The 143,858-nt window shown below is 33.3% G+C and overlaps 16 protein-coding genes, 2 non-coding genes and 1 pseudogene across 22 annotated transcripts in view; 10 read left to right on the plus strand and 9 right to left on the minus strand.

The window, feature by feature from the left end:
* The first annotated feature begins 1,157 nt into the window (after window positions 1-1,157).
* LOC125809464 (LRR receptor-like serine/threonine-protein kinase GSO2) lies at window positions 1,158-4,673 on the plus strand. Its single transcript, XM_049489095.1, has 2 exons — window positions 1,158-3,627; window positions 4,289-4,673. Exons 1-2 carry the CDS (start codon window positions 1,158-1,160, stop codon window positions 4,597-4,599), a joined length of 2,781 nt encoding a protein of 926 aa, XP_049345052.1. The 3' UTR covers window positions 4,600-4,673.
* A 6,846-nt stretch (window positions 4,674-11,519) lies between these two features.
* Window positions 11,520-15,032, plus strand: LOC125809465 (LRR receptor-like serine/threonine-protein kinase GSO2). The gene is made up of 2 exons (XM_049489096.1): window positions 11,520-13,986; window positions 14,648-15,032. The coding sequence occupies exons 1-2, from the start codon at window positions 11,520-11,522 to the stop codon at window positions 14,956-14,958; spliced, it is 2,778 nt and encodes a 925-aa protein (XP_049345053.1). The 3' UTR covers window positions 14,959-15,032.
* An 8,659-nt stretch (window positions 15,033-23,691) lies between these two features.
* LOC125809307 (pentatricopeptide repeat-containing protein At1g31430) lies at window positions 23,692-25,567 on the minus strand. Its single transcript, XM_049488968.1, has one exon. It carries the CDS (start codon window positions 25,565-25,567, stop codon window positions 23,753-23,755), a length of 1,815 nt encoding a protein of 604 aa, XP_049344925.1. The 3' UTR covers window positions 23,692-23,752.
* Window positions 25,568-26,484: 917 nt separating this feature from the next.
* Window positions 26,485-31,059, minus strand: LOC125809316 (COP9 signalosome complex subunit 5a-like). The gene is made up of 6 exons (XM_049488976.1): window positions 30,482-31,059; window positions 29,612-29,893; window positions 29,359-29,506; window positions 29,154-29,236; window positions 27,009-27,086; window positions 26,485-26,914 (listed from the first exon to the last, which is right to left on the minus strand). The coding sequence occupies exons 1-6, from the start codon at window positions 30,902-30,904 to the stop codon at window positions 26,825-26,827; spliced, it is 1,104 nt and encodes a 367-aa protein (XP_049344933.1). The 5' UTR covers window positions 30,905-31,059; the 3' UTR covers window positions 26,485-26,824.
* Window positions 31,060-32,133: 1,074 nt separating this feature from the next.
* On the plus strand, window positions 32,134-33,306 carry LOC125809324 (early nodulin-like protein 3). The gene is made up of 2 exons (XM_049488984.1): window positions 32,134-32,302; window positions 33,074-33,306. Exons 1-2 carry the CDS (start codon window positions 32,134-32,136, stop codon window positions 33,304-33,306), a joined length of 402 nt encoding a protein of 133 aa, XP_049344941.1.
* A 2,312-nt stretch (window positions 33,307-35,618) lies between these two features.
* Window positions 35,619-35,813, plus strand: LOC125809494 (U2 spliceosomal RNA). The gene has a single exon (XR_007441806.1). It is a non-coding gene; the product is annotated as a U2 spliceosomal RNA (small nuclear RNA).
* Window positions 35,814-39,875: 4,062 nt separating this feature from the next.
* LOC125809305 (pentatricopeptide repeat-containing protein At3g22150, chloroplastic-like) lies at window positions 39,876-69,843 on the minus strand. 2 transcript variants are annotated; one of them, XM_049488966.1, is made up of 3 exons: window positions 67,158-69,843; window positions 66,899-67,026; window positions 39,876-39,899 (listed from the first exon to the last, which is right to left on the minus strand). In XM_049488966.1, the coding sequence occupies exon 1, from the start codon at window positions 69,772-69,774 to the stop codon at window positions 67,273-67,275; it is 2,502 nt and encodes an 833-aa protein (XP_049344923.1). In that variant the 5' UTR covers window positions 69,775-69,843; the 3' UTR covers window positions 39,876-39,899; window positions 66,899-67,026; window positions 67,158-67,272. The 2 variants fall into 2 exon arrangements, with proteins under 2 accessions (XP_049344923.1, XP_049344921.1); XM_049488964.1 differs by lacking the exon at window positions 39,876-39,899 and adding an exon at window positions 66,309-66,426.
* LOC125809466 (pentatricopeptide repeat-containing protein At3g22150, chloroplastic-like) lies at window positions 40,167-41,508 on the minus strand (annotated as a pseudogene).
* Window positions 55,113-56,512, minus strand: LOC125809321 (transcription factor MYBS1-like). The gene is made up of 2 exons (XM_049488980.1): window positions 56,232-56,512; window positions 55,113-55,839 (listed from the first exon to the last, which is right to left on the minus strand). Exons 1-2 carry the CDS (start codon window positions 56,510-56,512, stop codon window positions 55,254-55,256), a joined length of 867 nt encoding a protein of 288 aa, XP_049344937.1. The 3' UTR covers window positions 55,113-55,253.
* LOC125809468 (pentatricopeptide repeat-containing protein At3g22150, chloroplastic-like) lies at window positions 64,021-64,868 on the minus strand. The gene is made up of 2 exons (XM_049489097.1): window positions 64,124-64,868; window positions 64,021-64,058 (listed from the first exon to the last, which is right to left on the minus strand). Exons 1-2 carry the CDS (start codon window positions 64,866-64,868, stop codon window positions 64,021-64,023), a joined length of 783 nt encoding a protein of 260 aa, XP_049345054.1.
* A 2,981-nt stretch (window positions 69,844-72,824) lies between the features above and the next one.
* Window positions 72,825-72,898, plus strand: TRNAT-AGU (transfer RNA threonine (anticodon AGU)). Its single transcript has one exon. It is a non-coding gene; the product is annotated as a tRNA-Thr (tRNA).
* A 3,078-nt stretch (window positions 72,899-75,976) lies between these two features.
* On the plus strand, window positions 75,977-88,651 carry LOC125809489 (probable magnesium transporter NIPA4). Its single transcript, XM_049489121.1, has 9 exons — window positions 75,977-76,440; window positions 80,760-80,816; window positions 82,506-82,596; window positions 82,679-82,839; window positions 82,963-83,090; window positions 83,254-83,391; window positions 85,265-85,357; window positions 88,001-88,106; window positions 88,191-88,651. Exons 1-9 carry the CDS (start codon window positions 76,275-76,277, stop codon window positions 88,289-88,291), a joined length of 1,041 nt encoding a protein of 346 aa, XP_049345078.1. The 5' UTR covers window positions 75,977-76,274; the 3' UTR covers window positions 88,292-88,651.
* Window positions 88,652-93,256: 4,605 nt separating this feature from the next.
* Window positions 93,257-93,884, plus strand: LOC125809367 (uncharacterized). Its single transcript, XM_049489022.1, has one exon. It carries the CDS (start codon window positions 93,369-93,371, stop codon window positions 93,825-93,827), a length of 459 nt encoding a protein of 152 aa, XP_049344979.1. The 5' UTR covers window positions 93,257-93,368; the 3' UTR covers window positions 93,828-93,884.
* A 2,559-nt stretch (window positions 93,885-96,443) lies between these two features.
* LOC125809488 (uncharacterized) lies at window positions 96,444-104,901 on the plus strand. 3 transcript variants are annotated; one of them, XM_049489119.1, is made up of 11 exons: window positions 96,444-96,502; window positions 99,278-99,407; window positions 99,632-99,692; window positions 100,621-100,691; window positions 101,095-101,159; window positions 101,360-101,404; window positions 101,484-101,564; window positions 102,935-103,002; window positions 103,742-103,790; window positions 104,104-104,264; window positions 104,599-104,713. In XM_049489119.1, the coding sequence occupies exons 2-11, from the start codon at window positions 99,299-99,301 to the stop codon at window positions 104,663-104,665; spliced, it is 777 nt and encodes a 258-aa protein (XP_049345076.1). In that variant the 5' UTR covers window positions 96,444-96,502; window positions 99,278-99,298; the 3' UTR covers window positions 104,666-104,713. The 3 variants fall into 3 exon arrangements, with proteins under 3 accessions (XP_049345076.1, XP_049345075.1, XP_049345077.1); XM_049489118.1 differs by lacking the exon at window positions 96,444-96,502 and having other exon boundaries at window positions 99,269-99,407; window positions 104,599-104,901; XM_049489120.1 differs by lacking the exon at window positions 96,444-96,502 and having other exon boundaries at window positions 99,269-99,407; window positions 99,632-99,697.
* A 1,370-nt stretch (window positions 104,902-106,271) lies between these two features.
* LOC125809329 (uncharacterized) lies at window positions 106,272-107,352 on the plus strand. Its single transcript, XM_049488987.1, has one exon. It carries the CDS (start codon window positions 106,375-106,377, stop codon window positions 107,308-107,310), a length of 936 nt encoding a protein of 311 aa, XP_049344944.1. The 5' UTR covers window positions 106,272-106,374; the 3' UTR covers window positions 107,311-107,352.
* Window positions 107,353-108,068: 716 nt separating this feature from the next.
* On the minus strand, window positions 108,069-119,430 carry LOC125809331 (probable hexosyltransferase MUCI70). The gene is made up of 7 exons (XM_049488988.1): window positions 118,959-119,430; window positions 115,014-115,802; window positions 112,989-113,338; window positions 110,582-110,793; window positions 108,997-109,253; window positions 108,728-108,906; window positions 108,069-108,642 (listed from the first exon to the last, which is right to left on the minus strand). The coding sequence occupies exons 1-7, from the start codon at window positions 119,224-119,226 to the stop codon at window positions 108,556-108,558; spliced, it is 2,142 nt and encodes a 713-aa protein (XP_049344945.1). The 5' UTR covers window positions 119,227-119,430; the 3' UTR covers window positions 108,069-108,555.
* A 5,667-nt stretch (window positions 119,431-125,097) lies between these two features.
* LOC125809484 (uncharacterized) lies at window positions 125,098-129,704 on the plus strand. Of its 2 annotated transcripts, none has more exons than XM_049489112.1 (3): window positions 125,098-125,184; window positions 126,834-126,904; window positions 128,927-129,704. In XM_049489112.1, exons 2-3 carry the CDS (start codon window positions 126,836-126,838, stop codon window positions 129,503-129,505), a joined length of 648 nt encoding a protein of 215 aa, XP_049345069.1. In that variant the 5' UTR covers window positions 125,098-125,184; window positions 126,834-126,835; the 3' UTR covers window positions 129,506-129,704. The 2 variants fall into 2 exon arrangements, with proteins under 2 accessions (XP_049345069.1, XP_049345070.1); XM_049489113.1 differs by lacking the exon at window positions 125,098-125,184 and adding an exon at window positions 125,288-125,310.
* Window positions 129,705-131,861: 2,157 nt separating this feature from the next.
* LOC125809333 (gibberellin-regulated protein 9-like) lies at window positions 131,862-133,627 on the minus strand. Its single transcript, XM_049488990.1, has 4 exons — window positions 133,475-133,627; window positions 133,353-133,379; window positions 132,896-132,953; window positions 131,862-132,299 (listed from the first exon to the last, which is right to left on the minus strand). The coding sequence occupies exons 1-4, from the start codon at window positions 133,517-133,519 to the stop codon at window positions 132,118-132,120; spliced, it is 312 nt and encodes a 103-aa protein (XP_049344947.1). The 5' UTR covers window positions 133,520-133,627; the 3' UTR covers window positions 131,862-132,117.
* A 10,026-nt stretch (window positions 133,628-143,653) lies between these two features.
* The window catches only part of LOC125809479 (xyloglucan endotransglucosylase/hydrolase protein 2-like), a 1,444-nt gene continuing 1,239 nt past the window's right edge, over window positions 143,654-143,858 (minus strand). The window contains exon 4 of the mRNA XM_049489108.1: window positions 143,654-143,858. This exon is cut by the window's right edge and continues 156 nt beyond it. Coding sequence (XP_049345065.1) covers window positions 143,654-143,858 — 205 coding nt within the window.

The following is a 143,858-nucleotide window of genomic DNA, read 5'->3' on the forward strand; positions in this document are numbered from 1 at the left end:
GTATGTAGCAACTCTTCTTGATGAAGGGCCATATGTTACTATTAAACAAGGGGGATTAATAGCCCGTTTGATTAAATTTTTAAGGTTAAAAATATTATTTTTTTCTTCAGAAAATACTTATTTTAGAAAAGTAAGGTGCTTATTAAGTTTTTGAGAAAAAAATAGTACTTTGAAGGAGTAACTGAAACTATTTTTTGCAAGCTAAACAAAGTAGTTTTTCTCCAAAAGCACCTTTTTGAAAACACTTTTTGAGAAAAATACGCTTCAAATTGTTTGGTAGAGTGTATAAAATTGTGTTCGGTAGGGTGTCGTAGTAATGCGGTGTAGGGTTGTTCAAAATCGAATTAAAACCCATAACCCAAATAAAAAAAAGTTATTGATTTATTGGTAATGCTGCAATGGGTTATTGAATTAGTGGGTTTCGGTACTGGTTTTGATTATTATTTCTTGCATCGGGTTATCCGTTCTTAACGGTTTGAGATTTTTTCTAACGGGTTCACTGATAATCTGATAGTAAATTAATAAATTAATATATATCATTTGATATATAGAGTCCTTGACTTAAGGTTTAGTTTCATACCTTCAACTGTCTCATACTCTCGGTTATTCTACAACATGAAAGTGCTTGCTTTTGAGCAAAATGAAGTCAATTCATGTGCATAATTCATTTGGTTTGTCACCTTGTATCTATGTGATTTTTAAATGATTTTTAGTGTGAAATCTTAACGGTTTAACCGATAACGATCAATGACTGATAAATTGATACCTTAATGGTTATATAACAATTTAGCATGTCTACACACTAATAATCGATAAGTTAAGTCGATATACATCAAAATCAAACCGAACCGACCGATACATAAGCCTAATACTGCGAATATTTCTTATTGATTATTTGGTTTAATGTATCAAAGACAGTTTTGTCTTTAACCATGCTTATCCATATAGTAATAACCTTGTATTACTCATACCATGATTTGCAATGTATTAATTATACACCCTATAATACTGAATAAGGTGTATAACTAATACATGTATTAGTTATTCATAAGATGAAAATCTTACCAACAAAGGGTTAGTTATTAGGATCTTGTGCATGCATAATACTGCCTACTGAAGTTTATCAATTCAATTCTTGAAACCAAATGCAAGCCACAATGTTTGTCTATCTTCCTTCTATTCTGTACTTGTCTTTCTTTTCACATTTGGTGCTTTCCCAATTGCCCCCAAATCAAATTAATGTCATGAGAAGTGTCTATGATCTGTTTCAGAATGATACTGGTGCTTCTTTTGTATGGAATGGAACTGATAAAGCTTCAACCCCATGTTCTTGGAAAGGGGTTTCTTGCAATTTTCTGATAAATTCCTCCCTTACCAAAGTCACCTTTTCATTGTTCTCTATTTCTAGCTCTGAATTCTTGCCTTTTATTTGTCAAATTGATACTTTGGAGTCTATTGATGTTTCCCAGAACTTTTTGAGCTCTATCCCAAATGAGTTCATCACTGTTTGTGGGGGAATTAGTGGGTTGAAATTGTTGAACTTTAGTGGGAATAAATTGGAGGGTGTTTTGCCTACTTTCACTGGTTATGGAAAGTTGGAGTCTTTAGACTTTTCTTTTAATGACTTGAAGGGGAAAGTTGACTTGCAGTTGGATGGATTGAATTCACTCAAGAGTTTGAACCTTAGCTCTAACATGTTTAGTGGTTCAGTTCCTACCAGTCTTGGAAAATTTAATCTTCTGGAGGAGCTTCATCTCTCTGCAAATTCTTTTGAAGGTGAATTCCCCACTCAAATTGTTAACTTTGGCAACTTAACTTTGATTGACCTATCTCTAAACTTCCTATCTGGTGTAATTCCTGATAGATTAGGTGAACTTTCAAAATTGCAAGTCTTGATTTTGTCAAACAATAGATTGAGTGGCACAATCCCACAATCCCTTAGGAATATCACAACACTTACGCATTTTGCTGTGAATCAGAATGATTTTGTTGGAAATATACCCTTTGGTATAACCACATACCTGAGGAATTTGGACCTCAGTTTTAACACATTAAATGGTACAATTCCTCAGGACCTCTTATTCCCAATGAACTTGCAATTTGTTGATCTCACTTCCAATAAGTTAGAGGGACCTGTTCCTTCAAACATGTCGATAAATTTGATCAGGTTGAGATTGGGGCAAAATGCTTTGAATGGATCATTTCCATCTGCTTCCTTTGAAAGCCTTCAAAGTTTGACCTACTTGGAACTGGACAACAACCAGTTAACTGGACCAATTCCTTCTGAATTGGGGAAGTGCCAAAAGTTGGCCCTTTTGAACTTAGCCCAGAATAAGCTGAGTGGTGTTATTCCTGTTGAGCTGGGTGATATTTCTAATCTTCAGGTACTGAGTCTTCAGTCCAATAACCTAGTTGGAGAAATTCCAAGTAACATTTCACAGTTGAACAGATTGCAGAGGCTCAATTTCAGCTGGAATTTATTGACTGGTTCCATTCCAAGTTCGTTATCAAGTTTGAGAAATCTCACAAACTTGAATTTGCAGGCGAATAATCTAAGTGGTCGAATTCCGGTTGACATTAGTAACTTAAATGTGCTGTTAGAACTCCAACTTGGAGGGAACCAACTCGGTGGCCCTATTCCTGATATGCCTTTGAGTTTACAGATTGCTTTGAATCTGAGTCACAATCTTTTTCAAGGACCTATACCAAGTAGTTTTTCGAGATTGACTTCATTGGAAGTTTTGGATCTCTCTTACAACAGGTTCTCGGGTCAGATTCCAGACTACCTGACGGGAATGAGAGGCTTGACTAGGTTGGTGCTTTCAAACAATCAACTGTCTGGAGTTGTTCCAAAGTTTGAAAGCTTTGTCAGTGTTGAGACAGGTGGAAATGGGGATCTGATCTATCCTTCCGCAGTTGCTCCACCACAAGCGGCTGCAAAAAAGAGAAAATCAATAGTTGTTGCAGTTGTTGTCCCAATTGCATGTGTAGCAACAATTGCTGTTTTCGTGGTGATTGCTATTTCAACTAACCTGCACCAAACCGAGGTTTGTTGGATCACTGGTGATAGCCTCCACCAGTTTCAAATTAAACTGTCCAAGGCCATGACCGCAATTTGTAGGCCAATTAATGTTATGCAAAGCAACCAGTTCTACACTTACTACAAGGTTATGATGCCTTGTGGTGTGTACTATTGCATCAAGAGAATTAAGAAGAAGAACAGGTCAGTCAGCCTGCATAGCTTGGAAAGGTTCAAACAAGGGCTTGTTAATATTGGCCACCTGAGCAACTACACCATGGCTCCCCTTGCTTGTGTTGTGGAATCTGATACTACATATATAGTTTATGAATACCCTCAACATGGAACACTCTTTGACCTCCTTCACGGAAGATGTGATGACAGTACTTTAGACTGGAAAAGTCGCTTTGACATAGTAGTTGGCATTTGTAGAGGTTTGGCTCTCTTACATGGAGGTTCTCTCTTCAGCGATCAGATCATTCTCTTCCATATTTCATCAAGCAGCATCTTTATGAAACATTTGAACCAACCCTTAATTGGAGATATTGAGCTAGGGAGCACATTTAATTCTTCACAATTTTCTGTAGCAGTGGGATATGTTCCTCCAGGTAAACTGATCCTTCGTTGCTTTTGCGACGATGATGTGATTCAAATCTTAAACAAGTAATTATTGAATGTTCTTTAATTCATGTCTTTACAATCACTCACTTCACTTTGCACACTATTTTACCTACAAGGCAATTCAGAGTCCTTTAGGATTATCAAGAATCCCTTTGTCAGATTCTTCATCAAGAAACTTTATGGTTTGTTGTATCTTGAGAGTTTGAAACCAGAAATTATATCTAATTGGGTAGGATGATAACTACAACACAGAGATATAGCGTCGTCCATAAACCAACACGAACCAACTTTCATTTTCTTAGTTTTTGTTACTTTAAGGACCATTTATAGTTCCTGTTCTTATACTACTACAACAACTACTACAACTACTACACTTGAGTCTCAAATAAGTTGAAATCAGCAGTAGGAAACTTAACTGACTACGTTACTCCATATAGTTAATGTCTTTTAAAGTGGTAAGATCGGGATAGAAGGAAGGGGAAGGAAAGTATTCAATGTGATTGAACTTTACATCTATCGAATTTACGACACCAACTTATTGAATTTCTTTCTCCTTTATGCAGGATACCAGCTTCACTAAATAACAAGTGCTTATTTTCTCTCTGCTTTATAAGTCAATGATTTTTCATGTAATGTTTGTATTTGCAGAATATGCATATGTGATGAAAGTGACTGAGGCCGGTAATATGTACAGCTTTGGCGTAATAATGCTTGAGCTTCTAACAGGGAAACCAGCAATTAGTGAAGGAACAGAGTTGGCTAAGTGGATAATTCAGCATGAAGATTTGGGTGAAGTTGTTGACAGCAGAGTGAGTGGAAATTCAGTTCAAGTTCATCAACAAATGCTTCTAGTGCTTGAAATTGCTCTGCAATGCTTAAGTGTCTCTCCAAATGAAAGGCCTGATGCCAAAGAACTACTAGAGACTTTGCTAACTTTGGGCCAACAGTTTGGTATTTAATCACACATCGTATAGTACCATTGTATTTCTACCTCATGTTATGTTGCTCAGACTCTTAAAAAAGATGATGTCGGTTGCGTGTTGTATCCCCCAAAGGTAGTGCATTTTGGGATGATCTGACACGGGTGCAGCAACATTTTTGGCTAGTCTGGAAAGCATAGACCTCAATGTCCTTATTATGTAGTTTAAGAGTTTTGCACCTCTTAAGAAAGATAATTAATAGCGTCAATCATATGTTTGTCTATACTATCCCATTGGGTGAGAGTAAATTCATTCCACCTTCTTATTGGTTGGGAAGCAGGGGAATAAGAGACTAAGCCTCAATCTGAACAAATTTATCACTCATTTAGCCTTGCTGGGATCTCACTGATCTATGGTGAGGTGATATCTCCTGCTCCTCCTAAAGAAGTTAGGGCTCGTTTGGTGTGAGGGATTAGAAATAATAGTGATGGGATAAGGAAATAGTGATGGGATAAAAAAAAAATTATGTTGTTTGGTTGGCAAGTCCGGGATAACTTATCCCGGGATTAATAATTAGTACCGGGATAAGTTATCCCTCCCCATGGGTGGTATAGTAATCCCGGGATAACTTATCCCGAGATAGAATAGGTAAATGACAACTATGTCCCTTTAAATCCTTTTTATGTATCATTTTTTACATTTATGTATATTTACATTTTTTTAATACCATGTATAATAATATTTACTACTCCTTATTTTTATGATAATTATACATATTTTTCTATTAAAAAATTATACTATATAAATATAATTTTTATTTATGAATTTGACTAATTCTTATGTTTATTTTATTTTGATATCTCATAAATTTTCTTCTCTTTAATAAACTTAAGAGGAAAGTTCTATTTTTAAGCTAAATAAGAAAAAAGTTATATTTTTAAATACACATGGTACTTATCATGGGAATACATAAACAAAAATATTTAAGTTAAAAAAAAATAAAAGTTTTATTTTAAAAAATGAATAACTAAAGCTCACAAAGAAAAAATTAAAAAGTTTAAATAAAGTGAAGGGTAATTTTGTAAACAAACAACTTGTTCTTAAAATTTATCAATATATATTATTTTGAATATAACAAACCAAACACTCAATAAGAAATAATCCCAGGACAACTTATCCATCATAACTAATCCCAACATAACTTATCCCAACATAACTTATCCCATCACAACTCATATTCAAACCAAACGACCCCTATAGTTAACACTTATTTGGCTCTAGACATGACTTTACCAACATTGAAGAAATCTAAAAATAACACATAAGAAAACCTAATATCCTCCACAGAATCACAAAATATGGAAACAACGCACAACATATTAGAAGTATAGATTCCATTAAGACATTGGTCCATGACTCACAAGAAAATCAATGCTTTGATATCAAGTTTACACACCCTAAACTAGGTGCTAGCGATATGTTTAATATTTTCTTTTTATAATGCTAAATAATGCTTAAGTAAATCTTTTGTCTACTCTAAGGTGTCTTAGACATATAGCTGATACTAGCTGGGTTGAAATTATGCCTTGGACTTGGTAAGCTCTCTTTAGGACAAACATTTGCTCTAAAAAAAGACTAGCGTTTGGCCATGATTTTTTCTCTCTTTTTCAGCTCCGTAATATACGTTTGTCCATAATATTTTGTTTTATCATTTTTCTTTCATATCTCATCGTCAAGTGTTTATTAATTAGTTAAGTTAATCATATAAGATATGCTATTTTCTTTTGATTATATTATTCATCTTAATAAACCGTAGAACTTTCGATAAGTTCTACTTGAGGTTAATATGTATATTTAAAGGATATAACATATTTTAAAGTGGTTAACTGAACCATTTAATAAGAAAATGAAAAAAAAAATTCAAACTTTAAATTAAAAATATCTTATTAAAACATGTAATAAAAACAAGCCTTAATTCGAATGTCTAGACAAAACATCCAATAAATTTTAAGAAAATTTGGGTATGTATTTAATCCTATAATTAATTATTTATTTCCAAAAGTGGAGTCGTATCATGCGTTTTGCAAGGACTCTTTTTTTTTCTTCCTTTTTTTAAGATGGGAAACACATGATACATATTATAACATTTTTTGTTGGACCAAAACATGTATCTCATTTCTTGGTTGTTAAAGAAGAAACAAAAAAAAATCTTTGTTTTGAATCATTAAATCAACAATTAATCACCAATAACCTTTGATAATTTATCTTAGTTAGCAACAATTTATTAACTCTAAAAACACATGATAATATTGTTTTTCTCTTGAAAAATTATAGACTTAGTGATATGTTTGATTCAAGTACAAACATCGAATATCGAAAGTCAACAACAAATTCAGTGAAATCTCAAAAAAAGTGGAGTCTGATTCTAGTACAAACATCGAATATCGAAAAAAAAAAATCTCTTTAACTTTTGAATTTCGTAAATAAGTATGTTAGAATATATATAATTCAAGTATTTTTTCTCTATCTTTATTTGCCACAATATGTCTTCTTATTTTTTAGTTTTACTACAAAATCTTTTATATATAAAGAAAGTCAGTAATTAATAATCAAGTTACTTTATATTATTGTTTATTTGAAGCATTAATATTATTTTAAGTTGAAATTACAATTTGAAAATATCCCTTTAGTAATTTTCATAAATAAGTTGTCTCAGGATAATGACTTTATTTACATTCTCTTTTTTCTATTACACTGTTTATCAAAATAGTAATATTAATGATTTAAAAATATATTTAATCATTTTTATAATTACATAAATCGCAAAGTTCACTAATTATATATACTCGTTGGAAAGGTAATTTGTTAAATCAACAATTAATCACCTTTAACCTTTTCATCATATTTTTTTTTAAGAAAATAATTTCCAAAATCAAAAGCACGACTTGGAAATAGTCAAAGTCTTTTAAGTAGTATTTATTAATTAAAAATGACTCCAAACCAGTCAAATACGATAATATGGAAGACTTGCAGCAAATGTTACGTTCTCATTTCCTTTTTTTCTATGTTATGGCTATTTTTCTCTGACCCCACAAAGACTAATTTTGGCCTTTAATATTTAGTCAAGTTCCCTCAATTATCAGTCGTTTGGACATGCGATGTAAAATCATGTTGCGAAATTAAAGTAATATGAAGTTAAAGTTTTATATTGGACATGTAATTTTGATTTTTTAAGTTGTATGAGTATTTTTTCTTCATAAATATAAAAACTTCATAAGCTGTCACTATTCAAATTGATACTATCATATATCACATATATATATATATATATAAATAAGAGAACCCTAGGCCCGCCTACGTGGCGTCACCATAAGCAAGGATTCCTTTTTAATTTATTTATTTCCAAAATTAGCCTTCCCTTTCATGAAAAATTGTGGCTGTTATTAAAAGTTGTGACTTTTATGAAAAGTTGCGACTTTTACGAAGAGTTGCGACTTTTATGAAAGGTTGACTTTTATTAAAAGTTGTGACTTTTTATGAAGAGTTGCGACTTTATTAAAAGTTGTGACTTTTATGAAGAGTTGCGACTTTTACGAAAGATTGTAACATTTATGAAAGGTTGTGACCTTTCCGAAGAGTTGTGACCTTTTCGGTAAGGCACAATAAACATTTGTTCACACTACCCTTTGTTGTCTATAAATAGATGGGTTCCCTCTCATTTTAAAACAACGAAAATTCTGAACTTCTTCTTATTCTTCTGCACAATTAAATTTTTTATTCTGAACTTCTTCTTCTTCTTCTGCACAATTAAATATTTGATTCTGAACTTCTTCTTCTTCTTTTGCACAATTAAATATTATGTACTTTGCTCATGTTGAGTGACTCACTGACACTATTGTTTTTGTATCATTACACTGGTGAATAAAATCGTTTCATCCTGAGAGGATCTATTTCTTTTAACCTCTGGTACTAGAGGGGAATGATTTCCTTAAGGAAACATTGTGCATTCAATGAGCTTGATTTTTCCTTTCTGTTTCATTCTATTGTTATAGATCTTGATATGTTTTTTTACAGTCATTAATTTCTGCTTATGATATTAATTGTTGTTTTTGAATACATGTTTTAAACTTTATTGTTTATGTTTCTGTAAAGTTATTGTTATAAATATTTGTTAGTACAGACTCTATGTAAATCCAACTACTGCAGATTCACAAATAACTTTTTACAAAATACATTTTTTACAACATTCTATCTATGCTTCTCCAAGAGATCAAGCCTATAAATTTATATGATTTTTTGTTGTTGTCATAATAATGTTAATATTAACAGGAGTAAAAAAAAAATAGAAACTCAAATGATAGAACTAAAACTAGTAATTAATTACAATTGTATGATACACAATAATGACTATTCTCTCGCACCAAAGTACTATTTTGATAACTTTTTTCCCATTATCTCTTACTTCTCTTTCACTCTTTTCAAGGATCCTTATTATTTTGTTCGTGAACAACTTCAATTCCCAAACACCATCATAACTATATTACATATGAAATTTGGATTTTGGAAGATTGCATTTTAATTTTAAAACACATAATGACTACATATTACTTATTAATATATCATATGATTATGGAACCTTTGCTCTTGATAAACACATTAGTTATATAAATATTTAATTTTTGAAAGTAATTGATAGTGTTATACTAACGAAATTTGCAAAGAAGAAATTGAGAAAAATATTTATTTGACTTTGTAATTAAAGACACTATGTATCCATGCATATAAATGATAAAACTAATCTAACCATTGTAAAATTTCAAAAGCAAATTAATGAATTTGTAAAATGAAATTATGAAAACTAGGAGAAAATAGTGTTATGATTTGTAATTTTGCCTTTTCTTTTAATAAAACAAATGGTAAACTACAATTGAATAACCTCTATACTCTTGAAAATATATTTATATAAAAATGCTATAACATCAAAATACAAGAATAATTCTATTCTAATAAATTTTTAAAGAAAAATAATCTAACCGCGCGAAGCATGGGCCCATTTACTAGTCTAATCAATTAAGTAAATCATAGTTCATAATAAGATATCAAAATATTGTAAAGTGATATAACTCATTTTCTTTTTTTATAAATAAATGTTTGTGATTACGAACTTTTCAATACACATAATTTTATAAAAATCTCAGTCATTAGTAGTAATACTGATTATTCTTTAATATAATCATTTCACATGGTACACATGAATTTCCGATGATAATTGAACTTCTTTGAGGTATTGTCATGATATGGTGATGTTACATGAATAGTTATGTTACTTGAAATAATAGGATGATCGAAAGAATCATTTAAAGCTAAATTAGTACTATATGTTATGGAAATACTTGTGATTAACGATACACGATCTAGCTTGACATAGATAGTACATTTTTTCATACCAAAGTCCTTTTGCTGGAGATACTGTGTTTCATGTCATAGGTCTAGGTTTACAAGTTGACAAACCTGTATACAGATTCGAACTATAATTAACTATGGAATGATGAACTCCATTTATTTCTTCTTGGAGTAGCTATGTCTAATATTTTGATGTCGTTTGGATATGTAGGTTTATGATGGGTAGGCCAGGATCCTGTCCCAACGATAGCACGATTATCATAAGATATATGACAAAATAAACATGAAATTCGAACATTCAACTTCACTTGGTTCATCCAATAATATTAGTAAAGATGATAGCTAGGTGTATGTATAATAATGAAAGTAGATTGTGCAAAGAATTGTACGATTCATTCGTATGTAGCAACTCTTCTTGATGAAGGGCCATATGTTACTATTAAACAAGGGGGATTAATAGCCCGTTTGATTAAATTTTTAAGGTTAAAAATATTATTTTTTTCTTCAGAAAATACTTATTTTAGAAAAGTAAGGTGCTTATTAAGTTTTTGAGAAAAAAAATAGTACTTTGAAGGAGTAACTGAAACTATTTTTTGCAAGCTAAACAAAGTAGTTTTTCTCCAAAAGCACCTTTTTGAAAACACTTTTTGAGAAAAATACGCTTCAAATTGTTTGGTAGAGTGTATAAAATTGTGTTCGGTAGGGTGTCGTAGTAATGCGGTGTAGGGTTGTTCAAAATCGAATTAAAACCCATAACCCAAATAAAAAAAAGTTATTGATTTATTGGTAATGCTGCAATGGGTTATTGAATTAGTGGGTTTCGGTACTGGTTTTGATTATTATTTCTTGCATCGGGTTATCCGTTCTTAACGGTTTGAGATTTTTTCTAACGGGTTCACTGATAATCTGATAGTAAATTAATAAATTAATATATATCATTTGATATATAGAGTCCTTGACTTAAGGTTTAGTTTCATACCTTCAACTGTCTCATACTCTCGGTTATTCTACAACATGAAAGTGCTTGCTTTTGAGCAAAATGAAGTCAATTCATGTGCATAATTCATTTGGTTTGTCACCTTGTATCTATGTGATTTTTAAATGATTTTTAGTGTGAAATCTTAACGGTTTAACCGATAACGATCAATGACTGATAAATTGATACCTTAATGGTTATATAACAATTTAGCATGTCTACACACTAATAATCGATAAGTTAAGTCGATATACATCAAAATCAAACCGAACCGACCGATACATAAGCCTAATACTGCGAATATTTCTTATTGATTATTTGGTTTAATGTATCAAAGACAGTTTTGTCTTTAACCATGCTTATCCATATAGTAATAACCTTGTATTACTCATACCATGATTTGCAATGTATTAATTATACACCCTATAATACTGAATAAGGTGTATAACTAATACATGTATTAGTTATTCATAAGATGAAAATCTTACCAACAAAGGGTTAGTTATTAGGATCTTGTGCATGCATAATACTGCCTACTGAAGTTTATCAATTCAATTCTTGAAACCAAATGCAAGCCACAATGTTTGTCTATCTTCCTTCTATTCTGTACTTGTCTTTCTTTTCACATTTGGTGCTTTCCCAATTGCCCCCAAATCAAATTAATGTCATGAGAAGTGTCTATGATCTGTTTCAGAATGATACTGGTGCTTCTTTTGTATGGAATGGAACTGATAAAGCTTCAACCCCATGTTCTTGGAAAGGGGTTTCTTGCAATTCTGATAATTCTTCCCTTACCAAAGTCACCTTTTCATTGTTCTCTATTTCTAGCTCTGAATTCTTGCCTTTTATTTGTCAAATTGATACTTTGGAGTCTATTGATGTTTCCCAGAACTTTTTGAGCTCTATCCCAAATGAGTTCATCACTGTTTGTGGGGGAATTAGTGGGTTGAAATTGTTGAACTTTAGTGGGAATAAATTGGAGGGTGTTTTGCCTACTTTCACTGGTTATGGAAAGTTGGAGTCTTTAGACTTTTCTTTTAATGACTTGAAGGGGAAAGTTGACTTGCAGTTGGATGGATTGAATTCACTCAAGAGTTTGAACCTTAGCTCTAACATGTTTAGTGGTTCAGTTCCTACCAGTCTTGGAAAATTTAATCTTCTGGAGGAGCTTCATCTCTCTGCAAATTCTTTTGAAGGTGAATTCCCCACTCAAATTGTTAACTTTGGCAACTTAACTTTGATTGACCTATCTCTAAACTTCCTATCTGGTGTAATTCCTGATAGATTAGGTGAACTTTCAAAATTGCAAGTCTTGATTTTGTCAAACAATAGATTGAGTGGCACAATCCCACAATCCCTTAGGAATATCACAACACTTACGCATTTTGCTGTGAATCAGAATGATTTTGTTGGAAATATACCCTTTGGTATAACCACATACCTGAGGAATTTGGACCTCAGTTTTAACACATTAAATGGTACAATTCCTCAGGACCTCTTATTCCCAATGAACTTGCAATTTGTTGATCTCACTTCCAATAAGTTAGAGGGACCTGTTCCTTCAAACATGTCGATAAATTTGATCAGGTTGAGATTGGGGCAAAATGCTTTGAATGGATCATTTCCATCTGCTTCCTTTGAAAGCCTTCAAAGTTTGACCTACTTGGAACTGGACAACAACCAGTTAACTGGACCAATTCCTTCTGAATTGGGGAAGTGCCAAAAGTTGGCCCTTTTGAACTTAGCCCAGAATAAGCTGAGTGGTGTTATTCCTGTTGAGCTGGGTGATATTTCTAATCTTCAGGTACTGAGTCTTCAGTCCAATAACCTAGTTGGAGAAATTCCAAGTAACATTTCACAGTTGAACAGATTGCAGAGGCTCAATTTCAGCTGGAATTTATTGACTGGTTCCATTCCAAGTTCGTTATCAAGTTTGAGAAATCTCACAAACTTGAATTTGCAGGCGAATAATCTAAGTGGTCGAATTCCGGTTGACATTAGTAACTTAAATGTGCTGTTAGAACTCCAACTTGGAGGGAACCAACTCGGTGGCCCTATTCCTGATATGCCTTTGAGTTTACAGATTGCTTTGAATCTGAGTCACAATCTTTTTCAAGGACCTATACCAAGTAGTTTTTCGAGATTGACTTCATTGGAAGTTTTGGATCTCTCTTACAACAGGTTCTCGGGTCAGATTCCAGACTACCTGACGGGAATGAGAGGCTTGACTAGGTTGGTGCTTTCAAACAATCAACTGTCTGGAGTTGTTCCAAAGTTTGAAAGCTTTGTCAGTGTTGAGACAGGTGGAAATGGGGATCTGATCTATCCTTCCGCAGTTGCTCCACCACAAGCGGCTGCAAAAAAGAGAAAATCAATAGTTGTTGCAGTTGTTGTCCCAATTGCATGTGTAGCAACAATTGCTGTTTTCGTGGTGATTGCTATTTCAACTAACCTGCACCAAACCGAGGTTTGTTGGATCACTGGTGATAGCCTCCACCAGTTTCAAATTAAACTGTCCAAGGCCATGACCGCAATTTGTAGGCCAATTAATGTTATGCAAAGCAACCAGTTCTACACTTACTACAAGGTTATGATGCCTTGTGGTGTGTACTATTGCATCAAGAGAATTAAGAAGAAGAACAGGTCAGTCAGCCTGCATAGCTTGGAAAGGTTCAAACAAGGGCTTGTTAATATTGGCCACCTGAGCAACTACACCATGGCTCCCCTTGCTTGTGTTGTGGAATCTGATACTACATATATAGTTTATGAATACCCTCAACATGGAACACTCTTTGACCTCCTTCACGGAAGATGTGATGACAGTACTTTAGACTGGAAAAGTCGCTTTGACATAGTAGTTGGCATTTGTAGAGGTTTGGCTCTCTTACATGGAGGTTCTCTCTTCAGCGATCAGATCATTCTCTTCCATATTTCATCAAGCAGCATCTTTATGAAACATTTGAACCAACCCTTAATTGGAGATATTGAGCTAGGGAGCACATTTAATTCTTCACAATTTTCTGTAGCAGTGGGATATGTTCCTCCAGGTAAACTGATCCTTCGTTGCTTTTGCGACGATGATGTGATTCAAATCTTAAACAAGTAATTATTGAATGTTCTTTAATTCATGTCTTTACAATCACTCACTTCACTTTGCACACTATTTTACCTACAAGGCAATTCAGAGTCCTTTAGGATTATCAAGAATCCCTTTGTCAGATTCTTCATCAAGAAACTTTATGGTTTGTTGTATCTTGAGAGTTTGAAACCAGAAATTATATCTAATTGGGTAGGATGATAACTACAACACAGAGATATAGCGTCGTCCATAAACCAACACGAACCAACTTTCATTTTCTTAGTTTTTGTTACTTTAAGGACCATTTATAGTTCCTGTTCTTATACTACTACAACAACTACTACAACTACTACACTTGAGTCTCAAATAAGTTGAAATCAGCAGTAGGAAACTTAACTGACTACGTTACTCCATATAGTTAATGTCTTTTAAAGTGGTAAGATCGGGATAGAAGGAAGGGGAAGGAAAGTATTCAATGTGATTGAACTTTACATCTATCGAATTTACGACACCAACTTATTGAATTTCTTTCTCCTTTATGCAGGATACCAGCTTCACTAAATAACAAGTGCTTATTTTCTCTCTGCTTTATAAGTCAATGATTTTTCATGTAATGTTTGTATTTGCAGAATATGCATATGTGATGAAAGTGACTGAGGCCGGTAATATGTACAGCTTTGGCGTAATAATGCTTGAGCTTCTAACAGGGAAACCAGCAATTAGTGAAGGAACAGAGTTGGCTAAGTGGATAATTCAGCATGAAGATTTGGGTGAAGTTGTTGACAGCAGAGTGAGTGGAAATTCAGTTCAAGTTCATCAACAAATGCTTCTAGTGCTTGAAATTGCTCTGCAATGCTTAAGTGTCTCTCCAAATGAAAGGCCTGATGCCAAAGAACTACTAGAGACTTTGCTAACTTTGGGCCAACAGTTTGGTATTTAATCACACATCGTATAGTACCATTGTATTTCTACCTCATGTTATGTTGCTCAGACTCTTAAAAAAGATGATGTCGGTTGCGTGTTGTATCCCCCAAAGGTAGTGCATTTTGGGATGATCTGACACGGGTGCAGCAACATTTTTGGCTAGTCTGGAAAGCATAGACCTCAATGTCCTTATTATGTAGTTTAAGAGTTTTGCACCTCTTAAGAAAGATAATTAATAGCGTCAATCATATGTTTGTCTATACTATCCCATTGGGTGAGAGTAAATTCATTCCACCTTCTTATTGGTTGGGAAGCAGGGGAATAAGAGACTAAGCCTCAATCTGAACAAATTTATCACTCATTTAGCCTTGCTGGGATCTCACTGATCTATGGTGAGGTGATATCTCCTGCTCCTCCTAAAGAAGTTAGGGCTCGTTTGGTGTGAGGGATTAGAAATAATAGTGATGGGATAAGGAAATAGTGATGGGATAAAAAAAAAATTATGTTGTTTGGTTGGCAAGTCCGGGATAACTTATCCCGGGATTAATAATTAGTACCGGGATAAGTTATCCCTCCCCATGGGTGGTATAGTAATCCCGGGATAACTTATCCCGAGATAGAATAGGTAAATGACAACTATGTCCCTTTAAATCCTTTTTATGTATCATTTTTTACATTTATGTATATTTACATTTTTTTAATACCATGTATAATAATATTTACTACTCCTTATTTTTATGATAATTATACATATTTTTCTATTAAAAAATTATACTATATAAATATAATTTTTATTTATGAATTTATTTGACTAATTCTTATGTTTATTTTATTTTGATATCTCATAAATTTTCTTCTCTTTAATAAACTTAAGAGGAAAGTTCTATTTTTAAGCTAAATAAGAAAAAAGTTATATTTTTAAATACACATGGTACTTATCATGGGAATACATAAACAAAAATATTTAAGTTAAAAAAAAATAAAAGTTTTATTTTAAAAAATGAATAACTAAAGCTCACAAAGAAAAAATTAAAAAGTTTAAATAAAGTGAAGGGTAATTTTGTAAACAAACAACTTGTTCTTAAAATTTATCAATATATATTATTTTGAATATAACAAACCAAACACTCAATAAGAAATAATCCCAGGACAACTTATCCATCATAACTAATCCCAACATAACTTATCCCAACATAACTTATCCCATCACAACTCATATTCAAACCAAACGACCCCTATAGTTAACACTTATTTGGCTCTAGACATGACTTTACCAACATTGAAAGAAATCTAAAATAACACATAAGAAAACCTAATATCCCTCCACAGAATCACAAAATATGGAAACAACGCACAACATATTAGAAGTATAGATTCCATTAAGACATTGGTCCATGACTCACAAGAAAATCAATGCTTTGATATCAAGTTTACACACCCTAACTAGGTGCTAGCGATATGTTTAATATTTTCTTTTTATAATGCTAAATAATGCTTAAGTAAATCTTTTGTCTACTCTAAGGTGTCTTAGACATATAGCTGATACTAGCTGGTTGAAATTATGCCTTGGACTTGGTAAGCTCTCTTTAGGACAAACATTTGCTCTAAAAAAAGACTAGCGTTTGGCCATGATTTTTTCTCTCTTTTTCAGCTCCGTAATATACGTTTGTCCATAAAATTTTGAAAAAATCCGGAATTCAACTCGGAATCATAGGAATTTGAAAATACTGCTGTTTTCACTCCAAGCTACTCACAAAAATTCAAAAACAATTCCAATTTGTATCCATGGCCAAACCCAACTCCAATTTTCAAGAATCATTTTTCACTTTGAAAACAAAAACTACTTTTTTCAAATACTCACAATTCTCATGGTAAAACGGCCCCCTAATGGCTTGCCTAGACAAGGATATTTCCTTGTTAGCACCTTAATGTTACAGTTCTCAGTCATTTTATTTTTTTGGTACATTGGAAAGTACTTATTAAAAATCCTAGAATCTTTCATAAGCAACATTACCTAAATCAGCCAAGAGCAAAAACTCCATTTCCTTGATTGCATTTCCCAAACTAGCAAATCTTCGTGTCAGTGACCTTCATTAGCCAGGAAATCTACATGTGACAGTTCTTGGTCATATGCACAAGGTAGAAAAGAGTATACAGTGTGTGCATCATATACCTGCATTAATAAAGATTAAATGACACAATGCAACTTCAGAAACCAGCCCAAAACTGAGAATCAACGAGATATCCCTCTATCCATGAGTATCTATTCTATCAATAAATGTAGGGGATCTCTCTATACATATAAATTTCATTTATGTAAAATGGTATGATCGACTTATCAATCAGCTACATGGGATTTCTGTTGGATGAAATCTTTTGTGAAGCTTGTCAAGAAAGTTTTATTCACCGAAACCACATCTTATGCATCCTTTTGCAGCCGAATTTGTTATTCCTCGATTGATGAAGAACAGATCAACATTGACTTGGAAGAATATTTCAAAAGAAGAAAACGTGTTATAAGTGAGGTTGAACACTGAGCATGAAAACCAGATTACATGATTATATTTGAAAAATGAGAAACCAGTAAAATAACACAGCAAGTGACTCAAAACTTGTCGCCAAGAAGCAGTAAGAGGTATATACAATAATTTTATATGTACAAAATCATTTAGAAGCTGAAAAGTTTTGCATTTCTCTTTACACTAAAGGTTCAACTGAAACAAAAAAAGATTTTTAAATACTCCTTATATCTGATATTTTCCTTTCAACAATGAAAACAACCTTCTATTCTGTCTCATTCCAAATTGCCAAGAAAATGCAAAATGATGTTGCCTCTGAAACTCATTCCCTTCAGCTCCTATGTAATCTCCAGCTTGGAATTTTGTCCATCACAGGTTCTCAATTACACCCCACTATGGTTGGCAACGGGACCGGAACCGGGACTACTGGATCGGGACGGACCGGAACCGGTAATTCCAGAAAAAAATGAGTTTACCGTCCTGTCCCGGACCGGACCGGAAACCGGGTCCCAACGGTTATAATTAAAAAAAAAAATTATTAAAATTAAAAAATTAAGAACAATACTCAAATAATATTAAAACTTTTATAATTTTAAAGTAAAAATTTGAACTTTTAAAGTTTTAAATACAAACTTTCAAACTTTAAAAGTATAAAAGTTTAAATTTCACACTTTAAAAGTTTAAAAATTTAAATTCAAACTTTAAAACTATAAAACTATAAAACTATAAAAGTTTAAATTTCACACTTTAAAAGTATAAAAGTTTAAATTTCACACTTTAAAAGTTTGAAAATTTAAATTCAAACTTTAAAAGTATAAAAGTTTAAATTTCACACTTTAAAAGTTTGAAAATTTAAATTCAAACTTTAAAAGTATAAAAGTTTAAATTTCACACTTTAAAAGTTTGAAAATTTAAATTCAAACTTTAAAAGTATAAAAGTTTAAATTTCACACTTTAAAAGTTTGAAAATTTAAATTCAAACTTTAAAAGTATAAAAGTTTAAATTTCACACTTTAAAAGTTTAAAAATTTAAATTCAAACTTTAAAACTATAAAACTATAAATTTGACACTTTAAATTTTAAAAGTTTAAAAATTTAAATTCAAACTTTAAAACTATAAAACTATAAATTTGACACTTTAAATTTTAAAAGTTTAAAAATTTAAATTCAAACTTTAAAACTATAAAAGTTTAAACTTCACACTTTAAATTTTAAAAGTTTGAAAATTTAAATTCAAACTTTAAAAGTTTAAATTTCACACTTTAAAAGTTAAATTTAAAGACAATAATAATAAAAAAATTAAGGCGAGTAGCCTATACTTTTATTAATATTAATTAAATAGTACAAGTTGAGTTACAAATTATTAGTAGAGTATTAAAAAATCTAATCTACACAACCACCTTCTAGGAAAGGTTCTGTTTGAATTAGACCTCGAATTATGATACTCATACTAATAGACATTTAAATTTAATAGTTAATGCTACCAAAGAAATCTTTTTTTAAATCATTTAACATTTCTCTAGTAACATGCTTTGAAATTGGTTGATTAGCTAGTTCCTCCATTGCATCAATGCCGTCGTCACTAAAATCTTGCATTATTTCATCAACGTCATTTTCAAATTTGGTCGGTAAAGGTGGACGACCATAACTCCTTCTCTCGCCATTAATCCAATCTCTAAATAGTACCGATATCTCCAAGCTATCTGCTGCTAATGAATATCTATGCTCTCCAATTTGAAATCTTGTTGCACTAAAAGCGTCTTCCGAAGCTACTGAAGATGCTTGAATAACTAACACATCTCGAGCAACCGGTTGAAGTTTTGGAAATCTCTGGCCGCGATTGCTCCACCATTCTAGAAGATCAATAGTAGTAGGTTCTGTATTTTGATTAATATATGCATCAAAATCATTTCTATCATTATGAGAAAGTTCAAGAATACAATCTACCATATCATCAATATCATCTTCATTATTATATCTATTCCTAGAACTTTGAGGCTCTTCATTATGTACTACATTCATTATATTAGAATTATACAAGTTATACAATTTTCTAGCTTCAATTTTTATCCTTAACATCTTGACAATGTGTTTCATCATCTTCACTATCAATATCCAAATTAAAATATATTTTATCAACCATTCGTAATGCACCTTCATCTTTGTAATGTGGATTTAACAAACAAGCAGTTAAATAAATTTGAGGAATAAGAATAAAATATTTTTAAAATTTTTCAATCATGTTCTTAACAGATTCTTCAAATCTTGGTTTATTTTTGAATTTATAAAATTTACTAGAAATAGCACAAATATTAGGTAAAACAGAGCAAATAGTTGGATAATAAAGTGCAGATATTTTTTTGTAGTTGAATAAAAAACTTTTAAGAATTCTATAAGTTCTTTTATGTCATTCCAATCATTATAATCAAGTCTATATGTCATATTTGAATTATGAGCATTCCAAACCATTTGTAAAGGTTTCCTATATTCATAAGCGACTTCAAGCATTTCATATAAAGAATTTCATCTAGTACACACTGATTCTGGAATTTTTCTAGGTGGAAGATTAAATTCACGACAACGATTTTCAAAATCTCTACGTCTAGACTTAGCTTGACATTTAAAAATAAAATGACATGCAGTTTCAACTTTTGTGCAACCATCATCATACATTTCTATACCATCTCTAACAATCAAATTATATATGTGTGCAGCACACCTAATATGAAAACCATCAATATAAATAGGGCAAAGAGACGGTTTTAGTATTTTGACAACAGTTCTATTATTAGAAGCATTATCTAATGTGACACTACTTATTTTATCACAAATTCCATAGTTTTGTAAAACATCTATAATCGTTTGAGCTATATAACTATTGGTTTTATGCATTTCACAACATTTATAACCTAAAATTCTTTTTTGCAAAGTTCAATTTTCATCAATCCAATGTGCAGTAATAGTGAAATAATCATTACGATTTACACTACAGCCCATATCAGAAGTAATAGCTATTTTACAATTATTATAATAAAATAAACAACGAAGATATTGAAAATGTTGAGCTTGATAATCAAAGATAGCCTTTTTAATTGTACTTCTAGTAAAACCTTTAAAATGTAAATTATACACAATTTGAATATAATGAATAAAATCAGGATTTTCAGCAAAACTAAATGGCAAACCCATAACAACAATCATTTTAGCTAATTCTTCAAGATTTTTTTCTCTACTATATGACCGTTGTATACTAGAACCAGAAACATTAGAAGGATTTAATTGTGTTTGGACCATATTAGAGCCCTTTACTCCTACATTTTCAGGAAAGGTGGTACCATTCTTTTAGTTTCGGCTACAATTTAGCATGCAAAAATTCATTTTAACAACATGACATTAAATGATTACTCAAATGTCCCGTCCCACCTTGTTTTCCTACAGTTTTATGATTCATTTTATGTTTACATTTATTACAAATAGTTTGTGTTTTATCTTCATTCTGAGTCATAAATTGCCACACAACTGATTTTTTAGTGCGTTCTACCTTAGTCCTAGGATGCACGGGGAGAACGGGAGCAGGACAACGAAAGGGAGCGGGAGCCGGGAAAGAGGGATTGGGAGTGGGACTAGTAGCTGACGGTGGCTCAGTTTCATCATCATCATATTCATCAACATTATTATCAAAACTATCAATATAATCATTAACATCATGTTCATCATCTTCAGGTAATTCCTCATCAAAATTACCAAACCTTCTTTGTAAATGTTCATGATAAGGATCTAATCCACTATTACTATCAATATTAAAAACAGTTTCATCAACATGCGTATAATCATTCCTATTTATTCTTAATTGAGAAGTTTTTTTAGTTTTAGATTGAGAAGTACTATCGATTTTATTTTTTTTCTTCTTGGATTTTGAGCTCCATAAATTAGTGATCGAATCAACTATGGTTGTTTTACCCTTGTCAACATTGTTTTTACCGAAATTCATATTCAAATATAAAAAAAGTGAGTAAATTATATATAATACGAAAATATAATGCAAAGTTTTAAACAAATAAATAACTAAATAAGTAGAGACTAATTACTCACAAAATAAATAATTAAATGCAAACAAACAAATAACTAAATGAAAAGTGAGTTGAAACGAATGTACCAAATGTCTACTAAAAAAGTAGACGTTTATGACCGGAAGCCGAAAATTGAAAGTTGAATTTTGAAGCTCTAATTTTCAAAGATCAAATTCGTAATTTTAACGAGAATAAGAGATTAGAGAGTAGAGACTAGAGACAGTAGATGATATTTTTGTGAGTGAAAAGAATGAAAGATTGGGGGTATTTATAGTTTAAAAAAAGGATGAAAATGTAGTTTTTAGAAGGTTGGAGTATTAAAAAAAGTTTGGGGGATAGGGAGGTGTAAAGGGGAGTTATGGGGGTGAAAGACCCGTTGGTGGGCCCAAAACCCGTTGCCCAACGGCTATATAAATTTAAGATTTAAAAAAAAAAAAAAAACGAACCGGACCGGACCGGACCGGAACGAACCGGGACTAACCGGTAAATCCCGGTTTCCGTCCCGTTACCCCTCCGGGACCCGCGTAATACCGGATCTAACCGGTACAAGCCGGAACCGAGACGGAACCGGTAACGGACCGGAACCAGCACCTCCCAGTACGTTGCCAGACTTACACCCCACAGACAGCGCATCATGGAACCAGCTTAGGTCGTTGTGACTTCTATCCATCTCCTTTGGCATTCCTACAGTTGTTTATGCAGTTGTGCCAGAGGTCAGATCACAGGAAGACCTTATCCTTGTGTCTGCACAATTTCTCAATTTGATGTAGAGTGGAAAGTGCCATGAATACTTTCCACAGAAAATCTTTCTCTAGATCTGCATCATCAGAATATAGCCAAAACTTCCAGTATAAGCATGACTTTAATTCCATCTCTTCTGCTGTCATTTATTGTCTTGAATCTTTCTCATGAGATTTTATTGATTTTCATAAATCTGCTGAGAACTGAAGGATTTCTAAATGATGATTATCACGGTGTCATTATACTTGAAAGGCAGATGTACTCACACCCCCATACAAACCACTAATACAAAAGTTATGTCATCTTCTATCTGGGACTAGCAAGAATGTTTTGGAGCTTCTTTTAGCAGGATGAGCCTCCGTTTGGTATCTTAAAACCTCTTCCAAATGATCGCATACCTCAAGCCTAAGTTCTATAGACCCTGTGAGGATTCATCTCTAAGGTCTTCACAGCAGCATGCAAGGCTCATATATAGGACTTCTTGATATATTTGCAAGTTGAATTCAGCGAACCCAAACGGGCTCTAAGCAGGTCAGGAATTAACTAGAAGCATGTCAACATTTTGCAAAACCCTTTCAACAGACTCACGAGTACAAAGGTAACTAGTCCAGGAATAAAAGCTTACATTTGGCTACCACATAAGTCCCTCTATTGATTAGAGTTTAGAATTATAAGCAGCATCCTTCATGTTAATCACTAGTTTTCCAGCATATTAGCAGCACACGGATGCTTCTTTTCATTAGGTATAAAACAGTTAGAACAGTCAGATATGTCAATCCAAATACAGCTAACCTCCTTTTACAAACCCACTCACATTCCCCTTCTAACACCTGCGGTGGACAGCCAATTTCCTTCCTCTGCATACTCTGATATTTCACACAGCTTACTGGCAACTACTTTCTCTGGTTCAAGATGTTTATGAACTCAGTAGGAAGCAAGTATCAATCCAGATAATCCCAAGACATCACCCTTCTCACCCAACCGCTGAGGAAAAACATCTGCTTCAACCACCCATCCGACTCTTCCTGACATATCAGCAATGCTGACCACTGACCCATATTCTCTGTCCATCAACTCAAACCTTTTGAAGACCATCATTAACCAATGCAGTCGCAAGCAAACCAGATTGCTAGAAAGGAAAGACTTCATGTTTGTAACCACTCTGCAGTGGAAATGTAATAGCGCTGGAGCTTTTTCACCCATCTTTGCGGACCATCTCGCTTGTGGTACTCCTGTATGGAGTAAATAGAGCACCAAATTGGATGTTCAATAAATTGACCACATCCAAGAGATCAAAAGTTTTCTCATAAACGCAAGATGAAAAAGAAGTACCATGAAAAGACTGAATCAAGTCTAATGAGAAAGAAGATCAAGTCATAAATCACCTGAACCTTTCTACTGTCAGAAACTTGTAGGAACTTGCACCCAGAAGTAGCTAAGAGATGCTACCAAACAAATATCATATTTCATTCCAAGTGGATTAATGTCCAACAATGAACTCGTGCACATTTCCATTGATATCAATTGAACTGCATCCAGGTGACTTCTTAACACCTAAATCCCTCATAGTTCCTCTGACCTTTGATACATCTTCCCATCTGCCAGCAGATGCATAGGTGTTTGCCAGAAGTGTATGAGTGCTAGAATCATAAGATTCAATCTCCATGAGCAGTTCAGCCACACGTTCACCAACATCAACATTGCCGTAAATTCTGCAGGCACTGAGCAAAGCTCCGTATATTGGAACTATAATCTCATTGTCTCTATTGGGTATCTGAGATATCATTACTTCAGCTTCACTTAGGAGCCCAGCACGACCAAGTAGGTCTATCAAACAACCATAATGTTCTAATTTTGGCTGAATTGCATGAATCCTACTCATTGCATGGAAATACTTGCGGCCTTCTTCTACCAAGCCCCCATGGCTACATGCACTTAACACTCCAATATAAGTGATATCATCAGGGCGAAATCCAGCTTGTTCCATTTCTGAGAACAGTTCTAGTGCCTTCCTAGTGTTCCCGCTCATGGCTAGAGCACAAATAATTGAAGTCCAAGATGCAGTATCTTTCTCTTCTAATTCATCAAATATTTCCATCGATTTTTCTATACAACCACACTTTGCATACATCTCTATAAGGGCAGTACCAACAACGGCAGTAACAGTTATTCTGTTTTCCTTCATGTAATCATGAATCCATTCCCCTTGCTGCAGGGCTCCTAACTGAGCACAACCAGTGAGAAGAGCAACCAGTGTGTATTTGTCAGGTTTAATCCCCTCCATTTGCATCGAACGAAATAGGTCCATTGCATCATCAACACGATTGAATTGCACATACCCGTTAATCATAGTTGTCCACAGAACTAGATCCCTAGCTGGACTCATCTCAAAAAGTTTTCTAGCTTCATCCAATTGACCACTATTAACATACCCCGACACCATACTAGTCCAACATATCACATTTTTCATTGGCATATCATCAAATATCTCCCTAGCCATCATCAAACATCCACACTTACAATACATATCCACCAATGCATTCCCAATAATAAGGCTGAACTCAAGCTCTTCAACAACATATCCATGAATTTCTTTACCAAGTTCCAAGCTTTTCAACGCAGTGCAAGCTGACAAAGTACTCACAACCGTAGCTTCATCAGGCTTAACACCATTTTCCTCCCTCATCTTCTTGTAAACCACAACAGCATCCTGAAACCTACCACATCTAACAAATCCAGAAATCAATACATTCCACGCAACCGAATCTCTCTGAGGCATTTCATCAAACACCTTGTTCAAACTCTCCACATAACCAAACAAACCATACATATCCATAACAGAATTACCCACATAGTTATCAAACAAAACACCAGATTTCAAGACATACCCATGAATCTTTTCACCTCCTTTCACCATTTTCAACTCACCAATAGCTTTAAACACAAATGGGTAAGTAAAATTATCAGGAAACAAGCCATGTATTCTTAATTCATCAAACAAGAAAAGGGGCTTCTTGAATTGACCCGTTTTCACATACCCTTTAATCATTACATTGTACATAAACAATGTTCGGTTCTCACAGCAACTAAAGATTTTCTTGGCGTAATTAAAGTCTGTATCATCATGAGTGGTAAAAGCTAATAGCTTGTGTAAAATGCCAATGTGTTTGTGGAAATTGAGAATGATAACTTGGGCATGGATTTGTTTGAGTTTTGTAATGGATTTGCAAGTCTTAAGAAGCTCAAAGCAAGTTTTAGTTTCAAGTGTATTAGAAATTGACCTAATTGAAGACATTATATTATAGGATTTAGGGAATAGAACACAGGTTGCAAAAGAACCAACTTTTTTCAATAAATAGAAAGGTATAAAAATATTGATTAATTATGTATATTATATATTACTCCCTCCGTCCACTTTTAATTGTCATAGTTTTCTTTTTTAGAGTCAAACGATAATAACTTTGATTAACATTTTACGATGTATTTTTTCATCATATTGATAAGCAAAAAAATTGAAATTTATAGTACTTTTTGTATAATTTTTGAATATCTAAATTTTTTGTTTAAAATATTGAATTAATATAATCTAATTTAACTTTGAAAATTAATCAAATTGACTTTCAAAAAGTGTAACATGACAATTAAAAGTGACAGAAGGAGTAATATAAAGGCAAATGATGGTTTAGTAAATTATACTCAAATTGATATGCCTACGACTATGGTCAATATTTATTCAATTACCGTAGTTCGAATTTTGAGTTTGTTATCCGATTTAACTCAGATTTGTTTATAAATGCCTTTCATGCAATATTATACAAGGTCAATACATTATATATTCTTCTACTTTGAATATGAACATGTCCACAATCATACAATGGAGAAAAGTAGCCAATAACTCCAAAAGTTACATATTCAAAGCTTGAACTCAAAACGGTCATCCATTGCTATTAGCCAACTACTCCAAAGGTTCAGGGGCTGGAGGTCAAGAGAGGAATATCCATCTTTATACTCCTTCCGTTCCATAATAAATGGACATCTTACTAAAAATATTTGTCTCATATATTACTTGATCACTTATTAAATCAAGATAAAATTAATTAAAATTTTCCTATTTTACCCCTACGGTTAATATAGCATTTAGAAAGTTTAAACAAATTTTGAAGATCTAAGAATTTCTTTTTTCAAGAGATTAATCAATACAAACAAAGTGCAAAATAGTAAAGTTGATCAATCTATTAATGATTTCTTAATCACCCTGTAAAATAGAAAATGTCGATCTAATACAAGATGGAGGTAGTACCATTCCTAAAAAGGATGGTTCATGATTTACAGAACTTCTCCAAGTAACAAAAGAAAGGTAGACAAGGAAAAGAACTAGTGAAAGATTTGGCAAAATCTTCAAAACATTAAACAGCAATGATAATTTATATGTGGGGTGGCCATCTTAAACTTTCACCTCTTTGGACCTACATATAATAGAGTCAAAGCTGCATGTTAACTGCAAAAGAAACCTAGAAACAGATCTACATCTGGACTAATAGGATGAAATTTTTCAGGTTTCGATCATGGGCTCTGGATCAGAGGGTTCCGTCTGTGACTTGCCCGACTTACAAACGCTATTGAAAAGAATGTCTTTAATAACCTGAAAACCAAGGATAAACACATCCGACTGTCAAAACATTGCTGGATATTCAAAGAATGATATGCAACTAATGTAAGAATACAACAGTGTATACCTGAGACATTAAGCCATGAACTTGCTCGACAGTAATCTTAGCACTATCACGTGTAATCTTAGCAAGCTGAGATTCTTCCTGCAAGTCAAAGGACCAACACGTTTAGTACCATGAATGTTGTATTCTGCAATTTACTGAAGCAAGTATAAGTAAGGAAGATAAAAAATAAAGGACAAAAGACTACAGAAAATTGAAGTAAAAATATGATAGCATTCAATGCATAGTCTGGAGTTGCAGGTCAAGACTAGGTAACTATGGCATAATCAAGCCCAATAGCGCAAATACAAATAGTGAAGTGAAACACTATGGCACATCATTACCTACCGCAGTAAATTACTGATGTTATGCTTCACAAAACATACATGAAAAGGGTATTGAAGTACCAAGAAAGTGAAAGGCTTCACCTTGGTACTTCTATCAAGCTCATCCCTTTCTACAAGTACCCACAATTACTCTACTTCTTCTCGTACCCACTATCTATAACAAACCTCTCACATTTCTTTATTGGGGCATTTGCGCATCCCCTCTTCACATATCCAAACCATCTCAATCTCACTTCCCTTCCCTGATCTTGTCCACCAATAAAGGTAACATGTAACAAATGGACGAAGTAGAAGATACTACCCAAGTACTAAACAAGAATACTGCTAGTAGGAGAAATGGGGACTAGCCCCCCGCCTCACCCACCTAAAGGTGCTATAACACTACTAACCTTCTACCTTAATTCTCAACATCCTAACTTTCCTTTCTGGTCCACATTAAGCCGGAAGTGTGCTATGTCCAGCGAAATCACCTATGCCCCTGTACTTCTTTGTCCTGCCTCTAGCACTCCGACATCCACTATAACCAACCTCTCACGCCTCTCGGATTCTGTAACTTCCACCACCACTAATTTTGAACAAAATGGTTACATGCCTACTAAAATATGCTTTGGAAATGGGGGGAATAGAAATGGTCGGTTCAATTGTTTTTGGGATCTACTTTCCTCTGTATAAATATTGCATGTGCAAAGGGAAGTGGAAAGAACACATGAAGACGGAAAATCAGTGCCCAAGGCACAAGACTGGTTTACCAAATAAGTAATCACAAAGTTTATCCTCAAAATTTCACTAGGTTAGTTGCTACCATAATCATAGGGTTTTTGTTTTCCACTCATTTGCCTTTGACTGCTTTCTCATCACTTATATGTGTCTGCTCCCCCCTCCTACCCCCCAAAGAAAAATCTCAAACCCCTAATGTAACGACGAAAACACAGGCACCTGTTGGTTTTAAACAAAGAAGTTCAATAATGATGGCAGGTCCCCTCTTTTACACCTAGTTCTGGTTCACAGATCCAAAATTTGGCAAGTGATTATTTTTCACCACTCTTACTTGACAAAAGTCTTTATTACGCAGGTTTACTATAATAGAGGGCCAAACCATTCATAGCTAAGATGAGATCATATTGACTCATTATCATAATGAACTAGTTTTTTATTAGGGATGTTATTTCACACACATTCACATGGGAATGAGACTTTTCTCTGTCCATTATACCTTTCTTCAATATCTTCTGTTAAAGTAGAAAGAGAACTCTTCATTCATACAATCTTGGCCATTTCTCCATCTCATAAGAGATTCAAGCACAAGCTATTGCTGAGAGTTGTATGAACCTAATCCATAATCAAATCGATTTTCTTCTTGTATTGCATTACTTTCTCCTAGTTGAACTTCATAAGCACGAATTAGGTGTTCCAGTATATACGGTTTTGCAAACTCTCACCATTTAAAAGAGAAGAGAAAAATCAACATGTACAATTGGAGGCAAATTTATATCTAGTTCCCTTTGTATATCCTTGCACATTTTAATTGTAAGCAGTTTCATAGCCCAGTAAAATATAATCAAGAGGCCTAGTATGCTATAAGCTACAAAGTTTCAAAAACAGCCACTCTGTGAGCACAAAATATTACCTAGGTTCATAATGTCTAAATAGGAATCACATGTCAAAAAGATTCAAAGATAATGGTTCAACAAACACAAGACTTAAGAACTGTCAAACTAATGTTCTCTTTTTTCAATTGGTCAAACTAATATTATCAAACAAAGAGATAGACTTGTAAGTTAGAGTATGCATTGTCAAGACTTAAGAGAAAACAAAAAAATACCTCCTTCTTCCTTTGAGGGGCTGCCACTAAGGGCCCAAAACGTGAATGGGGCAGTTGATTTTCAGCTTGCTCCAACTTTTCAGCTGCATGAGTTAATGGGATCAACTAATTTTGAGGTGTTTCAATATTGTGTAAACTCATGTCCAGGCATCAAATCATTATGATGATAAAAAAAAGTGGAAAAGGTAGGCAACAATGATATTACCAAGATCAGATATCTGTCCAGCAACATAGTCTCCATTTCCAAGCAAAGGAGAAGAAGAAAGTGTGTTCACCCAATACTTGTTCCATAGTAGGTCCAAGAGATGGCAATCGAGAGAGGACTTAAAATACGTAACATCCAATGAATAATACTGCAAATTAAGAGAAAAGTTGGTGAGTTAACAGCCAAGAGTAAAGCTGAAGTCCTAGATTTAACATAAATATGTGAGTGCATGCGCTCATGCCAATAAGCTGACCTGCTTGCAATGTACTCCAAAGTCTTCGATTTTGTTCAAAGGAATGGTCTGGTACTCTGAGATAGGGTCATCTGGAGGCTTATATCCTTCAGGATATGTTCGAAAGGCACCAATCTCAACTTTACCAGCAGAAACAGTTCTTGTTGGATCAATAACAACTGCAAGAAAGGGCTCCTGATACTGCTGGTTAAGCATTTGTGTAGTTACATCAATGCCAGAGAGCCAGCATCCATAGCCAGGATGAGAATGGTACCACCCGACCACATTCTCCAGCCGACCAGCCTATACCATAAAGTCTTAGTAAGAGAATGGTCTGAACAAACTACTGGGACAAGCACACTCCAATTCAGAAAACCAATCCACACACAATGTATACATCCTATATAACATTGTCTACAGATAAAGTATAATCAGCTCAAAAGAATTTCTAGGTGCAGCAAGATTGAATTTTGTGACTTGAGGAGGATTTTTGACCTGAAGTTACTAACAACTGAAATTATACATATGTACAATATATATAGAGACTCCAAGACTATGATTATAGAAACACACATGAAGCAATAGATCAACCGAAAGAATTAACTTTTTGCTAATGATTCTAAAAATCTACATACGAAACTTGATTTTCTTTCCACGAGGCTCAAAATAGGTAACTAGTCAATGCAAACTGGCCCGGACACCAACAAGAACAAAGCTTCAATTTCAATCAATTCTATCAACTCACCGTCTTGCCCCTTTTGAACCCGTTTACAATATTTATTAAATCCGAAAAGTCTCTGTAAACTGACTAGTTTAGCGCTAGTGTACCCTTCTCCATTATCGACACCACAACATCAAAAAGAAGAAAAAAAAGTGATAAAAGGCATTAACCTGCTTGTTGGTCTGTGAATATTCAACCATGTATTCATACGCATCAGCTTGAGCATTAACCCTAGTTTCAGTTCCTTCAACAGGAAGGGCAAAAGCGTCCATAACAATAATAGCATCTCCATCCGTCTTACCTTGCATTAGTCCCATGACCTCAATTGTACCTCCAGAACGCGCGTGAACAACCATCTTTAGAAGAGCAAGAGCAGAGATCTTCACGCGCTTGAAGTAGTGAGGGTCACTCGTCCATGGTTTTTCCCGCTGGAACTTAGTCTGTGCCGCATCGTCGTAGTGGAATATGGCATCTGACGCTGAGTTTTCCGGTGCCGACCCCGACGACGCGTCCATTGTCACGATGTTGTTCTCTAACTCCCAGGTTTGTTGTGCCATCGCCGCCGACGATGCGTAAGAATTCAGAGCGTCCATTGGGAACTGAACTCCGGAGAAGAAAGCAATTACAGAGCTCTCTTCTCTGATTTTATATGAAGTGAAAAAATCACAAAATTAATTTAAAGAATTAAGAAAAAACCTTGTTATATAATTTAATTTTACATAGTATTTTAAAAATTAAAACTACACATTTAATTTCTTTGTACAATGGAAATTATGTACAGATATTAGTTTATATAACAAGGTTGTTAAATATATTTTTTTAAAATGAATATATTTATAGGTAGGGATATTTTATGGATTGGAATATTTTATAAGATTAGTTAATTTCACCATTTTTAGTCCAAATAATAGAATAAAATAAGTTCGGAATTTAGTTTAATTTAGGGCTGTTTGGAAAATCACCTAGTAATTGAATTTGGTGTAATTGAGTGTAATTACATTGTTTGTCCTGTTTAGTTGAACATATAATTACTTGATATGGACAATTGAATTATGATATTGAACTTTATAAGACCACATTTTTTCAATTTCCTCATAATTTAATTAAGTTTATCATCTTTCATCTCTCAGTCCTTATAAATGAGGTATGGAGAAAATATATACAGATGTATCTCTATTTCGTAGAGATAGAAGAGTTGTTATTGATAGATTCTTGATTTAAAATTAAATAAAGCATATTCAAGTTATTTGGAAAAAAAAAGGATATACAGACATAAGGATATTAACAACAACGAAATAATGTGGAATAAAGAGTTGTACAAATATACATAAGAATGAATAGTATGTCAACAATATAATGTGATATTCAAAGCACAAAAACACATATGATACCCGATGAACAAGAAATTGTGAGAATATTATTGCTAATACCATTGATAAGAAAGAAGTCTAAGTAGGACCACCACGCATATCCCGCAGGAAATTAAAGCCAAAGATTAATTATAATAGAATTATTTATAATGTTCATTTATTTTCTTAATAAATAAACTAGTAGTACGTTTTTACAAAATTTTCTTCAAACAACTTTACGATTCTGTTTCAATTGTTGAAATGAGATGTGGAATAATTAATGCAAAGTTAATTTTGTTGTAACATTCAATATTTAATACAAATTTTAATAACGTAATGTGTTGAATTAGTACTAGTAGATAGAATATTTATAAAAGGCAATTTTAGTTCAATTGCTCTAATTGTTGTAATTAACTTACTATATAGCTTTGAATAGGATTAGTAAATAAAAATAAAATAAGAGATACCACAATATGCATTTTATTATAATTTTGCTACTTTTTGTTATTGGAGTTTTGATGAACTTAGTAAATTCAGAGAGATATATTGTTGGAGAAGGCTATGGTTGGCGTCCTGCTCCTTACCCTACTTACTATGAAGATTGGGCTACAACTGTCAAGTTAAAACCCGGAGATCAATTAGGTAAACTTTAATTTTTCGTATTTGCAATTTATTTACATACTTTGAACAAATAAAAATTTGTGGGGTGCAAATGTAGCGTCTATAGGGTTTCTTATAATTTTGATATGCTATTTTGGGAGCCAAAGGCGAGTGGTGGCGGAGCCACAATATGGGGTGTCGACTGACACTCCTTCGTCTGAAATTACAGTGTGTAGTTAGGTAAATATATGTTTTTTATGTATATATATACATATAGACACTCCTTGGCTTCTATGCGCTTTAACTTCTTTATGTTTTGACACTCGTTAGTCGAAATTCTAGCTCCACCACTGGCTGTGAGGTAAGTTTTTTTTTCCGGAGTCGATCGTGCTTCCTTATTTGCGAGAATTTCCTTCCTCCGGTGTTGTCTTCTCACCAAGCACTCTTCTTGTCATTTCAACCTTTCCTCATATCTAATTTGGCCCGGAAGTTTTTCTTTAGCCGTGTTTGGAAGGATTAAAGGTATTGACTAATTTTAGGGGTGTACATAGATGGTTCTTTGGTTCGTTTTTTTCATTTACCTAATCAAACCAACTAAATCGGTTTTATAACTTCATAAACCAAATCAAATCAATAAAAGTGTTGATTTTGTGGCGAAGGGGTGTCAATTCACTCTCTTTGGACAAGGATAGCTCTACCCCTAACATCTTAAATGTGTACTTTGGACATGATTCGTAACTTTGTCTTTTAGAAAGTTCATTTTTCGTGTACATATATACGTATTCATATATGAGTATACCATTTTATTTGTAGAGTTTAGATTCCAAAAGCCAGAGGATTTGCTAGAGATTGGAAAATACAACTATTATGCATGCAATTCCAACATTCCTTCAAGGCAGTACAAAGATAGTCCAGCAATAGCATTCATGTTGGTACCTGGAGATTATTATTTCAAATCCAGCAACAATACTAATTGCATCAATGGCCAGAAGCTTTATGTTAATGTAGCAGCTCCAATTGAAGATGATTCTGATGATAAGATTTGAGATAACTAGCTAAGCGCATCTTTCAAAGTTAGACAATAATAACCGGTTAATGAGTTCAGTTTGACTGTGGTCTTATTATATGTATGCATACATTTTCTTGCTTTTGTTTTTGCACACATATAGTTTGAGTCGAAGACAATAAGTTCAGTTGAACTCACAAGACCTGTCGTAGCTATACACCTTTTACTTGTTTCAGATGGCGGAAGAATGCTCATGGAGACACTCTCTCACTGTTTTTTTTTTCAATGTGAACTCTGATATGTATTACATGTGGACTTTGCTGTGTATTACCAGAAATATTTGCTGCAACAACTAAAAACCACACTAGCTATTACTTTCACAAGACAGGGAGTTCACATAATATGTTATATGGGGGTGTTTAAACAGAAATAGTCCTTAAAGTACAGAAAAGTGATCCTTTTAGTCCATATCTACCATGTAATCGAAATAGTTCTTAATGTATGAAAAAGTGATACATTAAGGGTGGTGGCGGTAGGAAAAGGGTCACTTTTTCTACGATTACGAGGTGTATATGAATGACTAAATTAGTCCAACCCCATACATTAAGGACAATTTTGATCATTTAATTGATAAACAGATGTTAAAGAAGAGTAATATTGTCTAACATAATGTATTAAGTCTACAAAAAAACAAGTGTAGTATCAATGTTTACAACCTATCTGGTTGTGAGCAACTAATATCAACATTAACAGCTTCTCCTCCACCAAATCAGAACATCTGATCTGTGAACAAGTCATGCAGATAAAAAATGTCTTCATCGTCAACGGGAGATTAGCTGAGGGAGTATCAATTTTAACAACCTATCTGGTTGTGAGCAACTAATATCAACCTTAACAGCTTCTCCTCCACCAAATCAGAACATCTGATCTGTGAACAAGTCATGCAGATAAAAAATGTCTTCATTGTCAACGGGAGATTAGCTGAGGGGGCAAAGGGAGGTGACTAAGCAGGAGCCGCCCCTGCAGCTGCATATATAACCAGACATTCCTCTATGAGCAGTTGGTGCTTTCCCAACATAAAAAATGGAACTGATATCATTATCTTCGTCCATGGGCTCAGTGACTAATGCTCCTTTTTCACCTCTTCCTTACCTATAGGAAAATCTTCTCTTATGTCCTTCACCCCCTGCCTGGAAACAAAGAATGTAGAAAAAGATAGAAGGAAAAAGAAGTAGACAGAACTACCTTTGCCAAATGATTATTTAGCTATTCAGATGACGAAATTCGCTTATAACCAACTTCAACGCGATCTTTTCTTGCGATGCTGTTACTTTTTTGTCAGGTGATGGAGGTCAAAAATACTTTTAGTGCTCCTCACTCAAATGTAAAGCCTTCTAGGAAAGTAGTTGGAGATAGAAGTCAATCACTAACTCACACTTGAGCATTGTTACAGAAGGTTGAAAAAGATTGAGCTGCTAAATCTTCAAAAGATGAAGTCAGTTTCCATTTGTACAAACAAGAAACCAGGGTGTTAAAGCATATATCTTGAACACTTATATTATTCTAGTTCTTCACCGGACAATTTGGATGTTATTGAATGTTAGAATCTGAAATCTTTAGATATATCATATCACCCCATGTGGACATGTGATGGAATCTTGAGCACCTTATTTCTAGATCTCAATTCCAAAACGTCTTGAAGATTAAGGACGATTCGGGTGGCACAAGGAAGATTGATGCTCCAAATTTGGTGTCGCTAGAATATACAGGATGTCTGATTCTTGAACTGAAAGTTGCAAGAGAGTCAAGACAACTGAAGCACTCAAAAATAGATTTGCTTTGCCACAATTTATATTTGGCATGGCTTTGTAAGTTGAACAAATTTCTATCAAACTCGGCCTCTTGGTCTCAAGTTTCCATTCATTTTGACAAAGAAATTAAGTTCGGCGGGCACACACAGTTGTTATACCCCAGGCTGAGTTGACATTTTAGATATAGAGCCTCATCCGAGGAGACCTAACCTGCAATCATCAAGTGGAGTGGTTACAGTTTCATGAATCGTTTGATGTATATGAAGAATTTGAGTCAGTCTACTTCCCATGAAAGCAAACCTAGCCATTGACAATTAAAAGAAGTAAAAGCCTACAAATTTGATCGGAAAATACTGTGGAACTCAGAATTAATATTATATTGGTGATGCAGTTAAGACCAAATACACCTATGAAGATGTACTCTATCACCTAGAAATATAATAATATATGAGATACGAAGCATATTATGAAAGCATTTGCATTCTTTACCTTTTCTATCGGACGGAAGGTTTTATAATAAGAAAGAAGAGTACAAAGAAGAATACCTTTCTCGGCCTTTTGGCTAAGATCAAGTGTAGTATCTGTTCTTATCAGTTTAATATCTGATATGTGGGCCATTGGTCCACACGATATTAACTCAATTTTTAAGGGGAAGAGTCCATTAAGGTAGTTTGCTGCCTGGGCTCTTGCGTGTCGCCCATGCGTTGCACTACTGCATGGGCTTGGCGTACCCCACCATTTTGTGTATGATTTTATCTCAAAAAAAGAGTACAAAGAAGAAAACTATTCATCTCAAGATAAGAAAAAATTATATCATTGAGTATATATTTTTGTTCTTCTAAGTGATGCAAAAAAAAAAAGATCTATGGCCTTGTACCACATAATGGAAAAGAAATCATGTCAATCCAACATATGTTATCAAAAGAAAAAACCTATATTCCCTTGTAACACAATCTAACCACTTAAAACTAGGGAATGTGCTAAGACAAAATACATCCAGGACAAGAAATCAAAAGGAAAGCTATACAAATTCTTGTTTTTCCTTTTTGAGAAACACTCAAATTACTACACATTAATTTTCAACAATGGAAACCATGTTAAAGAAGAGTCCCTAGAAAATGTTGACACAATTTTTCTCTCCAGAGATAAAAACAAGATGAATCTCATGATATTCAAGTAGGTCAGTATCACTTTGCATATCTTCAGAATCTACACCAAAAACAATATATAAATCAACCATTTGTGGTTGACTGCACATTCTCTTGTGTCGTCATTATCTTTATACATCATGAAATAACAAATTATTAATCATTTGAATGGAAGTTTTACAAAACCAACAAACAACAACATACCAAGTGTAATCCCACAAGTGAGTCTGGGGACGGTAGAGTGTACGTAGACCTTACCCCTACCTTGAGAGGTAGAAATGCTATTTTCAATACACACTTGGATCAAGGAAAACATATAAAGTGGATCGAGAAAGGGAAGATTTACAAAACCAACAACATCATGTCCAGTGAAATCCCACAAGTGAGGTATGGGGAGGGTAGAGTGTTTATAGACCTTTACCGCACCTTGGGAGGCAAAGAGTTCATTTCTAACTGACCCTCAACTCAAGGAAAAGCATATCGAAAAAGGAAAGCTTTACAAAACCATGACAAAAAATCTTAAAGGAAAGACATGAAAGATCCTGTTTTTTCCCTTCAAAGAATTAATCATAACTCTAAAAATTAACTTTCCTAAACACAAAGCATGTTAAAGAAAAGTACCAAAAAACGTTAGCACAACTAGCAGAACCTGATGATCACAAAGCACATTCAATACAAACTTCTGAGTGAATCAATCTACCGTTATAAGTTGTATCACCTATGAAAACAAGCATTCAACCAAAGACGAATCTATCTACAATTATAAGTACATATATGTGTCTGATTCCTTTTTGGTTGAATGCTTGTTTTCATAGGTGATAAAACTTATAACGGTAGATTGATTCACTCAGAAGTTTGTTTTGATTGTGCTTTGTGATCATCAGGTTCTGCTAGTTGTGCTGACGTTTTTTGGTACTCTTCTTTAACATGCTTTGTATTTAGGAAAGTTAATTTTTAGAGATATGATTAGTTCTTTGAAGGGAAAAAGTAAGATCGTTCATGTCTTTCCCTTTAAGATTTTATGTCATGGTTCTATAAAGCTTTCCTTTTTTGATTTGCTTTGATATGCTTTTCCTTGAGTTAAGGATCAGCCAGAAATGACCTCTCTACTTCCCAAGGTAGGGTAAGGTTCATAGGCACTCTACCCTCCCATACCTCACTTGTGAGATTTCACTGAATATGATGTTGTTGTTGGCTTTGTAAATCTTCCCTTTCTCGAATCCACTCTATATGTTTTTTGTTGAGTCAAATGTGTATCGAAAATAGCCTCTCTACCTCTCAAGGTAGGGGTAAGGTCTAGGTACACACTACCCTCCCAGACTCACTTATGGGATTACACTTCGTATGTTATTGCTTGTTGGTTCTGTAAATCTTCCATTCAAATGATCAATAATTTGCTATTTCATGATGTATAAAGATAATGACGACAAAAGAAAATGTGCACTCAATCACAAATGGTTGATTTATATATTGTTTTTGGTGTAGATTCTGAAGAGATGCAAAGTGATACTGACCTACTTGAATTATTGTGAGATTCATCTTGTTTCTATCTCAGGAGAGAGAAATTGTGTCACCACTTTCTAGGGACTCTTCTTTAGCATGGTTTCCATTGCTGAAAATTAATGTGTAGAGATTTGAGTTTCTCAAAAAGGAAAAACAAGAATTTGTATAGCTCTTCTTTTGATTTCTTGTCCAGGATATATTTTGTCTTAGCACATTCCCTAGTTATTAGTGGTTAGATTGTGTTACAAGGGAATCTGGGTTTTCCCTTTTTTTGATAGCATATGTTGGATTGACATGATTTCTTTCCCGTTATGTGGTACAAGGCCATAAATCTTTTTTTTTTGCATCACTAACAAGAACAAAAATATATACTCAATGATATAATTTTTTTCTTATCTTGAGACAAATAGTTTTCTTCTTTGGACTCTTCTTTCTTATTATAAAACCTTTCGTCCGATAGAAAAGGTAAAGAATGCAATTGCTTTCATAATATATTTCGTATCTCTAGGGACTTCTGTGGTAGTATACCACGTGTATCTTTATGTTTGTTCCTTTTACTAGTCACTCATTACTTTTCTTAGTATCCATAACTGATTTAAAAGAATGTGCCTCTATCGAGTTTGAATATGTCGCATTGCCTAATTATCCTAAGATGCAAAACCAAAATTAATAATCTAAATTGATATTTATATCATTTCTTGTAGATGTAGAATGGCGAAAAGGGGCTTCTTGGACAGAACAGGAACGCATGTTAGTATCCAATACAGTTCATGAGGACGACATTAATAATCTGAATTGATGTTTATATCATTTCTTGTATTTAATTGCACGACTTACATTTTTACTAAAATAAAATTTCAAAATTTCTTATTTCTCAATGACCACGTTGGTGTGCTTCTAAAATGCAAAGTCCTTGTATGGCTTCAACCAGAGTCCCTGAGATTGGTTTGGCAAGTCAAGTGAGGTAGTTTAGGTGTGTGGGATGAAAATGAGCATAGTGATCACTTTGTTTTCTATCGATTATCTGCAACTAGCACTATCCTTCTTATTGTGAGGGGAATCTCTTCCTTTTAAGTCTTTCTTGCCTACTAGGTTTCATACGAAGGACATAGGCGAGTTGAAATATTTTTTGGAAGTAGAAGTGAATAGAAGAAAGAAGGAAATTTTTCTATCTCACAGAAAGTACATTCTTGACCTACTCGTAGAAATTGGAAAATTGGATGCCAAACCCTGTAGTACACTACTAGTTCACAATGTGCATCTTATGAAAGAAGATGGAACCCCTTTTGATAATCCAGAGATATTTAGAAATTACGAATGTTAGGAACTAGCGGAATTAATGTACCATATGACTTTATCAGTTTCTCACTCACTTAAGCATATTATCTTCAGATAATAAACAACCATTGTATACCCTGCATGTTCACAAATGAACCACCCAACACCAAGGTGAGTTATAATACAACAAGGGTGATAGTTTAGGTAGGTAAAGCGAACAATGATGGTTGAGGTATGAAACTCGCAAAAAGTGATAGTTTGGATGTGTTTTTGGCCATTAACTCTTAGTAAAATTATTTACCTTATCCAAAAAGACAAAAACTCCAAAATAAGATGCCGTTACGCCCTTTGTCCCTTGTGAAAACTGAAGGGCAATAATTCACATTAAATTGACACAAGCAGCTTGTAAGCAAGCATGTGGAACCTAATAAACCAAGCAAAGATAATATGAACTCGAAACTTAATTGGTTGGCAAAAGTCTATATACATATTTACTCAATAAAACCTCCTACTAATCACTAGAACTAGACCTAATTTATAGAAAGTTTTTGTTTGTCAATGTCCAATAATATAAGCCGACAGCCTAATAAGGAAAATTTCAGAGATTATCTTATCTATATGATTTGTTGTAGCTTCAGAACCATTTTCAGAAAAGAAAAACTCCACTTATGCCAGTTCCATTGATATTCACATACTATGATTAGCTGAACCAACCTTAGCAGACACATTAATAATTATCCGGACCAACCTTAACAAGTGTTATTAATGCCATTTGGCTCCAATATAAGAACACTCATGAACTTGCAAACACTATATCAAATATCCTTAATACAATAGTTTAAAAGTCGACCTGCAGAACAAGTATAAGTTATTCAAAGGAAAGAACTGGTCACCTAATTTAAATGTGCTTCAGTCAATCTGACAGATTCATAGAAGTTGTCGTCTTGGATAAGACCCTTCTTTTGCTGCCTGGGACTCCTCCTTTCCCACCAAAAAGGTAAAATGGATATTCTTGATTGCTCCTGTATTAATAAAGAAATATTCATACATTTCACTAACTGAATATCCTACTTCTGAGTATCTTTACAAAGTAAAAAAGCATAATTCAGAAGAAAAAACTAAACCAAAAAATAGCTAAAACACAACTTAATTACCTCGAATTTCAAAGGCAGCTGCTCATTGATAAACTACGATCATATTAACTCTAGCAAAATGCTGTCCAAATATGTCATGAATACAAAGGTACATAGTCGGAGAACAACAACATTGTGGGAGAACTAATAGCTTTTTATTCTTCTAGCCCATAGATCCACTCTTCTATTAGTTCAAGTTTAGGATAGCCAACATCCTTCATATTGACGGTTAAATATCCCAACATATCATATATCATGCAGTACTGAGGAAGCTTCTTATCTTTAGATACAAAACAGTGTGGATATCCAGAAGTATCAATCCAAATACACCCAACCTCCTTTGACAATCCCATTTTGCGCATTCCTCTTCTGACGTTATCTACAGACTGCCAGTTTCCTTCCTCTGCACATATATATTTGAAAGCAGAACATGATAACCAGAAATTCCATCACTCCCCTCGAATTCAAGCAGCTTACTGGAAACAATTTTCCCCAATTCAAAATTTCTATGTACTCTGCAGGCTGCAAGGAGTGATCCCCATATTCCCAAGTTATTACCCTCAACACCCAACTGTTTAGCAAAATTATGAGCTTCATCCAACCGTCCAACTCTTCCTAACATGTCAACCACACAAGCATAGTGCTCTGCTGACGGCTGAATCCCTTATTCTTCACCCATCAGCTCCAATATTTGAAGGCCTGAATCAACCAATCCGGTGTAGCTGCAAGTAGACAGGACTGCTACAAAGGTAACAGCATCTGGTTCTAAACCATTCTGCCGCAAAGAGTAGAACAGTGTTAGAGCTTTCCTACGCATCCCATGAAGGCCATATCCCAAACTCATATTTGTATATGTCACAGAGTTCTTCTCAGGAGATTTTAGAAAACACTTTCAGCATAATCAATGTAGCTGCTTGCCTATTGCTATACTTCCTGACTGGCTGCATGATGGGAGGATTGATGCTAAGGTCACAGCATTTGGCTTCACATTCTGCTCAAGCATCTCCTTGAAGACAACAAAGGATTGTTCAATTAATCCATTTTGAGTGTTTCCAGCAATCATAGCATTCCACGTGGCTTGATCTTTATCATATGTGAAGTTCGACTGGAATATTGCTCGTTCTTCTCTAATCATATTAGATTTGGCATACATGTCTATCAGGTAACTCTCCATCCCTTCAAATTGAATATTGTGCTTCAGAAGATAAGCATGGGTCTGTTTACCAATTTCCCTGTCCCTAAGATTTGATGCCGCAGAAAGCAGGATGGTAATTGTTATATCATCAATTGCAACCCATAGCTTTTGCATCTCATATACAAGCATCAAAGCCTCATTATCCAGTTCGTTCTGTACCAAAGCAGACACCATGGTGTTCCATGACACTATATATCTTTCCTTCATTCCATTAAAAACTTTAAATGAATTGCCAACATGGTTACACCTAGAATATGTGGCTATCATAGCATTAAGCGAAATAACCTGTGAATCCCTGCATTTCTTTATCAGACATGCATGTAGCTATTGGGCAAACTCCAAATGCTGCAACTGTGAAGTTGCCATAAGAGCGGATACAAATGTCACATCATCAGTAGTAACAGCATCCTCTGCTTCTACAGCTTCAAGAAAGAGATCAACAGCTTTTAAAGGAAAATTGTTCTGAATGTACCCGTTAATCATAGAGTTCCAGAGCTCTGTATTTCTTTCACAAGTATTCTCAAATATTCTGGTCGCCAGATCAACGCAACCAAGCTCAGCATACATAACAATGGCAGCACTAACAACAAACAAGTCATTTACATATGCATTACCCAATTTCACAAGCAACACGTAAAGAACATCAGCAATTCTAACATCCCCTATTTCTGATACAGCAGGAAAAACATTAATAAAACTAACAACTGTTGGCTTAATACCTCATCTCATCATCATAACAAAACACCTCACTGCTTCCGAAAACCTCTTCCTTTTCACATACCATGAAAAAATAGTATTCCACGCAACAACATTTCTTTTACGCATAGTTCTAAACACCCTTTAAACTAAATCACAATCAGTACCATTATCCAATGTAAGACAAGTAGCAGAGTACATATTCAACAAAGAATTACTAACATTCCAACTAGTATGAATATCATAATGTAGAATGTGGCAATGCACGGCTTTACCTACAAGAATCCGTTTGGTCTCCGCGCAAGCCTTGAGAACAGAGGAATAAGTATACTGATCACATATGGATGAACCCACATGATTCAATCGAGAATAGAATGAAATGGCTTCATGGGGCATGTTATTACAGATAAACCCAATTATTATTGTGTTCCAAAGCACAGTTGTTGGTTGAGGAATTGTATCGAACAGTTGGCGGGCGAGATGAGGTGGCCTTGTCTGCACAATTCGCTTAAACGAAAGCGAATTGTTCTGGGTTTTGAGTCTGTAAGAGTGCATTGTTGGTCGGTGAGGGGTAAAGAAGAGTAATTTGGGAGATGGGTTAAGCTCAAAGATGGAGACTCTGAGAAAGTTGAAGGAAGAGGAAGAAGACAATGGTTTGGTCTTACAATTACTCATTCACTATTTGTTTGTCTAATTTTAACCTAACAAGTATTCTGTTTCAAAGAAAATGATCCGATTTCCTTTTTAGTCTGTTTAAAAAGGAATAATCTTTTTTCCTTTTTGGGCAATATTTTAACTTCAATCTTATTAAATGGATGTTTGTGTCTATGAACATTTTGGTATGTTTGACATAACTTTAATTTAGAACCACAAAATTAAAAAGTTTCTTTCTTTTTTTAAATTGTATTTCAAGTCAAACTAGGTCATTGTTTTTTAAACGGAGAGAGTAATTTTAGAAAAAAAATTTAAAATTTTTAATTTTAAAATAAAGATATGTTTCTATTCTAAAATATATTAAATGAAAAATTGAAATCAAAAGAATTGTCAAAAGATGGAAGACATATTTTTAAAACTTTATATTCTTCAAGGAAATTATATTTTATCTCACAAAATTATTTAGCTACCAATTTCAAAGACATTTATTAATGAGTAAATTTTAGGTTTAGAAAACATAAAAAATCATATTAGCGTTTTATAGCTACATTTTTTCTATTTGCATGTTTGCTATGGAGCATCAAATTTGAATAAAATCACAAGCAACATCTGATTGCATAAAATCGCAAGCATTTGATTTTTATAAATCGCAACGACTTGTGTAAATCACAGAAATTCGTATTAAATGGATGTTTGTGTCTATGAAAATTGCGTTTGTATATGTATATGTAATTTTGTTGTAAAACTTAAGAACAAAAGAACAATATAAAGATAAAGACAAGAGGAACAATATGAGATAACTTTCTTTCTTTCAAGTGTACACCAAATCTTCAAGTATCTACAATATGAACCCTTATGCCTCTATTTATAGTGTAACATAGAGGCATACAAAAGGTTAGTCATAAACATGACATTAACATGAATATAATGGGGAGGTTATGGAAGTGAAAGGTTACAAGAATAATGGTTATAAAGGTGGAGGTTATGGAGGTTATGGTTATCTTCATAATGGAGGAAAGTATGGAGTAACTTATTGATGTAGTCGACATCAACAATATATTATTTTATAATACTCCCCCTTGGATGTCCATAGATAATATGCCTCGTTAAAACTTTACTAGGAAAAAACCCCGCGGGAAAAAATCCTAGTGAAGGAAAAAGAGTACACATATATTTTAATACGCTTTGAATGTTGCCTCGTTAAAAACCTTATCAGGAAAACCCAATTGGGATAAAACCATGGTTAAGGAAAATAGTACAATGCGTATTTTTCTCCCCCTGATAAAAACTTTACTTGATATCTCGGAGACTATGCATTCCAATCTTATATCACAACTTCTCAAATATTGATGTTGGCAATCCTTAGTGAATAAGTTTACAAGATATCACTTGAATAGGTATTTGAACGTCTATCTCACCATTTTGTTGAAGATCATGTGTGAAAAATACTTTTGGTGAAATATGTTTTGTCTGACCTCCTTTGATTGTATCCTCCCTTCAATTGAGCTATATATTATTTTCGTATATGGTGGTTAGAATATCCTTCGCCAAAGGAAAATCACATATTTTCTGAATATGATAGATCATGATTCCAACCATACACACTCCCGACTTACTTCATAGATCAATATTATTTCTGTATGATTTGAAGAAGTGGTTACCAATATTGTTTCTTTGAATGCCAAGATATTGTTGTGCCTCCATATGTAAACAAATAGCTCATTTGCGATCAAGCTTTATGCAGATCAAATAAATATTTTGCATCTATATAATCAAATCATTTTTAACTCAGAGATTGATCATTTCAATTTTATACGTTGCTCGCCTTTTCTTCTCAAAGAAAATCACACATCTTCTATGTGTTGAGTCACTTTCTTTGTTAGTTTCTTGGCATAACTTGAATGATAATATGGCAATCCCCTCACATAACTTTTTATATGTATATCAAATAATCTTCTAGCATTTGCGTAACCATCAATCTGTAAGTGCACCATTTGCACTAATACATGATATTTTAAATTATTTTCATGAGATCAAAAAGATTCTTTCTTTGTGTTAAGCAATCTCAAAACCATTGGGTACTCAATGGAATTGCTTTAAGGCATTTTAAATCCTTCAAGGATTTTCATATAACTTCATCGTCTAGTTAGACATAATAATCATTCATTATGCATATTCAAGTATTTCATCTATTGCCAAACTGAAACAAGTCTCATTGCATCCACCATTGAAGAATATATCTCCATTTAATAATGTCAGGATTTTTGCGAAACCCTTTATGCCCTGAGGCACAAACCGCACTTTATTTCTTACGGTTATACTTTCACACAATGATTCATTTGTACTACACTGATATTATATTTTGATCCATGAACTATAAGATCAAAAATATCACTTTTCTAAGTGAAACAAAATATACTTGAATAGTGCCAATCATTTATCTGTCAACACTATATGACAGATTCAAATTTAAGATCCTCGTAACCATTTATAGCATTGAATGCTACTTCATATCAAAGATACCATCGACGGTCATTTTGATATCGATTCCAATACGACATAACTTATCGAGATCTCTTCATTTATTATCGTTTTCAGGTACCTCAACCTTTGCCAAGGTTTTATGAAGTGTTATGTCACAGTGCTCTTTCAAAGCACTTACCTCATTATCATGACCATTTTGATAATTTGCTCATCTCCTTCCTCAAGGAGTTTTACGTTTGGAATCGATTGGTCTATCACGTTTCTGGCATACCATAGACTATATCCTTTAAGGACTATTTATTAGAGCATTTGCAGCTTAATTAAAATATTGGGTCAGCAAATATATCTGGCAAATTATTTGCAACATTTTGCAAATGAATTATCTCGTGAACTTCAAGTTCATATATTTTTTTTTAACGAGGATCTAGATAATTTGTCACACCCCGAGCCTACACCCTGGGCGGGACCGGCACTCGGAGACCATTGTTGGCCCCAAGCGAACCCTTGACCTAACTTTCTTAACTCAGCGGAAAATTAACTCAACAACATAACTCAATGCAGTGAAAGGTTATAAAACAACCAACTGATAAAAATATGGCCAAAAGGCAACTCGAGTCCTAAAATAGAATAATTTACATATATACATAGATGAGAGACTCAATACTAACTGACTAACTGTCTATGAAGCCTCTAAAATACTGAGATGGATGTTGGGACAGACCCCACAACATCCTAACAAAACAACACTAAGAGAACAAAACAACTGAGTCCTCCGAAAAGCAAGGAGGCTCACCACTGACTCTGAAGTGCTCAGCTGGATCAACGGCGTGCTGGATGCTGATCCTGGGTACTTGTGTCTGCATCATAATAAGATGCAGGCCAACTGGCATCAGTACATGAAATGTACGAGTATGCGATTTGGAAAGCTAAACCACAACTTAAGCTTGAAAGGAGTACAAAGGAACTCTTACCTTGGCTCTGTTCAACTCATGAATAACTGAACTCAAAATATAAAGCAATACGACACATGCAATATATAAAGCTTTTAAAACATTGTAAACAACTTAGTTCGTTAATGATTAAAACAATAACAACTCAACTTTACTTATATAAAAGTAATATAGCTTTAGTGGGAGATTCTTTAACCGACAACCACCACTATGAGCCCTAGTGGTGATACAACGTTTTACCTCACGTAGCCCAAGGACCATCTTATACCTTGCCGTGATATAGGACCTTACTTTTGCTTAGTGGATCCACTAGCTTAATCTTACGTGATCATCTAAAAAGAATGATACGTCAAGTCCCATGTTGGCGCATGGTTCTTATGGAGAGTTGAGTTAATATGAACTCGTGTCCCCAATTCGATGCTTAATACTACTCCCAAAAATACTTTGGCTCATAAGTGTTTTAAACACGTCTTTCTTTAGTTTGAGATAATTGCTCAAAATCTAGCCCATAGGCTCTCTTGGAATCGATGTTCCTTTCTTACTTAAATGTAAAACCATTTAGGAACTTCTTTGGGAAATACATAGTTCCCTAATAACTTTTGAGAAATGGACTCGACTTTATGCTCTTGACTTAACTTGAAACTTGATACTCTTCACTTGACTTGAAACTTAAGACTCCTTACTTAACTTGAAACTCTATATTCTTTGCTTGACTTGAAACTTGAAACGAAGTTAAAACGTTCAATAACGACTCTTGAAAAGCTTTAAAGACTTGTTAGGACTTACTTCTTAACTTTACTTGACTTGATTCTAACTTCACTTTGACTTGATACTAACTTGCCTTGAATTGGATTATGGATTCAAGGTATATGACCACACGTTTATAGATGGGTTCTTGACATTTAAACGTACCTTGGACTATCGGAAACAACTATGAAACATAGGTACAATACCAAGGTACATGCATGAGAAAGTATGAAAAAAAAGGGGGAACTTGGCGTCCTTGGCGCTCTGCAAGGCGCGGAGCGCCAGCCCTCGAAGCTCAGAAGGCCAGCTGAGGCGCTCTGCAAGGCGCGGCGCCCCAAGGGGTGAGGTTCAGAACACTTCTTGGGGCGCTCTGCAAGGCACGACGCCATCCCTTTTTCCCGACAACTTCGACTTTTCTCCTTCTTTTCTCCAACTCTAAACCTTCTAAACTTCAAGGTTTCCAGCCCCAAATACTTAGAATCATAAATCCCTCAACATACAATAGATTTCAACTCAAAACACAACCGGAAACATGCCCAAATCAACAAGGGACTTCAACAACACAATTAACAACATCAACAACAACCAACAACTCCAACAACACAATCAATTTTTTCTCAATAATAAAAATGAGTTTGGCACTTGGAGGAAAGGATCAACCCAACACTATAAACTCATATACCTAGTAGGGATCACCCCCGACGATATCCACGACGATCCTTAACGAAAATCCTTGCTTGATCTTCTCTTTCTCCTCTTCTTCTCCTCTTCTTCTCCTCTTCACTCTCAAACCCTTAGTCTCACTCTTTAAAATGGAACAAACTGATCAAAAAAATCAGTCTAACACAACAATATAACCAAAAGAATTGGTTAGGGAAAAGACCAAAATGCCCTTAAAATTTCCGGACAGATTTCCCTGCCAACTGCCCAACTTCCAAAGGGCATAACTCACTCACACGAACTCGGAATCGAGCAAACTCGGTGGCGTTGGAAAGATCATTCCACAAGCGTCGCAAACTTGACTGGAAATACTCCTAAATCATCCTGAGATAGGAGTTATGACTGCTCAAATTTGGCCAAAAACTCACTTTTTTTTCCACACTAAACCATTTTTCCAGATTTTTGAATTCCTTCCAGAAATGACTATTTTCGATTCTAAGCCTCTTCATAGTTATTTCAACTTACCGGATGTTACATAATTCACCCCACACATAATTTTCAACTGCTAAACATACCTCCCCCTAATGTTAGGAATCTAACATTTACCCCCAACCTCATTTGGGGATCCATCTTTGTGTGTGGTGGAGCAATAAAATCATATGTGCACACATCAATTTTTTTAGATGGAAATTATTTGATTCCTGACCCTGAACCAATTGTGATGGAAGAACCTTGTTGGCTTGATGCATACACGTTAAATAAACTCATTTCATACCAAATTTTATTTGAGAGATTTGTTCTCATAATCAATGGTCTAGCTATAATTGGAGGCAAACAATTTCTGCTAAACCAACCGGTATTATCAACATAATTTTACAGTTTGGAACTGTGCTCTTAATTTAACAATTTGAGCAAACAACCTTACAAAAACCAATTTGTAAGTTGATACAAATGCACATGTGACCATACCATAGATGCATCTATTAAATTATAATAGTAAGCGATCCACATGGCAGGTGAACGGGCCCATATTCACCTTTTTATATGTTCCAAATAATTTCAGGGGATACAATCCCAACCTTAGCTAATACAATGATTATTTTATCATGAGAACAAACAACACAAGAGAATTCTTGAAGAATCTTTTATTTCTTCAAACATATAGTCACATGAATTCTCAATTTCTTTTGCATCACATTTGAATCGGAATGGCCAACCGATTATGCCAACTGATATTTATTCTAGTAAACTTCTAGTTTACTTTTGCATGTGATTCCATCATCATGCCCATATTTGCATACAACAAACAATGGGGAAAAAATGGGTAATATTATACATAAATATTTATAAACCACTTTGGTTGTAGTAATTTGAAGATATTAAATCTTTCCATAATTTATAGTCTCAATATAATATTTTTTGTCTTTTCAATTCTTCCGAAACTTAAAGTTTCTTTTGAGACTTACTACAACCCCAATATTATGAACAATTTCATTCCTCCAGCTAGTAACAAATTAGCCCTTTCGGAACTGTCAATTAATTTTGTGTACTACCACAAATTTCACAACGCCATTCTTATGGTGACCATCTCCTTCAAGGAGAAAATTATTATTATTGTCATGGTTAAAATTATCACATGCAAGACTTATTTCTTGACAACCAATGACAAATTTGTGTTGTCACACAACAATATTTATTTTGATCATGGCCACAACTTTTATAGAAAAGATTTATTTCTTTCTTTTGTCCTCCAATAGTTCATAATAAAACATACCACAATATTTGTGTAGTACTCAAAGTATATGACCAAAATGATCATTTATGTCAAAATATTTCCTTTCAATCTCTCAAACCTCTCGTAGAGGTGAGATGTGAAATTCATCCAACAATACATGAACATGTTCTTTTCCATATGAACACAAGTCACATTTTCTTTAAGAAATAGACCATAACCATTTGAACATGCACCATAATATTTTATTAGAAACTCATTGTCATGCTTTCGCATTTATCAAATTTATGTGACTCACCTCAACATCACTTTAAGAGGTCAAATGTATCAAATGTACTACCACTTTGTATTCCTTTATTTTGATGGATGATTTACAAAACTTTTCAAATTGGGTTGCACCAACAACAATGTTGCCAATAACTTTTCATACCACTTTAACGGATAAAAATTACCTTCACATTTTGAAGGATCATCTTAAGAACTCATATTGTTCTTTCTTTTAATTACCATAACATAATGATGACCATTAACATTTTACCACGCTCATATTCATACATTACATCACTTGTCATCTTTCAGACATATTATGCATTGCTACCATATTCACAAAAGAGAATGGAGTGAATCAAAAGTATACAACTTTATGTTAGTCATCATCATATCATCACTATAGTGCATTAGGACTTAAACCCAATATCTTACCCATATAAAGACGCTTTGGTCATAAATCAGTGGGACTTGAACCCAACTTCTTATTATCATGGTGCACCGAGACTTTACTCAATGTCTTACCCCCTTGGTGTGGTGAAACTTGAATTCACAATCTTACCCTCAATCAATGTCTTAATAAACCAAATGCATTACCAAAAAAATAAATATTGAATACCATAAATATAATCTGATTTGACTTAAAATTGAGTAAAAATGAACAAAACTAATTAATTAGAACAACATGTTGGAACCATATAAAATCCCAAGTTAAAACAAATTAAAACATTTTAATAGTCTCTCTCAACATTGTTATGAAGATAATCATGATTTACTTACCATTTTAAAATAACCACAAAACAAACTTTGTTAGTACAAATAATATATAGGATATGAAGTATACCGTGCAACCGAAAAGTTTACTAGAATAATTCATAAAAATCAAGAAATACCTACCATTGATTCTTGACAGAGAATGAGCAACTCGTGCTGATAACGTGTTGTAAAACTTAAGAACAAAAGAACAATATAAAGATAAAGACAAGAGGAACAATATGAGATAACTTTCTTTCTTTCAAGTGTACACCAAATCTTCAAGTGTCTACAATATGAACCCTTATGCCTCTATTTATAGTGTAACATAGAGGCATACAAAAGGTTAGTCATAAACATGACATTAACATGAATATAATGGGGAGGTTATGGAAGTGAAAGGTTACAAGAATAATGGTTATAAAGGTGGAGGTTATGGAGGTTATGGTTATCTTCATAATGGAGGAAAGTATGGAGTAACTTATTGATGTAGTCGACATCCACAATATATTATTTTATAACAAATTTGTGTTTGTATATCTAAATAAAATTTAAATTCGTATACAATTGAATCGAGTTAAAATAATTGTATATATCAAATATCTCTCGTTTTATACAAACACAAATTATACATTGTATTTTGTATAATTTGTGTTTGTATAAAGTGAAAAGAGAGAGAAAAACAAAAAGAGAATTGAGCAGGAGAAAATTTGTATTTGTATAATTATAAGTGTGTAGGACGAAGAAATATGTATTTGTATTTGCATATACAGTTCTCTTTCGCTTTATACAAACACAAACACAATTTATACATTTGTGTTTGTATAAAGTGAGAGAGGTGAGGGAGTGTGGCGAGCGAGATTTAGGGAGAGTGGCGAGCGAGATTCAGGAGAGAGAGGGGAATGACAAAGTGTTTACTACGGATCAGAATTAATTGAAACTGTGGTTATAACATTTATTTTGAATTAATAGTTTGTTATTTTATACTATTTTCCCTTTATTAATTGGATCATGTTTGCAATTTATTTACACACTCGAACAAATAGACATTTGCAAGGAGACAATCTCTTTGGTGTTTTGTTTTCAATGTGAACTCTGACATGTATTACATGAAATCTATTTGCTGCAACAACTAAAAACCACATTGGCTATTACTTTTGCAAGACAGGGAGTTCACATAACATGTCAGAAGGGGGAGTTTAAACAGAAAGTCCTTAATGTACAGAAAAGTGATCCTTTTAGTTCATATATACCATGTAATCAAAATAGTCCTTAATGTATGAAAAAATGATATATTAAAGGTGGTGGCGGGAGGAAAAAGGTCACTTTTTCTACACATATTTCGATTACTAGGTATATATAAATGACTAAAATAGTCCAACCCCATACATTAAGGACCATTTTGATCATTTAATTGATAAACAGATCTTCAAAAAACCAAGTGCAGTATCAATATTAACAGCCTATCTGGTTGTGAGCAACTAATATCAAACTTAACAGCTTCTCCTCCATCAAATCAGAACATCTGATCTGTGAACAAGTCATTCAGATTAAAAGTGCCTTCATCGTCAACGGGAGTTTAGCTGAGGGGGCAAAGGGAGGTGACTTAGCAGGAGCTGCCCCTGCAGCTGCATATATATCTGGACATTCCACTATGAGCAGTTGGTGCTTTCCCAACATCAAAAATGGAACTGATATCATTGTCTTCGTCCATGGGCTCAGTGACTAATGCTCCTTTTTCGCCTCTTCCTTACCTACAGGAAAAATCTTCTCTTATGTCCTTCACCTCCTGCCCGGAAACAAAGAATGTAGACCAAGATAAAAGGGAAAAGAAGTGAACATTTAAGAACTACCTTTGCCAAATGATTATTTAGCTAGCTATTCAGAGGACGAAATTCGCTTATAACCAACTTCAATGCGATCTTTTCTTGTGATGTTATTACTTTTTTGTCAGGTGAAGGAGGTCAATCACTAACTCACACTTGAGCATTGTTATAGAAGGTTGAAAAAGATTGAGCTGCTAAATCTTCAAAAGATCAGGTCAGTTTCCATTTGTACAACAAGAAACCAGGGTGTTGAAGCATCAATCTTGAACACTTGTATTATTCTAGTTCTTCACCAGAAAATTTGGATGTTATTGAATGTTAGAATCTGAAATATTTAGATATATCATATCACCCCATGTGGACATGTGATGGAATCTCAAGCACCTTATTTCTAGATCTCAATTCCTAATTCTCTTGAAGATTAAGGACGATTCAGGTGGCACAAGGAAGATTGATGCTCCAAATTTGGTATTCGCTAGAATATATACGTGATTTATGATTCTTGAGCTGAAAGTTGCAAGAGAGTCAAGACAGCTAAAGCACTCAAAAATAGATTTGCTTTGCCACAATTTAGATTTGGCATGGCTTTGTAAGTTGAACAAATTTCTATCAAACTCGGCCTCATGGTCTCAAGTTTCCATTCATTTTGACAAAAAAATTAAGTTCAGAGGGCACACACAGTTGTTATACCCCAGGCCAAGTTGTCATTTTAGATATAGATATATAGAGCCTCACTTTAGGAGTTTTCAATGCTTGTGACTGTTTTGCTATTGAGTTGTCATCCGAGGAGACTTAACCTGCAATCAACAAGTGAAATGGTTACAGTTTCATGGATCGTTTGATGTATATGAAGAATTTGAGTCGGTCTACTTGTCATGAAAGAAAGCCTAGCCATTGACATTTAAAAGAAGTAAAAGCCTACAAATTTGATCGGAAAATCCTGTGGAACTCAGAAGTTGGAAGCTAGCACGAAGGAGCCTTACAAAGAGGGTGAAATAATAATTTTTATTAGATTGGTGATGCAGTTAATTTCTCTCTAAAGTTTATTAATCTATTGGTGAGGTAAGATTATTTCTAACTATCATTTCATTGGTGTTGTTTATTTAAGTCAAAAAATTACCAAGCAGTATCAAGATTCCAATATATTTTTGTAGACATGTGGATTTGAAGGTTTGTTATCAGATATATCAATCGATGTCAATCCTTGAAGCAGTTGACTCTATCTTTGAGGTTGGCGTTATGATATACACACAACGTTTTATATACTCTTCTTTTCCCTTTCTTTCCTCTTCCTCGTGCAACAGATTCAACATCTCGGAGCTCACTTACTCCTTCATGTGATGAATAGTGTGACTTTACATTTAGTACAAGTACAGCTTCAAAAAGGAAAAATTGACTCCTACTGGATCATAAAAGGGAATAATAACAAATATTATTAATGTCATCCTTGAATCAGTCCACTCTTTATGGTTATCATGAAGTGACAATATTTTAAAAGGGAATAACGTTCTTTGAGAAAGTTTTCTCTAAATGAGGTCAATTTAGACTATACTTCACGAAAGTTGTGGGTTTATATCTTGAAAACTAAACATCCGGTGTTTCAAGTATTCCAAAAGTTTCATGCTATGGTGAAAAGGGAGACAGGTTGAAAGCTAAAGCGTCTCTACACTGACAATGGAATTTGAGCAGTAATATTCAAGCAATGAGATCAGACATGAAAAGACAATGGTGTAGCTGAGAGAATGAATCTCACCATTGTTGAGAAACATTGCTCAAAATGGCTAAACTGCTCAAGCAGTTGACTCTATATAGTGGATTCGATTCCACAACATTAAGAGACAAGAAGAAGTTGTAATATTTGAACCACAGCTCTTTAGTATAAGCACACTTTTGTGAAATGAGTGTTCATTTGTGTTGGTCCTCAATCTGTTGTTGCATTTGGTATAATACTTGAACTTAGTATAAGAGCTAAGGCATAAGGGTACACCAGTTTTCGTAACACTATGTGGTACCTGTGCACCTGATGTGCCAACATCTGTTTCCTTTCGATGATTGAGGACTAAATTTACTCAGCATCATAAGGAAAGAGTGCTGGATTCAAATTGCAGATGCGTGACAAAGAGCTGATTATCAAGTTTTGCAGCAAATCGAACTACAAAATCAGTTTTTTAAGGTATGTTTGCACATTAATAATAAGAATTATGTGACCATAAGGAGACATACTGCCTGATTGCCTCATTGAGATTAGTTTTAAAGAGACAAGATTAGTATTCTCTCTAAACATGGTTGCAACTTTCAAGCTTGGTTAACTCATCAACTGCGGTTCTTTGAGAAAGCTTTCTCTAAATGAGGTCAATTTAGACGAAAACCAAATCTGATATGATGAGAAGAAAGAGCAATTTTTTTCTACCTTTGATGGAAACTCTTGCACCAATAATTAATATATGGCTGCCTTCGAAACTTTAAACCAACTGGGAGTCTTGCTGCAAGAACAAAACTACGTGATAAGGAAAGCAATAAAAATGTACACTCCATTGTTGCAGGCACACACTGGTGACAGAAGGAAAAGGATCACTGTTTTCTATACATTAAGGTCTATACTGGTTAAGTGGTATTTATGAAAGACTAAAATAGTCCCACCCCATACATTAAGAAGCATTTTGATCATTTGATCGATAAAAAAATCTCAAAAACGGTCCAGACACCCCACCCTCATCCCACTCCGCTGGTGGTGGGCTGGTGGTTAGTAAATTACTCATTGTTCTCATTCTTTCAGTCGTACCAATTTGGTATACAACTCCTCATAACACTAGATATGTTTTATGATAAGGTAGCCATAAGAATACAGAAATACACTTAGCTTAGTAGCATTTGATTCTAGTTTGAACCATTAGCTTGTAAGAGGTTTTTGGCAAAAAGATAAACCAACAAACTACATAAACAAAGAGCTTGCAAGAAATCAAATTGCTACCATTTTCTTTTGAAAATTTTCAACCAAAATCCACCTAGCTAGTCTCTCAAAAGAGTTTGAAGATACACAAAATCTTGCTCCCTAAAGCAGATTAAGAATAGATAAAGAAGAGCAATACTGTCTAACATAATGGCATAAGTCTTCACAAAAAAAAAAGCAAGTGCCTCTCCTCCACCAAATCAGAACATCGGATCTGTGAACAGGTCATCCGGATCAAAAATGCCTTCATCATCAAAGGGAGGTAACTGAGCAAGAGCCGCCTCTGCAGCTGAATAGCGGGGGATTCCGCTTAAAGCAGCATCAAACAGCACGGGATAAGAAGTTGGTAATTTCCCAACATAAAAAATGGTAGTGATATCATTATCTTCATCCACGGGTTCAGTGAGCAATGCTTCAAGTTCACTCCCAATTCTAGCGATAGGATGACCGTAAGTTCCACTGCTAGGAGCAGTACATGATTGTTTGCTGGGTAATAGGGAACTTCCAGCATCAACATTCACATCAGACCCAACATTGACAACAGCATTATGGTCTGTGGACTCTCCTCCAACAACTTCTATCATCTGCTCCGCATTGGTGCTTTCTCGAGGCAACATGCTCTCATTGCTAGTGTTTGGCACTGCTTGTGATCCTCCGTAAGGAGACCCAATCATATCCTCGGTGTGTGGAGCTTGGGAAGTTCCAGTGGCTTCAGCATCCTCCTTCTGCCTAGATATACTTCTCCAGTCACCTTTTTCATTTATTTCTAAGCCCCGGAGAAATGACCTATAGCAGGAAAGATAGAGAAATAAGTTATTATCAGCTTTGAAGTTAATCCAGGAAACAAGATTGCAGAACAGCATAAAAGGGACTCTTCACGTGATATTCAATTAGATGAAATACGTGTAAGCATCGTTTGTCTTAGCTACAAGTTACACAAAATATCTCCAGAACTGAAGCTTTTATGAAGACCAAATACACCAATGACATCTATGAAGGTGTACTCTATCAATAATATATGAGATGTTTAGAAGCACACCAACTTGGTCAGTGAGAAATAAGAATATTGGAAATTCCGTTTTAGTAAAAATGTAAATCGTGCAATCAATTACAAGAAATGATATAAACATCAATTCAGATTATTCATGTCGTCCTCAAGAACTGTACTAGAAACTGGCCTGTGTTCCTGTTCTGTCCAAGAAGCCCCTTTTCGCCATTCTGCATCTGCTTTTGAATTCTGGTATTGCATTTTAAGATGATTAGGTAATGGGACATATCCAGACTCGATGATATTGATATCTTCAATTAATATATCTTCATCAGCCGATTTCCCAGGAAGTGCTTCTTCCATTTCCTCTAATAGATTGTTGTTATCCTTGTTGACCGCAACAGTATTCTCAAAGAGTTTATCCTCCTCCTTAGTCCAGAAGGAGTTATTGCATGTTTGATTGGTGTTCATTTTCATTTAGATCTACAAGGAAAGGCACAAACATGAAAAAAGTAAGCTCTTAAAGAGGATTCATAAAACGGATGAGTGTTAGTATATGACCAAAAACTACCATAAATATTGTGCATCTAAAATAAGATTTTATAATTGACCCTCAACTCAAGGAAAAGCATATCAAAGCATATCGAAAAAGGAAAGCTTTACAGAACCATGACAAAAAATCTAAAAGAGAAAGCCATGAAAGATCTTACTTTTTCCCTTCAAAGAACTAATCATATCTCTAAAAATTAACTTTCCTAAACCAAAGCATATTAAAGAAGAGTACCAGAAAACGTCAGCACACCTAGCAGAACTTGATGATCACAAAGCACAGTAAAAGCAAACTTCTGAGTGAATCAATCTACAGTTATAAGCTTTATCACCTATGAAAACAAGCATTCAACCAAAAAGGAACCACACACATATATATACTCTTCTATCCCAGTTTATATAATTTACTTTCCATTTTAGTTAGTCCCAAAAGGAATGACACATTTGTATTTTTAGTAAAAAAATTAACTTTAAAATGTTCATTTTACCCTTAATGAGATGATCTATAGTCACACAAACATTTATGACTTATTTTAGCCATAGTTTTCAAAAGTCTTTCTTTCTTTCTTTGACTGCGTATCAAGTCCAACTACCTTATATAAATGTGGTCAAAGGAACTAATTGTTACAAAATGTATATAGACATCATTCTTAGTAATGTACATAGGCATAATTAGATAGTAAATTTGTAGAAATCTCTTATAATTAGTCAAGGTGCGTGAAAATTGGCCCGAACACTACGGTCAACAAAAAAATAATTAGCTAGCAGATTTGTAGGATTCCCTCTTTATTTTCTTTCCTAAGTTAGCACCTAATGTATTATATTTATATCTTGCTTACCTATTGGAATAAGATCATCAACTTCCATTCAATGGTATCAGAGTCTATAGGTTCCTTGATCTTGTTTTGGCTATGTTTTGAAAGGCAACTCGATCTTGTTTTGTTGTCTTACAGAAACAGAGTCGAATCAATCACTTTCAGTCAATTTGTGTCACCGCCACTGTGGGAGTAGGCAGAGCATCCTTTCGATCACTTTCAAAGTGATCAATTTCCACCACGCACCACCTACATCTCTCGTCTGTCAGTCACACGTCAACGTGTGGAGGCGCGTGCTCCATCAAAATCTTTCAAAGATTGAACATCCGGTCGTCTTATAAGTTTCGACATACCTTGAGTTTTGTTTAGTGTTGAAACACTGTTTGGGTAACTCTTCCTCGCTTCTAGGTTCATATTGTTTTCTGAAAACTACTTACAAGCTCATATTTTCCCTGAAGCTTCTGTGATTTAGATCTGGTTTCTATTTGGTGTTGTCACGATTTGTTGAGTTTTGCTCAATATTGAATTAATAGTGTTTTGTGGATGCTTGATCCTTATGTCAAATTAATCTGATATTTGAATATCGACTACAATTATTTTGTTGGGAGAATTGGTTGCTAATTTCTTAGAATCAAATATTATTGATGACCTTCTAAAGCTAGGCTTTTCTTAAGAATTTCATTGAGGTGAACTGGCAAAGGGAGACAATTTCAAAGCTAATGGCGTGAAAGAAGTACTTAATAGAACAAATAAATGAACTTTGGCGTGTTGATTGCATTGACATGATCATGATATAAGATGTATGCATGCCTGCGCTCAAGAGGCTTAGGGGCCTGTACAATATTCAATGGACCAATCATGCGCTCAAGTGCCCAACCTATACCAAGGGTTGTCCTGAAAGTCGTCCTTACTCAACAAGCACCTTTCTTAGTAAGGTTGCTTGTTTCCACTCATTAAGGATTCTATCTACAAAAGAAGGTGCACGAGGGATACTCAAATTGCTCTCACTGACACCAAAGAAGGTGAGGACGTCTTTCTTTCCTACCTCCATACAGTTCACCTTAAAGCCTTAAGGAGAAAGGAGGAGTAGTTATCTATGTAATTAGTCTTTGTTGGCCGTTGTTCCAGTCGAACACTCTCTTGTCTTTGTCCAATTCCATCTTAGAATCTTCAAAGATGTTATAGAATTTTCAAAATGCTTCCAAAGAGAAATGTAGCCCCTTTATTTTATATAGGCATTGATGAAGGTTTTAGGGTAGCCTCCAAGTAATCCTAATGGACCCTTGGGCTTAAAACATGTGGGGGGACCAATTTGTAGAGGCCCAACCTAGCCCAATGTAGTTGGATTTGACTTAAGTCATGCAATGTTGACTTAAATAATTAAACCGGCTTTATTAACCCAAAATGTTGACTTGGGTCAATGTCGTGAATTTATAACTTCGTTCAAATTTTGTATGGACTTAATCCCATAAAATTTTGCATGTCTTGATATTAACGAATTGCTTTTTCAGTACTGGATTGTATTTGTTGGTATTGTTTGTGTTTGTTGGCTTCTCATATATTGATATTTTGGGTATTTTATGTTGGAAACTATAACTCAAACAATTAGAAAGGAGTAAATATGGCTATAAATTATGAGGGTAAGACAATTTTGGTTTCGGCGAATGAGTTTGTGGAGTCCTCTTAGTATCGATAATCCTTTAAAGAATTCATTTCAACTACTACCCTTGTTGATTCAAGAAAAGCATATGCGGTCTCCTCTTTGAACAACTGGGTGATTGATTCAGGTACTACAAATCACATGACACGTAATCCAAATATATTTTCTACCTTTCGACCACACAAAGCACCCTCTCAAGTAATGGTAGTTGATGGCTCAACACATAACATTGTGGGATTTGGAACCATTAAAGCAACTTCCTCTATTACCCTGTCATCTGTATTAAATGCCAGACTCTACTCAGAACTTGAATCCTAGAGACCCTCTTTTGTTTTGTAGGATATCCAACAGTCTCTGTAGAAGAAAATGAATGGTTACAAAGACCATTTACAGAAGAGGAAGTGCTACTAATCATCAACTAGTGTGATAGGGACAAAGCACATGTCCCTGATGACTTCACTATGGATTTCTTTAAGAAATGTTGGGATATTTTGAAAGAGGGCTTAATGTTGAGTATACAAATTTCCATCAGAGGAGTGCGTTTGAGAAATCATTTAATGTTACATTCATCGCTTTAATCCCAAAGAAACCTGATGCAATTGAGCTAAAAGACTTCAGACCAATCAGTTTGATAGGAGTAGTCTATAAAATCAACTCCAAGTTGCTAACTGAGAGAATGAAGACAGTGATAGTGAAATTGGTTGATGAACACCAAATGGCTTTTTTGAGATGTAGGCAAATAATGGATGCAACGTTGTTGGCTAATGAATTGGTCAACTCCACGGTAAAGCAGAAGAAACTGAGGATTCTATGCAAACTAGACATTGAGAAAATCTATGACCATGTTAACTGGAATTTCCTTCTAAAAACTCTAAAGGACATGGGATTTGGTAACAAGTGGTTTGGCTGGATCAATAACTGCATCTGCATTTCAAGTGTGAAGTTTTCCCTCCTCATAAATGGAAACACTGAAGGATTCTTCCAATCTCAGAGCGGTCTTAGACAGGGAGATCCTATGTCCCTATTCCTATTCTTAATAGCCATGGAGGGTTGAATCACATGTTCCTGAAGGCAAAGACTAATGGGTGGGATAGGATTTAGTGCACTTGCTAGGAGAGGGAAGGAGCTGGAGATCACACACTTTTTCTATGTTGATGATGCTCTTATGTTCTGTAATGCAAAGGAGGCACAGATTAGACACATAAGTGCTATACTCACTATTTAGTAGAGCATTTCAAGCCTCCATGTCAATTGGTGGAAGAGTCATCTCCTCCCTATCAACTTAGTTGACAATTTTCTTGGCCTAGCTGAGACATTCAGTTGCTAGGTAGATGCACAACCAACAAAATATCTGGAATTACCTTTGGGTGCTAAGAACAAAGTGCTGGAAGTGTGCATTGTGGTGTTGGAGAGATGTGAGAAGAAACTAGCCCGATGAAAAAGCTAGTATTTGTCCATGGGTGGCAGGGTGACCCTCATCAAATCAGTATTAGATGGATCATTTACTTATATGATGAGTTTATTTCCAGTCCCCAAGAACATTGAGAAGAATATAAATAGGCTCAGGAGATCTTTTCTTTGGCAAGGCAACAAGGAAAAGGAAGGCTGCAACTTGGTGAAGTGGGATACTCTCACACTTAGCAAAAACAAAGGAGGCTAAGATTGAAGAACCTAAGTCTCCAAAATAGTAGTTTACTCCAAAAGTGGCTATGGAGATTCTGCATAGAATATAGAGCCATATGGAGAAGATTTATATCAGGAAAGTATGATTTATTTAACCGGTGGACAACTGAAGAGGTTATGGCACATTTAGATGTAGTGTTTGGAAGACCATTAGATGACTATGGCCACATTTCAAAAACAACATATGTATTAGTGTTGGGGATGGACTGAAGACAGAGTTCTTGAATGAAATATAGATAGAGGAAGACAGTTTGAGAAACCTATTACCTCTTCTATATACATTGAGTATGCAGAAAAATGACACTGTGGAACAAGTCTGGAGTAAACAGGGTTGGAATCTACTTTTTAGGAGAGCATTGAATGATTGTGAAATTGAGGAGGTTGCCAAGCTATTAGGGGTTCTTAATGATTTCCCAGGTACTTCTTAGAGGTTTGATAAGCCAATATGGGAAATACACAACAAAAGGATCTATATAGTGAAATCAAGCTATTGGAAGATGAATTATAATGTCCCACTGATTGAGAGATGGCCCTAGAAACTGCTTTTGAAGGTGAAATGTCCATTGAAAGTCTCATGTTTTGTTTGGATACTAATCAGAAAAATATGTCTTACTCATGAGGATCTACAGAACAGAGGCATGCAAATTTGTTCAAGGTGCTTGTGTGAACCGGAAGCTGAAGTGAACAACCATCTGCTCATACATTGCCAAATAGCTGACAATTTGTGAATATGTTTTATGCATATGGGGGGTTAGCTAGGTGATGCCAAAGACTACTTTAAAGCTTCTGAAGAGTTGGCTAAGAGTTGGAAGCAGAGGGAAAAATGAAGAATGGTGGAAGCTCTTCCCAACATATAGCTATTGGTCCATATGGAAGAAAAGAAATACTAGGTGTTTTAAAGGACAAAAAAAATACTTTTCAAAGGATTAACAAGTTGTATTAGTCTTCTATTTCTTTGGTGTAAACAAGATTTGGTAGGGGAGGTGGTAGAAGTAGTTGATTTCTTAGGAAACTTGTAATTTAGTTACCTTCATAGGGGTGTGCCCATCACACTATGGGATGTAAGTTTCCAATTCATCATTTCTTGGATGATGAATTTTTTTGTGAATACAAAGTTACCCTTATTTCAAAAAAAAAATGCCGAAGTTGGCCTTCAATTTGATTTTTGTGACTAAACTTATTATAGATCTTAATTGCTATATTTCATTCTTTTCCCGATCATGCATGTTTCGTGATCTTGCCACACATAAGGTTATTGGTCAAGGAATTTTTTTTCTTTTTTTTTTATCAGAAGGAAAACCCGCAGCCGCTACCCTTTGGATGCGCACAGGGTAAAACCCCCACTTCTATGCAATAGCTCGCAAACCACATAGGAGAGGTAATCCGCACTAGGCAAGCCCGGTGCGACGAGCTCAACCCAGAAGGCAAACCCCTTGCTTTCGCTGGCAAGGGGTTTCGAACTTGAGACCTCCAACATGGAAGTCCCAAGCCCAAACCACTAGGCCACCCCGAATATTTGATGATCTATATATCCTTAATAAATATGAGCCTCGATTTGTTGTCTGCACAAGTGTCATGGCTTTATTTGAAGCACATTATCGATTGGGAAATCATTCTTTACTTTTGTTAAAGAAGCTCTGCCCTCCGTTTCAAAATGTTCCTTCTTTGAAATGTGAATCATGTCAATTTGCAAAACATTATCGCAACACATTACGTCCAAGGGTTAATAAACCGATTGAGTAAGCTTTTGAGCTAATTCATCCTGATGTTTGGGGACCACGTCCCGTTGGTTCCAAAACTGGACATAAGTATTTTGTCACTTTTGTGGTTAATTTCTATCAAATGATTTGGATTTATTTCATGACAAGTCGCTTTGAAATGTTTACACACTTTTGTGTTGAAATAAAAACTTAATTCAATACTTCGATGTGTATTTTAAGGAGTGATAATGCTAAAGAATATGTCAGACTTATTTCAATCCTATTGAGAAAACACGATATTCTCCATCAATCGTCATGTGTTGATACACCTTCTCAAAATGGAGTTGATGAGAGTAAGAATAGGCATCTACTTGAGACAGCCCAAGCACTTATGTTCCAAATGAAGATGCTTTGAGAAGGAATTTCCTCTGGCAAGGAAATAAAATTGAGAGCAGTTTCAATTTAGTAAAATGGGCAGAAGTTCAACAAGGGAGGAATTATGGGGGTCTGGGAGTAAGGAAGCTCATGTTATATAACCAAAGTCTGCTAAGCAAGTGGCTATGGAGGTACAACCAAGAGGAGCATGCACTATGGAAAGAGGTTATACAACACAAATTCAGCCAAGAAGGGGAATGGTGTTCAGATGAAGTAACAACCACTTATGGAGTGGGAGTTTGGAGGACTATCAGAAGCTTTTGGCTGACTGTAGAAGTTAATACAAAGTTAAAGCTGGGAGGGGGGGTAAGGTTTTATTCTGGAAAGAAGACTAGACTGGTCAAGGATCTCTTCAAAGTTTGTTTCCTGGATAGTAGCAAAATCAGTGAGATATGGTCTCAACAAGGGTGGAATTTGGTATTTAGAAGGTTGTTAAATGACTGGGAGATAGAAGGGGTAATTGAACTATTGAATATGATAGAAGGTTTTCCAAGCACTAACTTGGAAACAGACAGTCTATTATGGATACAACACCCAGATGGAAGATTCTCTGTCGACATATGGTACAAGTGGGTTCTATCAGTAACTGGAGGAAGGAAAACAGGGCCATGGAGTGCTGTTTGGAAGAGTGTGGCTCCCACTAAAGTGAAGTGTTTTGTTTGGCTAGTAGCTAGGAGAGCCTATTTGACGCATGAAGCATTACAGAAAAGGGGCATCAACATAGCCTCTAGATGCTTACTATGCAAAGAGGCACTGGAAACCAACAAACACTTATTTTTGCATTGCAAAGTAACAACACAAGTATGGGCTTTATTCTTTAATTTAGCTAGCCTAAACTGGTGTATACCAGAACACACAACAGATTTATTGAGTTGTTGGATTAGAAGGGGGGGCAGCAAGAGTCAAAAGAAGTGGTGGAGGACAGTACCTGGTGTGTATCTGGTGGAATATTTGGAAGGAATCAGAGGATTTTTGAAGGAAAAGAATGCTCAATACAGAAGATTAAATGGAAAGTAATTACTTCCTTAGGTTTTTGGTGTAAAGAACAAAATATAGAAGAGGAAATCCAATTAGTTGATTTCGTAGGTTCTTTGTAAGTATTTCTGTTTCTTTTTTCTTCTTTTTTTCTCTTTTCTGTTAAAACTTTTTGGACGTGGCCAGCATAGCCCTTAATGCTGAGGAATACAAGTTACCCGTTTCAAAAAAAAAAAAAAAGTTCCTAAAAAGTTTGGGTTGATACACTCTAAAAAGGTAACATCATCTGGTTCTAAACCATTCTGTCGCAAAGAGTAGCACAGTGTTAGAGCTTTCCTACCCATCCCATGCTGGCCATATCCCAAAATCATATTTGTATATGTCACAGAGTTCTTTTTTGTGAACATTAATGTCACAGAGTTCTTTTCAGGAGATTTTAGAAAAACACTTTCAGCATAATCAATGATTCCTGATTTTGAATAAATGTCTACCAAAGCAGAAATAACATAAACATTGTTCTCAAACAAATTGAGAATCGCAAAACAATGTAGCTGCTTGCCTATTGCTATACTTCCTGACTGGCTGCATGATGGGAGGATTGATGCTAAGGTCACAGCATTTGGCTTCACATTCTGCTCTAGCATCTCCTTGAAGACAACAAAGGATTGTTCAATTAATCCATTTTGAGTGTTTTCAGCAATCATAGCATTCCACGTGGCTTGATCTTTATCATTTGTGACGTTCGACTGGAATATTGCTTGTGCTTCTCTAATCATATTAGATTTGGCATACATGTCTATCAGGTAACTCTCCATCCCTTCAAATTGAATATTGTGCCTCAGAAGATAAGCATGGGTCTGTTTACCAATTTCCCTGTCCCTAAGATTTGATGCCGCAAAAAGCAGGATGGTGATTGTTATCTCATCAATTGCAACCCTAAGCTTTTGCATCTCATATACAAGCATCAAAGCCTCATCATCCAGTCCGTTCTGTACCAAAGCAGACACCATGGGTTATTCTTGTCTTTAGAGGGGTTATCAATGTTATTCTACTGAACTTGGCAACTATTTGGTGTCACATGATGTGATATTTTCAAAAACTACATTATTCTTCTATATCTCTCGCAGTTCTACAAGTAAGGGGGTGGAAGATGAGTGGTTAATTTATCAGGTTGCTCATGTTATGCAATCAGATGATGTTATTTTTCCATCTCCTAGTTACTCTATTGAGCACCACACAACTGTTGCACCTTCGACACATGTTCCAGCAAAACCGTCAATTGCTCAAGTTTATTCGAGGTGACGAGAGGCCGATGATACATGTGTAGCACCAGTTCCTCTGTCATCAAATCCTTCCCTACTTGATCCTTTTAGAAAATTTTGACATCCCTATTGCGTTTCGTAAAGGTACACGGACTTGCAAATCCAATTATTCCATTGCTAACTTTGTTTCCTATGATCGCATATCTTCCACATCTAGATCCTTGAGTGTACTGTGAAGGAGGCTTTGAACATCCTAGATGATCAAATGTGATGCTTGAGGAAACACATGCATCAGAGAGACTTATGGGGTACTATTCAGACACCTTTTCTCCGGTTCCCAAACTCATTTATGTCTGTTTGTTCATTTCTCTAGTTGTTTTCGAGAATTGGCCTTTACACCAGTTAGATATCAAGAATGCATTCCTTTATGGTGATCTTCAACAGGAAGTGTATATGGAGCAACCACCCGATTTTATTGCTTAGGGGGAGTATAGGAAAGTCTATCATTTGAAGAAGTCTTTGTATGGCTTCAACCAGAGTCCCCGAGATTGGTTTGACAAGTACAGTGAGGTAGTTCACGCGTGTGGGCTGAAAATGAGCAAATGTGATCACTCTATTTTCGGTCGACTATCTGCAGCTGGCACTATCCTTCTTATTGTGAGGGGATCTCTTCCCTTAAGTCTTTCTTGCCTCCTAGGTTTCATACGAAGGACTTAAGTCGGTTGAAATATTTTTTGGAAGTAGAAGTAAATAGAAGCAAGAAGGAAATTTTTCTATCTCAGAGAAAGTATATTCTTGACCTACTTGCAGAAACTGGAAAATTGGCAGCCAAACCCTGCAGTACTCTCCTAGTTCACAATGTGCATCGTATGAACGATGATGAAAACCCTTTTGATAATCCAGAGAGACTTAGAAATTACAAATGTTAGGATCTAGCGACATCAATGTACCATATGACTTTATCAGTCTCTCACTCACTTAAGCATATTATCATCAGATAATAAACAACCATTCTATACCCTGCATGTTCATAAATGAACCACCCAGCACCAAGGTGAGTTTTAATACAACAGGGGTGATAGTTTAGGTAGGTAAAGCGAACAATGACAGTTGAGGTATGAAACTCGCAAAAAGTGATAATTTGGATGTGTTTTTGACCATTAACTCTTACTAAAATTACTTACCTTATCCAAAAGGAGAAAACTCCAAAAGAAGAGGCCGTTACACCCTTTGTCCCTTGTGAAAACTGAAGAGCAATAATTCACTTTAAATTGACACAAGCAGCTTGTAAGAAAGCATGTGGAACCTAATAAACCAAGTAAAGATAATATGGACTCGGAACTTAATTGGTTGGCAAGGGTCTATATGCATATTTACTCAATAAAACCTCCTACTAATTACTAGAACTAGACCTAATTTATAGAAAGCTTTTGTTTGTCAATGTCCAATAAATTAAGCCGACAGCCTAATAAGGAAATTTTCAGAGATTATCCTATCTATATGATTTGTTGTAACTTCAGAACCATTTTCACAAATGATAAACTCCACTCATGCCAGTTCCATTGATATTCGCATACTATAATTAGCTGAACCAACCTTAGCAGACATATTAATAGTTATCTGGACCAACCTTAACAAGTGTTATTAATGCCATTTGGCTCCAATATAAAAACACTCATGAACTTGCAAACACCATATCAAAGAATATCCTTAATACAATAGTTTAAAAGTCGAATTGCAGAACAAGTATAAGTTATTCAAAGGAAAGAACTGGTCACCTAATTTAAATGTGCTTCAGTCAATCTGACAGCTTGATAGAAGTTGTCATCTTGGATAAGACCCTTCTTTTGCTTTCTGGGACTCCTCGTTTCCCACCAAAAAGGTAAAATGGATATTCTTGATTGCTCTGTATCAATAAAGAAATATGCATACATTTCACTTACTGAATATCCTACCTCTGAGTATCTTTACAAAGTAAAAAAGCATAATTTAGAAGAAAAAACCAAACGAAAACAAGCTAAAACACTACTTAATTACCTCGAATTTCAAAGGCAGCTCGTCATTGATAAACTACAATCATATTAACTCTAGCAAAATCCTGTCCAAAAATGTCATGAGTACAAAGGTACATAGTGGGAGAACTAATAGTTTTTTATTCTTCTAGCCCATAGATCCACTCTTCTATTAGTTCAAGTTTAGGCTTATAGCCAGCATCCTTCATATTGATGGTTAAATATCCCAACATATCATATATCATGCAGTACTGAGGATGCTTCTTATCTTTAGATACAAAACAGTGTGGATATCCAGAAGTATCAATCCAACTACACCCAACCTCCTTTGACAATCCCATTTTGCGCATTCCTCTTCTGACATTATCTACAGACTGCCAGTTTCCTTCCTCTGCATATATATTTGAGAGCAGAACATGATAACCAGAAATTTTATCACTACCCTCTAATTCAAGAAGCTTACTGGAAACAATTTTCCCCAATTCAAAATTTCTATGTACTCTGCAGGCTGCAAGGAGTGATCCCCATATTCCCAAGACATTACCCTCAACACCCAACTGTTTAGCAAAATTATGAGCTTCATCCAACCGTCCAACTCTTCCTAACATGTCAACCACACAAGCATAGTGCTCTGCCGACGGCTGAATCCCGTATTCTTCGCCCATCAGCTCAAATATTTGAAGGCCCTCATCAACCAATCCAGTGTAGCTGCAAGCAGACAGGACTGCTACAAAGGTAACAGCATCTGGTTCTAAACCATTCTGCCGCAAAGAGTAGAACAGTGTTAGAGCTTTCCTACCCATCCCATGCTGGCCATATCCCAAAATCATATTTGTATATGTCACAGAGTTCTTCTCAGGAGATTTTAGAAAAACACTTTCAGCATAATCAATGATTCCTGATTTTGAATACATGTCTACCAAAGCAGAAACAACATAAACATTGTTCTCAAACAAATTGCGAATCGCAAAACAATGTAGCTGCTTGCCTATTGCTATACTTCCTGACTGGCTGCATGATGGGAGGATTGATGCTAAGGTCACAGCATTTGGCTTCACATTTTGCTCTAGCATCTCCTTGAAGACAACAAAGGATTGTTCAATTAATCCATTTTGAGTGTTTCCAGCAATCATAGCATTCCACGTGGCTTGATCTTTATCATTTGTGAAGTTCGACTGGAATATTGCTTGTGCTTCTCTAATCATATTAGATTTGGCATACATGTCTATCAGGTAACTCTCCATCCCTTCAAATTGAATATTGTGCCTCAGAAGATAAGCATGGGTCTGTTTACCAATTTCCCTGTCCCTAAGATTTGATGCCGCAGAAAGCAGGATGGTAATTGTTATATCATCAATTGCAACCCCAAGCTTTTGCATCTCATATACAAGCATCAAAGCCTCATCATCCAGTCCGTTCTGTACCAAAGCAGACACCATGGTGTTCCATGACACTATATCTCTTTCCTTCATTCCATTAAAAACTTTAAATGAATCGCCAACATGGTTACACCTAGAATATGTGGCTATCATAGCATTAAGCGAAATAACCTGTGAATCCCTGCATTTCTTTATCAAACATGCATGTAGCTGTTGGGCAAACTCCAAATGCTGCAACTGTGAAGTTGCCATAAGAGCAGATACATATGTCACATCATCAGTAGTAACAGCATCCTCTGCTTCTACAGCTTCAAGAAAGAGATCAACAGCTTTTAAAGGAAAATTGTTCTGAATGTACCCGCTAATCATAGAGTTCCAGATCTCTGTATTTCTTTCACAAGTATTCTCAAATATTCTGGTCGCCAGATCAACGCAACCAAGCTCAGCATACATAACAATGGCAGCACTAACAACAAACAAGTCATTTACATATGCATTACCCAATTTCACAAGCAACCCATAAAGAACATCAGCAACTCTAACATCCCCTATTTCTGATACAGCAGGAAAAACATTAATAAAACTAACAACAGTTGGCTTAATACCTAATCTCATCATCATAACAAAACACCTCACTGCTTCCAAAAACCTCTTCCTTTTCACATACCATGAAAAAATAGTATTCCACCCAACAACATTTCTTTTACGCATAGTTCTAAACACCCTTTCAACTAAATCACAATCAGAACCATTATCCAATGTAAGACAAGTAGCAGAGTACATATTCAACAAAGAATTACTAACAATCCTACTAGGATGAATCCCAGAACGCAGAATGTGGCAATGCACAGCTTTACCTAGAAGAATTCGTTTGGTCTCTGCGCATGCCTTGAGAACAGAGGAATAACTATATTGATCACATACGGATGAACCCACATGTTTCAATCGAGAATAGAATGAAATGGCTTCATGGGGCATGTTATTACAGACAAACCCAATGATAATTGTGTTCCAAAGGACAGTTGATGGTTGAGGAATTGTATCGAACAGCTGGCGGGCGAGATGGGGTTGGCCTTGTCTGCATAATTCGCTTAAACGAAAGCGAATTGTTCTGGGTTTTGAGTCTGTAAGAGTGCATTGTTGGTCTGTGAGGGGTAAAGAAGAGTAATTTGGGAGATGGGTTAAGCTCAAAGATGGAGATTGTGAGAAAGTTGAAGGAAGAGGAAGAGGAAGAGCTGAAGAAGAAGACATTGCCAAACGCATTTTCAACCTCAAAACTATCACTTAATCCAACAAAAATCGCAAATAAAATTTTCAACTGCTGCTTCTTATTTTCAGTTAAGTTATAGTACTAAAAACAATGGTCTGGTCTTTACAAATACTCATCCATTTCAATATTTCCAACCTAGACCGAGTGGCGAAGTCAGGATTTTCAATAAGGAGTTTCAAAATTTAAAAAAATAGACACACAAATAGTCGAAGGAGTTCGATATCTACTCTATATATCTAAAAAATATTTTAACCATGTATAAATTATATAATTTTCCGTCGAAGGGGGGTTTGGATGAACCCCCTTATTGTAAGGTGGCTCTGCCACTGCCTTCCCGAAAATACTTGGGAAAAAATTCAGAAGTGGTGTTTGGTTATATAAATTTCAAGTTCCTACCTACTAGAAAAAACTAATATTTGGGTCAAGTTCTAATATTTAAAAATTTAAAAAAATTTAAAAATTACCTCAAACTTTTATATTTTATAAAAAAATATTCATTATCTATTAATTCCAACTAATATTTGTTATTACCTCCCACAAAAATATTTGAATTCTAATTTGAGTGATAAATTTGAGAAAAAAAAAAACAATTTGTGTTTAATGGGTTATAATTATAACTGAATCGGTGACAAGTTTGAGTGTGTGATTTATGTATTGTCTTGCCTTTATTGTTATTTTGTTATTGTTGATTGTTATCAATTATATTGTAATGTTATTTTATTAACGGAACATATTCATTATAAAATGATAATATAAATATATGGGTATTTTTAATAATTTTTAGAATTTATGGGTATAAATCATATTTTTTGAAATAATCAAATATTTTTGGAAAATTTGGGGTCAAACACATGGTAAATCTTCACCAAAAACTTCACTCAAATATGATTTGCCAAGAATATTTTAGAATTTGAGGTCAAATGCTAGCTTCAATTTGTTTGTCCAGTTTTCATAGTATTAAGTGTTCTCTTTTTTAGCTACAGTCACTTAATAAATCTAGATAAATATAATGTTATATATTATGAAGAAGTTATTAGAAGATTTTGATAAAGATTTATCAACAAATCATTTCAGCTATCAAAATTATCATTATCGTTATTATAACACATTTTTTTCACCACTATTGCTATCATCACAATAAATCATACCGTCATTAATATTATTACTATTACCAACAACTAACATTTTTACTAGCATCACTACTACATGTTACGATTACAAAAATTTCATTATCAATCATCATTATTGAATGATTAATACGATAAAAATCATCTCCAGTTACTATCACCAAATATATTTGTTATCATCCCACAATTTCTAACAACTATTGTTGTCGCCACTCCTCTCCCATAACAATCATTATCATCGATTACCATAACAAAATTGCATCATTAATTCTAGGGATAAGGGTCTGAAAAATACCCCAACTTTGATCGGATTTGCTGTTGCGATACTAAACTTTCATAAGGACCCATTACCTCTCTAGACTATTTAATACCGTATTTTTTACCCTCTGAACTATTTAATAGTGTATTTTAAAGGTATATATGTGCCCACGTGGACACATTACTATTTATAATTTTGCATTATTTTTTATGTCCACGTGGGAAAATATATATGTTTAAAATACGGTATTAAATAGTCTAGAAAGGTAATAGGTCCTCATGAAAGTTTAGTATCGCAACAGCAAATTCGACCAAAATTGAGATATTTTTCAGACCCTTATCCCTTAATTCTACTTTATAATTTAAGAATTTATTGATATATTATCCTCTTTAATTTTAATATATGTAACATTTCTTTAGTCTACTAGACATTATGTCTGTGCTATGCATGGGCCTAATAATTTCTATTTAATAATTTTATTTTCGATTAATTAAAGTAACATTTAACATTTGAAACATTTATCAATATACCAATTTCTGTATTTTCATTTGCATTTATATTATTCAATTTTTTTATATTTTAAAATCCAATTTTCAATAAATAAAAGCTGTTAATATATGTCTTTCCTTTTATTTTGTTTCCCTTATTATTCCTTGCTTAGTTATTTAATTATTTTTGTCCCTCCTTTTGCTCTTTGAATAAGTTCCATCTTTTGCCAATTTATTTTTATTATTTTTATATTCTTTTTAATTTCACTTGTTACCTTCTTAAAAACTCAAGTTGTTGACCTGTTGTTTGGTTGACTTCCGATATATAATAAAATATTTTAAAAACATCATATCCCCTATTCTAATTATTGAAATTATGTGATTTTAATTTTTTATTTTATTCTTAATAAAAAGTTTTTACAATTTTAAAGATGCTACAATTTTCACTCTAACTTCTTTTCAAAGATAAATTTGAAGTAAAAATATCCTAATCTGACATATATATAAGACTTGTTAATGAGTTTTTTTTTTTAATTTTTCGTGTTCAATATACATTTTAGAGTTCGACTAAATTCGAATTCATGCCGGAAAGTCTCATATAGCACTCCCTAACAAACTCCGTACTCAAGAGAACTCGAACCTGGTACCTCTGATTAAGGATGAGAAGTACTTACCATTTCACCATCACCCTTGTCGGTAGGAATATTATGAGTTAATATTGATGTTATTTGTCTTAACTAACGTGTTAGATACATGCATGAAAAAACAAATATCACATTATTATATATTTTAATTCACGCCTTGCCAATTCAAAATCTGAAACAAAAATGCTAGTTTTAATTTTGAGCTTAGTTTTGAAAGGATAATAAAAGTAATTTTAAAATTCAGAACTATAAAACCATTATATATCCAATATATGAATGAAAAAAGTACAAGATACAATAAAGTAATATTCTCACTAATATTATTGATTATCTTTATTATTTAAAAAAATGCATCATTAGAGTCTAGACACGATGTATACATATTGGATAAAACTTTCATTTTTCTAACTGATATTTATTGATTATATTTATTTGTTTTCTTTTTTAACAATCTTCTTAATTGTCACTAACTTTAAATGGCTCAAATTTAACTTTAAATCAATTAGTTAATCAAAACGTACAAAAGCTCTTGTAGCTCAGTTGGTTAGAGCACCCGTTTAGTAAGCGGGAGGTCTTGAGTTCGACTCTCAACAAGAGCATTATTTGTTTTTAATTTATTTTTTATTAATTATTTTTCTGTTAAAAATATTGATCAAGATTAAATTATATGAACACTAGATTCTAAGTTCTAACACATAAAATAAATATTTAAGCCAAAAATAGTAGATTAAAATTTCAGGTAAATACTAGGAATTAGAACTCTAGATAAATACTAGGGATTAGAACTTTAAAACAGATAAAGAGGGAGTTAGAACATTACAATAAATAAAGAACGAGTTATTTGGATGATATACACTCTTCACTTTACATATATTATGTCATGTTGGTATAGTGTGAGGCGACCCGTGATTTAAAATTAGGGGCACCATCAGGATTAACTATTAAGAAAATGTTGGTTTTTAAAGGCAAACAAAAAATCACAACCTTTTGCAGGGTTCAAACTCACAACATTGAGCTCTAAAGTTAAACCTTCGACCAATGCATCAAGATGACTTTTGTTAATTCGGGTGCACTTAAATATACAAAAATTTAAAAGTTGTTAGTGCACATGCACCCTCACGGCGCATATGGGTCCGCCTATTTTTTCAATAGATACAATTTGACTTGAGTTCAAATATTTAATAAAAATAATTTTTAGAGTGAATGATCAAACGCATTTAAGATATGACATTTTTGTGAATATCATTTTTGAACTAGCAAATGTGTAAGTAATTTATACATGAACTATCATCAACTACTTATTAAAACACAACTCAATTAGTATCTAATGATGCAAGTACTAGACCACTCTCTTTTTGTTTAAAAATGATGTCAAATGATACTCCACGTTGGATAAATAATTTCATTGTATCAAAACTTAAATAATTGTCAGATTAAAAGTTAAGAGACAAGCTCCATCTCAACTTCATCCCATTGATACTTCTCATCAATTGGTTAACGTACCATTTATTCAAATTTTATATTTATTAATATATAAAAGAGAACTCTAGGCCCGCCTACGTGGTGCCACTACAAACAAGAATTCTCTTTTAATTTATTTATTTACAAAACTAGTCTTCCCTTTCATGAAAAGTTATGACTTTAATAAAAAGTAGTGACTTTTATGAAAAGTTACGACTTTTCTGAAAAGTTGTAACTTGTATGAAAGGTAGCGACGTTTATGAAGAATTGCAACTTTTATGAAAAAATATGACTTTTATGAAACGTTGTGACCTTTCCGAAAAGTTGTAACTTTTTCAATGAGTTGTGACCCTTTCGACAAGGTACAATAAGAATTTGTTCACACTACCATTTGTTTTCTATAAATAGAGGGATTTTCTGTCACTATTATTTGTAGGGTTTTTTTTCCCGCTATAGGGTAGTCAAATTCAAATTCATTAATTAAGCTTCTTATGAAGTTTGTTTCATTCTTCAAAGTTTTCTTCCTCCAATTTCATGGAGTTTAATCTTTACTATAAGTCATAGTGATTCATGTAACAATGGCAATTCCTTTTTTCTATCTTGGTGACTTTCTTTTACCTTTGTTAAAAAATTTCAGCACAGATGATTGAAAATTAACTTCTCTTTTGTCCCTTTCTACATGTTTCTTCATATAAACAATGAAAAATGATTTTAATTGCAATGCGACATTATTACTCTTGCACTTCTCCGCCCACAACTCATAACGCTTTCGAAACGGTTGAATTCATTACATTTGGTTCTTTAGTACACAAATCTTTTATTTCTGCCACTATTATTTGTAGGTTTTTTTTTGCAATAAGACAGTCAAATACATATACATTTATTAAGCTTCTTATGAAATGTGTTCCATTTCTCAAAGCTTTCTTTCTCCTATTTTATGAAGCTTAATCTTTTACTGTAAGTCATAGTGATTCATGTATCCCTTGCGATTTCTTTTTGCTATTTTTGTAAAAAAAAAAATTGAACTCTGTTAAAAATTCCAGTGAGGATGATTGAAAATTTATCTTCTCTTTTGTCCCTTTTTACAGGTTTTCTCATATACTTTTTGGGAAAATTGCTTGTGAATTGTGTTAAATTTGATAGCATACAACAATAAATATGTGATTACTAATATGGAACCAATGATGATGTTTGTTAAAAGAACCAAACAGATTGCTCTCCTGCTTGCCACAATTAGTATATTATTTTGATTGTTTTTTCTTAGGTACAAGCATTTTGTATGGATTGAGGTATACATATTATTGTCTCTATTGAAGAAAATTACTGAATTTTTTCCAACAGATAATGAAAAAAACATAGACACAAAGGCTCGAAAAAAAGCTCATAAAAAAAACTTGGTTTATTATCAATTCCTTCCAAGACTCTCCAAGTAAAAGTTTATCCCCTATTTCTTCACTTCTCAATCCTGGCAATAGTAATGACTATTCTGAGACAATGAGGAAAAACATTTATGATACTCACAATTTTATGGTCATTTTTAACATATAGAAAATACAACATACTACAATAAAAAGATATTGATGGAGGTTCATAAGAAAGGAGTCGAAAGTCCTCCATTTGAATTTAGTTAATTATGTTCTTGTATGGACGTGATGTTCCACTTTAATAACTTGGGAGTGTTGTCGTTTAAGGCTTTTTGGTCTCTTCTTTAATGTCTGATGTTGTTCTTTATAACTTCTTGGAATTTATAAAATTTCATTACTTCTGACCAACTATTTCCATCGAGATTTTCTTAGACTTCTTTCTCTCTATGACTCATAATTTTTGTCTAACAAAAATGAAAATTTAAAAAAACATTGCACTTTAAGATTTCAGAAGAATGTTTTACCTTAAGATAAAATGTTCTTGACAATGTAGTGTATGTATTGAAAATGCGAATATTACCGAATGACCATATGTAAGCTTAGTAAGATAGTTCAATCCCGTGCGAAGCACGAATAATTTACCTAGTTTATTAATATAATACGATACATTATAAAACAACCATAAAATAGTTTGAAATAATTTTCTCAAGAAAGGAAGTACAAACAAAACTTGAAAAAAAGTAAATAAAATAAAGGTGCACTTCAAATATAATATTACAATATTTGCATGTTATTTGAATTATATTTGGCATAACAAAAGCCAAAAGGAAGATCGATCTCTGTTTCTCTCTGTGCTGAATCTCCGATCAAAGAAGAAACTAAAAACAAAGACTCTTGTCGCCTTCTTCACTTTAATCCCTCCGTCCGTCCACAGATCAATTCATTCCACACTTTGTTTCTTTGAAAATTACCCCAGAATCAACCACTGACAGTCATTTTTTTTATCATATTTGGGGTTTTCGAGTTTAATTGTGTTAAGAATTGAGGGTGAATTGTGCCTGGGAAAATGGGTTTCTGATGGAATGGCAAAAGAGAGTTTCTGTGTTAATGAAGCTTTTTGGTTATTGAAGAAGAAGAAGAAGTAAACTATATGGGGAGTTCACAGCAGCCCGGTAGCTTTGGGGACCCTCAACAAATCTCCTCTGATAATGTTAATGGTCTTTGCTTGGCTATTTCTTCTAGTTTGTTTATTGGGTCCAGTTTTATCATCAAGAAAAAGGGTCTTCAAAAAGCTGCTGCATCTGGCCTCAGGGCAGGTACTTTTTACTCTTGTCTTTCCTTTTTGGTTGGATGAAATTTGTATAGTTTTTGGTCCATGTATTAGAAATGGCTGAAATTGAACTTGGGTTTTCTTTAAATATCTAATCTTTTTGATGGGATTAAAAAAAAATTGTTTTATGAACTGAGTTGGAATTTAGGAAATGCACTCTGTATTTATTGGTCCACCACATGAGAAATGCTTGAAATTCAGCTGGGCTCTTCTTTTATAACCATGGTGTGGTGCAGCCTAAGCGCACAAAAAATAATTTCACGGATACCTACCACCTTCCACCAACAACAACGGAGAATAAATCACCTAGTGTTTTGTCTCTACTAGTACTCAACCACTTCATTGGCCATTAGGCGCGACTTGGGTGTGACTTTTTCGTTATGTTCCTACGACTCTATGACTTCAGGAAGTTGTACTTTTGTTTGGTTCAATTATTATTTCTGGTGTCTTATTATATTTTTTTAATTGGTTGAATGGATTACTTTGGGGACAGCATAATTTCTTGGTGTTACTTTTTTTTTACTCTTTTCTTTTTTCTGTTTTACTTTCTGGTTTTGCTGAATTTGCTGATATATTTGCTGGAGTTCATTGTTCCACAAAATTTCCTAATATGCTGAAAAGATGAAGAATTTGTGACATCACTTTGCCAAAAACAATTGTTGAGCATGTTAACAATGAGTGAGACTCTTGTTACCTTACAAGTAAATATAATATGACTGAAAGATATAATTAGGCAGTAAAAGTTTCCTGTTCTGAATTGCTTTATGACATTCTTTATTGTTTTGAACATACCATATAGTGATTGCGATCAATAACCGGGAAACACTGACACTTGGTTTAGACAACAAATCTTTTGGCACTAGAAATAAAAATCTTTGTGTGGATTTAAACCTATATCATGTGAGGTTCTGAGAGTATATCCTTAAGATCTCTTTTGCTTAATATATAGTTGAAAACTAGAATGGGAACCGAACATAGGAGATTCATTATTATCTGGGAGACATTGTGGATGATTGCAGAGAATATTGATATGAGATCCTTGTCTCTTTCTCATTGGTTTTGGGTTTGGTTTAGTTATCCACTATAGGGAGAGTTAGAATAAAGATATGCTAAGTGTGGTCCTATAGCTTCACATATATTAGATGTATATGCTCAGTTGAGATATTTTACTTTTACCTTATCATAAACAATATACTAGATTTATATGGTTAGTTTGGTCCCACAGCTTCAGGTTACAACAGGCCTATTAAACAACAGAGGCTTCACTGTTTGCTGCACTCCTGATAATTAAGGTTTCATTTACTGCAAAAGGGGATAACTACCTGTGTGCAGGATGTTTGTAAAAATCAACTTCTTTACTCTATCAATGTCCACTTTTTATGAGCTCTCTTAGGTTAAAAGAAGATTCCTTTTGTTATTAGCTAAACAGAGTTATAATTAAAAAATACTTAAAAGATGTGACCCTCTTAAGTGGAGTAATTTGACATTATAATACCTTTATTTCATCCATATCAAGAGCATGTTAGATATAACTATATGTCGGATTCATTGTAATTTAAACATTTTGGTAGGAGTGTTTTTCATGATAGCACCATCCTTGGTGATTAATTATCATGATTCTCCTATCCTTTTTTGAGAGAAGACACACGTTAGTCAAAGTAGTGTCATCCGACACTGCTTCGTGGGAAGTTGCATATAAACAACTAGAGTCTGGAACGCGCGTTGCGCATATACTTCCTTTAAAGAACCTAAGTGGATTATACCATCAGTTTTCTTTATTTTCTTTTTCCTTCCATGAATTATAATGCTTGTGTTGATTGCGATAAGAAAAAAAATAATAAAAAAAACAAATGATAAACTTGAAGTTCCAAATGAGAGGCTTATAGGTTTAATTTACCCCAAAAAAATAATGAAATGGACAAGAAGGCTAAACACCATGAATTTTTTTATCCAAACCATCAAACAAATATATAGGTATGGGACTGAGGGGGGAATAAAAATGGATACATGCTCAGATGCTAGATGAAAATTAAGAATTGAAGTTTATTGGAAAAATCAAACTTGAGTTTCTAAGAAAAAAGTACCAAGCAATCTTATCATACATGGGCAAAGAAAAAAGGAACTTGAGTGAAAATGGGAAATAAGAGAGGAAAGTACAAAACATATGTTTAGCATTTGTAAGTCTTTCTTTCCCGTTCACGGTGACATTCCAATTGTATAAAGCTCTCAACATTTATTAATCATAAATGAAAGTATTTAAGGACCATTAGTGGGGAATTATGTTTCCCGAACTCTTCAAAAATGTCGTTGGGTGTGTGTTGGATCCAACAAAAATAGTGCATTTTTGAAGTATCTGACACAAGTGCGACAACATTTTTGGAGAGTAGAGTCCGTGCAATATAGGTGGGGAATATGAATTGAATTATATTGGTTCATGAATCACTCCTTAAGTTATTACATGAAATAGTGGATTAATAAATAGATATCATTGCTTGTAATAAAGGTTGGCAGTCTAATTAATTACTCCAACGAAATAAATCGCTCTTAAATTGGATACATTTTCATCAAGAAAAGAAGCTTGCTAGAGCTCACCATTCAATGAACCACATTTCTTTTTCTTATTATTTTTTTTAATATTTATTTGAATGTATATTTACTTTTCTGTACAAAAATGTTATGAAAATAATGTTTCCTTGAAGGACAAAGACGTCGTTCAATATTTGACAGACATTTTGGTGATTCAACTTTTAACTTTTTTGGAAATATAAATTAAATGACACCACTTCATGGCGTAGTCTGTCTTTGATGGTCAATAGCGTCGACTTGTGTAACTGAGGTGGGGGTTTAAGACCTGCTCTGTACATGTTTTGCATATTTTCTCATTGTTTCTACTTCTAAGCCTCTTTTGTCAAAAAAATAAAAAATACAGGCCTCTTTTGTCTAAAACATAGAGGCAGTAATAATCAAACCCTGTCCTCCAGCAAAAAAGCTGATTAAACCAACACACCAACTAACATTTCGTAACCACAAAGTGAAAATAAAATATTCAATCCCTGAAAAGTAATTATTTTAGTATAACATAAATGGATTTAGAACGATAATTTTGAAAAGAAGTTACTCATTCGTTTCTGTAACTTGCAACTTCTGGGTGATTGAAATTGCTGGTGTTGTTATTCTCAAACTTGTCATCTCTCATGTTGTTATAGTTGTTTGTTCACTTCTTTATATGTGGACACTACTTACAAAAGATCATGGGTACGCCATTGTTTGATAATACGTGTTCAAGATCTCATCTGTTTTATTCCTTCCTGAAAAGATTTCATCTGTTTTTTTTTGTCCATAGCTTTTGGAAGACAAGGAATTTAAAACTGATTTCATAAATGTGGTGTTCTACCTACTTTCAGAGTCTTCTCAAAGAAAGTATTATATGAGCATGCTACAACATTACGTTCTGCTTCTAAAAAATGCTTCCTTATTTCCCATATCTTTAGTTATCTCAGGCATATCTCATATCCTTGCCCATGTGCCTGTTCTTGACATGGATGCTCTCATGCTTTATCTAGAGCTAGTGCTACATAAGCTATTTGTGAAGGTTATGGATAAAAAATGTAAGAGTGCATGCAATGTGCATATAATGACTAAACCTTTTCCATTGTATTTCAATTTATATGTTGGTTTATTGGTCCCTTTAAAAAGTGGGTTCATGATACGACTGTGATTTATAGGGGTTAGATTATTTTGGCATTAGCTTCGGTTTTCATCTAATGTTTCATTCTTTTTGTCAAATGTGTACTGCAGTAGAATTGTCAATCAGATTGACCCATATATAATCCTTCTTTTTTCATCTGCAATTGTCCATATGACAATTGTTTTATAAGAAGAAAATGAAGTGTCTCATTTCCCCTTTCCCTTTCCTGATTCTCCAAATAATTTTTTGTCCACAGTGCTTCGGTCTAGTGGTAAGATTGTAACACGTGATGTCTGGGCTAGGCGGATATCACGGATTCGAACCCTTCCATAGACAAAAGCCCTGTATGTAAGTGGAAAATGGTAGAAGGACAGATCAATTATTCGATAAGTTTTGAATGGTCTGACACTGGAAGAAAAATGGATTATTGGTGGTGCTCGGCTTTCAAATATATCATGAAACTGTTGGATAAGAAATGGGTTGCCTCTTTAAAAATCTTACTCATCTTAGATCTTGGATTTAAACATTATAATCTTGAATAACAAAGTTAGCTTCTAAAAGTTAATTCAATTTCCATACCTAGAGGCAATGTGACTTATTTTTACATGCTATGGCAGGCTCTGGAGGCTATTCTTACTTGATGGAGCCGCTTTGGTGGGCAGGAATGATAACAAGTTAGTTATCCTATCATATTCAATCTTCTGATATATGAGGATTTGTGCTGAATTGTTTCCTCTCTGGTCCAAAATAATGTCTTTTTGTGACTTGGCATGACTATTGAGATGAGAATTGAAATGTACAACATTTAAATGTATATAAAAAGAGATTCGTTTTCCTAACTCATTTTTCTTTTCTTTTCTTTATATTGCCAAGGAATATGAAAATAGAAAAGTGGTGTTGCAAACAGTCAACTAATGGAACTTATGACTTGGTATCAGAAAATAAAGTTCATCAAGGGAACTCCTTGAGGAAGTAGATGCTATCTAGTAGACTATTTTCTACAAAGTAGTGACCACGACATTGGATTGTTATGGGGATAGTATATTCTTTATGCTTACTTTGCTGTTTGAGTCAATGTAATTGCTTGTGATGTCTTACACAATGGTGAAATTCTCGTTGTTGGTTTATAAAAGTCAGGCATCTATGATGGTTCAAAGGAAAGAGAAAAAAAGAACTTGGCTATTAAGGAATATGGACAAAATGATTCAGTTGATTTCAACTTATTTTTGATAAGGTAAATGATCTTATTAATTTTGGGGGAATCCCCTCGTACAAGAAGTATACCAAAAGGTAGATAAACCTACATCAAAATTTGGTTCTCTATGGAAGTCACCCGTTCATCTATGCAAACAAGAACCTCATGGGTGCACCAAGGGGGAAAGAAAAGAAAGAAGAATAAGAAAAGGGGGAACCTCAGATTATTTCAGCTTATACGATATATTAATAGCTGATCAAGGGGGAAAGAAAAGAAAAGGAAAGATTCCCTGTCACAGAAAGTACTTGACTTGTGAAAGGCAACACAATATTCTCGGTAAAAGAATAAGGATAATTTACTGTAATAAACATCTATGTCAAGGATAAATTATGCATATTGAGTTGTCTGAGAGATTATGGATGATATTTTTTTCCCCATAACTCTCCCTTTGTAGCTCCAACATTCAACCAGCTAATGATTGGAACCACTTTAGACCCTGCCGTTTCCATGCATGTTATATAAACTGGTTTTCTTGGCAACTAAACTTATTGAATATGGGGAAGGATAATTTTGTATTCTCAATCCAGTATGAGTGAAAGAGGAATTGAGAAGTTAAAAGTAAAGGAAGAAAAAATCAACTATTTAAGATAGCATTAACATGTAAATTGTTGTTATTTTGCTTATTTTGTTTCATTAGTGTGAGAGAATAGAAGGGCTTTCAGGATCTAAGGGGCTGAGGGCTCTCTGAAGGATATCAATATATGATATATCCTAAAGAAGTCCCTCTGACTGATCAAGCCACATTATATTTGTCAATTTTCTTAATTCTCTAACAAATAACGCAAGGATATTTACTTCAGTTCTTCGCATTTGCTCTACTTTGATGTGACTAATATGGTCTTTTACTTGTTCAAAAGCCTCGATAGGAAAAATATATGCATTTACTGAAAATACTTCCAATATTGCTTGTAAATAAGTTATATCTCCTTAAGGCTTTTGCCTCCTCCACCTCTCCCTACAAAGGATATGTTTTTATGGGGCTTCCATGCTTGTTGGTTTATTTTTATTTGAAGTATTTTAACCATGTACATGTTCTCCTCACCTTTCTATTTGAAAAAAAAAGAGAAGACAAACAAGGGTTGATGTGAGTGCATTGCTTCTGTGGCAGTGATTGTTGGAGAAATTGCTAACTTTGCAGCTTATGCATTTGCACCTGCTGTCCTAGTCACACCTCTTGGTGCACTCAGTATTATTATCAGGCAAGAGAAGGCTGGAAATGATTGTTCAACTTTGCTATCTGTTACCTTCGAGGCAACATTTATTTATTTATTTATTTTGCAGTGCTGCACTTGCTCATATGATATTGGGAGAAAAACTGCATATTTTTGGAATGGTTGGTTGTGTTCTATGTGTTGTGGGCTCAACAACCATTGTTCTGCATGCTCCTCAAGAACGTCAAATTGAGTCTGTAAAGGAACTCTGGGACCTTGCCACGGAACCTGGTATGCATTTGAATGCTGACAAAGCCGAGTCCTTCTTGACATTTTGTGAGCATGGAAGTTTGATTGCTTAGTTTGTCAAAACTTCTTACTGACAATAATTTGCTAATTTCTTACTGATGGCAGCATTCCTCCTATATGCAACTTTGGTTATAGTGGCAGTTGTCATAATCATTGTCCAGTATGCTCCAAAATATGGACAGACTCATATAATTGCTTATGTTGGAGTTTGTTCACTCGTTGGTTCTATTGGGGTAGGCACTCAGTTATCTGGTTGGAGTTCGGCTTTTCATTTTTACCCTCCCCCATCTGGGTTCTCTTTTTCCTTAAGCTTGTTATTATTTCATCATTCCTACACGGGCTACATCCATGTGATCTAATTGTAATTTTTGGAAAAAATCTTAAATGATTTGGCAGGTTATGAGTGTCCAAGCACTAGGAATAGCATTAAAATTAACGTTCTCTGGGACGAACCAGTTGTTGTATCCTCAAACATGGGTCTTTGCAGTTGTCGTAGTGACATGCGTGTTTACACAAATGAACTACTTAAACAAGGTAATTAGAATGTACGCTCAGTTCTTTTTGTTGTTATTTTATGCTTGGATATATTAGTCATTTGTATGGAAGTTCTAAACATTAACTTGGTGTATCTTTATGCTCTTGGACTTTCAGGTGTCAGCATATGTCTTCTTGTTGTTGCAATTTTTTATTTTTTTTTAAATAACTCCATTGATCATTGATGTGCAAAAACTTACAATTTGAATTTGGCATACCAAACTTTGTACATGATCATTGAGGGGAGTTCACTTCTTGTTGCAATTTGACTTACAATAAATGTAATGAAGTTTGTTCAGTTAAATTCCTATTGACAAAATAACTTACGCTACATCAGAAGCCTAGGCTCTCTCTTTTCATAAACCTCACACCTCTATGTGGTCTCCTAGAGCACCAAGAAGGTTGCTTCTTCACTTGGCTAGCAGCCAAAGGGGCCATCCTTACATCTGAGAATAAGGAGGAGTATGAGGATAACATATGTCACATGGTGTTACATGTGCTAGCAATCTTAGGAAGATGTGGACCAATTGCTTTTTTCCTGTCAGGTTGCAAATAGACTATGATGTACTATGTTAAACTTGTTTGGAATGCATTAGACTGGACTAGGTAGCTGCTATCAAAGATTTGCTCCTGAGTTGGACATTCAGGCAAAAATGGAGAAGTAGAGCGCTGGAAGTAGCTCACTTAAAGCAATGCTAATGTGGATATATAGAAGAGCTGAACAAAAAAAATATATATGGAAGGGTTTTTTGAAGGGGTGGAAAATGCAGTTGTATAAATGAGGAATGCTTTTGTTTCTTGTAACTATTTTGGAGCATCTACGAGGTGCCAGTTATTACCGATGATCAGATAGTGTCTTGTCAAGGGGCCTTTCTTAGAGAATCAACATGCACATAATTGTGAACGCAATGACCTTGAGGAAACTAATATCTCCACTAAAAATAAAACCTTCACATGTTTGTTGTTTGATGATTGTTGAACGTTACTGAGAGATAGAGCTCTTTCTGCAGATTAGTGAACATTTCAAAGTCTCATAATCAAAACTATTTGCATTTATCATTGCAGTGCCCCTTAGCTACAATCTAGATGATTATCATAGAAATATGGATGCCATACAAGATTGGAAAGGTCAGTAATTATCACATCACGAGTACACAAGAGGGAATGAGAAAGGGTCGTCTGAGATGGTTAACCATGTCCAATATAAGCATCCAAATGGACTGGTCCTTCAGTGTCACAATATGATGATTGAAACTGTTGAAAAGAGACTGCGTAGACTTGGAATCACATGGAGAGAAATTTCCTTAAAGGACCTATAATTTGTTGAAATCAATGCAGACTCAACTAAGAATTGAACAAAATGGAATTAAAGAATCCATAGAGATCCATACAGGCAAAGACAACTAGTATGGATTGATGCTTAGTTTATCGTTACACTTGCAATAAGTTGTCATTAGTCTTTTTAGTTTGGTAAGAGACTTGAATATTACCTGGGGAAAGTTAGTGGTTTAGAGAACATCTAGTTTTCCTATTTACTAGTATAACAAGGAAATTTGCCTGAATAGACCCAAATGGATAGACACACATTCATTTAGACGATTTGGAATAGTTTGGGTTGAAGCCTAGTTGATTGATTTCGCTGTTGAACTTATGTCGCTCCATGACTGACTACATAAGACTACATTTATAGCTGCAGAACCCATGTTGGCCATTTGTTACTCAAAAGGACATTTGTATTTCTGATGATTGTTTTATCTATTAGCATATCCTTGTGTTTTCCTGGTGTTTTTCTCTCTGCTTTTTTTTCGGGTTGGGGATAAATCATTGTTTTTCTGTACCTTCAGACCAAATTTTTCTCACTTTTCAAATGCAGGCTCTTGATACATTCAACACAGCACTTGTATCACCAATATACTATGTGACATTTACGTCACTCACAATTGTTGCCAGCGTCATCATGTTTAAGGTGCAACAACTTTTCTTTACTAATGTTGTATATATTAACTGATACATCACACTGTATTCTTTGAACTGTTCAAGTTGATTCAATGAAAATATTTTGAAGAAGATAGATTTTAAGATACTGAGCGACATTTTGTATAGCTCGATAATAAATGATAGTCATGAATATGCATAGTTGTTGATTTTTCTTTTGGATGAGAATTGAAAAGGGATTACTCTTCTTTTTGTGGGTGGAAATTTTCTTTATCATCTCACCTAATGATCTTTTGCCCCTCTGAGATGCTCCTATTTTTCATCTTAAATATGGACTTTTTGAACACCTAGTGCATGGTTGTTGTGTATGAGGTCAGTGATCCTAGACTCTAGTCATCTTTTCCGACAATTCTGCCACCTCGTTAGTATCATGTTACTTATGTAGTTGCCTAGGGTATGCATGAAGTCTAAAAATAGAATTCCTGTAAAGGAAACATAGATGAATCATATTGAACCTAACTAGACATAAACAGGATCAAGAGTTAGTAGTGACAATGATGCAGAGGAATGCGTGGTTGCCTGCCAATGTGGGTGGGGAATAATAAAACTTTGTAAGTGTAGTATGAATGCACGCCAGGCTCTCATAGACCTCCATTTTGGTGCATGAGAAACGTAATTGAAAAATATAAGGGTTGAACATTAGAACACTCGTAGTAGTTGTACTATGTTAAACATTGATCTAGAGGAGACTGACCTTTTATGATTCCAGTGAGATGACTAGTGACTAGTTAAAGGAAAGATAAATAATATTACGTACTCCCTCCGTCTGGCACTTTTCGGATTTCGAGATTCAAACAAGTTTATCTTTGACCGTAAATTTTTCATATATCTTTTAATTATTTTGAATTGTCAATTATTGTGACTTATAGTACTTTTTACGTAGTTTACAAATATATAAATTTCATTTAAAAAAATTTGAAGATTCCACGAGCAAATTTCCAGTCAAACTTAAATTGTTTGACTCTCGAAAAACGAAAAGTGCCAAGGGAGTATTTAAGATTACTCACCAATGAAATTGAAATTTCCTAAACATAATTGATGAAATTGGAGCTAAAACGAAAGCAACTATGTTCTCTCTTCCTCCCCCTCCCATTGATGAAATTGGAAGGGGGAAAAAGCAGCCATCTTTCTGAATAATTTTTAACCATTTTAATAATTCTTGAGGACTTCTCCTTTCCTTGCTTTTCTGAAACTGCCTAACTAGTAGAGCTTGGCATATAACAATTGATACCCTTAAACGTATCTAATCAGTATTTTGTATCACAGGACTTCTCTAGTAATAAAGAGACAAAATTTGTTCAAACAAGCCAATACAAATGAATTGCGAATATTAGTAGAGAATTGATCGTCTAATGGGTGAGGGAGGGGTATCGGCTTACAGTTATAGTTTATATGTTTTTGATGGAGTAAAAATATTTCATTCGAGGCATCAAGAAGATGCAAAATAGCAAAAGTACATGGAAGCAAAAAAGATTTTGATAGCCCCTATACATAAAATTAGACTAGAATTAGGGAGCTTACAAAATCCAAAACCTGTTATATGCTATTTATAGGAGAGAGTTTACACCAATTAAACAGATAGGACATCCAGCCTTGAGGGAGCGCATTAGAGTTGAAATGCCATCAACGCATCTCGTGTTCCTCTCTGTCCAAAATGCACCAAAAAATACAGGCAGGTGCCATTCTCCAGATATCCCTGATGGTTTTATCAACTCTCCAGACATTCTAGATTTCGCATGCATTCTTTACACTGAATGACATGACCAGCTAAGTCCAAAAACTGAGTGAAACATGCTCCAAAAGTCTGCTGCAACAATACATTGGAGATGTAGGTCGCTGATGCTTTCTGAGTTGGTCTCGCACTTGTAGCATCTGTTGACTATTTGAAGAATTCTTCTTGATAGATTATCCAGTGTTAGACAAGCGTCTTTGAGAGCTGTCCAACTGAAACAAATTGCTTTTGTCAGGCGCTTGGTCTTCCAAATATCCAAGGCCATTTGTCAATCATAGGTTTTGTTGAAGGAGAAGTTATTATATCCAGCCTTGACATAGTATAGACCATTGTTAGAATTCCCCATTTCATTCTGTCTATTGTCTGCACGTTTACTGCACAACTTTCTAAAAATATGAGTAGTTCATCCAGTTCCCAAGCTGCAAGTCACAGTTATAGTTTATATGTTTCTTTGTCTTTTCTGTTTGGATAGATCCAAAGGATTATATATTTAAAGTGCATGGCTAACAAGTGACTTTATGAAGTCTTTTTCAGAAAGCAACTACCTATGTTTATAAATTAACAGTCAAAAGCTGCATTATTAGGGTATTCAGCGCATTTCATAAAGCAATATTCACGTGATGCCTTCAAGCATGAAATGCTTATTTACCCTGGCAAACCCGCTGGAACTTGTGGCTCCTGGATAAGCTGCAAAACACTCCCTCCTCTCCTGCTTATTGACCATAAGTACTTGTCTTAATTACTGGAATAGCTGCTTTCAAGTGTTGAGCCATAGTGATTGACAGTAGTTAAATATTATAAGTTCAACTTGTGTTTGAAAGACATCCTCTATCTTCAACCTTCTTATCTTCTTCTAAATTGTCTTTCATGCTCCTGGAACAGGATTGGAATGGGCAAACAGCAACTCAAATTATTACGGAACTCTGTGGATTTGTGACCATTTTGTCAGGCACCTTTCTTCTTCACAAAACCAAAGACTTAGTTGAGGGTATCCTTTCAAATTACCATTAGCAATAATATAATTCACATTTTGTGGGTTTTGAGTTGATAATTATTTTTCTTCTGTTCACAGTTTCTTCACCATCTGCATTTATGCGATATCCTAAATACGATGAAGGAGGAGGCTCCAGTGAAGAAGGCATTCCTCTTAAGAATCGAGAATCCATGCGATAACCAAGATTCAGTTGAATATCACAGCGTTTTTCTTATGAGAGACAACAACTATTGTTCCTTCCTGTTCTACTCATGGACAACAATAAGATGGAAGAAAGTGTTTGGCTTGTTAGCTAATGCAACAGTTGCTTTACACAGGCTAACATTAGTTTGTACATAAAACTACTCCAGGACGAAGTGTAAGTGGGAGTCCAGTTACCGGTATATCACTCTTGTCACTGGTAGTGGAACTTCCTCAGATACTCGTGACATCGAAGCTGACATCTCCCCAGAACTAAAGGAAAGACATTCAGGCAGGTGATTGAAGAAATTCTCTAAATATCTTAGTAAAGTTTGAAATTGATGCATTTGAGAATACCTAATTCTATTTAAATGGAGAGAGGATCATATGGATCTCACCCATTCTTGTATCTATTTTCCTAATTTTACTTGTAAAAATCTCCAAATGAATGAAAGCCTCATTTTTTTGTTAGAGGATACACTGTTTTTTTTGGCTAACTGGTTATAGATATATACATTGAGCTAACACTTGGCCAAAAAATTTAAATAGTTTGTTAAAGGATAGACTTGCTTGACTATATGTCTAGACCTTTTGAGTTTTCTGTGTTTTGGAAAAACTTGAGTCGAGGATCTATTGCAAATAACTTCTCTATCTTCGCAAGGTAGGGGCAAGGTTGTGTACACACTATCCTCCTCGTACTCCACTCATGAGATTATATTGGATATATTATTGAGTTTTGAAATACTTAGTTCAAGTCTCTAGATGCAAGCTCAAAATATCACCTTATTTTTTTTTGAAGTGTTATTTTGATTTGGATAAAAAAAAACAAATGAAAAAGTGGTTTTGAGTTGGATAATGAATTTTGATCTATTTCAGGTCAAATTGTCCAAAATCATTTTGGTACAAATAAACTTTGAACTCATGACTTGCATTTCTTTTTGAAAAATTAGTTTCTTGAGTTTAGGGTTTATCAGAACCAATCTCTTTATTCCAACAAAGGTAAGAGCATGGTTTCTATACACTTACCCTTCCCAAACCTCATTTGTAGAAATATACTGGGTATATTATTATCGTGTTTGATCGAGATGTTCATTAGCTCTACTCGATTTGAGTTGTTCAAATTTTGCTCAACCAACTTATTTGACACCCTAGTATGTGATATTATCCCTATTATATTCATTTACAAGTTGTGTATTGAGTTTACTGGAAGTGAAAATTGTTTTATAGAGTAGCTTTCTTTGTGTCTATAAAAACATACAAATAGAAAAAATGGCTGTTAACAAGTAGATCCCAATCAAGAAAAACTTGAGAAATCAACACTGATATCCTACCCCCCACCCTCACCCCTTGAATTCAAAATTTAAAGTTTATGAATTCATATAACTATTTCACGTAAATATTCAATAGTAACTAATATTTATAGATATTTAACGAATTTCTTAATACGTAATAAGATCTGAACAAAAGTTATTGAATTCACGTGAACTCAATAATTATGTTGGAGACCCACATGTACCCACTTCCAACCTTAACACCACCCTGTCCCTTCACTCTTACCCACCCCACCCCACGTCCCCCCCCCCACTCCCACTATTTAATTTGCATTATATAAGTGTATTTAAAATAATATTTTATTTATCAAATACTAAAATAATATTTTATTTATCAAATACTAAAAAATAAGTTTAAAAAATAATTATTTTTTCAGAAAAGAATTGAATATTTTCCGTGGATCGATTTTTTTATACCAAAAATACCCTTGATGAACTTAGTTGAAAAGTTACTTTCTTTTTTTGGTACTATATATGGTGATATACAAGAAATTAATTAGTTACCTGAGGAAAAGAAAAGGAGAAAAAGAAGCAATATATGATTAAGAAGACTAGGGACTTTAGAGTATAAAGTTGCAAATCCAATCACTATATATAATATATATATATTGTCCGGTGAAATTTGATAAGTAAGGTCCAGAGATTACAGATTACAGAGGGTACTCAGGGTAAGTAAGTATATGAAGACTTTATCCTATCTTTACGGAGTAGAGAAGTTATTTTCAGTAGATTCTCGATTCAAGAAAAGTGTTTTTTTTTTACATATATAAAAAAAAAAATCATAAAAGAAAATAGAAATTCTTTGACTGCGTACTTAAATACATATAAAAAACTTAATATTTGGTTTCTAGCTCACATGTGAAATGTTTTAAATTTTTAACAATCTATTACTAGTATATCTTTAGACTTGTGAAACACGATGTTAATTAAGTAGAAAAAAAATTGAATTTGCTAAGACTTCTTGAGTAAGATTATGAGAATTATTTAATAGAAGTAAATATAAATAATTGATTAAGAATTACAAAAATAACCTTGTAATAATTTGCTGACTCTAAAATTAAGCTTCATTCATATAATAACCAAAAACAGTGGAAGATGAATAAATTTGAAGTATTAAAACTCATTAATTAAATCAAGTGAAATAAACTACACACACAAAAAAAAAGGTGTTAAAATTCTTGAAAATTGGAAATTTGATGGCATGAATTAATAATCCGATAAATCCGGCAGTAATTTCAAAAATGTTTGACCATATTTATATGTGTTAGAGTTTAGTCATATGAAAGTCTTTAGATAGTGATTGATGGACAATAAGTTTAAATTCCTAAAGAAAGAGTGTATTTTGGTCACTACTCATTACTTGAGGTGGGTAATTATCCCCATAATATTTTATCAATTTAATTATTGTGAGTATGGACTATAGTGTGCACAACTAAAATAGAATATCTAGAATGCAAAATTAGTCACATAGCATATGATGAAGTGGAGGTGGAATTAAAGATCAACACATAATTACGTTATATCTAAGAAAGGAAATTTCAAGTATTTTAGGGATATATATATAATCAAAGGAATCGGGAGATTGATTGATGATGATGTCGTGCATTGTATTGGAGTAGGGTGGATAAAATGAAGGCTCGCATCTGAGGTACTGTGTGATAAGAATGTGTTTTACGGTAAGTTCTACAAAATGATGGTTAGACCTATATTGTTGTATATATGGGGCAAAATGTCGGTCAGTCATGAAAATTCATGCCTAAAAAATGAAGATAGCGGAGATAAGTATGCTCAGATGGATGTGCGAGTATATTAGGAGAGATAGGATAAGAAACGAAGTTATACATGACAAGGTGAGAGTGACCTCTGTGACAGACAAGCTGGTGGAGGAAGCGAGACTGAGATGGTTCAGGTATATGAAGAGGAGGTGTGCATATGTACCAGTACAGAAGTGTGATTTTGTGAGAGGTTGGCTATATCAAACTTTAGGAGAGGTAGATGTATTATACTGAAGAGAAATTGACCCTTTCTTACTTGATTGAGATTGCGAGTCAGGGATTGAAGGTAATTAGACACGACATGACATATTTTTAGCTTATTATGAACATGACCTGAAGTAGAAAGATACGGAGGTTGGGAATCAGAGTAGAAGAATTGTAGATAGTTAGTATTGCCATACTCTTATGTGGGAGAGGCAGGGGCTAGTCCACTCTTCCCATCGTTTCATTATTATTAGTATTAGTTAGTATTCGTGTGGTACATTATTCTTATTATGTTTTACTACTATCAATTATTTAATTTGCTTTATTCATCTTAATATTTTGTTGTCATTATTTTTCTTACAATCTTGCTTTGATTACATTTCTTTCGAGTCAAGAGTCTATGAAATGCAGTCTCTCTACCCCATAAATAGTAGGGATAAAGTTTGCATACATCGTAACCTTCTCATACTTCACTTGTGAGATTACACCAAATATATTATTATTATTATTATTATTATTGTACGGACTATACTGCAATTATAATACGACGAGTGTAATTGACATGTTTTACGATTTTCTCAAATTCAAAATCATGGTTGTTTTGTTTTATAGGTAATTAAGTCCGATGACTTTAAGTTTTAATAATTTCAATTTCAATTTCAATTTAAAAATACAATGAATTTTTTAATACAAATATATTATCCAAGTGAAATTTACTGAATTTGGTCTACCTCGTAGTTAAGCTTCTACCTTCGCCCCTGATTAAAATCATTTTAATATTCTACATATATAGTACACATATACAACAATAATTCAAAAAAAAAAGGGGGGGAGGGGGGGGGGTGGTCTAAGAAACAGGAACTAGCTACTCTATACCTAAAACACCTTAATTAAGGAATAAATAATTAACAAAGGAATGATATGTACTTGGTGGATATGGTACGATAGCTAATCTTTCAGTAATTTTGCTAATCAGATAGCTAATTACAAAGGAATGATAAGTTACGCTTTCTTTCATGTATAACTAATCACATTTTTTATTTACTCACTCTATCTCAAATTATTTATCATAATTTTAAAAATAGATATTTTAATTTCTTTATCATTTTAGAAATTTATGATAATTTTATTTTATTTTATTATTAATAGTAATTATTCTTAAAAATCATAAACACCTCAAGTATATGATAATATTAAAATTATTTAAATACTAAAAGAAGGGAAAATTACGCGGCTCAGCTTTTTAGTTTTGTATAATTCACACGTTTGTATAATTCGGAATTTGTATAACTTTTGTATAATTCGGAATTTGTATAATATAATTTGTATAACTGTTTACATTTCTGATCTTTGTAATTGTATAAATTCATTATTTCGAGTATATACAAAAATAACTGAATTATACAAATATACCCGCAAATTATATAAACCTGCAAATTATACAAATTCATAAATTATACAAACAAAACAATTTAAATTATAGTTACAGCTCCGTAAATATGCAAACTATATAGGTATAAAGAAGAATCACGACACATATGTATAATAGTTTAGACCCAAAAAGTTGTAAAAATGGGACCCACACTCCTAAATTTCTTTATATAAAGAAAATATCTGTATACAAAGTTGAAGTGGTTGAACTAAAACTTTTCCCCTAAAATGCAAACAGCCCCCTTAACACTCCACACCAAACAAAACCACCCCAATAATTTCTCAAATTCAAGTAGTCTTATTTACAAACACCATAGCTAACAAAAGCATATAACATGGCTCCTTCTCCTCCTCAAGATGATTTTAGCTTCCCAACAATCACCAATACACCGCCACGATTCCTTGAATCACCACCTTTATGGAGAACAACGTCAGTTGCTTCTAGTCGCGTCCAAAAAAACCCTGATCATGAAGAAAATTTGGACATGTCTCCATTAATATCCAATAAGTCCAATTACATCAACCAAAGAAAGAGCTTCTCACACATAGAAGGTGTTGTTGCCATGAAGAGAATGATTGAAGATGAAGATGAAGATGAAGAAGAGGAGAAAATGGACATGTTATGGGAGAATTTGAATGAAGAAATGTCTAACAAAATTATGACAAAGACTTCATGTGGGAAAAATACAAAGAAGGTGGAATATAAATGTGTTAAATCTTTGAATCTTTCCAAAGCAAGCAAAAGGCCAAGCTTAGTGGTTCTCATCAAAGTCTTGAAAAAGGTGTTCTTGTAATTTCATACTTAATTTGCTTCTTCAACTTCATTCAACAAAACTGAACTTTGATCAATATTTTGTATCTCTTCCTTTAATTAATTTAATTTGTTGCACATAATCTTTTTTGAGTTTTCTTGTATTTTTCTAATGTTCAATGAAACCCCACCTTCCACCTCATCCCCCATCACTACCCTGTTAGGTATTTTATAATATATAGAAGTCTTAAAATTGAACAAGACAAATCTGTTCATGAAAGAATATATAATTATTATGAAAAGTCATCTCTTAAGTTCTATAAATATAAGGAAGCAGCCTAAGAAAAATATGCAAGTATATACAAGAACTTTGTTGTATCCTGAAAGAAATTATTTATATTTTTTCCCAATATATATATAGGCAAATATCTCTTTAAGAAAAGTAATCTTCAAATGTTATTTTCTTCTTCAAATTGTATTCCCTATTATTTTTCTAACACTAGCTACCACCTAGCTATTAGGGAGGTGTGAGGGGTTGAATAATTAAACACATTTATCTATATTATATTATATAATATATACACACATCTAATATATTGGTTTGGTAATTGACATTCAAGTAATTGGACATAGGTTGTTGCAATGCTTATTTCATTATTATTTTTTATATTTTTGAAAGTGATCTTATTTAGGTAATCTTTGGTACAAGAAAATGCTTGTAGTATTAATTAAGAGAAGGATTTTTGTATCTTTTATTAGTTGGAAAGCTATAATTGAAATGTATGTCCAAAGAGTTTTTATAAGATCAAAATGTCAATGTCAAGATATATATATATGTTTGCAAATTATATAGGTAATAGTTGAAATTACTTGAAAAGCATGTGCCATCTACTGATTTAATTCTATATTGATTGATTTTGATTGATAATTGATTTTTGTTTTCTACAAGTAAATGTACAACTAGTGTTTTACCTATAAAATATAATTCAATCAGTGTAGCTCTATCCATTGAGTTGAATTTCTAGATAATCATTTAACTTGTAGTAAATAATCAGTAAAGTCATTTAATTTTATTTTCTTTTTTAAAAGTAATTTTTTTTTATCTAATTAGCTTTCATGATCATTTAGTCTGAAATAAAAAATTTAATATTATTTTAATACTGTGACAAAAAACAACTTTTTCTGGACAAAATTCTAGTTGATTCCTGAATCAATTTTTGATTAATTTTTTAAGTGAATATTCTACGACAAAGAAAATCGAATCTGCTTTGATTTTTTGAATAGAAATAATTGAAATATAATATGGACCTATTTTGATTTAATCGTTGGTTGACAAATGATTTACTTAAAGTATCATAAAAACTAAATAAATGGGCTATCAAACTCAAAATAATAAGAGAAAGAAAAACTAAGCAAATATCTCATAAAAACAAAATAATTACAGATATATACCCTTTTACATTCATATCCTATTAAATAATTACACTATCTATCCTCAACTAATTTCGCTTAACTGATACTAAAATTAATTATCATATGCCGTATTGGTATCATTAAGACAAATAATTTCGCTTAATAATTGATACTAAATCAGTATATATATATTGTATTGGTGATACCACAACAATATACATATACTCTTATAGTATCATTGACTAGTAATTTCTGAACAAGAAACCTTGATGATACCATATATATATATATATATATATATATTATTAATTTAGTATCTATTAAGTGAAATTATATGATACCAATACAATATATGATATTGATTTAGTTTCAAATATGAAGCCAATTAAGTTCTATCTTGAAAAATAAAACAAAAATTAACGTTAAATTCATGATTCAAAATCTTCATGTAGACAAAGTTTGCAACTAATATAAACAGTAATGATAAATTGGGAAATGATGTTGCTTCCGCCCACTAGATTTCTAATTAGCTCTCGTCATCTCACTCAATCCTATAGCGAAAACTCGAGTTGAGGCGATGTAAGCGAGCAAAGAAGCACTTTTTGTAACCAAAACAAAAACTCCATGGATCCGCAAAGGAAAGACCTGTTCTGGATAACCTTACACACGAAAGATTGAATTACCTGAATTATGAGTCTTATATACTGTGTTACGATCAAGGGTAATCGCCTTTTAAATAGCCCACAAAAGAGAGTAGTAATTAATCTAAAACAATACATTTATGTAATAACTAGGTATATTGCCCGCATTTCACGCGGTGATAAAATACCCCAATTAGGTTACATCTTATTGAATTTATTATTTATTGTATAAAAAAAAGATTAAGTTAACGCAAATACAAAAGTACATCTTTTCTAGAATTTCTGCTTTTCCATTGGGCATTTCTTTTCTTCTTTCTCAATAATCTCTATAATATACAATCTCGTCCCTTTTTAATTGTCATAATTTTCTTTTTTTAGAGTGAAACGATAATAACTTTAACTAACATTTTATGATGTATTTCTTCATCATATTGATATGCAAAAATTTGGAATTTATAGTATTTTTCGCATAATTTTTGAATATCTAATTTTTTTTGTTTAAAATGTTGAATTAATGTAATCTAATTTAACTTTAAAAATTAATCAAATTAACTTTCGAAAAACGACAATTAAAAATGGACAGAGCGAATATATACTCAGTTACCCTCCTGTGTCTCTCCATCAAAAATCACTTCTGCACCATTGCTGATTTTTCTATATTCAGGTAATATCTCTGCTTCTATATGCTAAAGTAAACACTGCTGATTTGCTTTTGAACTGATTGTTTTTTTTTTCCTCCTTATGTATCTTTTCTGATTTGCATTCTTTTATAATCCATCTGCTGCAATGTTATGGTAATTTGAGATTTTTCGATAACATAAATATTCATAATATAGTGAAACCCTGTTTGGATTATGCGAGAATTTGCAGTGTAAATTTGAACAGATAGTTTAATTGATCATAGAATCCTTTCTCTTTTCTGTTTGACCAAATGAGTGTATTCCTTGTGTTTACCATTTCATTCGTGCCAAACAAAGGAATTTTGGGGGTTTTGCCTCAATATTTTTTTTCATTTGTGAATATAGGTTTTTTTTTTTTTATAAATTGAGGCAAAACCTCCCATTATAGGATGTTTTAGATTACAACAAGCTGTTATTGGAAAGATGGATTAGTTTCAGTTTAGTGCCCATTAGTTTATCGAATTAATCCAACATCGACCAAATACCATAATCTATTTGTAGACTCTATGCCACTAGCAGGTTTGTGTTAAAGGACAGTGTCTTTTGACGCTTCTCAAGCTATGGGAATTCCCTACAAGTGTTCATGATGAAGTATATTTTCTGGAAGATTTCCAACAGGTAGTGTGATGCACGACATATTGCTTCAAATGCTGGGTCTGTTTGACTAGGCTAAACTCCTGATAGTAAAAGAACAAGAAAAGCAAAAGCAAAGAAACTAATGGCTTAGCCTAGTAGTCAAACAATTTCAACGTAATAAACCAAATTTAATACAATGGAAGGCAAAGTCAATTCATCATTTCACATTTTTCAGAGTTTTAATAAATTAAACTCAACTATGCAAGAAAAGCTAAACACTTGAAAAGAGAGCATTTCGTGTGGTAGAAAGAAATTGGAATAAACACAGAGGTGGAGGATTTGTGGCTTAGGTCGCAGGTTCAAGCCCCACACCATGCAAAGCGAAGCCTGGTATTTAAGTGGAGAAGGGTAGAGGGACGGGCCCATTATCCACCGAGTTTAGAAGGATGTGATTGGTCCAACGGGCGGGTCACAGACGGATTTCTCGGTTATCAAAAAAATATATGATTCAAGATGTGGAACATGAAATTTAATTCTTGTTTGGAGCCTTTTGAGGATAATAAGTAAGAAGATATTCAAATTAAAGTCATGTAAAGCCGCGTAAATTCTGGACATTTATTTGGACCAATTAAAACCTTAATGAAGCATGTACAGTGACACAACCCAAGAACTATATATAGGGGACAGCTCATTGTATGTGTCGTATTTGTGGGGTTGTATAAGGTGAAAGACCAAGTTAAACTTGGTTACATGTTGTAGGAACAAATAAGATATATGTGAGCATCAAAGGAGTATAAATTGATGGAGCAAGTCCACTAAAGTTAGTGCATAAGAAGGGTGAATCCTAAGTAATCCTTTACATCTTAATTTGGTCACATATTTGAGGAAGCATTGCAGCATATCTATTAGTATAGCTGCTGCCGCTGTTTTTGTTGGACAACATGATATAGGAAAAGATGTAATATTGGAAAATGGAATGACTTTTGAAGTGGAAAGACAGCTGAACACTTGGCTTTAAATCAGCCATGTGAAGGATTGAATTGTTACTTATATTTGATGGGATTTATTAGCCAAGACCACTGCTGTGGGTCGGGGGAATCATGAACAATCTTATTTTGAAATTTACTTAGGCACATCAGGTGGGGGATGTGCCTATTACTCCCTATTTTATGAAAGGAACGATATATTGGGATTTAGTCCAAGACGGTGTAGATGATAGCAAGACAAGGATCCCAAACACCATTTATAAAGGAGAAATCAAGTCTTTTGCTGGGTAAAAATAGAGAGGTATGAAGGAGAGAAGCTCTTTGGCTCTCCATTTCATTTGCTGTATAAAGAGAACCTCGGAAGGGGAAATAGAAACCAAGCAGCTACTTGGTCATTTGGGAAAATCACAGCTCTCCTGTGGTTTCACGTGAACTCTCAACACTACTCATTTAAATGGGTAATCTTGGTACTTTGCATATACTTTACTTGTCAAAAGTTCTCTTTAATTTCTTAAGTTTTGTGCCTAGTTAAACAGCTTCACATAAAATAAAATGAAATAATTTGTTTTTGCTCTTTCGTTCCCACTAAATCTCCTTTTCTACTCTTCTATTTCACTTTACATCCATGAGTCCAAGACAACCCGTCAATGTTAGGTGGTCATGATTTCTCCTGGTATAACCTCGTAATCTTTATATGTAGTCTTATCACATCATCCGGTAAGAACAAAAGTCCATTTATCTGTGGTGATCTTCGCTCTTGAATATATCATGTTTGACATTCAGAAGGTAAAATGCTGATTATATAATTATGTGAACATTTTTAATCCATATTTATCATCAGGAAGCAACGAGCAAAAGCAAAATTGCAGTTTTGGTACCTAATTTTTAGTGGTGCTTTTTTCCATTCTAGTTTTTTTTTTTTTTTGAAATGGTAAGTAGTAGTATAAACAGAAAGAACACAAAGCTTGTGCCAGGTTACACCCAAAATGCCATCCCATCCTACTTTCTTTCAACAAGTGTTGACAAAAAAAGCTTGTAATGTAGAGGATACTGTTTGTTATAAGGTTTATAGTTGGTAGTATCCATGATCTCCTTGAATTATCGGTGTTTGATTTCTCTTTTTGAAGTACCAATTTACTTACCATAATGGGTTTTAGTAATACAACTCATTTCAGATTTACATGCAGATATATGTAGTTCTGCTAGCAAAAAAGTTAAATGGAGTGGCTAGTAATCATCGTTACAGTGGTTGTGCTGTGGGTGGCTTCACTCTTTAAAATTCTTCACGAATCTCTCTCTGCCTCACAAGTTGAAGTTTTGAATGAGGGTATGGGGTGACTTCTCTACTAAATGTCAATTCTTGTTTTCTTTTGCATTTACTGGCTGCCTCAGTTTGTTATGCACTATTCTTTAGAATCTAAATACAGACACGCATACGGCTTTCGTTTGTTGTACAGCTAATTGATTCTCTTTTTTTTTTTTTTTTTTTTTTTTTTTTAAGGATTAGCTAATTGCTTCCCTTCTTAATATGTAATTTCTTTTAAGTTTCAGGTGGGGGTTTTTGCAAGAGAAACGTGTTGTTGGTTATTGCCCATCCCGATGATGAGTCTATGTAAGGTTGAACGTCTTAACTTTGAGTTGTTATTTGTTCCTGTCATGAATTTTCTGAGCAATGCAAACTTTTGAATTGCTATAGAGGGAGTTGCAGGCTAAGACACTTTGAACTGTATGTTAGTTTTGACTTTTGATCAAGATTATGTGAGCCTTATGTATGTCTAGTTATACACTAATGCAAAGTTGCTCAGTTGAAACAAAATTTAATTAGTTGAACCCGTAGGCACATTTACTGAATAATAACTTGATAAGTCTCCATGAATTCATACGTCCATCTTGAAACGTGGTGGACTAGAAATTTGGTGGGCTAAACTATAAGATTCAATTTTTACCCCTTTGTTAAATAGGTCATTAAAGAACTGGAATATGATTTGTCTTTATAAAAATTCTGATTTCAATCTTTTTGTTTTCGTTTGTTTTGTTAAGCATATGATACATGAAAATCTACAGCCTAAGAAAATGACATTCCTTTATTTTTCTAAAGTTCATCAAATTTCCTTTATGCTTGTTCTAAGAGAAGCATCCCTTCTTGGACAATATTTTTTCCTGGCAAATTGTGTTTAAAATATCTCCATCCGTTTCAATTTGTTTGTCCCTTCAATCGCACGGTCTTAAACATGCTATGTGGAAATTTTAGAATTTAAGAGTTGCCAAAAAAGGAAAGACATTCTTTTTAAAACGGGCCAACAAGGAAAGTAAGACAAGCAAATTGAAACAGAGGGAGTAATTGGTAAGAAGGATCACAACTCTCGATGTTGGTTGATTGTTAACTTGTCTCTAACTATAGATGTCAGTTTCCTACATATAGTACAATAACCTTTTAATGTTTAGGCAATCTTAAGTAATCAATGTTGTATGTATTTGCTGTACAAAGCATAGCTGTTGAGAGGACAATGACTTATGGTGCTTTTAACTCCATACTGCAGGTTCTTCACTCCAACTATTAATTATTTGTCTTCAAGAGGATGTAATTTGCACATATTATGCATGTCAACAGGTAATGCTCTTAGAATATATCAAATTATGTTGCAGATGCTGAATCCAAAAATTTCCTTTATGCCTAAGTATTGAGTGGCATGTGTATTTTGGTTGCCGTATATCTCAAGACGCAAAAAGTAAAACCTAAAATGAAATGTTGATCTTTGAACCGGTTGAAATATTTAAGCAATTGATTTTTTTAAGAAGTATGATCCAGTTCAAGCAGTGTTTGTTAAACCTGAGGTTCACTTTCTGGATTTGATTTATTGCAGCTATTTGCAACTTTAAAGTGTTTAATTGATCAGAACACAAATCACTAGAACTGTTCTTTACAAATCTTTATCCTAGATAATCAATAGTCTATTACTGATGCTAACTTTCAGTATATTGTTTCTGCTTTGTCACATTGTATTGAAATATAGGCAATGCTGATGGTATAGGCAATGTCAGGAAAGAAGAACTTTATTTAGCCTCGATTGTGCTTAAGGTGATGTGAAATTTTATCTGAATAGAAATCTGAGCGATGCATTAATGCTAGTTCTGTGATCTTTTATGTTGGCTTTTATGCAATTGTTAGTGCATTCCTCTATTTCTGTGAATTACTATAACCGAAGTTCTTGTAAAATGTTGGAGAAAGCAGTTAGATATGAGTCGTTGATCTTTCTGTTATCTTAATTACTCATGTAGGTTCCACAAAAGCAAGTGAAAGTCCTTGATCATCCAGATCTACAGGTATTCTGATTGTATCAGAAGGGTATATCTCTATGTTCTTAAATGTCTAAGCAGAGTTTTAATGCTTAGTTCTTACCAGGATGGTTTTGGCAAATCATGGAACTCTAAGTTACTGTCAAAGATTATCAAGGAGGAAATTGTCAATTGTGCAATTGATTTGGTAAGTGATTTCAGTAATTATCTTGTTCAACTAAGATGCCTTTTCAAGTAACCTTCAGTAGCTTGTGCTTCTTTGGTTGTTCTAAATTTAAGCTTCCTCCCATTGACTTCATTGTATAAGTTGCTGTTCTACTTCACTAGATTAAAATCTTGATCTGAAGGTATATCCTTCGTTTATTTGTTCATTTCAGTTGAATATTAAAGAATATAGTTTTCATTATTCCTATTTCAGATGCCACGAATCAATTTGATTTGATTTTCCCTCTACTTAATTGGAGTTTATATGGAAGAATCCGCTATGACTTCATTGGGGCCTACCATTCTGGATTTTAAGTAGAGAACCCAAGAAGGGATTACATATTCCTTACGTGGTGTCTACCAAATGTACCAAGTACATTTGAAACAAGTGCATAATTTTAATGTGATAGACTCTTGTATTTATGCAAGCTTTAATGTTTGGTATAATAGAGGACAGTCTTTCAGAAAGGAAGCTGAAACTTCTATAAAGAAATATGGGGTAACCTCATGAAGTTCCGATTTAGGGAATAATGCAGCGGTTGCCTATTTCATGGTTCACGTTTTAGACAATAAATTTTTCATCACGAAAATAATCAAGACTGCAAAATGCTGTAAATAACTGTAGTAATTTATTTCAATACAGTCAATATTACAATCTCAAAAAAATGATTCTTCTTTTCACAAATAAATTCAAGGGCCTTCGAGTTTGGCCTTGAACTTTGTGTATTTTAATCCAAGTGCTTGGAGCTTGATCTTGAATTTTAATCTTGACCTTTGAATACTTAAAACACTTGAATACTTGCAACTTATAGAGAAATGTGTACCCTTTGATCTACGAACTGCTCTAGCTTCTACATTGACCCTGCCTGATCAAACACAAGTTATTATCTGCCAAAAATGGGTAGTATTGCTGCCGGGTAAGGATGGAATTGAAGAAATTAGGCTTGAGCATCTTGTAATCATTTATGAGGTTGAGAAGGAAAATTGACGAAAACCCATCATTGATTACTTGAGCGTTACACCCGACTGTTGCATCTTGGCCATTTGACATTTGGGGACTAGATGAGCAGAAGTTGTTGCTCTCAAGGAAGTAAAGAAAGAAAATGTTGCAAACTCCATTCGAGTAAATATCATATGCTTTGACATTCCTTGTTATATAACAATGGACAATGGCAAGCCATTTTGATAACGAATTGATGAATAAGATTTGTGATATATTTGTCTTCAAGTAGCGTAAGATTTTATAAGATTTTCCTTTTGTTTGTATTCAAAGTGTTGCCTTACGAGTTATTTGTGAGCAGAGGGAAATCTTATTTATGCCACCTTTTCATCTCATGGACACTTGTTTTCCAGGTCATAACTTTTGATAATTATGGAGTCTCAGGTCACTGTAACCATCAAGATGTTCATCAAGGTGTACGGTAAGTTATTCATCATATTCTGGTAGCTATTGGCAGTAATTTTGCAAATGAAATTAGCCACCATATTTTGGTATTACTTGGAAGTGTTCTTGCAGATGTTCTAAAGGGAGCTATTTAGTATTGACTGTTGACAGTGATATTTAATACTAGCAAAGTTTCATAGTGATCCTGTTTCTTTCTAGTTTGATATCTTTTATACTTGATTTGGTGTTTTGAACAAGCATCATTGTAAGGGATTCTTTACTTTTCTTTTGTTGAATCTATAATTGATTGACATGCCGATAACATGTGTATTTTGTATGACAAGGAAAACATTGATGAGTTGGACACTCTTCTGTAGATGTAGGACTTCAAAATAAATCTTCTTCAAGATTCAACAAATTAACTCAACCATAATTCTCTCATTATGATAGTTAGGTTAGCACGTTTACTTTAGGTCCTATATTCTTGGAGTCTTTTAGTCATATCAGATATTTATACACCAGTATAAACTACAGAGAATTCTAATAGTTTTTCTCTTTTCATTTTTATTGTTTAATAATATCAACATGAGATGAGCTTCGATAGAGCAGTACGGCTAGTGAGATTCATACAGCTGATTTGAACTTGGGTTTAGGATTGAGAGGTGTAGTCGTCGTTGTAGTATATTTCTCCCACTAGTCTTCTAGAATTTGGTAGTGAAATATGTAAGGCTTAAAATTAGTAGCTCATCTTTATAAAATGGTTTCTTTATATGCAGAAAACTGTTGCAAGATACTTCGCATAAAGAAGTTGAGGCCTGGGAGCTTGTGAGTTCTTCTCTTGTCTCTTTACTTTTGGTACTACTTGTAGATTTTTATTTTAGTATCTTGGGACTATCATAATACAACAACAGCAACTAAGTGTACGTTTCAATCTCAAGCAAGTTGAGGTCAACTATATAAATTCTCACTGACCATGTCGTTTCATTTAAGCTCATCTTTTTCTTGGGAATATCATAGCTAGAAAAATTTAGATGTTAATTGGTTTTTGAATTTTATGACACTCTGATTGGCATCTTTTCCATTCGTAACTTTATGGTCTAAGGTTTGAAGTGGGAGCTTCATTATAAATCATTCTCAGGTTAGCACTAGCATATTGCGCAAGTATAGTGGACCAGTTGACATATGGTTGTCCCTCCTATCTGCCAAGTTCCATTTAAGTGGAGTGGCACATTGCTTTCTAAACGAACATCCCAGAAGGAGCTTAGCTGCAATGGCTCAGCACAGGAGTCAGTGGGTTTGGTATGTAATACCCTTGCTATTTGTCTTGCTATGATACATGACTAAGGAAAGTTTCGAAACAACTAAAGGGAAATTTGTATTCCCAGTTTCTCTTTCCAGGCATTCATTACGTTATTCCAGTACGAGTGTGAGAGGACACATCAAGTATAAAGAAAATTATCTATAAGAGACATCTATAATAGTCTTGAGTTTAAGTTATCACGCAGTAGAAATGTAGTTGCAGATACACTCTTGGGACTAATGCATCAGTGCTTAACCAGATGCTTATAACGTTTGCTAGATTGCAGTTCACACACATACCTTGTCATAACTATGTTTGGGTTTACCTTTTCAGGTTTCGCAAGTTATTTGTTTCTTTCTCAAGTTACACATACGTTAACTGCGTTAGGAAGATCAACTAGATACATGTTAGAGCTGTTGGTTCAAGAAGACACTTGAAAGGAAGATCAATTAGATGTTGGTTCAACAACACTTGAAATGGCAGTGGTAAGTAAAACCGCCTAGTTTTCGATCATCAAAGTCTCTCTTGTGAGCCTTTCTTTGAAAAATTTCCTATTGATTAAAAATTGGAGAAGTGTTTGAATGTTTTTTTGTGGTTGTAGAATAGTTGGAACCATTTCACTTAATTAAATTGAGTGTAAATGTTTTGACCTCTTTTTTTTTATATTTATTTTATTTATAAGCAATAAATGCCTAGTGCTTTTGATGAATAATTTGGTTTTGATGCTATGCAAATCAATTGGTTTTTCTTTTTACTTCTCTTCTCTATCTTTTTTTTTTTCAACCGTAGGTATGTCATTCTTATAATGATTTAGTGGGCGTTAGATATTTGAGAAAACTACACAAATTGGATCCATTAGGTAAAGTATTTACTCAAATTGGACCCAATCCAATATAGGCCCAAACTATTTATCCGACTGCTCCATTGTCTATTCACTGAACCACTACTTTTTCATCATTGATATCATTAGAGTATATATACTCTGATGGTACTTATATACTTTGATGGTATCAAGCCATGATTGAGCAGTCTTTTCACTGGAACATTGTATGCTCCTCTTTGATTCCATCAAAGTATATATATACTCTAATGGTATCAAAGAGTAACTGAGTAGTGTTTTCACTGAAGCACTGCTTCTTCCTCTTATATTTATACTTTGATGATATTAAACAGTAAACACGCATAAGTAGTTAAAAACAAGAGGGTATGAAAGTAAAGAGGTTGCTTGTGAATAGTTTTCTTTAATGTTAGTGAAATTTTTTATCTCAAAGACTACTGTTTTTTTAATAAAGTAAATAGGTGACAAGTCCCTATCAAAATTTTGAAATATTAAAAGACACAAGTTAGAGAAAAGGCCACGTAAAAGTTAACAAATGTGTTTTAAGTAAGCAAAGGGAGAAGCACAATTCAAGTGGCAAAAGGATAAATTCTATAAATATATCACTTTGAGACAAATTCCTCCCTTTTCTCCAAACACATTGCGTGACTTCTCCTCCTTGTCTTTATTTTTCATTTCCTTTTTGTTTAACCAAAAGTTATTAATCTTCATGCTTCATCTCCAAGCATTCTTCTTTATTTCCCCTTTTCACCACAATTACGAAATGATTTTAACGACGTCGTTTGTTTGAATATTTTTTTTATTATAGTAAAATATTTGTTATAAAGATGATATATTGTAATATAACAAGAAAAATTGATTTCAGAGAAAACTTGATTGCTATAAAGGATGGTTGTATACATAATTATCAGTTAACCTACAGTAAAATAGTATTACTTATCATAACAAGCCTAATAAGGTAACTCAGGCGATTGTATGATAACCTGTTATAACTAGTTAAATTACATCAAGAATTTAAAATTTATTTATTTTATTCTTGAGGAAAAAAGGGAACAAAGCATAAAAAGTACAAGATTTAGAAAGCTAGTTTTGATGGTAAATATTAAACAAGGAATGCATGTCTTACATCTTTCTCCTACCATCAAATCCCCCCCCCCCCCCCCCCCTCTCCCCCACTTTTCCACCTTACTAATTCACCTCTTATCTACTTCTCCACCCCTTGATAATCTCCCAAAGTAAGCATCTTTCTCTTGTGTTATAATATGTAAGTAATGGGAAGGACATTCATAGCTTGTCTTTCTCCATTTCACCAAAGAAAATGTATCTTCCATATTACAAATAGTGAAACTATGGCTCTTTTTGCTTCATTCACTACTGAAATCAAGAATCTCCAATCATCACTACTATCCAACAATTCTTTAACTCTTCAATGGTGTGTAGAAGCCATGACTCTGCTGAAAAAACTCCACTCTCAATTTCTTCTCATCATATTGGAGAAATCAAAGGTAATACCGTTTACATGGATCAATGATGACATGTTGAATCTATACATGAATGAGAGTTTATACATCATGGAGCTTTGTAACATGTTGAAGACATCAAGTTTTAAGATCAACATGTTTCATCTAACAATTGATACTACAATCAAAAATCTAAATCACTATGAGGCAAAATCATTTGCCAATATGCAACCAATTGAACAAAGAGACAACAAGAGAATTCTTATTCAAGAAATGCAAAGGGATTGTTGTTCAAGTTTGATTTGCACAATTAGAGTTGCAATGAGTTTATTATCTTACATTCTTTTAAATGTTTTTATGTATCCAACTAAGAATTATAAGTTTGAAGTTGTTGATAGGATTTGTTGCAAGTACTCTTCTCCAATTAAGTCATTCAAGGACTCGGTTAATGAACTTGCCACTGAATTTCAAAGGAAATATTACAAAGATGGAGAAAGAGTAGTAATAAGATTTTATGAGTATGAAGAAATGGAGAAGGCAATAATGGAAGCAAAAGAAAAGTTTAAAAGTGGATATGAAGAAGAAGAAATAAAGAGAATTAAAGATGTTATTCTTCAGAAATCTATAGCTCTAAAGGTTGGTTTGGAGAAGTTTGAATCACAAGCTAATCAAGTATTTGAAGGGGTGCTAAAAGGAAGGAATAAATTGCTCCAAATGGTTGGTAAAACCAATGGAATTTTTAGATAAGTCATACTCTACTTCTTGTGTATATTTCTTCTTCATTTTTTTTTCAAGGGCATAGTTGGTAAGAAAAAATATATGTCTTATTATGGTCCACTTTATATGACATTATCATCATAATTTTCTCATTAACTATTAATCATATATAATTGAACTACATGTGTCTCAATTTATATATCGATTCTTTTTAACATCCTTGTTAGAAACAATTTGACTTCGTATTTTGTCCTTAATGAAATAATTATATCACACAAATATCAATCGCTTGTTTTAGATGACAAGATGTAAACAATCTTTCCTTTGTTTAAATCTTTTTTATGCCAAATTAAACACCACCACATGAATTGACATAAATTAGAATGAAGGAAGTAGTATATATGCAGTAGTTGTGACCGAGAATTATAACATACTACAAATCCCTCCATATTGTTAAACAAAACCTTATAGAGGAAAGACAGAAAAAAAAAAACAAATGCACAAAGCATCCCACGTTGGCAGAGTTCAAAGAAGGGCTAAATATTGAAAAGTGTGATGTAAACAATCTACCCTAAATTCCTAATGCAAGTACTAGTGGTTGCCTTAACGGCTCAAACTCATATATTATTGCTCCAAAGCTCCCTTTTGTTGAGGAAAGACACATCTATGTAATTAATATATTGGTAACGAGTTTTTTTTTATTAAGATACGTTAATTCTCATTCAAATAATTTAATTTTTATCCATCATGATTGGTGTAGATAGTGAGTGTGTGCCAATCACAAGGAGTAAAGCCACTACTAAACGTTGGAATTATCATGATAATAAGACTATAAATTGAATGAGTAAAAATAGTATCAATTCATCCAAATATTAGAAACAATAAATTGGCACCCTGCTTCATAGAAAAAGAATACATATAGTTAGGTATTTTCTTCACCAACTCATGTAGATACAATGGTAAATGGATAGAATGCTTCACACTAGGAGCTGGTCAAGGCAATGAAATTAATAGAATGGAAGCTGTAATGGTGGTGGTATGTTCTTTGCACCAGAAAGATGAGATGAGCCAGCAGAATCTACCTTGCTTTGCGTTGCTTTGAATCGATAAGGCTGGCGTGTGTATCGCTTTCTCTAGAGAATTTTGGTAATGTACAACAGACACAATCACAATGGCTATGGAACGATGACCCTCTTTCCAGCAAGCAAGCACAGTATAGTGACGCATATAACAAAAAAATTGAATCATCAGCCAAAACCAGGACTCACTCAGCATTTACTCTGTCTCAGGCTGAGAGAGAATATTCCTCTGCTCGTCTGATCTGTGACGGAACAGCTTAGCTATCTTTCGTCTTTCACAATCCTGCAATGCACATACTAAGTGTTAGAGGAAAATGGAAGGTCGTCTATCTCCACAGTTGTGCTTGGAAGGAACTTAAATTTCTCACCTTGAACATGTTGAGATAAAAAGGTTTGTCTGGGTTCATCTTTCTCAACTTATAGTATGTATATGCAAAACTCAGTTGATCACGGGGAGTAAACCGGTCAACCTCATTGAACCATAAACAAGAAAACAAGTTTGACATTGGTGTGTGAGCCCTCACAATAAAAGATCCTTCTGGTACATCTGCCAGAAACATGTAATGACATTTTGCCAATAAGAACACAGAAGCAGAAAGGTACTGCACGAAATTAAATAGAGAACAGTGAACTGTACTGCTGTGAAGAAGTTTGTTTGGATCAGATGCATTAAATCTTTGCAATCCATCAGCCTGATAAAATGCAAATTGTTCATCTATGACAGTATGATTGTATTTGTTAAGTTTCTTGTTTTGGGCAACTTCTTCCCACACACAATGCCTGTCATAGTGATTGGAAATTGCATATTCATAACCTTTACGCCACAGAAAGTACTCCAAGATGAGTAGGGGATCAAGCTGCAGCCGAAGCTTGCTATCTAACCATATTGAATACCTGCATAATTTCAAATGAACTGCTCGTAAAATGTTTTTGAAAAATAAAATAAAATTATAAGCTACTAAGATAGAAATTCTCCCTTCCACCTCTTTCTTCAGGGAGAGGTGTAATAAGCAATTCACATTCAAGCATCTCAACTTTTAATAAACGAACAGAAGTTTAGAAAGTTCAAGCAAACAATTATATGCATCGAAATGGAAGGCCCAAAAGAGAGGATAAAAGAGCAGTTTACAAGAGTATCACTAACTGTATCAAAAGTCCATCTTGCACCAATAGAATACAGTTGTCACTACTGAGTTAGATGACCTCATCGTTCACCTTTTGCTAATCCATTCACAGATAATACTACATTATATTACATGCAATGTGGAGTAAATCATATGACAGTGGTATCCACTACATGTTGGATAAATATGGAAAGGGAAGAAAAGGGGTAGGCAAGCAGCAAGATGAAGGCTGAGAGATGTGTGTCATTAACATTTTATGTTGTATCTTTCCCAACACCACCACACAAACAAGGAAAAGCAGAAACCCAGGCAAATTATGGAATCCTGAAAAAAATAGCTACCAAAGTTGAGAGCACCAATGAGTTAATGTAAAATTAGCACCAGCAATCCTCTGAACTCATAGTTATGGCATTGCCAGTTCACATAATTGACTTTTTCAAATATAGTTTATTCCCCAGTAGACAGAAGGGAAAGGGTAATTAATGCCGATCAAAAGTAGACCAAATTCCAACACAGTCTCTTATTCAGTACCATCTCAGCATTTTGATTATTTGCAGAAACTAGTACATTTTGCACTCATCAGTTGACTTCTGTCTACACAATATCTTTTAAATGGTGAAAACAACACATTGCTGCACCACTCAAAGTGAAAAAACATTAAACCCAAAAGAGACATTATTTACTTGAAGCTCTGCCTCTACAGTGAGACTAATCCCCACTCAAAACCAAACCATCATAAGAAGCTATCATCAATCTAATATTAGAAAAAAGCATGCACCAATTTTACGACTAGATAAAAAAAGATGCTAATGGAACTGATATTTTGATGCACTGCAGGAAGCATGAAGCTAATGCTGAGAATGTTCCAAATACAAATGATGTCCTTTAAGTTAAATATTAAGCCAGTGCAGACAACTAAATGCATTGAGAACGAATTTGTTTTTTCCTTCTTTCGTTCTTTTATTTTTTTGATTTGGTAAACCCCTGATTGGAAGTGAATATTGAGTGCTAACTAGCTATAGCATGGTATCATACAAGTCGAATATAAGCAGTAACATACCACAAACAAATACTACACAAGATTGTAATTCCAGTTACCTGGCTGAAGTAAAGAGTCGATGAGACAATAACTTTGGTATCTTTCCCACTCTCCGCATATCAGAAAATGGAAGATTCTTTACCACTACGATCTTCCATAAACCTACAAAGCCCATGCTGTCTGGCATCTTACCTTCAGCTGTAAGAGTTTTTAGAGTAGCTTCATCCACAAACATAACGAAGCAAACATTTTTCTTTGATATACGGGAGACCTGGAAAAGGAATTTAAATTAAGAAAATGTTATACAATGCAGCTAACGATAAGTTCTGGTAAAATAATTCAAAATCTCGTATAAACAACTACAAAAGCTATTGACAGAACCGAAACAGGTGAATCACAGTAGACTGTTTCCCCTTCTTCTTTTTATAAGTAGGTCATCCAAAAAAGACTCTACAACAACAACATACACAGTGTAATCCCACAAATGAGGTATGGGAAGGTAGAGCGTACGCAGACCTTACTGCTACCTTGGGAGAGAAAGAGGCTGTTTCCGATCTAGATGCATTATAAACCTTAACTGAAATAAGCTAGGAGCAATGTTTTCAAAAATGGTACTGACAAACCAGTTCAACTGATTTAACAAAGTTGCCACACAACTGGATGGGCTACAAGTCTATATTTCAGAAAAAATTGGTCAAACCGAGAAAATCAGAAAACCTGTAGAACCAAGACTGAACAAGCTGCGACTCTCTGAGCTTTTCATGTTCTTTCGGTCTTTTCTTCAGTTTTGAGTTAATTCTTGAACATAAAGACCATGATCCAAATAAAATACAAGTGTTTAACATGGCTAAGAAATTACTCTATCTTGAAGGAAAATTTAAAGCCAGCAAGAGAGAGAGTGAGAAGAACAAGGCAAGGAGAAAACTGCTTATGATGCTAACAAAATATCCTCTCAGCTCTATTTGTCAATATCGAGAAAGCTAGTTTGGCAGAGATATAAATTTGACTGATCACATCACAGTGATGATGGGGCTTTCACTGTTAGCATGTCCTATAGATTGGATAGCAACCAGCATAGCAGAAGCCAGTAAAGCTTGTGAAGGAACATGTGGAGAAACCCAGCACCTACCAAGGTAAAATGTTTTAAATGGTTGGTTATGAGGGCTTGCCTGACACATGAAGTCCTGAAGAAGAAAGGAATGACTATAGTATCTTGATGTTCACTGTGTGGGAAGACAGAAGAGACCAACAATCATTTGTTTTTGCACTGCAGTTCCACAGCACAGATTTGGGCCATATTTTTCACCCACAGAAAACTAAGTGGAGTATGCCTGTTGAGTTCTTGGATTAGGGGGAGCAGCAAGAGGCAGAAGGCTAGGTGGAGATTAATCCCCCATGCCTATGGTGGACAGTTTGGAGAGAGAGGAATAGTAGAAATTTTGAAGAAACATCCAAGTCCATTCATAAGGTTAAATGGAATTGTAATGTATCTCTCCTATTTTGGTGTAGACACATAAGTTCAGAGGAATCAGAACAGCTCGTAGAAATTTTGGGATCTCTGTAAGTAGTGTACTTTATCTGCACCAACTTTTGAAGGTCCAGCATTAGCATCTCCTTTGTAGAAAAAAAAAAGAAAAAAAGCTTGAGGATAAGAATAAGGAAGATAGGATTCTGGCGGGGTGATGAAGTTGAAATGGCAGGGTGAAAGAAAAGGGAAAGATAGACAAAAGAAAGATAAGAGTTTGATAGGTGGACGTGGTATTTCACCTGGGGAGAACACTCTCTCTCTCTAAAGTCAATCTACATGTTTTATTGCATCTTTGGATTAAAAAGGGTCATGGCACAGACCATAAAAGAAGCACATATGAAGTGGAGCTTGTGGAGAGATGAAACCATCAAAAGGATCTGACTAATGATCCCTGCTGCTACCTTCTGGGTTATTTGGAATGAGAGGAATAGAAGTTGTTTTGATGGAACCTCAAACTCCAAATCACTCCCTCAAAACTAGATGCTTGCTCTTACTCTTTTGCTGGTCTAAATTGGCTAATGTATCTACCACTGAACAATTTTTGGAGTTTATTAATTTCCTTCTCTTAGGAGTTTAATTAATGGCTTATTACTTTTTAAGTTGGAGAATACGAATTAGGAGCTTCCTTAAGTTTTTTTCCTTTAAGCAGATGAACATCTTATATGATACATCTTGATAGGGTGTATCCTAAGGATCTAAAGGAGATTAAACACTACTTTACTAGTAAATCTTCTCTTTCTCCTGTCAGCTTTTGACCAGTATAACAAAAGTGTGCATGAGTTCCTTCTAGCATCGACATGGAAAATACGATTTTGCTATGTGTGTACCAATATACACGTAGGCAAAGTTTCATGAGCTAGCATCCATGGAAAAGAACATCTGAAATTGTTATCTCATCCAAAATTACGAAAACTAAAGAGAGAAGAATTTGGTCATACCATTTTGCCCACTGGTATTCTCAAGCGATCTGAATTTCCGAAGATGCATGAAGCTACAGCAATGTGACAACTGCTAATGTATTTTGCATCGTCTTCTGCCAAGTCGAATCCGGTACTTGGAGTTCCTTCAGGGCCTCGAACAAAACCACAGTTTATTTTTTGATTGCGTGCAAGAAAAGATTCTTCCCGTTCTTCCAGACTTTGATGCCCAGAAAATCTAGGTTCCCAGTTTGCATCGTCAAAAGGTTTGTCCTCTGTTTCCGTGTACTGCAATGAAAACCTTGAAAACTTTCGACTTTCCAGAGGTTCCACAAGAAGAGCACTAGCATTCAAAATTTTCATCTCACAAGCTGCAAATGTAAAAGCATGATTATTTAAGTCCTGAGTAAGGGAGTGGGGTGGGCTAATGTCCAAGATTTTGCACATAAACTCATTCTATTAATTGCTAAATGCAAGAAAATACAGAAATTTCCTGATGTTTGGAAATCCAGAAATCTGAGAAACGATGTCTCATACAAGGGACAAAAAGGGCTTGAATCCTGGCATGCTGCCTTGTCAAGATCCGAAGGTTTATACTTGACATGAAAGACTGCTAATACTCTACAGCACCAGACCATGATGACTGTGACGAGCAAGACAGAAATCACACATTTAGCTAGCAGATTAGCAGACTGGAAAATGAGTACAGTGAGATGGCTAAAATAAAAGATTTTGAGCAACATCACTCTACTTCTTAGACGAGACTTCTCATACAATATTCTACTCTAATACCTTTCTTTTTGGGGAAGATTTTTAGAGATTGGGAAGACTCTAATCCCTAACCTTTTTTACAACTAACATGCTCTAATACCTAACTTCATAATTATTATATAAATTACTAAGGGGTCGTTTGGTAAAGTGTATAAAATTAATGCTCAATAGAGTGTATTAGTAATGCTTGTATTAGTTATGCTTGCATTAGTTATGGATAAATTATTTCTTATGCATTGTTTGGTTTGGTGTATTAAAAATAGTATGCATTGTATAAAAATATTATTTACAAAGTTATCCTTCACAATTATGGTGGAAAAGATGTAAAAGCGCTTTAGAGGGGTAATCGGGTCTTTAACCATGCTAATGCATGTATTAAATTCCTTTGCATTACTAATACCTAGAAATCCATGGTATTAGTAATACACTCCTTATACACAATAGAGTGTATAACTAATGCTTGCATTAGTTATAGATAGCATGAAAAAGTGTACCAAACAAGGGGCTACTAATACATAGAGCTAATGCATGCATTATTTTTGCTAATACACTGCCAAACGACCCCTAACAGTATCTGAAGTGTTGATGACCTCCTACTATCATTAGCATCTCAATATGCTTTACATAAAGATGCTCAGTTAACAGCTGTCTCTTGTTTCTTTTCGTTTTTTCCTTGACTGCACACAACTAAATACGAGTAGCAATTATTAGTTTAACTTCCCAATGATATACATCAACTCAACTAAAATCTTTCTCTAATCTAGCAAAATATCCATGACTAGCCTACATTAACCTCATCAAGAAAGCTCAAATTGTAGTTATATATTATGAGAACTATTCCTAAGTATGATATACTACATTATTTAGTGAATTTGGTTCTCTTAGTCTTTCTTATTTACTTCATCAATTATACATATAAATATATATAGGTGAATCAGGATCACTTGCATCCCACAACAAGTCTCTATTTTTACAGACACAGACTTCTAAATTAATTATCCAGCATGTAGATGTTGAATATCAAAAGTGCCTTTTCTTTAGGCTAAGAGTAATAAGGAGCAAATTTTATTAGGTAAGTTATACAAAGCGCTTAAACAAGTTCCCATAAGAAAATGTTCCAATGTCCCCAAGCACATCTCTTCAGTTTTCTCTGTCCATGTTAAAATCAAAAAGTTCAGACATCAAGTTGACTCGAGGAATACAAAATTGTCTGAAGACAAAATAATCATAAAAATAAAGTCACCGGGCACCAACAAAAATAGGAAATAATGTTACCATGCTTCCTTGGCTTCCTTCTGGATACTTGCCGCTTTTCTGACGAAGACTTTTTTGAGGGGTGACCATCAATGAAGCTGACACGTCCAGAGTTTGTGTTAGATTTTTGGTGATGAGAACTTGAAGAGGATTCCTTATTGGAAAAGTCCTTGGATGTTTTACTAGCCTCTTTGGCATGATTTTGATAGTTATTTCCAGCAACATGTGTATCAAAAAAATGTCTGTCATTTATGTCCAGGGATTCGGCAGCAACAGTATGGTTCCAATCTTCATGACCACCATCATCATATTCGTCTGTATGTGCATCTTCTAAGTCAATTCCATCATCATATCCATCATCTGCATCCACCAGTTCTCTTTTCTTTCCCTTGTCAGCATCACTCGATTGCTGGTTTGGCAAATGATGTCCATCTTGTGAGTGTTCAGCATTCTCCAAGGAAGCTTGATATTTGGCTTCATATTTTCTCAACTCATCGCGTCCAGCTTCGTTGTATAAACCATTTCCACCATGATCCAATCCTTTTGAAAACGACTTCTTGTCACCTTTCTTCCCATCTGGAGGACTTTGCTCCTTATCCAAGTCACTATCTGGATTCCGCTCCAAATCCTCCTCGCTGTAATCATCATCCCTTCTCCGGTCATCCTTATCCCAATAACGAGAATCCCGGCCATGATTTACTGACCCATGTCCAAATTGGAGAACCTTCCCTTGTGTCCGTGTCACATTTGTAAGAAAATCTGAATCATTTTCCACATCACCATCATCTTGAAAGTGATTATTATCTAACTCTGCACAGCATACAGGGAAACTGTCTAAATATTGGAGCATATATTTCTAAAACAGAACTGGAAGATTTAGCCTTAACTGTCCAAAATAATGAAAAAAGATACAGCTGAACACTCCGGAACATCATATGCAGACCTTGTTTGTTTGTTTGTTTGTTTGTTTTTAACTAAATATGCAGACCTTGCTTGTTTACACTATTTCTTTAATTGCCATCCATAGTCAACCATATTTTAATTTTTTTTTGACTCTAACAAGTTGATTGGGGCATCTAGCTTTACATTATGATTATTTATTATTTTGTTAACCCAAAAATCTCCGAGGGAACGCACATTTTGAAACCTGGTAAATAATGGGTCCGCCCCTCTACCCTCGGGAATCAAACTCATCACGTGCGTGTAATCCACACATACTATACTCTCATCACTAAACCAAATACCTGTGGGCACATATAGTTTTACATTTATTATGTTGTCATCTTTAATCCTAAAATTCTAAAAATGGAAAGGGCTAGTTTCAAGAGATGCACAAATTATAGATCATGAAGCCAAATTCATAGATCATTCCAACTTTGCCAGTTCTTTGCTCACAGATAAATACTTGCCTCATAAACTCAAATTATACTCTAACCTCTTACTTATTAAAAGTAACACTCAATTCGTACTTGGAATACAGGATACTTCAACATACTGACTCACACAATTTGGGATGCATCCCAGAAGCTAATATATCCGTGCACGTGCTGAGGCTTCAACTCCCACATAATATTACTACTCTCACATTCATTCTATGGAACTCACATTTCACTTTGTTGCATATTTATTAGCAAGCCACTCCTGTAGCACTCTTCAATGTCAACCATCTATGTTAATTATGTGTTATATTTTCATCTATCATGTCATTCTTCCTAAAGGTTGAGCCCAGATATCTGAATAGACTGCACTTGGGAACCACAATCCGTGTAATCTTACTTTACCTTCATTTTTCTTGTGACGAAATTTACAGTGCATATGATTTTTTGACTTATTTAACTCGCCATAATAATTAAAACTCTTTACACTAAAGAGTGCTTCTCCGTAGTTCCAGCATCCGTTTGGTTCACTTACGAGTTCTGTCAATTAATACATCATACTCTACAAATAACAACAACATACCCAATATAATCTTATATGTGGGTCTGCGGAGGGTAGAGTTGTGAGCATACCTTACTCCTACCTTAAGAAATAGAGAGATTGTTTCTGATAGACCTTGGTACAGGAAAAAGCACATTAAAATAAGTCAAAAAAGGAAATAGCTAAAGTGAAGAAACCGTGGCAAGATACTCTACAAATAACATCTACAGATGTACCGTAAAACTTAATAAGCCCAAATATTGTTAAGTAAGTTCTTACCATTACTTACCAATTCATCGGCATTTTTGTACCGTTCTAGTCTCTTTTTTTTATGACAAGGGAAACTCGCAACCGCTACCCTTTGGGTGCGCACAAGGTAAAACTCCTGCTCCTATGCAATAGCTCGATCACACGGGAGAGGTAACCCCGCACTAGGCAAGCCTAGAGCGACAAGCTTGACCCAGAAGACAAACCCCTTGTTTTCACTAGCAAGGGGTTTCGAACTTGAGACCTCCAACATGGAAGTCTCAAGCCCAAACCACTGGGCCACCCCGGAGGGTGAGCGTTCTAGTCCATTGTGAACATTCAACCTCATAACAAGGTCATAATGTGGCATTCCCTAACTCGATGATACTTAAATGTAGTCTAAACTAAGAAACGATATCCAATTAAAAAAACGAATCTTCTTACTTCAGTTTAACTCAGTTTCAACTGCCGAAAACTAAACTACTTCTAAAAGCAGAAAAAGCCAAATTATTTTATCATTACCACTTTGGCATAAGTCGTTAACTCCCCAGTTCTGGTAAATAAATAAACTATGAAATATTACCGAAGTAGCCAACTCTCAATTCCAGAATCATGTTGCAACCATTTTCCAAGTCATCTACTGTGTTTACCCTCCTCAAAAAAAAAAGTCATCTTCTGTTTTTTTGGTTGATCGTGAACTCTTAAAACATTCAATTATTTTTCTTATTTGTCTATCTTAATTTTTCCCAATAATCTTAATTTAACTTCAGGTCAAAAAATAAGAAAACTAAGACTATCTTCAAATGTTGTAAACCTCACAAAACTTAGAACTCCCATTTCCACAAGAATCCTTTAGAATTTGCACTATCTAAAGACCAAGACTAACTAGGGCCACAGAAACCCACAAAATTTTATAATTACCCTAGATCTCCAACTACTCGAAAACCAAAAAAGCTAAAACTGCTAAACCTGCACACATTTTAGCATTCCCATTTCTAAAATCATCAACATTTCAAACAACCAAACCAAAACTAACCGAAACTGCTGATAAGCACAAGTATTACCAAATCCCATTTCTAAAAAATTCTCCGAATTTCTACTACTCAAAAATTGCAAACCGTCAAACTTGGCATTGTGAGTTCTGCAAAAATCCTCTTAAATTACCTTTTTGCATTTCTTTTTTTAAAACAAGTAATGAAGTAATGGATTACATAGGAAGGCATCAAGGAGATGCATAGTTACAGGATGCTAATAACAAAAGAACTTAAAAGCTAGTAAAATTCAAAAACTGTCCTGCACTAGTTACTCGGGACAACATTATCCAAGTAAAGAGATTAACTAAACATTTAGCTTTAAAAGAGTGACTTGGGAGTTAAGATGCCACCAAAACACCTTCTATATCTCTCATTCCAAAAGGCTCCAAAAAAATAGCAGAATATTTACATTTACTCACAACCAACAAGAACAAACCATATCCTTTAGTACACTATAGCAAGGACAATCTCATTATAGAACTAGGACAAACCCCATCCAATTACTCCCCACCAGCCAACTTGCACTTCCACCAACCCATCCGACATCCTGCTACAAACCAAAAGAACAAAAATCCGGCCTACCAATGCTAGACAAAATGAGCTCACAGTGAGTGTTGTAGATGAGATTTCACCTTTTGATCCTATTCCGCTAAACTCCTAAACTTGCAAAACCCAACAAAATCTAGCTTTACCCATCTCACTCCCTCCAAAAAAAGATAACAAATGTAACAGAATTCGTAGTCAATGATAGCGCAAGGTCTCAACTAACCTTTATTTTGAGATGTGAAATAGAAGAAAGCAGAGACGGAAACAACAAAGGCAACGAATAGAATAACGATTATAGCACCAATCGAGATCTTGCGAGTAGTAGACTTCAATCGACGGTGATGATTCCGCAATTGCTGCTGCTGTTGCTGCTGCTGCTTATTCGAACGAATCCCTACCGATACATGATCCGATGCAACTCCGTTCCGAACAACTCCACCACCACCATTGTTTATAATACCTATAGCACCCGATTGTCTGTACTGAGCCATTCGAGCATTGTAGAACCAGAAAACTTCGTATTACAGCCAAGTTGAAGAGTGTATAAAGGGGTTTTTGAGGCAAAAATGGAGATTTTTGTGACCGGAAAATGATGAAGAATAAGGAAAACACAAAAACACGAAACTCGTGGATTCCGCGCCGGGCTTTACATAACACTTTTTTACTCACCTCTCATAAATATTTGTCAAAATCCCTATGTTAGATCCAAATTTACACGAGCCATTTTTCTAATAACTTTTGTTTTTCTTTCATTTTTGGCATAAATATTAGTATCTTACTAAATATATTTTTTTTCACTAATAATGGGAAAGGGCCAACAAAATTATTTATGATGATTTTTCATTCGAAGATTAGTATCCTCATTAAAATTGGCTAATTTAAATTTATATCGCTTAGAGTCTCATTCGGAAAAAAGCTTTTCATACGCAAAGCTCGAATTCGAGAGATTTATTCTTTTTTTAAAATAGTTTGTCCTTCGGGATGGCTCAGTTGGTTTGGAGGGTGGATGATCCGAAATCGACCCCCCTTCAATGCCTTCTGAGTCAAACATGTCGCATAGGGCTTGCCTAGTGCGGTTTACATACCCTGTGTGGTTTGCAGGCTAATACACAGTGGAGATTTATCCAGTGCACACAAAGTGCTCACTCGAAGGGCAGAAATTGTAGCGGTTGCGGGTTATATCCTGGGTTCCAAAAAAAAAATAGTCTCATTTGTTGCATTATTTGACCAAATTTTTCAAACATTTAGAACTAATTAAAATTGAATATCTCTAGTTATTTTTAAAAATTAATCAGGAAGTTTTGTTAAAATTACGACACAAAAAGATCTTCATTAGCTGCACTTGAAGAAAAGTACAAAGATGTAGAACAAAAAAGATAATTGCACCATAAAATACTAATTCGTGTTACAAAACAAATTTACTGCTTCGTCAAATTTAACTAATAAAGTTTATTGTAAATTTGACAGAAATAAAAGATACATTATTACTTTTGATAAATTTAAAAGATCAAAATTATTTAACAATATATTAAAGGATTACTTTAAATCTACTCCAAATTTAAGAGACTACTTTTATAATTTCTCGGGTAATGAACTTTCTATTAAATTATTGTTGCTTGCAAAATCGACATATATAATTTAATTTTTTTTCAATTTTTTTTTCTATTATTGGCCACCAATATAAATATATACGAAATTCACACAATATACAAGTGATGTGGCAGCTCTTTCTTCACTAAGGATTATGTTTATTTATTTATTTATTATTATTATTATTGCTTTTTACCTTATTCTTTTCATTTAATTTGTTCGCTTTAAAAAGATTTTAAAAACACAATATTAAATAAATTATTGCTTCTTTAAAACTCCTATTAAAGTATTCATACGTCTCTATCATAACAGTTCATATATTTAATAATACTATATTTTTAATTTATTAATTTCATGTATAGCACTTTATCTTCTCTTAAAACCACAAACTCAAAACATTTTTTTTCTAAAATAAATTAAATCTCTAGATTTTCATTTTTCTTTTACTGTATACAAACAAAATTGATTTAACTTTGTATTGATAACTCATTAATTATCTCATAATGTTTGCTCAACTATATCATTAATTGTAGAATCAGTATACATATAATTGAAAATATTTTTTGAAATGTATTAGTTAGTAATTTGATCTTTCACATTGAAAGTGTAAAAGATAAATTAATTTTCAACATTTTTTTCTTTTTCTCTTATTTTCAACATGAAGTACGCAAGAGATAGAGATTTTGGCCAAAATCAACCTTAAATTATATCTCAAACTTAAATTACATTCTTAAAGTATCATTCTTAGCAGAAAACATCCTTCAAGTATATAAAAGTGAACAATTTTCATCCTTCTACTTTTAGTAGAAAACTAAAGATCCCACAAAAATCAAGTTATTCCTTCGTAATTATTATTCTTAGATACGTCAAAAATATTATCGTGAAATTTTTTGGTAACTGAGTTTAGAATTATGCAAAATCTTTTAATTTGATAGTTTTTTTCATTTATTTTTCATGTTATCTGATATTAAAAATATTATTAGTTGAAATATGTTCCGTCTCAATTGAATAAGCTAGCAGCGGCGTTTGTTGGAGACATCCGCTTCTAATAATGTAGAATGAAACTCAAATGCTAGACATAATCAATATTTTGATCACTTCAATATCATATTGACCCAAAAATTTATTGATCCAAATACAGTTTAGCTTTGAAAAAGGTAATGATAATTAAGCTACAACTTCTTTTCGTTACTAAATGAGAAAAAGAACAGATTGTGTACCTCACACCTTCCAAATATTTTTTGTTTCGGTAAGCAATGGTGTCTAAGATTTTTAATATTTTTTTCAGGAACTTTTTATAGCAGATAATGAAATTATGCAGGAAAACTTTTGTTGATAGTCACGTGAACTGCTCATGTTTTTGTAAGATCCCTTAGTTTTTTGATGATTTCTTATATAAGCTTTCAAATACTTAGAGGATATTTTTTGCCAAAAAATATATTTTAAAAATATAATTTAAGTTGGGGATATAATTTAAAGATGTTTTTGACCAAAAACTCCCAAAGAATACATTAGAAAAGATGGGTATCTTTTAGCCAACTTTATCTTTTTATAAGTGAAAATACCATTTCATACATGGTTTATATAAAATATATAAATTGCTCATTTAAAAAATTAAGAAATACATCACTACTTAATAATAATACAACTATGATTTTATTTTTGATTGATGAATAAGCAGACCAAATTAGTCATGGCCGTAGAATAATGGGTTAAACCATACTAACATAACAAATTTGTTAGAAGAAATAACTCTTGAGTCGTTGGATAGAGTGTATTAAAAAAAATAATGCATGTATTAATTTTGTATATTAGTAATATTTTGTTTGATACATTTTCAACTTATGTATAATTAATAGTTATGTATAATTAATAGGTTGATGTGTGTATTATAATATACATGAAAATTCATGATATTAGTAATGCAAGAGATTTCAATGCATGCATTAGCATGGTTAAAGACTCAATCATTCCTTAAAATAATTTTTTTACAACTTTTTTCGCATAATTGTGGAGGGTGTCTTTGTAAAGTATTTTACAACAAAAAAATATGTAATGCATATTATTTTTAATACACCAATTAAACAATGTGTATAAGAAATAATAATTGCATAAACTACATTCTTAAAGTATCATTCTTAGCAGAAAACATCCTTCAAGTATATAAAAGTGAACAATTTTCATCCTTCTACTTTTAGCAGAAAACTAAAGATCCCACAAAAATCAAGTTATTCCTTCGTAATTATTATTCTTAGATACGTCAAAAATATTATCATGAACTTTTTTGGTAATTGAGTTTAGCATTATGCAAAATCTTTTAATTTGATAGTTTTTTTTTCATTTATTTTTCATGTTATCTGATATTAAAAATATTATTAGTTGAAATATGTTTCGTCTCAATTGAATATGTTATAGTAATGGCGTTTGTAGGAGACATCCGCTTCTAATAATGTAGAATAAAACTCAAATGCGAGACATAATCAATATTTTGATCACTTCAATATCATATGGGCCCAAAAAAATATTGATCTAAATACAATTTAGCTTTGAAAAAGGTAATGATAATTAAGCTCTAGCTTCTTTTCGTTACTAAATGAGAAAAAGAACAGATCGTGTATCCTCACACCTTCCAAACATTTTTTGTTTCGGTAAGCAATGGTGTCTAAGATTTTAAATATTTTTTTCAGGAACTTCTTATATCAGATAATGAAATTATGCAGGAAAACTTTTGTTGATAGTCACATGAACTGCTCATGGTTTTGTAAGATCCCTTAGTTTTTTGACGATTTCTTACATAAGCTTTCAAATATTTAGAGGATATTTTTTACCAAAAAAATATTTTAAGAATGTAATTTAAGTTTGGGTATAATTTAAAGATGTTTTTGACCAAAAACTCCCAAAGATACATTAGAAAAGATGGGTATCTTTTAGCCAACTTTATCTTTTTATAAGTAAAAGTACCATTTCATACATGGTTTATATAAAAATATATAAATTGCTCATTTAAAAATTTAAGAAATACATCACTACTTAATAATAATACAACTATGATTTTATTTTTGATTGATGAATAAGCAGACCAAATTAGTCATTGCCGTAGAATAATGGGTTAAACCATACTAACATAACAAATTTGTTAGAAGAAATAACTCCTGAGTCATTGAATAGAGTGTATTAAAAGAAATAATGCATGTATTAATTTTGTATATTAGTAATATTTTATTTGGTACATTTTCAATTTATGTATAATTAATAGGTTGATGTGTGTATATTATAATATACATGGAAATTCATGATATTAGCAATGCAAGAGATTTCAATGCATGCATTAGCATGATTAAAGACTCAATCATCCCTTAAAATATATTTTTTACAACTTTTCTCGCATAATTGTGGAGGGTGTCTTTTGTAAAGTATTTTACAACAAAAAAATATGTAATGCATATTATTTTTAATACACCAAACTAAACAATGTGTATAAGAAATAATTATTGCATAATTAATACAAACATAACTAATACATGCATTACTAATGCTAGTATTTCTAATACATTTTATTTGATATTATTCTCATGCACCCTAGGAATGTGTAAAAATCGAACTGACCAATAAATTGAATCGAAAAAATGCTATTGACTTATTTGGTCAACATATGTTTGTATAGGTAAACCGATATATAATCATTAAGGTTGTAGTAATTTACTCATTTACCCCTACATAAATACTAATATTAATATCAGTACCTTATTGTTTACTACATTTACCATTTAGCCTTCAATTCATACTATTGTCTTAGTTCTTTTATTTGTGTTGTACTTGTATAGTTATTTTCATGTTAGTTACTGATGTTTCTATTTTGTGAACATTATACAAAGTTACATTAGTGTCTTATCACACAAAATTATTGGAGTAGTCATATATATGTTTGTCTTATGAACATTTTTGTATTGGTCAAACCGTGTCGTTAAGAACCAAAATCGATAAATCGAAAATTGATTTTGAAAAATATCATATTGATTTAATTAGTTATTAGTTTAACATATTTAAAAATTAAAAAATAATAAAACGAACTGATAGTACATTAAATCAAACCGGACCGACCCCTAATACACCCTACCAAACGACCCCTATATTTTCCGTTTGACCATAGATATTTTATAAAATATTTGGGGGAAAAAATTGACAAATCTTGTTTGGCCATATAACTTGCCATTATTTGCTATATATTTTTGGAAAATCCATATTTTCAAATAGTAGAAAAAATTAGTATTTTGGGTCAAATTTTATTATTTGAGAACTTTTAAAAATTATAGCAAATTTTTATATTTTATAAAAACATTCATCATTTATAATTTTGGACTAAATTTCAGAATCCTAGTTCGACGTATAAAATTTATACAGTTATATACATGTTTTATCAGTTTTTATTCGAACTTGCCTTTTGAAGCCACTTTCAATTATAAGTAGTAATAGTATTTTTTTCATATATAAATCAATGATATTTTTCACAAATTCATATTAATTATGTTTGTTATGATTACTTTTTAGGAAACATGTTTAGTACAAAATGATAATATAAACTTATAAATACTTTTCATAATTCTTAGAACTTATGAATATAAAATTATATTTTTTAAAAAAAATAAAAATTTATCCCAAAATTCATAACAAAACTCGAAAATGATTTGCCAAAAATATTTGTGAATTTCTGACCAGATGTAGTAGCAATTTAATTAAAGTTTTGATAAATGGGTCAAAAAACTGGTTGAGCTAAGCGAAAGGACAAAGTTGGTCTTCCTGTCCCAATTGAGTGTAGAGCTCAGCTGTTTCCCATTCTTTTCTTGAATCTGAATTCTGAGGTAGACTTCTAACTTTTCTTTTGTAGTATTTGTTTTGGAGTTATGGGTGTTTCTTTATTTGGGTTGGATTGAACCCTTCTATGCCTTGGAACCTCTACTTGTCAATTTGTTCTCCAATTCCTTTTAGTAAGTTGTTTTCCTCCTATATTGTTTGTTTATCTTTGGACAAGATTGCTGCTTAAAGTTTGTGCATTTTGATTTCACTCAAATATTTTAGGGCACTTTTTTTTTTTTTAATTTTATGATAAGGAAAACCCGCAGCCGCTACCTTGGGTGTGCACATGGTACAGCCCATGCTCTTATGCAATAGCTCGCAAACCACATAGGAGAGTTAATCCGCTACTAGGCAAGCTCGATGCGACGACCTCGACCCAGAAGGCAAACCCTTGCTTTCGCTGGTAAGGAGTTTCAAACTTGAGACCTCCAAGCCCAAACCACTGGGCCACCCCGAAGGGTATTTTAGGGCACTTGTTTAACTGAAAGTTGGTTGATGCATATGAAATTGGTAGGGTACAAGGAGATGAAAACAAGGTTTAATCTTGGTTATGTATTCCGTCCCGAATAATTAAATAGCAAGGTCGTTTGGTTGGGAGTGGGAACAAGTTATCGTGGGATAAGTTATTCCATTGCTAAAGTATAAATGGTGAGATAAATAATCCATGACGGCCTAATACCTTCAACCAAACACAGGATAAAATAGTTCTGCATTTTATTCGGAGATTATAATTATACCTTATACCTCATACCATACGACTTCTAATAGTTTAAGAGTGGAAGTCTCTGTACCGTTCATGAACATTACAGTGAAAATGATTATAATGTGAGAAGGTCAAATGATATACATAGACAGACACCAAGCAAATGCTGATTGTGAGTTTTAGTTATTTGACATGTGAGTTTTCGGGAAAAAAATTGAGTTCTAGGACTATTTTATGGAGAGAAATTAAGTATTACTACTTGCTAGTCAAATTAGAACTCATGTTTGTATGTATAACAAGTGGTTATTACGAAAAGACGAAAGAAAATGGGATAGTCGACTTGTCATCATTGCAAATAAGTGTAGTTGTTACAGTGAAGAGGATTAATTGTATAAGGTTGGGATAAAGTGGTGAGTTTGTTTCAAAAGAGTTCACAAAAAATATAAATCTTTAGTCTCATCCTCGATACTGAGATATATACCACAAGACTTATAAGTTGATGACTTGATTCGAAAGGATTGTCTCGGTAATGTGGAGAAGATTACTATTTCTGTATGTTAGGTTTCTTGATTCTAAGTACCTGATAGTAAGTGCTGCAATACCATGATACAACAACGATTCGACTTGTTCTCATGTCATTTATAGGAGAAGGTTATTTTATAGTGGGTCCTTACGTTACTTTCCAAACAAATTCAATAGTTTTTCTTTTGTTGTTGGTAAGTACAAATTCAGTAGTTGTTTTGTACTCTATTTTTTATAAGTGAGATATAGGTTTTGGATTTAAGCAGTTATATGGGATGAAAATTTCAGTTTCTGAGTGCATTTCTGAAGTCCCATATCCTTACATGTCCTACCTTTGTGTTTTATATGGGCTGCGAAAAGTTCGGCGTTTCTTTTAGGTCTTCGAATGTCCTCTATATCTACTCATTCAGCTTGTGCTTTATGGTGCAGGGATGCTAGGAAAATCATTTGCTACTCCTTTGCTGACCTTTAGCTCTGCATCATGCTTCTCCTCTCCTGGTGTGAGTATAACTTCTTACATTTTTGTAGAAGCCGTTGAGTGGTTAGATTCGTGTCAAGGGGTGGCATTTGATCCCAAGATTCATCAGATTAGATTCTCTACTTTTTACTGCTTATATAAATGAGATTTTTTCAGTATTAATAAAATTATTTACCGTCTCAAAAAAGATCCGTAAGTTATTGCTGGGGTCATTAGATCCAAATTACTATGCTAATCACTTCATGCTCTATTTCTTTCTTTTGTTACGCCGTCCTATTTTATGTGCCGATACTTGATCTATACAGAGTAGACAATGCTAATTTGACTTATATAATATAGTAGCAGTAAGGATCTTCGAGGACATCCGATAGCGAAAATATTCTTATATCAGTAGTAATGAGAGAATATATTACAATATCGGTTGGAAAATAGATATAGAAAACATCACATCCTGAAAGTTGTGTATAGTAATTGTATTAATGGTTCACCCAAGGGTGTGGTATGCTAGTCAATGAAGTGGGTGAAAATCATGAGAGAGTAGGGTTCAAATGTCAGCAGTCACAAAAATACTATGTGTTTTTTCCCGTTAATGTAAGTTTTGGGGTACAGACTACACAGAGTGACCGATACATGTACTTGGAGATAACAGGTATCCAATGGAATAGTCGAGGTGTGCCAAATGGTCTGGAACTGCTACTAGAGAAGGTATTAATGGAGTGGAGTCTAATAATTTGAAATGAACAAAATTGGAAGTGTGTCATATAAATTGGAATTGAGAGTTTTCATTTTTAAAGTTATGAATCAATTAACTAATTTTATCTTTGTTATCTCTCATACTTGTGACTTACAAACTCGGTGAACTTGTAACAACAACAACATACCCAGTGTAATCTCAGAAAGTGGGATCTGGGGAGGGTAAAGTGTATGCAAACCTTACCACTACCTTGAAGGTAGAGTGATTGTTTCCAATAGACCCTTGGTTCAAGGAAAAAAGTCTAAAGCAATATAGAGAAAGAAATAGAAGGCTGTGATTAATCCAAAGGGCGGGTCACATGCGGATTTCTCGGTTATAAAAAAAAAGTATAGAGAAAGAAATAATGGAAATGAAGAAAGTCATGGCAAAATATTATAGAGAATCTGACAAATCATCCTAAACAATAGTCATAACAAGATAAAGCGATAATCGAAGGGTAAAAAACCAAAGATAATAACCAAACTCAAAGGCTAGAAACTACAAGAGTAATACTTCCACTAATAGTACGACTATAGTATAGAAGAATAAGCGAGACAACACTCAACTATCTAACTGACCTCCTACCCTAACCCATGTCCTCTATAACCTCATATCTAAGGTCATGTCCTCGGTAAGTTGAAGCTGCATCATGTCTTGTCTAATCATCTCTCCACAATTCTTCTTTGGCCTACCTCTACCTCTCTTGGAACTATCCATGGTCAAACTTCTGTAAACTTGTGATGTTACAAAATCTTCAGCTAGTCTATTTTTGTGGAACACCTATATCATCTATGAAATGAATTCTAGGGAAGTAAAGAGCATTTCTGTGACATGATTTGGTTTGAAAAGGGGCCGAAAAGAGCAGAACATATAAATTTAAAAAGGAGTTTTATAGCCGACCTCAACTAATTTGGGAATGAGCGTAGTTGATTAATGGATCAATTGATTCTTTCAGATTTGAACCTCAGAAAGACTGCATTCTGTTAAGTTGAATTCATCTTTTTTGTTGGCCTTGCATTTTAAACCAGTCTCTCATGAGACTTGAAGTTTGTCCAGCCAGTAGTTAAGATTCTGTCTAAGCAAAGATCATTACGCAGATATGTTAATTTAATAGCTGTGTGGTTGATGATTTTTAAGGAATGGTTATCTGAGGATTCATATATCTGGACGACTAGTTTTTAGTCGAGGAATAGTTGGTTTTCTTGATAACGATAAATCTTTCATTGTTTATATGATGTTCAGTCTTCTATATTACCCTAATATACTCTCTGGCGAAAACATAGCTCATACTTTCTTTTTCTTACTCTACAGTGTGATTCCGTCTCAACAACAGCAAACACTCTAGTAGGGTATGTAAATTGCTCGAGTAGCATTACATTTAATGTCACTAGGGGATCTTGGACGTCCAATTATCCATACAAGAAATGGACGTTGCATTCAACAGTTACTGACAATATAGTATTAACTGAAGAAGAGAAGAAAACATGGAACGATAGCAGACAAGCTCTTTCTGCATTAAAATTTAGCCCAGATGAAGAAGACAAAATATTAGGAAAAGCATTTGGCCACATACATTCGCCTTACTGGTATGAAGAACGGAAGAAAGAGGTTCCACGACTAGAAGTTGTGAACGAGATACTGGAATATCTAAGGAGTTTAAGCCTTACTGATGATGATCTCACTAAACTTGTCAAGAAATTCCCAGAAGTTCTTGGATGTAGCCTTGAAGATGAAATGAAAACCAATGTCGAAATTCTGGCAAAGCAATGGGGAATTGAAGGTAAAACTCTGAGAAATTTGCTTCTTCGAAATCCAAAAGTTTTAGGCTACAATGTTGATTGCAAAGGTGATTGTGTGGCTAAATGCACTCGCTGTTGGGCTCGATTCTAGCTGCATTCTTGTTTTTCATTCTCATACTTTTCTTTATGTATAACTTTCGTCAACCATTGTATCTAATTATTCAATATCGAAAGTAAATTTATACAATATCAGATTTCTGTATTGCACTGAGATGTGACTCAAGTTTAGATCAAAGTATGTTACAGAGACAATGAAATGAAAAAAATCAGAGCAATTTTTTGAAATTTGATTTCATTTCTGAGTTTTTGATTTTTTGAAGTTGTATACCAAACCAAACGTTTCTTTTAAGTTTGGTTGGTTCGACTCCATTTTTTCGATTTTTTTATGTCCAAATTGGAGAAATTATATTGACTTGATTCATCTATACACGTTTTTACAGTTTTTCAAATATATGATTGAGTGAATGAATAACAAATCTAAGACCCAAATCCCACTAAAAATATTTGCAATAGCTTTTTCTTTAAACTCTACAATTGTATATACAGAATTTAAAAGGAAAAGTTGTGTGTCACACTGATTAATGAGTTTAATGCAGAGTGAACATAGATTAAAATAAGATAAGCAAAATGGTTATAATTGTTACTAGGAAAGTGATTTTCTCATGTTAAAATATCTTTGCAGGGGTGGCTCAATGATCAACCTAGTAAAGCATTTGCTTTAGGCTTTCAAAATTTTGAGACTCGAAAAATTTTCATTGTGAATTTTATGATTTTAATTTCACATAAAACAATATTAATGATTGTAAATTTTTCTTACAAAATTTACGTAAAAACTAAATAAAGAAAGAATTGATTGAGGAAAATGAGTTGATTTGGAAAATATTTTTCAAACATTTAAGCCAACCAAACATGAGAAAATTGAAAAATATTTTTCAGAAAATGTTTTCATAAACTACCAAACACACCCTATAAGTTATCATATTCTATGTTCAAGTATAAATTATTGAAATCTTTTAAAAAAAGTCATCAATCTTCGTATATCTTCACAAGTGAAATCTATTTCCCAAGATACTCTTAATAATTCATTTTAATAAGATATCTCTCATTTCCCTCTTTTGTCATTTTTATATATGTTAAACACTAACAACTTTGAATTTTGTCATTTAATATGGAGTTCATTGTTTAAAGGGAAAAAAGATTGATATATCTCTTAATTTTGTCATTTAAAGCTCATATATTCTTATTATAAAAGTTGCTCATATTATGTCTCTCATGTTATACAAATAATTCATATATATCATTTTTCTCTAATAGAAGAGAAAAAATAATTTAAAAGTAATATTTTTATGTAGGGATATATGTAATCCTTCTCTCACGTATTTTTTCTTTTTTTTTTTTGGGTTCAATGAGTAATTTGGATTTATTATTTTGATGGTTAATTTTTTTTTTTAACTTTTCTTGTAAAATTTATCATATATGCCCAAATTTTTTATTTACATATACAAAAAATAAATTACAATATAGCTGAAAAAAATATTTTTATTTTTCTTACTTTTTTTCTCTTTTTCCACTCACACTTCTTTCTTTTTATTTCCATATTTTAACACGAAAGAATGAAAGAAAAAAAATAAGAATAAGAAACTCAAATAATGATAATCAAAGAAGTCAAAAAAAATTAATGCGTGAGAAAGATCAAATATATCCCTAAGTGATGTTTTTTAAAAATAAAAAATTAAAATTATTTTTTTCACTTTCATTAGATGAAAAGGGTATATGTGAGCCAGTTTTATAACGGTATGAGTATATGTGCGTCACTTTTGTACCGGTAGGGATATATGTGAACCACTTTTGTAATGAGGTGCATATCAACTCTAAATAAGAAAGTTTAGGATTATATATCAAACCCTTTCCCTTGTTTAATTGATGATTAAACTATTCTTGTATCAATACAAATTACTTATTCTTTGTTGTTTTATTTAAAAAGTCATTCAAGTTGAAAAGTAATATATTCGATTACTTTTTTTAAATCGTAACACTCTATTTTTAAGCCAAAAAATCGAAAAAATGCTAAAGTATTTATCGACATTAGTTAATTGTCATTGAATTCAATGTCACTATAAGTTTTGGGGACATTTACAAAGAATGATAATTGCTACTAATTAAAAAATATATTTAGCGATGACAATTAATTTATTATCATTAATTAATTATCGCTAAAAATCATTTTTAATACAGTAAACTCACTATTCGACTCGATTTGCCACCCATCGAAGTCTCTTTCATTTGCTAAAATAAATGCTGACATAGTGGTTAATAAAGTAATTTTATTCTTTCCTTTTCATAATTTACATCTCAATGAAATTTGGAATATAAGAATATCAGTTAAGGTACAAAAGACAGCAATCTAGATATAAAAGGGAAAAAATAATTAAAAAGAGCATCAATAATTTTATCTAGAAAATACATATATAATATATTTATATGTATTAATTTATCTCACAAACAAAAGAGTCATAATCAAATATTCAAAAGCACACTTGCATACACTCATGCAACAATTTCTCTCATTTTATTCCCTCTAACCCCCCACCCCCCACCCACCCAAGAATTAAAACAGAAAAAAGAGAGAAATTAATTAAATCTAAGCATTTATTTAATAAATAATATGCATTGTTTTTTCTTAATTTAAAAATTATTAATTAATTAAGGGCACTTAGGCTTGTTGCCATGAGTCTTAAGCCTAGCATAACAAGGGCAAACTTCCTTGTTTCCATAAGTGCCTGGTGGAACACACTTGCATCTTGCACAACATGTCTTGCATGCCCTCATGCACACCTTCTTTCTTGACGACTTCTTGCATCTCCTCGCACATGCGTATCCGCAATCTGTAAAAATTAATTCAAAGTAATATCATAACTTCTCTTGATTTCACGGCTAGAAAATAAGATATTAGTAACAAACAAAATTTTATAACTAAACAACAAAAAATTTGATCCATGCTAATCTCATTTAGCTACAGGCCTACAACCTTATAAGAACAGATTAGCTAGGGATTATCGACAAAATCAATTCAAAATAATATTTAATCTCTTTATAACTTCTCTTGATTTCACGGCTAGAAAACAAGAAATTAATAACAGACAAAATTTTATAGCTAAGAGAAAAAAAAAATCGATCCATGCTAATCTCATTTAGCTATATATACAACCTTATAACAACAATTAGCTAGGGATTATCAACAAAATCACTTCAAAATAATATTTAATATCTCTTTCACATGTATACATAAACAAACTTACATCCTTGACATATACTTACTAAATTTAAGTTATGGATTCAGTTGAACCAGTTAAATCCCATAAATCAATTCTTGGTCGATATTAAAAATTTTTTTTGGCACATGTCCTTGTATATCTTACCTATATAATTGAGATGACAAGTAATACTTTTAACTCAAAATTAATAATATTGTACAACTTACGTATCCTCTTAATTGGGTGAATTTTTTTGTGAAGAGCTCCTTCATTGCCTGCCTCTATCTGCATAACACAAAATGAAACGTTCATATTAAAAACGTTTGCATAAAATTAACAATTTTCCTTTGTTTATTATGTAAGATGATTTGTGAGTTATTTATTATAGAAAAAATTACATAAATACACAACTTAAGATACCATAATCTCCAAAAATTCCCCTACATTTTAAAAAATTACAAAAAATCTCCTCTCGGATACATCTCCATTCCCTTTCGAATACATCCCCCATTAAGTAATATATCATTTGCAATGTATCAGTCTATCAGACAACCAATAAATGTATTCAAGAGCAATGAAAAATCCATTTTTTTTGTAAAATTGGAGAAACTTTTGGGATAGGATGTAATTAGCCCTCAAATGTATGAGATTTCTGTACTTTATGCTATATTATACGAATAATACCTGTTCAGCAGCAGCATTGGATAAAACCTAAAATAAGAAATTATGTTTAGGATTAGGAAAACTAATTAATGAAAATAATTAAATACTATATAAGTGTTTATTAAACTAAATTTTTTAGCTACCTGTATGAGGAGGATGAAAATGAGAAATAATGTGAAAATCTTCATGTTATTATTTTTTTATTTTTTTTTGTATAGAAGAATGGAAGTGAAATGAGAAGAGAAGAGGGATAGGGTTTTATATAGGCATATATTTTGTGCAATTGGGCAAAGGCATTTAATGTGCCTTTTGAAAGTTGATCACATGAAGATATGGTTCATTGCAATATATCACAGGCTTTGAGTTGAGTGCTTTTTTTAAAAAAAATTTTTTTGGGAAACTTTATTTTATAAATTTTTGAACTCTTGTTTGGAAGTGTATCTCTGATCACTTTACTAATAACTTTTTAGCTTTTGTGTGAGTTACACACAGCTGTGGATTCCTATGCTTGGATATATAGAAAAATAATAAATGGTCCCCTTAGCAAGAGGGAAATAGCCTAGATGATAGGACAGAGGCGAATCAAGGATTTTAAGTTTATGATTTTTAGATTTTATGACGTAACAACTTACTGGTTTGAAGAAGATTATGTTTACACGTTAAATCAATATTTTTTTTTACTACAAATACGAAGTTTGGATTAAAACTGCTGAATTCTGTCGAATTCATAACTAATGTTCAGGTAGATTCACCCCTGATCACACAAACCGTTGGGGATTGAATTCGAAAGGGTGTTTATCGTGAAACTTTCCTTCAGGAAAATCCACATCGGAATGGAAGGGGAAAGTTACTCCCTCCCTTCCTCCACTTTTACTTGTCATGTTTCTCTTCGTGAGAGTCAATTTTACTAATCTTAGGAGCTAAATTGATTAATTCAGCATTTTAAATTTAGATTATCGGAAACTACACAGAAAATAATATATATTGCAATCCTTCCCAGGTTAATATGATTAAAAAATACATCTTAAAATGTTGCTCAAAATTCATACAATTTATTTTTGGTGAAATGTTGACAAGTAAAAGTAAGCAAACGGAGTAGTTGTAACACCCTACCTTAAGATAAGAAGTTTCACATCAATAATACACAGGAGAGATATTGAATATATGAGTAATTAAGCAGATCTTATTGACTCGCTTTAAAGCCATGCAGGCCTAGACCCGAAGCGAACAATATTACTAGCGGGTTAGGGTTACAATAGTAATAGCTAGTCACATAAGGGCAAGTTCAACATTCAACCGTTAAGGCTTCCTTTGTAGAAATAACACCCAATGACCACTTTTGACCATCTAGTTGATAAGTAGCCATTGTCATGGAGTAATACATTTAACAAACAAAATTCAACTATTATGTGTTCGAATTTCACTTGTAAAATTTGAAACTTAGATCATAACAATAACTTATTTCCAATCACATAAGCAATTACAACTTCATGACAATGTCTATTTTTCAATCACCGAAGCTAAAATAATGTAGTTACTATATTGAAATTTTTCACGTCTTTTGAGTTAAAATCCAAGGGAACAATAGGCCCAAAATTTTAAACGTTGGGCACAAAAACGTCGGGCTAAAACGGACAATACCTTGGGTGTGGCACCTCATTTTGTGAATAAGGGAAGGCAACTTGCTGAGAAAGAGAAAGGGGATAAGACAGTTTGCCAGTAAACATATTACTTTCTCCGTTTAAAAAAGAATGATCTACTTTTCTTTTTAATCTATTTAAAAAAGAACGGTCTCTTTCTTTTTTTTAGTATCCTTTTAATTTCAGCTTTCCACGTGGCATGTTCAACGCCACAAGATTAAATGACAATTTTGTACATTTGACATAACTTTAATTTAAAATCACAAAATTCAAAAATCTTCTTTATTTTCTTAAACTCCGTGTCAAGTCAAATTAGGACACTCTTTTTGAAACAGAAGAAGTACTATATCTTCCAAAGGAAAAGAACACGAGAAATTTAATGTGCATGCACCATTTGTTGTTTAGCACCAATTGCTAGGCTGGCTATTTTTGTCATATAATAAAATACCATTATCTTTTTTATATGTATCTGTCCTCCATAATAACAAACTCACAAGATGTGGAAAAAGAGAAGTCACTATAGCCAAGCACAAAAAATAATGACAATGACAACAATAGTAAAAAGTAAGGTAAAATAACATACTTTTAAAGGAAGTTTATTTGCTATTGGATTACAACAACAAATGGAATCCACGATAGCGAAGAGAAGGTAGAACTGTTATTTCCTATAGACCCTCGGCTCTGCTATTGGATTATTTGGAAAATATATATGACTACATATTATCATTGTTTAATATTAAGTCTTTTAAAGGACTTATAAAAGACCCCAAGATGAATTGCATAGTAAATATGCATAGGTTATATGCAAAATATTGTGCAAATAGTCACACACTTATAGAAAAGGGATATTTACAAACAATCCACAAGATTATCATAACAACTCCATGGATTTTCAGAGTTCGAACCTGAGACTTTTAGTTAAGGGTGAAGCAGTTTCACCACTGCACCACTAACTCCTTGAAAAAGCCAATAATCAAGGTATAAATAACTTTCGAAACAAGATTATATCCTTTCACTTCCTCATGTCAATGTGCATGGGATACAATGTCAAACACAACAAATTTTACACTTAGATTCAACCCTCAACTCATAATTCTAGAGATGCAAGATTGAATATTAAACCCTTGTGATCAATAGAAAATCAAGTGCACTCATAGTTCTTACTTCCACATAATTTCATTAAATACTCAATTTTTAAGTTCCAAGTCAAATTAGCTAGTAGGGCCAAAGCATAAATAATTAAGGGTAATGCTAAATGACCAGAAATTTTGGTCAGAATTTTAAAAAGTTTATAATATCTTTTTTATTTTAAAATAAACTAATCTTTTTTTCATTTTTTAATCAAAAGATATTAAAGATAAAAAGGTAAAAATGTTCAAAAAAATAAAATAACATATTGTGAATTGTGAAATATGTTATTTTACCATTCTGGCCAAAAGGATTTTTCCAATAATTAAAGAGTCTTTGAGCATAACACATGGTTAATCAAACAAAAATAGTATGACAATTGACACATGACCCCATTAAGTTTTCTTGTTTAATAGAAACTGTTATTGGACAATCTTTTTCAGTTCACTGCTACTTATGTGGACAGAAAAACCAAAATCCAACAACTCACGTGCATGCCTTGGATTAAACATTTGTACTAAGTTATGACAAATGGTCATGAATTTGGATTAAAAAAATATTAGTAATTAAAAAAAGGAAGAAAGGTTAAAAGTCTATCTTCTTGGTATCAAATTAAACTATCACACGGGATCACTCTTTATTAGTTAATTGTATTCTCAATACTTTTATTAGTTATTATTAGTTAATTGTATTCTCAATACTTTTATTAGTTAATTGTATATTGTAATGACAATGCATGATTATTCAAGCCAAATATAACTACTTCTCTATGATTATTCAAACCAACAAATAATGACATGGGTCGATATTCTTTATTTATTCTATATGTTGTATCAAAGGACACAATATCTCCCCAACAAGGGTCGTAGCTCCTTAATCAATAGGTCTCATGTTCGAGTCACTTTGTTAGGGAGCACTTTTAACTCTAATATGGGACTTTCTGGTGGAATTCAAATTTAATTGCGCTCCAATAGGGAGCACTTTTACCCACAATGCGGAACTTTCTGGTGAAATTCAAATTTAATTTGGCTCCAATATAGATACGGTGAGAAACCAACAAAAAAAAAAGAAGCTGACTCAATATCTGCACAAATCTTAGAACATATTATCATCTTTGCATAGTTTGGGGTTCAAATATCAAAACAAATAATTTGTGTTGGATTTTTAAATTTATGAACCAAATCAAACTAATAAAATTTGAGTTTTTCAACCTAGAGTTTTTTTTTTGGATTTTTTATATTTTCAGATTTTTCCGATAAAGAATTCATACAAACATATAATTAACTTGTGCTTCAAGTATTTCTTTAGACATATCAAAATACAACTATCTAACGTGCTTTTTTAAAAGAAAATAACACAAAATATGAGATGACTGATGACACTAAAATATTCAACAAAAATTTTAATGAAATCGCATAAAACAAATATTACACATTAATAAGTTATAATGAAAATGACCATAATTTAAAAGTACAAATCATGCTAAAATAAGTCTAATAAGTATTAATATTAATTATTTGACTAAACATTAAAGATAAATTAAAATTAGGTTACACATCTTAATTGACTAAGCCAAGGTAAAACTAAAGAACAAATATTCATTATTGTCATTTTTAGTATTGAATTGATTTTTTTTTTATTAACATTAGTACTTAATTTGATTTTGATTTGAGCTTTATTATAATTACTAACATCTAAGCACTATAACCTTTATAGGACCATTCAAAATTCTAAGTCTCAAACTTGAAATAATATTTTAAAGTATAAAAACTATGAAATATATAAGAATTATTTAGAAATTATATCAAAGTAAATACTTTTATAAATAAAATAATTTTAAACTATATCTATAATGTTGGGTTGGTTATATTGATCTCCTGTTGACTTTAGTTAAACCCAAATCAACTCAAGTATAGTCGATTTTTTTTATCAATATCAAACCAAGTCAAACTAAATTACCAGTCAAATTTTTTTTCCAGTTTGACTTGATTTTTTTGGTTTGATTCATTTTTTTATCCAATCCGACAATATATTTACAATTTTTAAAATTTATTTTATATATAAAAGTATTTACTTTGACATAATTTATAAATATTTCTTACACTTTTTGATAATTTTATCCTTTTTCATATTATTTCAAGTTTGAGACTTAGAATTTTGAATGGTCCAATAAAAGTCATAGTCCATAAATATTAGTAACTCTAATAAAGTTCAAATCAAAATCAAATTAATACTAATAATGTTTACAAGAAATCAATTCAATACTAAGAATGACAATAATTTTATTTTAGTTTACATTGACTCAGACAATCAAGATACCTAACCTAATTATAGTTTTTCTTTAATGAATAATTAATACTTATTAGACTTATTTTAGCATGATTTAGTACTTTTAAATTATGATTATTTTTATTATGAGTTATAATTAATTTGCAATATTTGTTGAATATATTAGTCTTATTTTCTTAAGAAGCACCTTAGATAGTTATATTTTGATAGGACTAAAGAAATATTTGAAGCACACATTAATAATGTATATGTTTATATGAATACTTTACGGGAGAAAAAATCCAAAAATCCAAAAAAAAAGCTGAAGTTGAAAAACCCTTAATAATTTGATTTGATATATAGATTTAAAAATCTAACACAAATAATTTGATTATATATTTGAAAAATTCGAATCAACTTGGATCTATATATGTAGCAGTAAGTTAATTACTTCAAGTAAGTCAATGTATAATTCAAGTAGAACAAAATTGTTGTCACGTGCTACGCATAGTCCATGCAACAAAGCTAAAAGTTAGGATCTTGTGTTAGTTGAATATAAATTCACGTATCTAATCATACTTATTATATTTCTAATAATTGATGGAATATTTAGGATTCGTTTGAACATAAAAATATTTGGGAAAAATTTAAAAATTAGTATTTGATCATAATTAGTATTACTTGGCAAATATCTTAAATTTCCAAGTTCTTGGGGAAAAAAAATTAGAATTTGGGTTGAATTTTAGTATTTGAGAATTTTTAAAAATTTAATAATTATCCCAAGTTTTATATTTTATAAATTACCCAAAAATTTATACTGTTATATACATATTTTATACAATTTTTATTCGAATTTGCTCTCCGAAGTCACTCCCAGTTACAAGTAGTAATAGTAGTTTTTCTTACAAATTAATGGTATTTTTCTTTTGTTTACTTCCTCTTTTTTCAAATTCATTTTAATTATGTTCGTTGTCATGCCTTTTCACACAACATTTTTATTATAAAATGATAATACAAACTTATGGTTATTTAAAATAATTTTTAGAACTTATGGATATAAATCATACTTTTTTAAAAAGCCAAATATTTCTCCCAAAAATGACTTGTGGTCAAATGCATGGTTACACTTAACTCAAAACTTCACTAAAAAATGACTTGTGAAAAACATTTGAAAATTTATTGCTTAACACTAGCTTAAGACTTGCAAAAAAATTAAAATCTTGAAAAATAAAAAAAATCACAAATAAAATTTGCAACTAATCAATGATACTTAAAATTGATAAAATTTAGCGTACATACTCTAAGATAAATATTTTACCGAAAAATGATAAAGTTGAGCTAGACACAACCTAACAGACTCAAGCTCCACATTTACTATGAGCCGCGTTCGAGGGAAAGAATTCGGGAGCTTATCATATGAAAGGATTGGAGGAGCAGTTTGACACGACTAAGTCCTACTTGAACAAGACAGCTAAGTAGATGAAGAAATTTGTAGACCGCAAGAGGTGTTTCACGGACTATAGAGTTGGGGACATGGTCATGATGATGAAGTTTAACCCTAACAGTTTAAGACACTATGAGGCATGCACCACAATCTATTTCGCAAATATGAGGGCCTATTTAAAATCCTTTCTAAGGTGGAAAAAGATCGCATACAAACTTTACATGCCTCCACACCTTAAGATTCATCATGTCTTCAATGCCAACATGTTTAAGCCATACTACAAAAACAAGAATGACCCAAACAAAGGACAATCGAGTCATGCGCCTTTTACTATCACCGTCTTGCACGATTGAGAATACAATTGACTAAATATCAAGCTAGGTGAAAGCAAGGTCAACAAGCTACAACCATGTTCCTCATCCATTGGAAGGGACAATCACCAGAAGAAGCCACATGGGAGCGGTATGAAGACTTGTGATAATTCAAAGACAAGATTTGAGAAAATTTATGTAGCAACTAGCAATACGCCGCAGTCGTCACAACATCTGGTGTGGGAGAGTGTGATTACCCACCACATAGGCACCACGTGGTATAAAGTTGTCTATCTGGAAGCTTACTTGATAAGCAATTGTGGGAAGATTCTTGAGCAATAGAGAGTTTCTTGGAAATACTACTAGAATATCTAGGAAGAATTCTTGAAAGACCTTGGAATGTTCTAAGCATATAGAAAATTCTAGAAGTGACTTAATTATATAATAAATTTAGTCTACAGAATTATAATAAATATTTTTCCGATGATACTTAAAGTTGATGAAATTAATACCCACTCTTTTCTTTATAGTCAGATTGGGAAAAAAAAATGAATTTCATACTCTTCCTTTAATGCTGATTTGACCATTTATTCAAGGTTAAAAGAGACTTTTGGATTTAACATAAAAATTAAGATTTAAAATATTTAATTTCATTTTAACATCAGTCAAATAAACTTGTATCAAAATCCAGATACTATAACTAAAACTAAAACTAAACTGGAATCAAGTGTTTGGGCAAAATCCATCTCTTTCCATCTCTATGTTCGTTAAACTTATTTCCTTTCTTGATTTCATGAAGCCAACCTTAACAGACATCTCTTCCATTTTCGTAGATGGAAGATCCGGTGAATCAATTCAATTAGATATTTTTTTAACTCACATTTTGGCATATAAAGATTAAGAATCAAAACATAAATGGATATAACATCATGACACATAAGGGAGATACAATGAAGAGGAAAACTTACAATTTAATTTTGAAGAATTCAGGAAGAGATTCATGTTGGAAGTGATTTTTCAACGCAACTCAATGTATTGTGGATTTAATTTTGAAGAATTCACGAAGAGACTCATATTGGGAGTGATTTTTCAACGAAATTCAACCTGAATTTCTCAACGCAACTCAACCTATTGTGGGTGAGATGTACTTCATTGAATTGAAGTTCCCACCTTAGTTGCAATAGGTTAAGTTGCATTGAGAATGGGAGGTACTGATAAATCATCGTTAATATTTATAGGAGAGGCAAGAGGCTAGGGTTTTCTAAGAGTTGTTATAATATTTTCAAAAAGTCTAATTTACTTCCAATTTTTATACAAATATCAAAATTGTGCTCTTTATTTTTTAATATTTTTTTGGAACTATACAAATACACCATCCGTTCATTTTTACTTGTCACTTATTCCTAAAATAGATTTTATTTTTACTTGTCATTTATTCCTAAAATAGATTTTCATTTTTACTTGTCACTTTTGACATATATAACAAGAAAGACAATTATTTTTTTCATGTTTTACCCTTACCATTAAATACTATTTTTCATATCATTTTACAAGACTCAATACTAAACGTTAATTGGTAGGAATAGTATGGTAAAATATCTATATCAATAATTATGTTCTTAATGAGTGTATCAAATCAAACAATGACAAATAAAAATGAACGAACGGGAGGAAGTAGTATATAGTAAAACCTCTATAAATTAATTCTCGGTAAATTAATAATCTCTCTAAAATGATATTTTCCTCCAGTCCTGACTTGGGCCAATGAAAAAAATCACCAATTTCAATAAGATAATAAGATAATATATTTCTAGAACCCCTATATAACTATATGGTCTCATTAATATCATAAATTAATAATTCTTTAAAAGTACAAATATATCTAAGACAATTTAGTAAAATATGATTCGATTGTGTTCTGTTTTTTCATAAAATTTAAATCTAGTTGAAGTTCTTCTCTAACTTTTCTTATTGCATCCAAGAGCGTCGGTGTTGTCTATTTGAACTACACCATAAATTTGTGAAAAGTTCCTAATGTGATAAGTGCTTCCTTACGCATAACTGGTTCCAAAGGTATAATATCATCTTCAACTTCATCATCAACATTGTTTTTCCGATGGTATCCACAATTTCTTCTAATCTCTAGACCTCTGAACATGTATCACTTTCACCCGGATAATCCAACAAGTTATTGACATTCATTTTATTGTCGTAACCGAGATCATTAATCATGACCTCAGGTTCATTCAAATTCTCCAAGATTGCATCCCCCGAACGAATTTTTCAGTGTTGAAAATAATTTGTTATTGTCTTTTGCTGAACATTCTTTGTCTAAGCAGGGATAACAAAATTGATTGCATCCAAAACATTAATCTTTGTTGGATCAGTTTGTCCCACTTCATAGCCTTCTAATATCCTACGATAAAATTAAATCTGTTATGATAATACATCTTGAAAGCTCATATTATCCCAACATCACAAGGTTGAATTTTGAATGTCATGTTGAGTGGCAAGAAAAACAATTCAATATTTTGTAGTCCTTCAATATTTTTATTATGGGTTGGACAATTATCTACCATAAGCAAAACTCGTCTACCATGCATTTTGTTGTCAAACGAATTAATGTATTCATCAAAAAACACATTTGTCATCCATGCTCTTTTGTTTGCACGATAGTGACAATTCAATAAATATGATACATAACTTAGTAAGATATAATAATTTTGATGTATTCGTTGTGCTTTATGTATAATATTTTTTTTATGTGAAATTAATAAATATGATACATAAATTAGTAAGATACAATGATTTTGATATAATCAAAATTAACCTTCATTAAATCTCAAATTATTCTTTAAATTAATAAATATTAATTTATTAATTAAATAATATCTTTATAAAATAATAAAATTTCATGATTCCACCTATATTAATTTATAGAGATTTCACTGCATATGGACTTCACTCCCAATTTACTATTTGTTGGATGAATCAACTTAAAAAGACACCATCCAATTAGACTCTTAATTACTATCTCCTAATTGGTGTTGACTTTGATGTTGACAAAATCATACTATCATTTATAAAAATTACACTTTTTTTTTGACAAATCACTTTTTTATACTTTTAGTCACCCATATCTAAAGACGAATTTATTGAAGTGATAAAAAATTTTGTCCTTTGATAATCGAATTTGTTGTAGTGATATATATCCGCACTTCTAACTTGAACGGTGCTAGCACATGAGTTGTACTCAGGGTCGGATGTACATTGTGTCCAGGTCCGAACCCCCTTGGTAAAAAAATTACACTATATATAAGATCAATTTTTTTTGTGTACGTGTATATATTTAAAATGGAACCCCTGAGCGTATAGCTGAATTTCTGCCTCCGCCACGTGTACTTATAGCTGAATTTATAGTACTTACATTAGTTAGTAATTTGTTATCATAATTAGTTAGCATTAGTCAAGCTCATAGTTTCAAGCATTCATTACGTAGATAATTTTATTATTAGTATTATAAGATCATCATCAATTTAACATGCATTCTGGAAAATTCATACTATTGTTCCTCATGCAATAACTAAAAGTCATTTGTTCTGCCTTCACATCTTCATATTCCTGCATTTCATCTGGACTAAGATTCATAATTGTATTCCAATAATAGTTATCATTATAACATTCTTGAGGATTTGATTCTTGATATTGACATCCATTTATCGAAAAATCGCGATAA

Source organism: Solanum verrucosum, unplaced genomic scaffold (genome assembly GCF_900185275.1).
Source record: "Solanum verrucosum unplaced genomic scaffold, falcon-dt-bn FXZP01000062.1, whole genome shotgun sequence".
In the NCBI taxonomy this organism is placed as follows: domain Eukaryota; kingdom Viridiplantae; phylum Streptophyta; class Magnoliopsida; order Solanales; family Solanaceae; genus Solanum; species Solanum verrucosum.

Excerpts from the sequence above, each read along its gene's own strand:
- LOC125809464 (XM_049489095.1), top strand. The coding sequence starts at position 1,158 with ATGTTTGTCTATCTTCCTTCTATTCTGTACTTGTCTTTCTTTTCACAT. Across the intron at positions 3,628-4,288 it reads AGTGGGATATGTTCCTCCAG|AATATGCATATGTGATGAAA; the intron begins GTAAACTGATCC and ends TTGTATTTGCAG.
- LOC125809465 (XM_049489096.1), top strand. The coding sequence starts at position 11,520 with ATGTTTGTCTATCTTCCTTCTATTCTGTACTTGTCTTTCTTTTCACAT. Across the intron at positions 13,987-14,647 it reads AGTGGGATATGTTCCTCCAG|AATATGCATATGTGATGAAA; the intron begins GTAAACTGATCC and ends TTGTATTTGCAG.
- LOC125809307 (XM_049488968.1), bottom strand. The coding sequence starts at position 25,567 with ATGTCTTCAATTAGGTCAATTTCTAATACACTTGAAACTAAAACTTGC.
- LOC125809316 (XM_049488976.1), bottom strand. The coding sequence starts at position 30,904 with ATGGACGCTCTGAATTCTTACGCATCGTCGGCGGCGATGGCACAACAA. Across the intron at positions 29,237-29,358 it reads TGGACAGATATCTGATCTTG|CTGAAAAGTTGGAGCAAGCT; the intron begins GTAATATCATTG and ends TAACTCATGCAG. Across the intron at positions 27,087-29,153 it reads CCCCTCAAAGGAAGAAGGAG|GAAGAATCTCAGCTTGCTAA; the intron begins GTATTTTTTTGT and ends TTTGACTTGCAG.
- LOC125809324 (XM_049488984.1), top strand. The coding sequence starts at position 32,134 with ATGCATTTTATTATAATTTTGCTACTTTTTGTTATTGGAGTTTTGATG. Across the intron at positions 32,303-33,073 it reads AAAACCCGGAGATCAATTAG|AGTTTAGATTCCAAAAGCCA; the intron begins GTAAACTTTAAT and ends TTTTATTTGTAG.
- LOC125809321 (XM_049488980.1), bottom strand. The coding sequence starts at position 56,512 with ATGAACACCAATCAAACATGCAATAACTCCTTCTGGACTAAGGAGGAG. Across the intron at positions 55,840-56,231 it reads TGGACAGAACAGGAACACAG|GTCATTTCTCCGGGGCTTAG; the intron begins GCCAGTTTCTAG and ends TTCCTGCTATAG.
- LOC125809468 (XM_049489097.1), bottom strand. The coding sequence starts at position 64,868 with ATGGTGTCTGCTTTGGTACAGAACGGACTGGATGATGAGGCTTTGATG. Across the intron at positions 64,059-64,123 it reads TGATGTTACCTTTTTAGAGT|CATTAAGGGCTATGCTGGCC; the intron begins GTATCAACCCAA and ends TGTATTCCTCAG.
- LOC125809305 (XM_049488966.1), bottom strand. The coding sequence starts at position 69,774 with ATGCGTTTGGCAATGTCTTCTTCTTCAGCTCTTCCTCTTCCTCTTCCT.
- LOC125809489 (XM_049489121.1), top strand. The coding sequence starts at position 76,275 with ATGGGGAGTTCACAGCAGCCCGGTAGCTTTGGGGACCCTCAACAAATC. Across the intron at positions 76,441-80,759 it reads TGCATCTGGCCTCAGGGCAG|GCTCTGGAGGCTATTCTTAC; the intron begins GTACTTTTTACT and ends ATGCTATGGCAG. Across the intron at positions 88,107-88,190 it reads AACCAAAGACTTAGTTGAGG|TTTCTTCACCATCTGCATTT; the intron begins GTATCCTTTCAA and ends TTCTGTTCACAG.
- LOC125809367 (XM_049489022.1), top strand. The coding sequence starts at position 93,369 with ATGGCTCCTTCTCCTCCTCAAGATGATTTTAGCTTCCCAACAATCACC.
- LOC125809488 (XM_049489119.1), top strand. The coding sequence starts at position 99,299 with ATGGAGTGGCTAGTAATCATCGTTACAGTGGTTGTGCTGTGGGTGGCT. Across the intron at positions 101,160-101,359 it reads TAGCCTCGATTGTGCTTAAG|GTTCCACAAAAGCAAGTGAA; the intron begins GTGATGTGAAAT and ends TTACTCATGTAG. Across the intron at positions 103,791-104,103 it reads AAGTTGAGGCCTGGGAGCTT|GTTAGCACTAGCATATTGCG; the intron begins GTGAGTTCTTCT and ends AATCATTCTCAG.
- LOC125809329 (XM_049488987.1), top strand. The coding sequence starts at position 106,375 with ATGGGAAGGACATTCATAGCTTGTCTTTCTCCATTTCACCAAAGAAAA.
- LOC125809331 (XM_049488988.1), bottom strand. The coding sequence starts at position 119,226 with ATGGCTCAGTACAGACAATCGGGTGCTATAGGTATTATAAACAATGGT. Across the intron at positions 110,794-112,988 it reads GAATACCAGTGGGCAAAATG|GTCTCCCGTATATCAAAGAA; the intron begins GTATGACCAAAT and ends TTCCTTTTCCAG. Across the intron at positions 108,643-108,727 it reads TTTATCTCAACATGTTCAAG|GATTGTGAAAGACGAAAGAT; the intron begins GTGAGAAATTTA and ends TGTGCATTGCAG.
- LOC125809484 (XM_049489112.1), top strand. The coding sequence starts at position 126,836 with ATGCTAGGAAAATCATTTGCTACTCCTTTGCTGACCTTTAGCTCTGCA. Across the intron at positions 126,905-128,926 it reads CATGCTTCTCCTCTCCTGGT|TGTGATTCCGTCTCAACAAC; the intron begins GTGAGTATAACT and ends CTTACTCTACAG.
- LOC125809333 (XM_049488990.1), bottom strand. The coding sequence starts at position 133,519 with ATGAAGATTTTCACATTATTTCTCATTTTCATCCTCCTCATACAG. Across the intron at positions 132,954-133,352 it reads CCAATGCTGCTGCTGAACAG|ATAGAGGCAGGCAATGAAGG; the intron begins GTATTATTCGTA and ends TGTGTTATGCAG. Across the intron at positions 132,300-132,895 it reads TCACCCAATTAAGAGGATAC|ATTGCGGATACGCATGTGCG; the intron begins GTAAGTTGTACA and ends TAATTTTTACAG.